A 144,179-nucleotide genomic window follows, 5' to 3' on the forward strand; every position below is an offset into this window, starting at 1 on the left:
GCCTTTAACCACTTTACTTTGTGGGAAAACTATTCTGTACAAATGGGGTTACCCTTACGTTGCTGTGCTACCTTAAATGGAAAACAACTAATTTTCAATGTATGCTGACGTCCATGGCTTCTATGTAAAATAAGGCATTGAACACCACAACTTTCTTTAACAGGACTATGACCCTGGATCTTCCACAGCTGAAAAAAATCCTTTCCCTCAAGATCTCTGAATGAAGAACTATGTCCTCAGAACTCAAAGGAAATCAGTCTGGTCACATAACTACTAATCTGACATGAGTAGGGTAACCATATCGCCGCTTTAAAAAGGGACACATATGAAAAATACATATGTCAGGGCTATTTTCAGGGCTGTTAAAAGAAATGTTTTGTATAAGAACCCTGACATATGTATTTTTCATATGTGTCCCTTTTTAAAGCGGCAATATGGTCAGCCTAACCATGAGGAGAGCCTATGAGGGTCTTCCTAAAAGTAAAAAGGGGAAAGACGACATGGACTCCTTGCACACATGCCCTAGAGAGATGCAACTGCACCTCACTAACAAGGCCCAAGGGAGTCTGAAACGTACGTCTGGGGTTTGTTGTTTTCTTTTGTTCAGATAAGAATTGCCTGGTATTTCGGAGCTGGACTGTCATTGGGCAGGATCAGACTGAAATGCTACAGGATATTTTTTCTCTGTGAAAGGCATAGGCCTAGATTTGGAGTTCGGCGGTAGCCGTCAAAACCAGCGTTAGAGGCTCCTAATGCTGGTTTTGGCCGCCCGCTGGTATTTGGAGTCAGTGATTAAAGGGTCTAACGCTCACTTTTCAGCCGCGACTTTTCCATACCGCAGATCCCCCTACGCCATTTGCGTATCCTATCTTTTCAATGGGATCTTTCTAACGCCGGTATTTAGAGTCGTTTCTGAAGTGAGCGTTAGAGCTCTAACGACGAAATTCCAGCCGCCTGAAAATAGCAGGAGTTAAGAGCTTTCTGGCTAACGCCGGTTCATAAAGCTCTTAACTACTGTAACCTAAAGTACACTAACACCCATAAACTACCTATGTACCCCTAAACCGAGCTCCCCCCACATCGTCGCCACTCGATTAAAATTTTTAACCCCTAATCTGCCGACCGCCACCTACGTTATACTTATGTACCCCTAATCTGCTGCCCCTAACCCCGCCGACCCCTGTATTACATTTATTAACCCCTAACCTGCCCCCCACAACGTCGCCGCCAGCTACTTAAAATAATTAACCCCTAATCTTCCGACCGCAAAGCGCCGCCACCTACGTTATCCCTATGTACCCCTAATCTGCTACCCCTAACACCGCCGACCCCTATATTATATTTATTAACCCCTAATCTGCCCCCCTCAACGTCGCCGACACCTGCCTACACTTATTAACCCCTAATCTGCCGAGCGGACCTGAGCGCTACTATAATAAAGTTATTAACCCCTAACCCGCCTCACTAACCCTATCATAAATAGTATTAACCCCTAATCTGCCCTCCCTAACATCGCCGACACCTACCTTCAATTATTAACCCCTAATCTGACGACTGGAGCTCACCGCTATTCTAATAAATTGATTAACCCCTAAAGCTAAGTCTAACCCTAACACTAACACCCCCCTAACTTAAATATAATTTACATCTAACGAAATTAATTAACTCTTATTAAATAAATTATTCCTATTTAAAGATAAATACTTACCTGTAAAATAAATCCTAATATAGCTACAATATAAATTATAATTATATTATAGCTATTTTAGGATTAATATTTATTTTACAGGCAACTTGGTATTTATTTTAACTAGGTACAATAGCTATTAAATAGTTAAGAACTATTTAATAGCTACCTAGTTAAAATAATAACAAATTTACCTGTAAAATAAATCCTAACCTAAGATATAATTAAACCTAACACTACCCTATCAATAAAATAATTAAATAAACTACCTACAATTACCTACAATTAACCTAACACTACACTATCAATAAATTAATTAAACACAATTGCTAAAAAAAAATACAATTAAATAAACTAGCTAAAGTACAAAAAATAAAAAAGAACTAAGTTACAAAAAATAAAAAAATATTTACAAACATAAGAAAAATATTACAACAATTTTAAACTAATTACACCTACTCTAAGCCCCCTAATAAAATAACAAAGCCCCCCAAAATAAAAAATTCCCTACCCTATTCTAAATTAAAAAAGTTACAAGCTCTTTTACCTTACCAGCCCTGAACAGGGCCCTTTGCGGGGCATGCCCCAAGAATTTCAGCTCTTTTGCCTGTAAAAGAATAAATACAATACCCCCCCCCCAACATTACAACCCACCACCCACATACCCCTAATCTAACCCAAACCCCCCTTAAATAAACCTAACACTAAGCCCCTGAAGATCTTCCTACCTTGTCTTCACCATACCAGGTTCACCGATCCGTCCTGGCTCCAACATCTTCATCCAACCCAAGCGGGGGTTGGCGATCCATCATCCGGTGCTGAAGAGGTCCAGAAGAGGCTCCAAAGTCTTCCTCCTATCCGGCAAGAAGAGGACATCCGGACCGGCAAACATCTTCTCCAAGCGGCATCTTCGATCTTCTTCCATCCGGTGCGGAGCGGGTCCATCTTGAAGCAGGCGACGCGGATCCATCCTCTTCTTCCGTTGTCTCCCGACGAATGACGGTTCCTTTAAGGGACGTCATCCAAGATGGCGTCCCTCGAATTCCGATTGGCTGATAGGATTCTATCAGCCAATCGGAATTAAGGTAGGAATTTTCTGATTGGCTGATGGAATCAGCCAATCAGAATCAAGTTCAATCCGATTGGTTGATCCAATCAGCCAATCAGATTGAGCTCGCATTCTATTGGCTGATCGGAACAGCCAATAGAATGCGAGCTCAATCTGATTGGCTGATTGGATCAGCCAATCGGATTGAACTTGATTCTGATTGGCTGATTCCATCAGCCAATCAGAAAATTCCTACCTTAATTCCGATTGGCTGATAGAATCCTATCAGCCAATCGGAATTCGAGGGACGCCATCTTGGATGACGTCCCTTAAAGGAACCGTCATTCGTCGGGAGACAACGGAAGAAGAGGATGGATCCGCGTCGCCTGCTTCAAGATGGACCCGCTCCGCACCGGATGGAAGAAGATCGAAGATGCCGCTTGGAGAAGATGTTTGCCGGTCCGGATGTCCTCTTCTTGCCGGATAGGAGGAAGACTTTGGAGCCTCTTCTGGACCTCTTCAGCACCGGATGATGGATCGCCAACCCCCGCTTGGGTTGGATGAAGATGTTGGAGCCAGGACGGATCGGTGAACCTGGTATGGTGAAGACAAGGTAGGAAGATCTTCAGGGGCTTAGTGTTAGGTTTATTTAAGGGGGGTTTGGGTTAGATTAGGGGTATGTGGGTGGTGGGTTGTAATGTTGGGGGGGGGTATTGTATTTATTCTTTTACAGGCAAAAGAGCTGAAATTCTTGGGGCATGCCCCGCAAAGGGCCCTGTTCAGGGCTGGTAAGGTAAAAGAGCTTGTAACTTTTTTAATTTAGAATAGGGTAGGGAATTTTTTATTTTGGGGGGCTTTGTTATTTTATTAGGGGGCTTAGAGTAGGTGTAATTAGTTTAAAATTGTTGTAATATTTTTCTTATGTTTGTAAATATTTTTTTATTTTTTGTAACTTAGTTCTTTTTTATTTTTTGTACTTTAGCTAGTTTATTTAATTGTATTTATTTGTAGCAATTGTGTTTAATTAATTTATTGATAGTGTAGTGTTAGGTTAATTGTAGGTAATTGTAGGTAGTTTATTTAATTATTTTATTGATAGGGTAGTGTTAGGTTTAATTATATCTTAGGTTAGGATTTATTTTACAGGTAAATTTGTTATTATTTTAACTAGGTAGCTATTAAATAGTTCTTAACTATTTAATAGCTATTGTACCTAGTTAAAATAATTACAAAGTTGCCTGTAAAATAAATATTAATCCTAAAATAGCTACAATGTAATTATAATTTATATTGTAGCTATATTAGGATTTATTTTACAGGTAAGTATTTAGCTTTAAATAGGAATCATTTATTTAATAAGAGTTAATTAATTTCGTTAGATGTAAATTATATTTAAGTTATGGGGGTGTTAGTGTTAGGGTTAGACTTAGCGTTAGGGGTTAATACATTTATTAGAATAGCGGTGAGCTCCGCTCGGAAGATTAGGGGTTAATAATTTAAGGTAGGTGTCGGCGATGTTAGGGAGGGCAGATTAGGGGTTAATACTATTTATGATAGGGTTAGTGAGGCGGATTAGGGGTTAATAACTTTATTATAGTAGCGCTCAGGTCCGCTCGGCAGATTAGGGGTTAATAAGTGTAGGCAGGTGGAGGCGACGTTGTGGGGGGCAGATTAGGGGTTAATAAATATAATCTAGGGGTCGGCGATGTTAGGGCAGCAGATTAGGGGTACATAGGGATAACGTAGGTTGCGGCGGTTTACGGAGCGGCAGATTAGGGGTTAAAAAAAATATGCAGGTGTCAGCGATAGCGGGGGCGGCAGATTAGGGGTTAATAAGTGTAAGGCTAGGGGTGTTTAGACTCGGGGTACATGTTAGAGTGTTAGGTGCAGACGTAGGAAGTGTTTCCCCATAGGAAACAATGGGGCTGCGTTAGGAGCTGAACGCTGCTTTTTTGCAGGTGTTAGGTTTTTTTTCAGCTCAAACAGTCCCATTGTTTCCTATGGGGGAATCGTGCACGAGCACGTTTTTGAGGCTGGCCGCGTCCGTAAGCACCGCTGGTATCGAGAGTTGCATTTGCGGTAAAAATGCTCTACGCTCCTTTTTTGGAGCCTAACGCAGCATTTGTTTGAACTCTCGATACCAGAGTTAATTTTATGGTGCGGCCAGAAAAAAGCCCGCGGAGCGTTAACAGCCCTTTTACCGCCAAACTCCAAATCTAGGCCATAGTGTGCTAAAATAGACTGCACCCTGTGTAGCACTGGCCTTGTGGACAAGCACGGAAGTTTTTCTAGCTTTTGTTCTGTCTCAGTTGAGTGTGTCTCTATATTCTCTTGTTTGAGAACCTACACTGTCAGAAAAAATGTGCATAAATTGTACCTTTAGGGGTACAACAGCTTGTCACTGGGGCAGTACCCTCAAAGGTACACCCACTGTACCCTTAAAAATGGGTACAAATTAGTACCCTTGCAGATTGTACCTTTCAAAGGCAAATATGTACCTTTGGTGACTAGATTGGACCTCAGTGTTATGGTACCATATTGTACCCTTAAAAAAATGTGCAAATCTGGCCTTTTAAGGGTACTGCCCCAGTGACAAGCTCTTTGTACCTTAAGATGGCAAATTTGTACTTAACACAGCATATTACAAAATGCTGTTCCATTAGATTTTTACATATCATTCAAATATGCATTCATTTAATGGGGCCTAGTTATCAAGCCGTCAACCTCAAATACGCTGGAATTCCGCAGCGTATTTGTGGCGAGGCTGATACGCCTTAGTTATCAAAGGCTCGAGACCGGCAAAAGTAGAATTTTGTGACATAAGCTTCGATCCGCCGGACTCAGTCCGACACAGATCGATTCTTACGTCACTCCAGATGTTCCGCACACAAGTGCGGCACAATCTGACTACTTTTGCTATTTATCAAAAAACTAGCAGGTACGCTTGGCACTTTTACGGCCCAGCGTACCTGGTTTTCAAACCGCCACCCCTGGAGGCGGCGGATCCCATAGGAATCAATGGGAGTCTGACCATAGCGAAAGTACAAGTTCGCTGCTGACAGACATCCCATTGATTCCTATGGGAGCTGTCTACACCTAACACCCTAACATGTACCTCGAGTCTAAACACCACTAATCTGTCCCCCCTACACCGCCGCAACTAAATAAAGTTATTACCCCCTAAACCGCCGCTCCCGGAGCCCACCGCAAGCTACTCTATACATATTAACCCCTAAACCGCCGCTCCCGGAGCCCACCGCAACTATAATAAATGTATTAACCCCTAAACCGCCGCTCCCTGAACCTGCCGCAACCTATATTAAATGTATTAACCCCTATCCTGACCCCCCCTACACCGTCGCCACCTATAATAAATTTAATAACCCCTAATCTGCCCCCCCTATACCGTCGCCACCTATAATAAATTTATTAACCCCTATCCTGCCCCCCACTACGCCGCCGCCACTGTAATAAAATTATTAACCCCTAAACCTAAGTCTAACCCTAACCCTAACCCTAACGCCCCCCTAACTTAAATATTAATTAAATAAATCTAAATAAATTAACTCTTATTAACTAAATGAATCCTATTTAAAACTAAATACTTACCTTAAAAATAAACCCTAATATAGCTACAATATAAATAATAATTATATTCTAGCTATCTTAGGATTTATTTTTATTTTACAGGTACCTTTCAATTTATTTTAACTAGGTACAATAGCTATTAAATAGTTATTAACTATTTAATAGCTTACCTAGCTAAAAGAAACTGAAATTTACCTGTAAAATAAATCCTAAACTAAGTTACAATTACACCTAACACTACACTATACTTTAATAAATTATTCCTATTTAAAAATAAATACTTACCTGTAAAATAAACCCTAAGATAGCTACAATATAATTAATAATTATATTGTAGCTATCTTAGGATTTATATTTATTTTACAGGTAACTTTGTATTTATTTTAGCTAGTTAGAATAGTTATTAAATAGTTATTAACTATTTAATAACTACCTAGCTAAAAGAAATACAAAATTACCTGTAAAATAAATCCTAACCTAAGTTACAATTAAACCTAATACTACACTATCATTAAATTAATTAAATAAACTACCTACAAATAACTACAATTAAATACAATTACATAAACTAACTAAAGTACAAAAAATAAAAAAAGCTAAGTTACAAAAAATAAAAAAATAAGTTACAAACATGTTAAAAATATTACAACAATTTTAAGCTACTTACACCTAATCTAAGCCCCCTAATAAAATAACAAACCCCCCCCAAAATAAAAAAATGCCCTACCCTATTCTAAATTAAATAAAGTTCAAAGCTCTTTTACCTTACCAGCCCTTAAAAGGGCCATTTGTGGGGGCATGCCCCAAAGAAAACAGCTCTTTTGCCTGTAAAAGAAAAATACAACCCCCCCCCAACATTAAAACCCACCACCCACATACCCCTAATCTAACCCAAACACCCCTTACAAAAACCTAACACTAATCCCCTGAAGATCATCCTACCTTGTCTTCACTCAGCCGAGCAGCGATGGAACCGAAGTGGACATCCGGAGTGGAAGAAGTTAATCCTCCAAGCGGCGCTGAAGAAATCTTCCATCCGATGAAGTCATCATCCAGGCGGCGCTGAAGAAAAGTCTTCGATCCGGCCGATGTCATCTTCAAAGAGGCGCTGAAGAGGTCTTCTATCCTGGCGATGTCATCTTCCAAGCCGGGTCTTGAATCTTCCTCCCGCCGACGCGGAACCTCCTTCTTCACCGACGGACTACGATGAATGAAGGCTCCTTTAAGGGACGTCATCCAAGATGGCGTCCCCTCAATTCCGATTGGCTGATAGGATTCTATCAGCCAATCGGAATTAAGGTAGGAAAAATCTGATTGGCTTATGGAATCAGCCAATCAGATTGAGCTCGCATTCTATTGGCTGTTCCGATCAGCCAATAGAATGCGAGCTCAATCTGATTGGCTGATCGGATCAGCCAATCGGATTGAACTTGATTCTGATTGGCTGACTCCATCAGCCAATCAGAATATTCCTACCTTAATTCCGATTGGCTGATAGAATCCTATCAGCCAATTGGAATTGAGGGGACGCCATCTTGGATGACGTCCCTTAAAGGAGCCTTCATTCGTCGTAGTCCGTCGGTGAAGAAGGAGGTTCCGCGTCGGCGGGAGGAAGATTCAAGACCCGGCTTGGAAGATGACATCACCCAGATAGAAGACCTCTTCAGCGCCTCTTTGAAGATGACATCGGCCGGATCGAAGACTTTTCTTCAGCGCCGCCTGGATGATGACTTCATCGGATGGAAGATTTTAAGGGCTGGTAAGGTAAAAGAGCTTTGAACTTTATTTAATTTAGAATAGGGTAGGGCATTTTTTTATTTTGGGGGGGTTTGTTATTTTATTAGGGGGCTTAGATTAGGTGTAAGTAGCTTAAAATTGTTGTAATATTTTTAACATGTTTGTAACTTATTTTTTTATTTTTTGTAACTTAGCTTTTTTTATTTTTTGTACTTTAGTTAGTTTATGTAATTGTATTTAATTGTAGTTATTTGTAGGTAGTTTATTTAATTAATTTAATGATAGTGTAGTATTAGGTTTAATTGTAACTTAGGTTAGGATTTATTTTACAGGTAATTTTGTATTTCTTTTAGCTAGGTAGTTATTAAATAGTTAATAACTATTTAATGATTATTCTAACTAGCTAAAATAAATACAAAGTTACCTGTAAAATAAATATAAATCCTAAGATAGCTACAATATAATTATTAATTATATTGTAGCTATCTTAGGGTTTATTTTACAGGTAAGTATTTATTTTTAAATAGGAATAATTTATTAAAGTATAGTGTAGTGTTAGGTGTAATTGTAACTTAGGTTAGGATTTATTTTACAGGTAAATTTCAGTTTCTTTTAGCTAGGTAAGCTATTAAATAGTTAATAACTATTTAATAGCTATTGTACCTAGTTAAAATAAATTGAAAGGTACCTGTAAAATAAAAATAAATCCTAAGATAGCTAGAATATAATTATTATTTATATTGTAGCTATATTAGGGTTTATTTTAAAGGTAAGTATTTAGTTTTAAATAGGATTCATTTAGTTAATAAGAGTTAATTTATTTAGATTTATTTAATTAATATTTAAGTTAGGGGGGCGTTAGGGTTAGGGTTAGACTTAGGTTTAGGGGTTAATAATTTTATTACAGTGGCGGCGGCGTAGTGGGGGGGCAGGATAGGGGTTAATACATTTATTATAGGGGGCGACGGTGTAGGGGAGGCAGATTAGGGGTTAATAAATTTATTATAGGTGACGACAGTGTAGGGGGGGCAGGATAGGGGTTAATAGGTTTAATATAGGTTGCGGCGGGTTCAGGGAGCGGCGGTTTAGGGGTTAAACTATTTATTTAGTTGCGGAGAGGTGCGGGATCAGCAGGATAGGGGTTAATAACTTTATAATAGAGGGCGACGGTGTAGGGGGGGCAGGATAGGGGTTACTAGGTATACTGTAGGTGGCAGCGGTGTCCGGGAGAGGCGGTTTAGGGGTTAATACATTTATAAGAGTTGCGGCAGGGTCTAGGAGCGGCGGTTTAGGGGTTAGTAACTTTATTGAGTTGCGGGAGGCTCCGGGGGCGCCGGTATAGGGATAGAACAGTGTAGTTTAGTGTGAGTGCTTAGTGACAGGCTAGCAATAAAACTGTGAAAAAGCCGAAGAGCAGCAAGATCGGATGAGTGATAACTGTCACAGTCCGCTGCTCATCGCCCCGCGGCTTTTTGACAGTTTTATTTGATAACTTAGGCGTATTTTTTCAGGTCCGCGGCGGCGAAGGTAGGCGAGCTTAGGCAGGCGTATTGGGCCGGCGAAGCCAGAAAAGTAGACGGCTTGATAACTACCCCCCAATGTGTACTTTTTCAAACAGTATAACAATAGCCATACTGGACTTTAAAAGTTTTTATACTGACTAGCTACAAAACCACCTGTAAGATCCAAGCTAAACAACCAGTTCCAAAGAATAACTCAACATATTGATTATCACTCTGTACTAGACTCTGCCACATAAAACCTAAATATACACTGTCAGAATAAAGGGTACGGTTGGGGTCCGTTTGTGAACACTTAGGGTACAACTGCTGTGGTTGTACCCTCAATGGATCATAATTATAGCTTAAGGAACTAATATGTACCATTTAGCGGTAAATAAGGTACAAATATGTTTCCAACTGTCAAAGAGTCCATGTCTGTACCATTTAATCGTGATATAGGGAGATATGGGAAGTTCTTTTCTAATATGCAAACCAGGTGCAAACAAAAGTGCAAACAAATAGATGCTGTTGTGTCCGGGACTTACCCCAAGGGAGCCTGACTGCCCCCGGAGTTTGTGTTTGCCGTGCAGTGCCTCAGACAGGAGTTCTATGCAGCCGGGGGACCTCCATGGTCAAACCGAAAACAAATCGGTGGGCTAACAGCTCCAAAGCAGCCGGCAATGAAGAAAATCTCCAACAGCGCTTCGGGCTGTTCATAGGTGCACTGGGGCATCCGTTGTGACGTAGCGGGATCTCCGGTCAGGGGGCGGGGCTCTTTCTTCACCCGGGTTTCACAACAGGTCGTTCTAATGTACAAGGGCTTAGAGCTGATCCAAAACTGGTGCAGATATAGGCAATCACAAAAGAGAGGTAGGATCCAGCTTGATACAAATAAAATCCATGTTTATTGGCAGAATTTAAACGCCAAAGTTGGCTACATAAACAGCAAACAGTGATAGCAAGCAAATCGGGTGTGTGAGCGTGACACCGCGGCTTACATGTTTCGGCACTCAGCCGTAATCATAGCCATGGCTATGATTACGGCTGAGTGCCGAAACATGTAAGCCGGGGTGTCACGCTCACACACCCGATTTGCTTGCTATCACTGTTTGCTGTTTATGTAGCCAACTTTGGCGTTTTAATTCTGCCAATAAACATGGATTTTATTTGTATCAAGCTGGATCCTACCTCTCTTTTGTGATTGCCTGTACCATTTAATCCCCCCAAAAAGGTACAATCACTTGTGTGACTAAAATGTTGAGGGAGATGGGTGGTTCAAGGCTGCCAAACCCTGCAAGTCCATATCATTTGTACAGCTCAATTATTCAAATTCACATAACTGACAGTCACCCAAAATGAATGCCACACATGTACAGCAAAATAATTATGGTCAATCGTTGTTGGTAATATGCCAGAAGTGGGCAAAGCAAAATAAATACTTAAAGGGACAGTCTACACCAGAATTGTTATTGTTTAAAAATATGGATAATCCCTTTTTTACCCATTCCCCAGTTTTGCATAACCATCACAGTTATATTAATATACTTTATACCTCTGTGATTACCTTGTATCTAAGCCTCTGCAGACTGCCCCTTATCTCAGTGCTTTTGACAGGCATGCAGTTTAGCCAATCAGTGCAGACTCCTAAATAACTACATGGTAGTGAGCATATTGTTTATCTATATGACACACATGAACTAGTACTGTATAACTGTGAAAAACTTTCAAAATGCTCTGAGCTAAGAGGCGGTTTTCAACAATTTAGAAATCAGTTTGAGCCTACCTAGGATTAGCTTTTCAAAAATACCCCCAAGGGAACAAAGCAAATTTAGTGATAAAATTCAATTTTTAAAGTTGTTTACATTTTCATGCCCTATCTGAATCATGAAAATTTAATTTTGACTAGACTGTCCCTTTAATAACCCATATATTCAATGATACTGTGTTGCTGGTTCTAAATGGCAAATACTTAACATTTTAATGTTTATATTTAGAGCATCAAGATGTTAACTCTTAAACATAAAGCAAATGTATTAACTAAAATTACAAAGAAAAAAAATTGTTTTAAACTCTATAAAATAAACAAGAGCTGTTTAAGAACCAGTTTTTAAAAAAATAAAATAAAATTGTAACCGTTCCCCAGTCACATACATGGACATTGTGTGACATGCCATAGCGCCATCTGTTGGTTGAAAGTTCCTTTACGGAAAAAAATCTGACAGCGCTCAACCTGCTTCCTCACAGCTCCTGGATAAAAGGGTATCTAGCTTACCCTGATAGGATTACAAAGAATTAACAAAACAATCCGAGAGCGCCAACTAGAGGCAAAGGAAGATTCTAACAAGAAAGTGAATAACAGTCAAAAACAATTATTTGAACATATATTAAAACCATGGATCCATGTAACATATACGAAAATGAGATGCAGTGAACATGTAGTTAAAAATACATAATCGGGTCAGTGGAAAATACAATAGAAAATACAGTAAAAAATACGATAAAAATACAATAAAAATACAATAAAAATACAATAAAAATACAATATTCCACAAATTAATATCACCAATTACGGGGATATGCAAAATAAGAGTCACATTAAATGATCTCTTAAGAAGAACAAAAAAATTTTTAAAAAAGTTTTTTAGAAAATTGTCCAAAGGAATTGTGGTGCAATTCTTAGTTGTAGCTAATGAGTCTAGAAATCCAGTGGAAAAAACAGTGATGAAAAATCAAGTATTGATGAAAAATCAAGTGAAAAATAATATAAAAAATCAAATTGAAATAATCCAAGTGTATATATAAAAAAGGTGTAATATGAACGGGGGATCCCCCTAACATTAGTGGTAAGTGTAAAAATTGTGTAAAATTGTGTGAAAGTGTAAAAATAATAAAAATATAAGTGATAAAAATGAGAATGAAATCCAAGTGATATTTAGTAAGAAAAAATATATTAGTGAATGATCCTCCTTATGAATTTCTCCATATGAGTGATGGTAATGGACTTTTATGTGCTAGATGACTTTACTTGATCTTTGCAATGTGAACTTCGATCATCCCTGTAATTTAAAAAAACAACAACATAGTGCAATAACGTTTTAACATATGAAAAGATATAAAATAATGCTCACCAATTTTGTCAACGCGTTTCGGCCTCTATAAAAGGCCTTTCTCAAGACTAACTAAAGGTGAGTATTGGTGGCTCTATTTATATATATCAACAGCCAATGGATTATCTTCGTTTTGGCGCCAAAAAACGGGTTTGGCGCCAAAAAACCGGAAGTTCTATTACTCTTATACTTCTGTTTTTGGGTAATGTATTTGCATGCCTAATTGATCAGTATATCTTTTTCTGATCAATATTGTTCCATTCTGTCATTCTAGATCTTTGGAAATGTATATTGCCGATCGCTCAGTTTATAAACTCGTGAGCGTCGGACCGGAAGTGACGTCATGTTTGTTTACTTCCGGTTATTCGTACTTCCGGTTACATTATTTCTGTGGCAGTTTGGCAAATAAATTCATGAGCATCAGACCGGACGTCATGTTTGTTTACTTCCGGTTATTTGTACTTCCGGTTACATTATTTCTATGGCAGTTTGGCAAATAACGTTATTCGTAATGGGGGCATTAATGCTATATATGGAGCTCCCACATAAACAAATTAGGCAAATGTTAGCTCCATGTGAGGTGGTCATATTTTGGGTATATAAATAATAAATAATATGAGCAATATTCGAAATACAGTGGGTAACATTCTTAAATACTTAAACATAACACATAATAAAATGACAATCCCAAAATAAATAACAATCCCACAGTTAGTAACAATTTTAAAAAATTTCAGGATTAAAAGAAGTCATAAAATTATAGATTATGATTATAATGTAAATTGGTAAAAATGATAGACTATGGTCATAGGATGTATAAAATGCATAAATAAGGCCCGGGGACATCTATTAAAAAGGAGATATAATAGGAGGATACAATGGGTGTACATTCAATAAAGATACATATAGTAATGGTATCCATAATACAAAAAGGTTATCTGGAGATTCATAAATATCTAAAATCGTCTTCTCTCAGAACAGACTAAAATAAGGCTAAAAATGGGACTTAAAAATGGGATGTAGGTACTCAGTTAAAATAAAATAAAAGCGTCTAATGTTGAAAGAGCCTATTGTTATGGTTTATATGATAGTAACGCTTTGCTAAAAAAGCTAGTATGAAGATACATGCTAACTAGCTAAGAGTCCTAAAATATTACTTTGTACTTAATAGGTGTGAGAGGTCCTCTCTATTATTTAAGCCTCTAGGATAAAGACAGTCAATGTTAAAAATCCATTTGGATTCTACAGTCAGTAGGCGTCTCTCATAGTCACCGCCCCTCCAATTTGGTGTCACTAGTTGTATGCCTATGTAGTTAAAATCTTTATGGCTCGCTCGATGGTAAGTGGTAAAATGTCTATAGAGGGCTGTTTCAGTGTTTCCATGTTCTATCTTTAATAGATGTTCTCTAATGCGATCTTTAAGACTTCTGGACGTTTGCCCTATGTATTGAAGTACGCAGCTACACCATATCATGTAGACAACTCCTCTGTCACTGCATCTTATCAGATCATTGATCTTGTATTTCACTTTTGTGTTGAAAGAGGTGAATTCTTTCCTTGACATGTGTAACACAGCTCCATCTATTGGTAGCTGGTTCATCACCAAAGTGTGTACTAGGGAAATATACTAATTTGCATATATTTTGCATAGAGTGACAATTCAATGTATGGTTGTGAGTTTTATCGTTTATCCCTCCCCCAAATCCCCCTTCATTTTGTTAGAGTTATATTTTATTATTATTATGTAGTTTTCTATATGTTTTCTATATATTTATGTTTTATGTGCCATGTCACCCTAAATTAAATGGGGTGTTTCTAGAGTCTAGTACAGAGTGATATAAAACCAATTTAGAAGTTCATTTTTGAACTGGTTGTTTGCTTTTTCAGGTGGTTCTGTAGCAGTCTTTGGAATTGCTACAGTTAAAGGGACATTATACACTCATTTTTTCTTTGCATAAATGTTTTGTAGATGATCTATTTATATAGCCCATAAAGTTTTTTTAAAAAAATTGTATAGTTTTGCTTATTTTTAAATAACATTGCTCTGATTTTCAGACTCCTAACCAAGCCCCAAAGTTTTATGTGAATACTGTCAGCTACCTTCTCCAGCTTGCTCCTGTTTGTGTAAAGGGTCTTTTCATATGCAAAAGGAGGGGGAGGGTCTTATTTGCCACTTGCAGTGGGCTTTCCAACTACCTTTTCAACAGAGTTAAACTGGAAGCTTCTAAGTAAGTTTTTTAAACAGTTTTATACTGGATTTTTATATCAGTATCTGTGCATCTTATTCTTTATAGTAGTGTCTATTACATGCAGTTATATGAAAATGAGTCCCTTTAAGTTAACAAACTTTTTTTTTTTTTAAGCTGCAGTGCCAGTGTGGTGGCAATTGTAATACTGCCTGAAAAAGTACACATTGAATGCATATTTGAATGTTATATGATAAATTTAATGGAACAGCATTTGCAATATGCTGTGTTGAGTACAAATTTGCCATCATGAGGACTGGGGAACGGTTACAATTGTATTTTATTTTTTTGTTCTTAAACAGCTCTTGTTTATTTTATAGAGTTTAAAAAAAAAAATCTTTGTAATTTTAGTTAATACATGTGCTTTATGTTTAAGAGTTAACATCTTGATGCTCTAAATATAAACATTAAAATGTAAAGTGCTTGTTTACCATTTAGAACCAGCAACACAGTATCATTGACTATATGGGTTATTAAGTATTTTTTATTTGTTTTGCTTTTCCCCCTTCTTGCATATTACCAACAACAATTGAACATAATTATTTTGCTGTACAACATGTATGTTGCATTCATTTTGGGTGACTGACAGTTATGTGAATATGAATAATTGAGCTGTACAAATGATATGGACTTGCAGGGTTTAGCAGCCTTGAAGCACCCATCCCCCTCAACCTTTTAGTCACACAAGTGATTGCACCTTTATGGGGGGATTAAATGGTACAGACATGGACCCTTTGACAGTTGGAAACATATTTGTACCTTATTTACCGCTAAATGGTACATATTAGTTCCTTAAGGTGTCATTATGATCCATTGAGGGTACAACCACAGCAGTTGTACCCTAAGTGATCACAAACGGACCCCAACCGTACCCTTTTTTCTGACAGTGTATGGAAGACAATTGAGATATCCACCACTTTATTTTTGATTATAGTACATTGATTTATTTGTGTTTCTTTGCCACTACTAGTCAATACTGCTACATATTGTAGCTGTTTAAAGACACATGGAAATGTAACCTCTGCACTTGGACTCTATAGCTGTTTGTTTTATACATTTTGTTCTTCTACCTTTGTTATAACACTTTTTGTATTTGAACTTTTTTGAGAATAAAACTAAAAAACAGTAGATGACAAGCATTTTTCCCCAAAACCAATCATTTCACTGCAGAATGGATCTGAGGTGGACAGGAACCCATTACTCAAACCTGAACACTAACAGTCCCACATGGATAATAGCAGACATGTTCAAAAATATGTCACCATTAAAGTAGTAGAAAAAATATTGCAGATACTGCTTTATAATATAGAGATTGACAGGATGGCACCAACACAGTAGTATCTGCTGCAGTATTGCTGGCTGCAGTGTTGTCACTTGTACAGTGACACAAAAAAAGTAAATAGAGAGATGCACTCAACTGAGAAAGAACAATAGCTGGAAAAACATCTGTGCTTGTCCACAAGGCCACTGCCACTTATGGTGCAGTCTATATTAGCTCATTATACCTTTAGCAGAAGAGAAATATCCTGCAGAATATCAATCTGTTCCTGCAAAAAAGATCGTCCAGCCCTGAAATACCAGACAATTCTCTTCTGAACGAGGTAAAGCAACAAATCCCAGGTGTAGGGTTTGGCCTCCCTACTCTAAGACACACTGTAAGATAAGTCAGTCACACCCTTTAACAAACTTAATGGGTGTGTATATTTAAAGGGACAGTCCACTTGTTCTTTTTTATTGTTTAAAAAGATAGATGATGGGGCCGATTTATTAGAGTGTGAGCGGACATGATACGATGTATCGTATCATGTCCGCTGCAAATCGATAAATGAAGACAGCATACGCCGTCGGCATTTATCATTGCACAAGCAGTTCTGGTGAACCGCTTGTGCAATGCAGCCCCTTGCAGATTCGGGGCCAATCAGCTGCTAGAAGGGGGTGTCAATCAGCCCGATCATATAGAATTGAGCGGATTGATGTCCGCAGTCTCAGAGCAGGCGGACAAGTTATGGAGCAGGGGTCAGGGACCCTGACCAATGGATTAGTAGGGGGCAACAAAATTTCTAGTGGCGGCTCTGATTAAACATAGATATGAATACGCTGCTACACAAATCAATTAATTACTGTGTAAACTATTTTCAAATTTAAATGATAGGAAAAGCAGGAAAGGTAAATAATGAACGTGCACTGCATTGTTTTTTCATGGATAATAAAACATTTTAGGAATTGTGTTTTTATAATTTAATCCATTTAAATGCAGGTGATAAATACACTGAATTAAAATATTATTTTCCTGAATGAATTAATGGGTTTTATTTCATCTAGCCCATTGTCTCCACGAGAATATTACAGTTTTCTTCATTCTCTAGAAGCACTAGTTGGATTTATACTTTTTATTGCACTATATTTTATTTCCACTGTTTATATGTGTATATATATATATATATATATATATATATTATTTTTTATTTTTAAATAAGATACAAACTAAAATATCTTCTTGAAGCTTTCAAAATAATTGAGTAAACTAAACTTTTATTTCAGGCCCTATGAACCACAGTCAGTTGACCAGGGAAATGACCGAGCACAAGTTGGCACTGTTCCACCTTTTTCTTCTCACCAAATGAATCGCACCAATGTTCCATTGTGATAAACTGCAGCCAAGTCTAGAACTCTCTCCTCTCTTCATGTAAGGGAGGATGAGGCAACAGAAGTGTGCTTATAAAAGAGAAGTTGGGCCAGCATCTGATCAGAGTTCTGTAAGATCTCATCTGAAGTATGTGCATCTGGAGGGCATCTGCACTATAGATCCATGCATAAGCACCCACCTGAGTTACTCTTTTAAAACCAAAGCACTACTGTTTTTCTAATAAAGTTTAGCTCATATGAACAACAAGTAATTCTCTCCAGCTGTTTATTTTCCAAATGATATTTTGTTTAGGGAATTTATTTATTTATTTTGGCCCTTCTGGACAAATTTCTGAAGACGTCCATGATCTGAAGTCTCATATATCAAAATATATCTGGCATAAAAGATTTCTTGAGTATGCACCTGGGTCATTGATATGTTTATACAGATTTCCATTTCAGATCACCTTTTATACAACTAAACCAGTTTAACTGCATCCAACAATGTATAAGTATACTCTGTACAGATGCAATGGTCCCTATGCATCTAAAAAACCACAAGCAGCCTAGGGATGCTACCCAGCCGGTACTTTACCAACATGGCAGGTATTTTTAAAGGATTACTTTCTGTTATAATTTTTAAGCTAAACAACTAACATATTAAAGTTAATAAACATTAATTAAAACCTACTGACCTATATTTTCTCCAAAACGAAGTTTCATAACGTTCTAAAAGTTATATCTTTTATTCGCTGATGATGTCACGTTATCCTGCCCACTATTTTCAGCACTGCATGTTCAAAATACTTAAACCAATAACTTTGTGTTTAAAGCGCCATTTTGAAACCTAGGTATTGTAAACGGATTGGTACAGAGCAAAGGATACCCACGGAATGGGTTTGGAAAATAATTAAATTTGCAGACAAGATTTCTGATATACGGTAGAGATATGTTAATGAAATGCTATTGATAAAAAGCATATTTGGGGTAGTTAGTTAGTAACAGGCATAGAAAATATTTACTTACAGTGGCCCTTTAAGCTTCAGGTCAAAGTTGGAAATAAAGGTTATATATAGAAAATATATTTAATGTTGAAACTTCTAAGTGTGTTTTAATCTAATTATAAACCAATCATTTAAAATCAGTCACGGCATCCTTATTTATAGAAATGTATACTAATAAACACAGCCGGTGTCCTGTCAGAATAAGATACCTATCAGAAAAAGCTATCCTACCACTGCGCATGCACTATTTTACATTACCATATTCCAAACCTGTATCATAAATATGTCTGGAATGCTGTGATCTCAGACAGCACATGAAGAGTTGTAGGTTAGCAGCTTTTACTGATAGTGTAGAAATACTTCAAGCTATCCATCTGTGACTGTTTGTTTACCCGCATGGGAAGTTTTAGAGGTAGCTTTTCCTGACGGATATGTTAATTAATAATAGCTCAACTGCACATGTGCAACCAACGGGGTTTAACTGGGAGTTAATCAAATAATACCCAATGTGGATTATAAGTTTTTCACATGGCAATATTTATATATCAATGTATGTACAGATATATCTGTATATTTATTGATATATAAATATTGGCATGTGAAAAATTATAATCCATATTGGATATTATTTGATTACACCTAGTTTTGCTCCCTTTGCATGTGCACTCATCATTTAACAAAGAAAAATATCCATCAAAAAAAGCCATCTTTGTGACTGTGCATGCGTTTTTGCAGTCACAAAGTCATAGTTTAAGGAATTTCTACACCATCAGAAAAAGCTACAATATAACTTTACATGCGCTGTCTGAGGTCACAGCATTCCAAACAGTGGCGGTTCTACATAGGGGCCTACAGGGGCCAGTACCCCTATAAAAATGTCCCTGCCCCCCCTGAGCTGCCCGGTAATATCTATTAAAAAAAATGGACATAGCTTTTAACAGGATTCATAGTGTGTTTCAACTTTTTTATGTCTGGACCAGGCCGCATCCGGCTGTACCCAACCTACCCAGCCCGTGTTCCACTTCCACCCACAACCGGCACCCCTTCTAGCCTGCTACTCAGCTGGAGCAGGACTGAATCCGAACTACTAGTCTAGCAGACAGCAGGCACAGCTTGCTTCCTGATCTAAGCGTGCTGTGAGACTGTCGGACGTCACGTGATCACGAGCGTGACGTCACGTGATCACGAGCGTGACGTCACGTCAGCGAGAAGACCATCACTGTGAGGTATCAGTAAAACAGGGGTGACCTGGGTGAGTTAGCGTTTATGGATGGTATATCTGTGTGTATTTGTGTGTCCTATAGGGAATATATTACCTCATAAACAAAATAAGCTGCATCATAAAATATTATGAATATATGAGCATTATACAGTCACCCTTTGAATAACATTCTGTGTTTAATTGTCTGCAGCAATGTTATAAGCCAGACTGATCCTCGCTTCTACCTACTGCAGATAAAACTAAACAGCAATGAAATTAAGTTCACTAATTTTAAACATATAAGATGCATTTTTTATGTTTTTTATCTTTCATTTGTATTCTCTCCAAGAAGTTTTAGTTTGGACCATTCCAATTAATGCTTTCAGTTTTGTTGGTTTTTGTTGTGGGCTAGATATTGAACTAGGGGGTGATTGTCCCCATGCTGGTTATATATTACTAGAAAATATTAATAATGTTTTAGGTTTATGTAATCTGCTCTCAATTTATTTCTATATATCACATACTATGTAAATAGTGGGATTTTATAATATGATTTCAAACAGGTTATTCCTTTATACCCTTATACCACTATTGTGAAGCCTGAAGGGGATTAGTATAACGTAATTACCTCCAGGTCTCTCTTGTATGCCCATAAAAAATATTCTGAAGGCTGCATGGGTGGGTATGCCCACAGACAAATTTTTTTATGCCCATAAAACATTCTAAAGACTGAAGAGCTGATTGAGGTGCTTGCCTACATGCTGTTCCTATGTTCGGAAGGCTCGATATGATGCTAGGGTTGCCAGCTGTCCAGTAAAATCTTTACAGAAATAATGGACAGTTAAATGTCCAGTATTTTAAACTGCATTTCGATAAATAATACATGTATTGAGTAAAGTAATCAACAGTATCTGCCCGTGCTAAGTAGTGAGGGATGGTTACTTGTGAAATGAAACTTATGCCTCTACGTTGTTTTTTTCTTCTAGTAGTTTGTTTCCATTTTTTAATGTGCCCCTCTGATTACACAATGACCCCACCTTGCCCTCCCCAGTAAAATGTGTCTGGAACTGGCACTGATTCCAAATATATTTGTGTTGCAGATTTGGAATGTGGTGATGTGAAATAGCGCAAGTGCTGTGGTAGGGTAGCTTTTTCTGACAGGTAGCTTATTCTGACAGAACACCAGTATTTTTTTTTTCAAAAAATGCAGCAACCTTATAGCAGTCTCTGGTCTGTAGTCTGCTTTTTGGGCACATAATCCGCATAAAGGGGTAGCTTGGGAATGCACTAGTCTGGAGTCTGACATATGTATAAACAAATCTTATTTAAACCAGACTTCTTGCAACTACATCAGTCACTGTGTATCTGAATATCCACAGGAAATCCCTCAATTAAAAAGGAAAATATCAAAAATATTTATATTTTCTTTCAGGTGGGTCTTTCTTTTCTATATTTACATCCTCCTCCTCCCCTCTGTTTACAACAATTGTACCTCCCCCTTACTACAAACTAACTAGCAGACAGCTAAACACATCAGGTGTAGTAGTAGTAGATTTTTTTTCTGACCATTTTAAAAGCTATGTCTATTTCCACTCTCCCTGTACCATGTGCCAGCCAACATCCAATCACAAATGCATACACGTACCATGTAACAGCCACCAGCCAATCAAAAATGCATATACATTTATTTTGTGACTTCTTGCACATGTTCAGTAGGAGCTGGTGACTCAAAAAGTTTAAATATAAAAAGACTGTGCATATTTTGTTAATGGAAGTAAATTGGAAAGTTGTTTAAAATTGCATGCTCTATGTGAATAATGAAAGTGTCCCTTTAAAGTTGCACTTGGGAGCTGCAAGTCTTGCTAGGGTCAGTAATGCAAAAATAACATGCACTAACATATAAGAGTATGGCAAGTTTTTGCATTAGAATACATGTATAGTGTTGTTGCACACATCTTAGTGCTTCCTATATATAAATAAATACAATTCCCGTTATACATTACACCCTAAGGGACCTTGATGTTTATTATGAATATTATTGAAAGGGTTACAAATAATCAATAACAAAATTCTCTAACGAACTAGAGCTTTCTATTAATCAAACAAAAAAATGTATCCACACAGATGGTGCCTATAACTTGCACAGCAGCCCTGTTCAGCTCTGATCCAGGAGTGCATTGCTGGGATAACATATAGCTCTGTTCCACCATTAGTACAATAATGTGCATTAGAACATTGTATTATTGTTCTTTGTGTCCCTTTAAAACATGGCTACCCAAACTACAGCCTTCAGGTCACAAACAGTCCACACTTTTCATTAGCTATATCTCTAGTTTGTAATTTTAAATAGTGTATTAAATTTAATTAAATACATTAATAGTAACTAATTTCCCATTTAATGATGAACTAAAAATGTGATTATAATTTCATCTTATTTTGCAAGGTAAGTGTTACATAATGTTGTCCCTAGCAGGTCCCACTGTTAGAGACTAGCCCTCTATTTAATCAAGTTTGAGCTCCCTTGATTTAAAAAAAGACATGTAGTCTCTATTTATTGAGTTGGTACAAGATCCTTAGCAGGCTTATTAAAGGTACACTAAACCCAATTATTTTTTTTCATTATTCAGATGGAGCATGAGATCTTTCTAATGTACTCCTATTATCAATTTCTCTTTGTTCTCATGCTATCTTGATTTGAAAAAGCAGTACTGTAAGCTTTAGAGCCGGACCATTTTTTGTTCAGCACATGGGTACGCACTTGCTGATTTGTGGCCAAATGTAGCAAACCAATCAGCAAGTGCTACCCAGGTGCTGAACTAAAAATGGGCCGGCTCCTAACCTTTCATTACTGCTTTTTCAAATCAAGATAACATGAGAACAAAGAAAAATTGATAATAGGAGTAAATTAGAAAGTTGCTTAAATTGCATGCTCTATCTGAATCATGAAAGAAAAAATTTGGGGTTAGTATCTTTTTAAGCCTTATATGTTATATTTGTTATATTTTCTTTTATGATTTGGATAGAACATACCATTTTAATCAACTTTCCAATTTACTTCTAGTATCAAATTTTCTTCATTATCTTGTTATCCTTTGCTGAAGTGTCCATCTAGCTGCCAGTAGTGCATTGATGTTCCATCAAGTTAGCCAATCACAAGAGACAAATGTGTGCAGGTAGGCACCAATAAGCAGCAGCTCCCGCTAGTGTATGATATGTGCTTATTCTTTGTCAACAAGGGATACCAAGAGAATGAAGCACATTTGAAAATAGAAGTGAATTTAAAAGTGTCTTAAAATAACATATTCTATCTGAATCATTTAAGTTTAAAGGGACAGTCTAGGCCAAAAAAAACTTTCATGTTTCAGATAGAGCGTGTAATTTTAAACAATTTTCCAATTTACTTTTATCAACAATTTTGCTTTGTTCTCTTGGTATTCTTAGTTGAAAGCTTAACCTAGGAGGTTCATATGCTAATTTCTTAGACCTTGAAGGCCACCTCTTTTCAGAATGCAGTTTAACAGTTTTTCACCACTAGAGGGTGTTAGTTCATGTATTTCATATAGAAAACACTGTGCTCGTGCATGTGAAGTTATCTGGGAGCAGGCACTGATTGTCTAAACTGCAAGTCTGTCAAAATAACTGAAATAAAGGGGCAGTTTGCACAGGCTTAGATACAAGATAATCACAGAGGTTAAAAGTATATTAATATAACTGTGTTGGTTATTTAAAACTGGGGAATGGGTAATAAAGGGATTATCTATCTTTTAAAACAACAAAAATTCTGGTGTAGACTGTCCCTTTAATTTTGACTTTCTTATCCATTTAAGTTTCCAAAAACGTCAGTGTATTTCATATGTAAAAATACATATATTTTACTTTTTCTGAAGTTCTTTGTTCGAGATATGTGTGTATATGTCATGTGTGTGTGTGTAGTGTAATATGGGTATATTTATATTCATTCACACCATATATATACATATAGACTCAGTGTGCAACATTTGCTATTGATGATAACTTGTTTTACAGTATCATTTACTTGATTTTAATAACTTATGTAATAATTAGAATCACATATTTTGAGTTATCTGGACAACCAGTACACTACAATTTATATTTTATTTTTATGTAACTGAGCTGTGTGTCTAATAAAAAAAACCTCATTACTATTGAATGCTGTTACACCATATTTTCAGAATATGACACAATTTGTAATTGTACCACAAAAAGTATCTTTTCTTTAGCTTTAGGTATAAAATGAGAAAAAACTTAAACGTTGGGTCAGGGAGGAGACAACTACAGGAGGAGCCTAAGAAATAAGGGGCTGTCCCTATAATCCCTCCTCTGTACACTGTAGATTTTTTTTTAGCCATAGAGAGAGAGAGGACAGTGCCTCTGAGAGCGAGAAGAATAGACCAAAGCAGTTATGGCTTTTAGCATATTTACTATTTTAAGACTCATCCTGGGCCTCTTTTTCGCCGTTACCGGGGCAGTAAAACTGACTGATCAGATATCTGCTGATGTTTACAAACAGATGGTAAGGTTGACCGAGCGAGGAGGGGGTAGTATTAACCCCTTGCGTACATAAGTGGGCGCGGAGGCTGGGATGAGTGCAGCCCATTCTGGGAGTAAAGGGGTTTATTGTTTATGACTCTTGCTGAAAGGGAGATGCATAAATAAATGTGTACCTTGTATGTGCGTCTAATTTTTAACTATGTTACAGCATATGGCAAGATATCTTATTATGCTGCATATCTAAATGCCCTTTGCATATGCATTGATATCTGACATACTAGAGAGAACAATGTAAATAAATGTACATCTTTGCATGTAGTTCTTCATTCTTTTAGAGTTAGTCCTGTAGTAAATGAATTCTTTAGCTTTTTTCTTCTTGTTAAAAACCGCCCACCCAAAGTGCAGTTTACAGAAAAAAAAATCTGCAACCTGGGGCTGTATTTTGAAACCATGGAATGTAACTAAACAACAAACTACATAGCATTTTTTTGTTATCAGTTACAAAGTTTAGGCGCTTAAAACTGTCCCCACCCACTACCACTAGAAGAAGCTGAGGGAGCCAGGAACAGACGAGCTGTAACCCTTTCAGATACAAATGTACTTATGTTTTGTGGCAGTGTCCTTTTTGTGACTATAGAAGATGCCACTTTGTAGCCCCTACACATAAAGTATCAAAACAGGGCTTAGAGCTTTTCCTAACAATATATGAAGCTGCTTTACTGCTAAAACCGAGTGAGTAGTTTTTTTTTCTTCCCCAGGGCTTTGACCTCTTGCAAAAGTGCTTGTTCATATCTGGGTTACAACAGGTGACAAACTGCATATCAAGGGTGCTGGGGACTGTTCCAGCATTGTTTTACCCCCTTCTCCCTCCTTTACCTGTGTACTTGAATAGACTAGAGCCCAGAACCTGTAACAAGTTTTAACCTTGCAATTTTGGAGGTGTTACAGTAATCTATAAGGTACATAGCATCCCCTAGAACTGTCACTGCTCTTGTCCTTATTGCTGGAGGCTTCAAACCCAGGTATACCTACAAGTGACAGTACACTAAATGTTTAATAGTCATTGTAATCCTGTAACACACACACACATATATATATATATATATATATATATATAAATATCTGTCAACTGCCTTCTCTTTTTGTAGCAACCCAGTCTCTAATATATAGTACAATTGTGATATCACAAAATTAAGGTGGTTCCCTGCTAAGGAATAATAATAATAGACCTTCATGATCCTCATACCAGTGGAAAGAACAGGCCCAGCCCAAAGATGTGGACACAGAACATTTCACTTTTCATGTTTTGTGTTTTACAATAATATTTGTGTGCACACCTACAAAACAGTAACTATTAAAGGGACAGTGAACCCATTTTTTTTCTTTTGTGATTCAGACAGAGCATGACATTTTAAGCAACTTTCTAATTTACTCCTATTATCAATTTTTTTTATTCTCTTGGTATCTTTATTTGAAATGCAAGAATGTAAGTTTAGATGCCGGCCCATTTTTGGTGAACAACCTGGGTTGTCCTTGCTGATTGGTGGATAAATTCATCCACCAATTAAAAGGTGCTGTCCAGAGTACTGAACAAAAAAAAAACCTTAGATGCCTTCTTTTTCAAATAAAGATAGCAAGAGAACGAAGAAAAAATTATAATAGGAGTAAATTAGAAAGTTGCTTAAAATTGCATGCTCTATCTGAATCATTGCAAGATTGCTTTTTGTGTCACAGTAATTAAATACTGTGTTTTTTTCTGTACTAAAGACATGAATCTGGTTTGGAAGTAAAAGCTGGAGCTTAAAGTGGCAGAAATCTCTTACAAAACTAAATTGCAACTATTATGCATATGAAAAGGCACTTTTCAAAATATGTTAAAGAATCTAAATATTTTTGAAAAACAAAGTGAAACTGGTCCTTAAAGAGACACTAAGCTTTATACATTTTTTTTTGTCCAATGATCCTAACAGCTAGTTTTACACCATGTTGAATTCCCCGTTCTGTTCTGAACCTCAGGTCTGTGTCAAATTGTTTCCCCCCAAATTAAGATTTTAATAGGGCAAGTGTTAAATCCAAACAGATACCTTACAACCCACACCATAGGTTTAACAGAGTGTGCATCTGCTGCACTGCATATATTCTTGGTCAATAAAGTATTGCTGTCAAATATTAGGCTTAGTGTCCCTTTTAAGGCCTGATTGCTCGCTGGCTGATGAGATCTCTATTGGGTTTACATGAATTAGTTACTTGCAGAGAGAACCCTGTATGCTACAAGCATGTATAGGTAACGGACATTAAATAAATAACTGTTATGGCTTCCAAACTTTGATAGACTTTGGTTAATAGAATGTGAAAAATAGATGTATCCTTCAGTATATAATTTTATACATAACACCTATAGAGAAATTCCTGGACATTGATTGAACCTTGATATCTACCTAATTGTTAAAATGTCTCTGTGGATATAATTCCTTAACTCCTATTTCCCTGTTTTGTTAAAGGGACAGTCAAGTCCAAAAAAAACTTTCATGATTTAAATAGGGCATGCAATTTTAAACAACTTCCCAATTTACTTTTATCACCAATTTTGCTTTGTTCTCTTGGTATTCTTAGTTGAAAGCTAAAACTAGGAGGTTCATATGCTAATTTCTTAGACCTTGAAGAATGCCTCTAATCTGAATGCATTTTGACCACTAGAGGGCATTAGTTCACATGTTTCATATAGATAACATTGAGCTCATGCACGTAAAGTGACCTAGGACTGAGCACTGATTGGCTAAACTGCATGTCCGAAGTTGTAGATGAATCCTGTGGGTTCTGCGGAGGAATGGCGGTATGATTGAAGTCAGGTATAGGTGATCCGGTGACAGACTGAGAGAGCAGCTAACACCTTACACTGAGGAGATAAGTAAGACAACAGTTAAAGGTTATGAAAGAGTTCTTGTTATAGAGGTATTGCGTCCTGGAAATCCTTAGGAGGAATGAGAACTAGAAGTTAAATTTATTCAGACTTGATCACTTGAGACTGAGTTTTCAAAGATAGGAGGAAAAATACAAAATAATCAAGCAAAGTTCTATACAGGAAGTGGCTATTTATAGGGGGGTAAGAGGTGGAAGTGGAATGTCTTAAAGGGACATTACAGATCCCCCCCCTCAAGGTATCCGCTCCGAGGATGCAGGTTTGGTAGGGTATCTCACATGAAAGGCATCCAGCAGACGATCGGCATGGATATGCGACTTGGGCACCCAAGAATCCTCCTCAGGACCATAGCCCTTCCAACGAACTTGGTACTCAAGGTGACCACGGAAAGTCCGAGAGTCCAATATAGAATCCAACTCATATTCAACGTGGTCCTCCAATTGAATGGGTGGAGGCGGTTTTCTTGGGCGGTCCCTGAAAGTGTCTTGGACATAAGGTTTTAACAGTGCCACTTGGAATGTGGGATGTATCCTGTATTTCCTCGGGAGATCCAGGGTAACAGAAGTCGGATTGAGTATCTTTTTTATCGGAAAAGGTCCAATGAACTGATTAGCCAATTTCCGGGAAGGAACTGATAATCTCAGGTATTTAGTGGATAACCAGACTAAGTCACCCAGTTTATAATTCGGACTGTCCCTATGTCTTAGGTCATAGTAATGTTTTTGCGAAAGCTTAGCAGATGTCAAATGTTCCTTTAGGAGAACAAGGGACTCCTTAAGATTAGTGAGGTATGAAGTAGCTGCTGGAGAATCGGAATGTACACGAGAGATCTGGACAGTTTGAGGATGGTAACCGTAGGTGGCAAAGAAAGGACTTAACTTGGTTGAAGCCGAGACAGAATTATTGTATGAGAATTCGGCTAACGGGAGCAAAGAGAACCAATCGTCCTGTAAATGAGTGGTGTAACAACGTAGGTACTGCTCCAATATCCCATTAACTCTTTCAGTGAGTCCATTAGCTTGGGGATGATATGCTGTGGTTAGTCTAGATTTTATACGTAAAGCCAAACATAAAGCCCTCCAGAAATGAGAGGTGAATTGGGATCCACGATCCGTAATGACGGATTGAGGTATACCATGAAGACGCACAATGTTTTTTATGAAAGCATCAGCAGTCTCAGTTGCAGATGGCAAAGAAGTTAAAGGTACGAAATGTGCCAATCGCGTGAGATGGTCGACTACTACCATGATGGTGTTATGGTTTTGAGAATAAGGTAGGTTGACAATAAAGTCCATAGATATAACAGTCCAAGGAGTATCCGGGAGTGGCAAAGGAGTGAGGAGGCCAATAGGTTTCAATCTTTCCGTTTTGTTTCTAGCACACACTGTACAGGATACAATGTATTGCTGGATGGAGTCAGCTATCTTGGGCCACCAGAAGTATCTATTGATTGCTTCTTTGGTTTTAACTATACCTTGGTGACCAGAAAGTGGGGTATCATGGTACTGTTGTAATATGTAAGTTCTAAGTTGTTGGGGGATGTATAACTTGTCATAGTAGTAGTAGAGACCAGTGTGATCCTTTCTCAAGGATGGTATACTAGGTATAATGTCAGTTTGGAGTGCCTGGATGATGTCATCTTCGAGTGGTGTAAGCTTTCCTACGACTTTGTGAGGTGGTATAAGAGTCATGGTGTTTTCGGACTTCTGATTTTGCTCATGTAAACGTGAGAGAGCATCAGCCTTTGTGTTTAAATGTCCTGGCCTGTAGGTTATCAAGAAGTTAAACCTATCTAAAAATAGTGACCACCGTACCTGTCTCGAGGAGAGAGTTTTACTTTGACGTAAATATTGAAGATTCTTATGATCTGTGTATATTATAAAAGGTTTGCCTGTTCCTTCTAAAATATGTCTCCAAACCTCTAATGCGGTCTTAATGGCCAATACTCTTTATCCCCTATTGTATAGTTTAACTCAGCTGGTTGTAACATCCTAGAGTAATAGGCAACTGGATGTTGTATCCCATCTATAGCATTCCTTTGGGAGAGAATTGCCCCGAGACCAGTGTCTGAAGCATCTGTCTCTAATATGAACTCACAAGTGTGATCTGGAATAGATAAAATGGGTGCTGTTAAGAATTTTTCTTTTAATAACCTGAAAGAGGTCTCAGGTTCGTTGGTCCAGTTGTACCTAGTTTTTGTTGTAGTTAATTTGGTCAAAGGTTTTACTATGGTAGAGAAGTTACGAATAAATCTGCGGTAAAAATTTGTGAACCCAAGAAACCTTTGTAAAGATCTCACTGTTTTAGGTTGGGGCCAGTCTTTTATCGCAGATACTTTTTCAGGGTCCATTTCAATCCTATCAGGAGTGACTATATATCCAAGAAATTTAATTCTGTTTACATGGAATAGGCATTTCTCTAGTTTCGCGAACAGTTTATGTTCACGCAACCTCATCAGGACCCATCTGACATGTTTTATATGTTCTGCAGTGGTTCTAGAATAAATTAGAATGTCGTCTAAGTATATTATGACGCAGATGTCAACAAGGTCTTTGAATATTTCATTTATGAAACTCTGAAAGGTTGCCGGGGCATTGCAGAGGCCAAAGGGCATGACCCTATATTCAAAAAGCCTGTATCGGGTTCTGAAAGCAGTCTTCCACTCATCCCCTTCTTTAATCCTAATCAAATTATACGCCCCCTTTAGATCGAGTTTGGTGAAAATAGTGGCACCATTGAGGCGTTCCAAAAGTTCAGGGATGAGTGGAAGTGGGTAGCGATTCTTGATGGTAACTGCATTCAGAGCCCTATAATCAATAATGGGCCTCAGTGTGTGATCTTTATTTTTCACGAAGAAAATGCAGCAGGTGATACAGAAGGTACTATAAAACCCTTTCTGAGACTGTCGTCTAAATAATCCCTAAGATACTGTAATTCTTGTTGCGACAATGGATATATTTTACCAAAAGGAGGTACTGAACCTGGAATTAAATCTATGGGACAGTCGAAAGTCCTATGGGGTGGTAATGTGTCAGCTTCTTTAATATCAAAGACATCGGATAAGTCATGGTATTCAGGTGGTATGACTGTCTGTAGTGTGCCAATGTTTTGTTGTGGAAAACAAGTGTTTTTGCAAAATAATGAAGTGAAGGTAATCTTAAAATTCTCCCAATTAATACTAGGGTTATGTTTTACTAACCAAGGTAACCCTAGTATGACAGTATGGATTGCTGTTGGTATTATGTCGAAACTTTGATACTCTACATGTCCATCTGTTGTGTGAATCAGTAAAGGTACAGTATGATGGGTTAATGGTCTGTTTTGGATAAAAGAACCATCTATTACCTTAAGAAAGAGAGGATTTTTCTTTGTGATAGTAGGTATTTTATTTTGTGAAACAAAAGAGGCATCTATAAAGCAGCCATAAGCACCAGAGTCAATTAAGGCTTCAGTCTTGACCTGATGAGATTCCCACTGCAAAGATAAAACCATAGTGAGTGCATGATTGTCTTTCTGTAGGGAAACAGTGTAAAGGTGTGATGGCTTACCCTTCTTTGTACGTTGCAATATGGGACAGGTTGTTACAGAGTGTTCCTTACTAGCGCAGTAAAGACATAGGTTCGGGATGCGCCTTCTAGCTTTCTCTTCAGGTGTGAGTGGAGCCTTGATAACGCCAATCTCCATGGGCACAGATACAGGGGTATGTCTGTCAATGTAAGTTGCTATGGGTCTCCTTTGAATCACTTCCGTGCATAATCTCTCAGTGCGGCGCTCTCTCAGTCTGCGGTCTAAAGTGGTAGCCAGCTTGATGAGTCCGTTTAAGGTGTCAGGCATCTCTACCCTGGATATCTCATCCTTCAAATTGTCATTAAGGCCGAGTCTGAATTGATTGCGCAACGTGATGTCATTCCACAAGGTGTCTGTGGCCCACATCTGATATTCCGTGACATAATCCTCTACAGGACGTTTCCCTTGTCTCAAAGCTCTGAGTTTGGTTTCTGCGTTTATCTGTGTATTGGCATCCTCATATAGTGAGGCCATGGAGGAAAAAAATGAATCAAGTGAGTCTAGGATTTCATCTTCAGTTTAAAAAAATCGGTTTGCCCAGGCCCTGGGTTCACCGGTTAAGTAGGATATGACTGTACACACTTTAATCTTCTCTGTGTGATAAGTGCGAGGTTTCATAGAAAAAAGGAGGAGGCAAGCATTTTTAAATCCTCTAAAATCCGACCTTTTCCCTGAGAATACTGGAGGTGGGTTAATGTGTGGTTCAGGGGGATCTGAATTTCTAGGGGTTATGATCTCTTTGTATATGTTCTTTAGTGCAGTGTTCTCTGCCTGTAAGTCGGTGAGTGCCCTTGCAAGATAATCAACTTTTTGATTCAGAGTTTCAAACTCTGTTTTAATGGCCTGAGCATCCATTCCTTTTTGGCTTGATTATTATGTTATGTTTACGTTGACTATGATTGTATATATATGATTTTGTAGCTAGCTCTTAATACCTAATAATATCTTTCTTATTAAAGGTTTTATAAGAGCTAGCGATTTTATCAAAAGCGACTCACAAAATAAATCAGTGAAAACTTAGTCAAGCAGTTTTCGGTTATACAATTGAGTGACACTGCACAACTGAAAGCCAGTAATAAAATGTGAGAGATACTGTAAATAATCGTCTTAATAACTAGATTCAGTGAGAGAGTTCTTAGTTATACATTAGAGGAATTGCAGAGTAAGTAGCAACATAAAGATATCGTTTTGACTTGTAAGAACAATTATGCAACAATTTGTTAGCAAGTAGCAATACCTTTGGCTGCTCTTGGAGCGGTGCAGCGTGAGACGCTGTGATGGCGGATGAATCTGAAACCTTCTTCCTGTTTTGTGAGCAGGCTTGCTCACGGTTCTAGAGTGAGGAAGGAAAGAGTTCAGCGAGTACTTTATTGAAGTAAGTACCTGTGAAGTACAGCATGAGTTATGTGACTTTATCACAGCGTGATAGTTTTCCGAAGTTGTAGATGAATCCTGTGGGTTCTGCGGAGGAATGGCGGTATGATTGAAGTCCGGTATAGGTGATCCGGTGACAGACTGAGAGAGCAGCTAACACCTTACACTGAGGAGATAAGTAAGACAACAGTTAAAGGTTATGAAAGAGTTCTTGTTATAGAGGTATTGCGTCCTGGAAATCCTTAGGAGGAATGAGAACTAGAAGTTAAATTTATTCAGACTTGAGACTGAGTTTTCAAAGATAGGAGGAAAAATACAAAATAATCAAGCAAAGTTCTATACAGGAAGTGGCTATTTATAGGGGGGTAAGAGGTGGAAGTGGAATGTCTTAAAGGGACATTACAGCACCTTATTATCTGTTGGAACTGCATCCTGGGGCCTACTGTTCTTGGAACTTGCATCCTGTTTTCCAGTCTGAAGCCAGGAAAAGGGTTAGCTGATACACCCTGAGTTATCAGCCTGCAACTACCAGCACATAAGGGTGCTATTGCTACATGTGAGTACCCATTTGGCATCTATGGATGATTTTTTGCTGGTGGCATTTTTGATCTACACATGAGGCGCCCCTCTGTTTTGTGTTTATTTCTAGTGCCTGATCTGGATTGATCTGAGAGGAGGAGAGCAGCCGTCCATCCTATGCCTTCTGTTTGGATACCACACACATTTGTGGACAGTGCACAGCACTACACCACCTTTTTGGGACTTTTTATTACTCTACTATTATTATTATTAATTTTGTATCTAATTGCATTATATATGATATTGTGATGCTGTATACCTAACTACTGTATCTTTATTACAGCTTGTTTGTTGTACAGGCTTCAGTCCACTGTTCTGTTTTTTGTTAGAGAGCGCCCCCTCTGGTTGTATTTGGACAAGTTTTGGAGCAGCAGTCTTTAGACCGCTGCTTCATAACTTCTGTTTCCGGCGAGCCTAAAGGCTTGCGCGGAAACAGGGGATAAATCGACCCCATACTGTAAGCATACATTACTACTTTTCAACAAGATACTAAGAGAACAAAGAAAATTTGATATCAAAAGCATGATAGAAAATGTATAATATGTATTTACTTTTAACGAAACAATCTAGAGTAAAAATAAATTGTTCCTATTGTTAGGGCATTAAATTTTTAAGCAAATTTCCATTATTTCTTATGGGACCACCAGCGTTTTTGAGGATATTCCAGTTCCAGTCCACTACCAAATTGATAACCACAATAGTGTGGCTTTACTCTGTATTAAATTATTTGCATTGAGAGACTTTGGCGGTATCTAATCCATCAGATTTCTGCAGGACTATAGGACTACTTCAACAGCCTTGTATTTTTTAAGATATGATTTTCAATGTTAACATTTATACTTATGCTCAGTTTACATGTTCATTTACTGGTTAAAGGGATACTAAACCCACATTTTTTTCTTTCATGATTAAGATAGAGCATGCAATTTTAACCAACTTCCTTATTTACTCCTATTATAATTTTTTTCTTTGTTCTCTTGGCATCTTTATTTGAAAAATCAGAAATAAAAGATTTGGAGCCGGCCCATTTTAGGTTCAGAGCCTGGGTTGCGCTTGCTGATTGGATGGCTAAATGTAGCTAACAATCAGCAAATCCTATCCAGGGTACTGAACCAAAAATAGGCCAGCTCCAAAGCTTTCATTCCTGCTTTTTCAAATAAAGATACCAAGAGAACGAAGAAAAATTAATAATAGGAGTAAATTAGAAAGTTGCTTAAAATGTAATGCTCTATCTGAATCATGAAAAAAATATTTGGGTTTACTAACCCTTTAATACAAAAATACATAGCTCAATGCATAGCTCAAATCATTGTTTTAAATAATGTAACTTGTGCATAACTTGAAGTAAATTATTGTCAACATTAAGCTTTAATGATTCAGATAGAGAAAGCAATTTTAAAAGAATAAAAATCAATTTACTTCTGTTTTCAAATGTACTTTATATTCTGGTATTCTTTGTATGTTTAGATATATTTAGGATTGTATATTTGTCTTGAGAATTATAGGGAAGCAGTGTTTGCAACAGTGTAAAACATTTTGACTAGATTACGAGTGGAGCGCTATTTAGTTCTTTCGCTTGCGCATTAACTGCACTAAAAATAAGATTTTTGTGAGCGCCTGGTTGCGCTACAGCGCTAACCCGATGCACACAAAAAGCGAACTTAAATATCACGTACACAATAACATAATCCCCAAATAAGTCAATGGAGCAAAAAAAGTGGAAAACACCTTACTTGCATGCAACCCCGATCACATATTCTAAAGTGCACTAACCTGACATGAAAATATGAATATTTCACATTCCGAAATTCTTCACATAGCAGAGAATGTTCTATTTATTCATAAATATATTTTGATTCTCCCCCGTTTTCAGATCATGTGAGACCCTGAAAACGTTTATCATTAAAAAGTTTGTAAACGGAGAGTGCAGTTCTTTGGGACTTGCTGTGAATACTTATTTTTGAATTGCACCCCAGCAGCTGCGTAATCTATGAAAGTGAGTGCTGGATCCCACAATGGGTGTTATATATATATATATAACAAGTTCAAAAGGGGGAGGGTATGCAAGATGCACAACAAAATAAATCATCTATAGATGTAGTCACAGCCAAAAATAAGTGACCAACTGCCCTAAGAAAGAGCTGCCCCATAAGCAGAAAGTGCACCAGTTGTAAATAGAGGGTATAAAGATAATGCAAAATGAATTACCAACAGTTCCAGAGATATACAAACAAGTATTGGAAAGCAGAGTCCTCACCAGAGACGAAAGCCAATAGCTCTAATGGGAGGCTACTATTATCAAGCTGAACTTCTCCAAACAACCTCACCCTCACCAGCGGGATCTGGGATTCAAAAGCAGCCTGTGCCTTACAGCATGTAGCTGTGCCCCACTCACCGCTCTAGGTGCACTTGGCTGAATTCCATGTTCCTTGCGGATGATTTTCTGTACTCTTTAGACGGCCGTGAATAGTGGTATCTTCCTCCTCTGTGTGGGTGTTGCCCAACCAAGTGATTTGCTCTTCTAATGAGCTACTCCAATCCACTGTGCTTGTGAATGTGGGACGACTATGGCGGCAAAATTTGCCCCATCTTACGCCAACCTGTTTATGGGTTGGTGGGAGCTGTCCCACATCTATGGAGACAGAAACATATTTAAGGAGAATATAATTTTTTATAAGAGTTCTATAGATTACCTTTTGTTTGTATGGCAGGGGTCTGATGCTCAGCTAGAAGATTTTGTGAATAGTTTGAATGATAACCAGGTGGGCCTTAAATTCACTTTTTAAAAACAGGAAAGACAGATTAGTTAATTGGATCTCACTCTTTTAGCAGGAGATAATGGTATGATCAAGTGTGATATTTACAGGAAACCAATAACCAGAAACACACTTCTCCATGCCAAGAGCTGCCACCTGAAACACGTGCCATTTGCAGTGGCTGGTTAGGGTAAAAAGAAACTGTACTGAGGATAAGACTTATAGGGAACAAAGCAACAATATGAAACTAAGACTTAAACAGAGAGGCTATCCACAACACATATTCGATAGGGCCCAAAGACAGGTTAACCTGCTAGACAGAGAGACTCTATTGACTTACTCAAATGGTAATTGAAAAAGATCACAAGAAACACAGTAACACAAAAAGTAGGGAAGAGTACAATATGGTCTGCAAAATAGTCAAAAAACACTTTAACATGTTAGCAGCAGATGACAAATTGATTGATTGTGTCAACAAAGGCCTTGGTTGCTCATACAGAAGGAGTAAAACATTGGGCAACTATTTGGCCCCATCAGATTTGCCTTCTATGACACCACAGATTCATAGTTCTTGGCTTTTGCATAGGGGCATGTACAGATGTGGTAGGCCTAGGTGCAGACCTTGTGAATTTAGCATTTTTTCTTAGAAATTCTGCTCTGAGGTCACTATAGAGAGGAATTTAAAATTGTGTCTTGTCTCAACTGTACATCTTCCTATGTCATTTTCTTGATTACTTGCACTGAATGTCGCCTACAATATGTAGGACTTACTACAAATTATGTCAATACTAGGATAAGTAATCGCCTATCTACTATTAAAATTAGTGAAGCCACAACCCCATTGGTTAGATACTTTACACACAAAACATCACAAAAGAAACTTAACCTTCAGATGGCAAGTCATAGAATTGGTTAACTATCCTCCTAGAGGGGGGGACCGAGACAGGCTATTGGGAAAGAGAGAAATGTACTGGGTGTTTAGACTTAAAATTCGGGTGCCTCTAGGTCTCAACTCTGAATATGGCCTTATTAATTATTGGAAATAATTTACTAATCATTGGTAATTATTTATGTGTAAAATTATATGCACCTTACATATGCACCCTCAATGTTTAAATTAGAAATGTTGCTTACTATTGCCTAATATATCCAGATATGCTCGATTTTGATCTACTTTGGTACTTATGTATATATATATATATATATATATATATATATATATATATTTATATATAATATGGACAATTATTGTATGGTATTCCCATTGGGATTGGACTGTCTTATCCCTAAGCTTAGCTTTACAAAAGGTTTATAGGTTTAGGTGTTCCGGTTTGGGTCAAACTTGATATATGGTACACATAATATTTTACTTCCAGGACTGTGATGAGTGGTATAATAGATGTTTCCATTATCTGTTACATATATATTCCCTGTGTATCCTTTCTTTACAAGTGTTTTAGCAGTTGATACAATTATATACATAGTTCCTAAATACCAGACGTTAGATTTTGTATATATGATTGGATATGTGCTACTCTGGAGATTAATTTCAGTTCCCTGTTTTGAAATTTGAAATATGATAAATGAGATAATGACAATTTCTAGATATTAATATAGAGTATGTGCACCTGTGACACACAGGAGGTTTGTGCACACGTGAATAGAAAGTAATGTTAAGTCGCTTAGAAGCTCAGGAGAGATAGGGGTTTTGGCAATAGTACTACCCAGTCTCATAACACTAAAGCCCTTTAAGACTTTAGATTTTAGGTTTAGACTTAACTTATTTATAAATGTAATCTGTTGTGAGCTATAGTGTGAAACAATCAAACAGGCTCCCAATCTCACAGACTAGGTGACAGGAATAATGATAATAAGTACTGTGTTATACCACTCATCACAGGACTGTGATGAGTGGTATAATAGATGTTTCCATTATCTGTTACATATACAGGTGGCCCTCGTTTTACAACGGTTCAATTTACACCGTTTCAGAATAACAACCTTTTTTTCCAGTCATGTGACTGCTATTGAAAAGCATTGAGAAGTAGTGCATTTATTAAAATAGCCAGTAGGTGGAGCTGTCCGCTTGTCTTGCAGCAAAGCCAAGCAAGCTGAAATTAATCAGTTTAACCAGACCTGAGCTATCGAGCGGATTTCAAAGGAACAAGATCTTACTGTCTATAAATCAGTCCAGATTGTAATGCATAGAAAGAACTGTTTGCAGAAAAATGCAAGTGAAGTCTGTTTTGTGTGATTATTTTATTATGTTTATAATGCTGTTTAGCAAATGTTTTTGTTCATTTAACTTAGTTTAATTATATATTCTGTGTTGTGTGATTATTTTATTAGGTTTATAATGCTGTTTATTAAGTGTTACTTATGACAATTTTGAGAGGGGCCTGGAACCTATCTCCCTCACTTCCCATTGACTTACATTATAAACTGGGTTTCAATTTACAACGGTTTCGATTTACAACCATTCCTTCTGGAACCTAACCCCGGCGTAAACTGAGGGCTACCTGTATACTGTATTCCCTGTGTATCCTTTCTTTACAAGTGTTTTAGCAGTTGATACAATTATATACATAGTTCCTAAATACCAGACGTTAGATTTTGTATATATGATTGGATATGTCCTACTCTGGAGATTAATTTCAGTTCCCTGTTTGGAAATTTGAAATATGATAAATGAGATAATGACAATTTATAGATATTAATATAGAGTATGTGCACCTGTGACACACAGGAGGTTTGTGCACACGTGAATAGAAAGTAATGTTAAGTCGCTTAGAAGCTCAGGAGAGATAGGGGTTTTGGCAATAGTACTACCCAGTCTCATAACACTAAAGCCCTTTAAGACTTTAGATTTTAGGTTTAGACTTAACTTATATATACATCTAATCTGTTGTGAGCTATAGTGTGAAACAATCAATCAGGCTCCCCATCTCACACACTAGGTGATAGGAATAATGATAATAAGTACTGTGTTTCTTTAAGACACACACTGCAGTCAGGTGTTGTTTTTATTCACCAATGAAAATGGTAGGGGCTTTTCAAAAGACAGCCACAGGTTATAGTTTTAGCTATGATTACCACACACAACCAAGACATGTCAGCTTTTAACTTTCTGTGACTGTGTGTGCACTGTTTATCTTTGGACCTCCGCTTATTTTATCCAGTATGGAATACCAATAAAGTTTGGAATTTGTATTTACTTTGCCTCTAGAATGAACTATTTTCTTTAAAATAGCACCACAGTATGCAAACCTCTTCATAACTGATTTAGAACAGAGATTGCTAGCTACTCAACCTCCCAAACCCTTCAAATACTTTCGCTACCTATATATTTTCATCATATGGACAGAAGGAGAAAAAATCCTAGAACATTTTCATAAATCATTTAATCTATTTCACGCATCAATCAATCTTAAAATGGATTTACTAGAGACTGTGTCAGCTTCCTGGATACAACAATATCCATCACAAATGGCAAATTACACTCATCTGTATACAGGAAACCAACAGATAGATGCAGCTACCTCTACAGCTCCAGCTCCCACCCCAATCACATAAAAAAATCCATAATCTACAGTTAGGCCACCAGATATCACAGAATCTGCTCAGACACCAAGGACCATGACAAACACCTCATCACATTATCCCAATCATTCAGAGAAAAAGGTTAAAAAAAAGGTTATAAACAAACTAATTAACTCTACCCTTAATATCCCACATGAACACTTGCTACAATACAGGGAGAAGAAAAACACATTGCGTATCCCAATAGTAGTCAAATATAACCCTACTGTAGAAGGAATATGAAAAATCATAAAAGACTTACAGCCACTACTCTTAGAGGATCCCACACTCAAAAAAATATTTCCAAAACCCCCTATCCTGGCACTCAGACAACCACCCAACCTAAAACAGAAACTGGTCCACAGAAAGCTACCCCTTGATAAAAAGAACACCCAAATTGGAACCAAGCGCTGCAACAAAGCTCTCTACAAACTATGTCAACACATTTGTGAAAGCAGCACAGCTAATCACAAGAGTAAATCCTATAACATTAAAGGGGCATATTCATATATATCTGCAAATGTGGTATACATGATACATTGCACTGCATGTGAAGTGGGATGTTATATTGGAGAAACAAGCCAGAAACTGCACCTTCGGATGAACTTACACAGACACTGAATCAAAAACCACTGTGAAACAAAATACTGTAGGCCTGTTGGTCACTATTTCACCCAACCTGACCACTCCATCCAAAACCTTTAAAATCAAGGTTCTCAGAGGCAACTTCAAAAACACCATGGAAAGAAAAACCTTTGAAATGAAAATGATAATGCACTTCAACTTGCTAAATTCTTGACTAAATGTGGACTCTGGTTTTTTAACCCATTATCAAAATTTTTTGTAATGTACTTTCATATACTGTAGTCAATTACATTGTATATTCCACACTCTCTATGCATAGGTAAGCCTATGCCCACACCTTTGTCATTATTATTATTCCCCTTTTCCTTTCTCCTTTTTTGACTATCTTATATTACCCTGTATACCTTATTTCCCATCTTTATTCATATTGATTCTATGTTGATATATAACTTTATGTCAGTATATGCTTTGTGTGTAGCCATATATTTCCCTTGCCTGTTATCTTTTACGGACACTGTTTCCCTGTCTCCTACACCCCCATTATGATTTTTACGACACCCCCTCCTCCCCCTGCATTCAGACCTCTGTAACACTTTCTGCCTTTTTAGCCTGTGTTTCAAGATATAATCTGTACATTCCATCAAATTGGTCAGTAATGCTTCAGACTTGAAAAAGGAAGACATTCTTCCAAAAGCTTGTCATCTTATAAGGTAAGTGTACTTTGTAATGTATTTTTATGTGCTTTGTGCAACTTTTTAGTTTTGTGAAACAGTTAACCAGAGCCCAATGTGCATTAACTCTATTGTGCTCAAGCAATCGCATTTACTTTCAACTTGTAATACGTGCACTACTCCTGACGCGCGCAAACAGGTGTAATAAATCCAATATCGCTTGTGTGCAACCATTAGAGCGCCACTCGTAATCTGGCCCTTTATTTATTACACTTCAGTGTTATCATGCCTCATATACTTGTAGTTACAGGAGTTACAGAAGCTTTTGTCTCTAAAAGAGCTAACACACAACTAAATGTAAAATGACATGTGAGTGACTGAGTTATGCACTCTCAAAAAACAACAAGGGACCATTGACTTGTAATAAAATGAATTAATACAAAAATTGGACAGTATAAGAGTGGTAAGGAATCATGCAAATTAGGCCTCTGGTACTAACAGAAAAAGTGTACCTGTCCCAGCTGAGTTCCAGTCTGTTGTACTGGTGCCTAGACAGAAATCATGCAAAATCTTTGGGGGCTTTTTTTTAAGCATTATTTTGCTATGTATGTGTATTTCCTTCACATATAAAAGAACCTTGTATAGCTAGCAAGGTAAATTTTTCATTTATAAAATTATTTGAGAGACCTAGCAGCACTGACGAGACTTCTTAGATCATCTCACTAGAGCAGAGAACTTTAGATCATCCAGCCCCTAGCGATAATAAAGTTTATCTGTTTGTGCAGCAAATCAACTTTCCAGCAGGCCTAAAATATGTAAAGACTTGTAGAAACTGTTTACCTTGGTCCCTTTTAGTTACATGAACTCACCAACACCACCTCTTCTACTGAGCTCCAACACCCAGATATTGCTCTTTTGAGCATGACATTATAGCTAATGTTCATTAAAGTCATAATAGGAGCAGCTGGACAGCAGCACAAATCTGCATACCAACACCCAGACCAGTAGAGGAGCAGCTGTACAAGGTGCAATAAAACATAGAAGTCACAACAAAGTGTAGGTCACACACTGTAGGTTCAGCATCAGAGTGTTATCTAAAGTTGTCACAGGGGGGGCGGAGCTTGAAGGAAGGCGAGGATGGCCGCATAATCAGGCAGCTCTGTGCAGGGCATTAAACTAAGAGGTATTAAAACTTGTAAAACACCACTCCAGCAACTAGAACTACTTCTAGGTGACTAACCGACATAAAGATGAAGCTATTGCTTGATTCCCAGAGATCAGGAACGTAAAATAAAGGAAGCCTTGAGGCGAGACTGACTGGGCTGAACGGAGGCGCCATCTTAACAACTAAAGAAGCGATCTGCAGTTACGGCACTAAAGTTGAATACACATGCCGCGCTCATTCCTAAGACTTACTACTAAGCCATCCACACCACCGCAAACAAGTATAACCGAAGGTGCAGCCTGAGATCTCCTAAAAAGGTAAGGGAACACTCCCGCGGCAGCCCACATGTAATGAGCTGAGAATATATGGCCACGCAGCTTGAGAGGCCGCACATAAGATGAACCACGCTGCCCTGTTTTAGTATGGAAGGTGCCCGGGAGGTCTCAGCATAATCTTTAAAAGAGCCCCATGTTAAGGGGATAAAATAACAAAGCACCAACATAGCGGTAAGGGAATCAGGACTAGAAGTAACCCAGGATGGGCTAAAGCAACTAAAGCAACAGATAAAGAAGCTGAATGGGTTAACATATACACAAGCGGGGCATTACAGATATATAGCATGATCTTTGAGTGGATTTCTGGCTGTATCATATATAAAGAGTAGATCTGTTTTATTATACTGAACGTTTTTCCTGCAACTTATCATATGCAACTTTTTGAAGGCGCAATTGGGACATATAACACTGCTATCTGACGAGGTAACCCCCCCAAGTAAAAGAGAAGCATGGCTTCTAGAAAATTAAATAAACCACAGGCGGCGGGTAAAGCGGCAGCAGCCAGTTTGTTTTTCAAATCTTCTAAGGGAGACAAAGCTACAGAACCCCAAGATGCAGAGCAGGAGGAGGAGATGGATGCAGAATTAAGTATGCAGGCCAGCCCTGAGGAGCTGATCCCAGTCACGAGAGCTGATATTAAAACGCTAGTTTCAAAAAAAGATATTGAGACAAATTTTGAAAAGATGTGGAATAAAATGGACTCTTTCCAAAACTCAGTCACCAATAGCCTAGCGAAGCTTAAACATGAAATTCTTGATCTAGGTATGAGAGTCTCGACTCTGGAGGAGAACGAAAATAATGTCGAAGAGACAGTAACTAACTTATCCCAACGGACCCTAGACCAGCAAATAGAACTAGATGCTCTCCAAGACAAAATGGAGGAGATGGAAAACCGCTCTCGCCGCAGTAACTTGCGACTTAAAGGAATTCCAGAAACTATAATGCAATCAGATCTACACAACTACCTAAAGCAACTTTTCCGGACAATCACAGGCTGCATAGAGGAAGACAACTTCCAACTAGAAAGGGCACATAGAGCTCTTAAACCAAAGCCGAAAGGAGATTATCCCCCTAGGGATGTCATAGTTAAGTTGCTCCGATACCCTGAAAAAGAATTGATTCTCCAAGCAGCAAGGAAAAATCCAATTTTCAAATATCAAGGCGTAGTAGTCCAGTTTTATCAGGATTTATGCATTCGGACTCTACAGAGGCGGGGCCTGCTCAGACCCCTTACCCAGCTGCTTCGTAAAAACCAAATAAACTATAGATGGGGTTTCCCCTTTGCATTACAGATATTGCACGAAGGTAAAACTCTGACGATAAAGGACAAAAGGGACATTCCGGAAATCTGCACATACCTGGGCCTGGACGCACCTGAGCTACCTTCCAGCCACAGCGACTCAGAAACTGAAAGACCCTCTCAAAGAGAAGAAATGAACAAAAGACCCAAATGGTCCAAAGTGACCAAGAAAAAAACAAAATAGCCAGTTATGGAAGAACACTATAGGATCCTACAGAAGAGCAAGAGTCAGATGAGTATACTTTATAATGTTTTACTGAACTATGCTCACTATGGTTTCTCCCCTTGAAAAACTATGATAGTAAAGTTTGTAGAAGGGGGATAGAGTTATGCCTCCCCTAAGTTGGAGTAAGATGTGTTGCAAGTTATCTCTTTGTCCACAAGTTAAGGACAGTTATCATTAATAAGTCCAGACAGTCTCCCAGGATATAGGGAGGATGATACAAGATGCTTGATTTGAAACAAAAGAGACTGTCCCATGAGGAACAAAGCTACACCTGAACAGTGAAGGTGGTTTATGGGACATATGCCCTGATTTATTTACTTAAGGTGTAATTACCTCTAAGACTTTAGCTCTAAGTATAATAAGTTATAACCCTGCACAAAATGTTTTTTTTTCTTTTTTCTCTTTTATTTACAGCAAAATTGATATGGACAGTTCAAGTTATATTCAGGACTTATACCTGAATGATTTATGTTTTTATTTGTTTATTAAGTTTAAATTGTTATTATGTTGTTTTCATGTGTGGTCAATTGGGACGCCAAAGTTCAAAAGAGCCTCTGTCAATCCTACTCTAGGTAATATAATGTGCTATCTTACGATTTACAGGTTTACAGTGTAAGCAATAATGTCATCTACTCTTACAGTTCTCTCACATAATGTGAGAGGTTTAAACACGAATGTTAAGAGAAAGATAGCCCTCACTCAATATTTGAAGCTAAAAGCTAAATTAGTTTTCCTACAGGAAACACACTTTACACAAACACTAATACCTAAATACTGGCATAAACACTTTCCCCTACACTATCATGCCACAGCTGACCAAAAGAAGAGAGGGGTCTCTATCCTTATCCATTCTTCCTTAAACTTCAAGGTAGAGGAGGTAGTAGCTGATAAAGAAGGCAGATTTCTCATAGTGAGGGGTATGGTCCAAGATACAAAGATTACACTTTGTAATATCTATGCACCGAATGAACAACAACACATATTTTTTAGTCAAGTCTCTTATCTCCTCACTCAGTGGTCCCAAACAAGAACAATTCTAGCAGGTGACTTTAACATTCCATTGTCGCTCCACTTGCATAATATGGGCAAAAAAATAACAAAGAAACAACAAAGACAGCTAGCGATAATTAAGTCAGTAAGGGACTCCCTAGCCTCACATAATCTGGTCGACACCTGGGAGACCTTATACGGGCATACAAACGACCATACTTTTTTCTCACATGCTCATAAAACATACACCAAATTAGACCATGTAACAGTAAGTCAGACTTTAATACCAAATATCAGAAAGGCAAATATACATCCCTGTGTGTGGTCTGACCACTCTATTGTACAGACAGACCTGACAGGCATAATTGACATACATAGACAAAGATCGTGGACATATGACCCAAGCATTCTTAGTAACAAACATACATATAAACGGATACTTGAAACTATGGAGGAATACTGGAGGTTTAACGAGGATACTACAGACAATCCGCTATCCTCCTGGGCGGCACATAAACCTTTTATAAGAGGGATTCTCATTAAAGAAAAATCAAAGTCCAATAAACTTGCCAATAAGACTATAGAACAGCTACAGGCAGATATATATAAACTTGAAACTCAACATAAGCTATCCCAATCAGACTCCATTCTCCAACAGCTCCAGACCAAGCGACACATTCTAGCAAAGGTATTAAATGAGGCAGCGCTCAGGGCAATTCAACGACTGAAAAGCACCTACTTTATACACTCAAACAAACCTGACAGATATTTAGCGAATAAATTGAGAGAGAGAACAAAAATGTACACGATCTCATCTATACAGAATCAAGAGGGGAGGGGGACGAGTAATCCGAAGGAGATTGCAGATATCTTTGCGTCATATTATGAAACTCTCTATGACGGTAAGAAAGTTCAACACTCAATAGAGAAGAGGGCCATTACTACTAACTTCTTAGAACAAGCTAAACTCAAGGTTATCAGTGAAACAGATATAGAAGCATTGAATGCTGAGGTCTCTACCCAAGAGATAGTTAATGTGCTTAAGGAGTTGAAGATAGGTAAAGCAGCAGGACCTGACGGTTTAACCAGTGAATACTATAAGTTATTAAAGTTAGCACTGGTCCCACACATTAGTAAATTTTGTAATGATATTATGAAAGGAGAAAAGATCCCAACAGACATTCTTAGGGCCAAGATAGTAGTTATCCCCAAACCTGGGAAAGACCCCACACTGTGCAAAAATTACAGACCAATCTCCCTGAACAACCAAGATGTAAAAATTCTGACAAAGATTTTAGCCAATAGACTTAAGACGATCCTTCCATACATTATACATCCTGATCAGGTAGGTTTCATCCAGGGAAGGGAAGCCCCAGACAACATAGGGAGAAAAAAGCAAAAAAACAAGGGAAAGTCACTTAGATAGAGAGTAACCGCGGTGATGTGTGTCAATCCACTTGAGAGCAGTGTGTTGGTCAGCTAGCTCCCAGAATCACAATGCATGTAATGTTTAAAAATTGACAGGATTATATAACCAGGTCCAGTGAGTATTCCATACCTCAGACTTAGACCGGTGAGGTTCGTATACCACCGCTAGATGCACATATGTAAGAATAAAATGCAAACACACTAGATGTCTAGTAAATATATGCCAAGAGTCCACACCTCATACCTGTGTGCTGCTGGATCCTGAACGACAGTCCGTTGCGGTAATATATCCGTCCTCCTTACTGTGTATGGGACGTCTGATTCAATTGGTATCCAGCTCCTGCGGTAAGCCTGAGTGAGCTCTGATGGCTGCGGTGGGTAGCTCCTCCTTCCGTTTGTGTCCCAGGTGATGGGCGTAATAATGCGGTCAGGTGAATTGGTGCAATACCTGGCTGCTGTGCTGCACTAGGGGCCGGTCAAATGAGAACAAGGAGTGAAAAAAGGAGCACAAGCAGCGGTTCAATGCACATAACATTTATTTACAAGTGCCAAACATAGCGCCATGGCGCTCAGAGTGAAGAAAAAAGAAAAACAACACGTTTGTCAAGCAAAACAAAACCGTGAGAGGGTAAATACTGACAAAAATCAATGGGACTAGCTTAAAGAAACAGGTATACGCGTTTCAGCTTACAGCCTTACTCATTACCTGACTAAAACACAATGAGGTGAACTTAAAAACAGTGGCTAGTCATCCTATTGGTAGTTGGGAACACTCCCATTAATTGATCCTCCAATGGAGATTTGTTTACGTAGCTATGAACACCTGAGACAGCACGGAGATGTGCACTGTTTACAGCTCACAGTATATATTTATTTATGTTTATTTTTCTATTCTATTCCATATGTTTTACTGTGAGCTGTAAACAGTGCACATCTCCGTGCTGTCTCAGGTGTTCATAGCTACGTAAACAAATCTCCATTGGAGGATCAATTAATGGGAGTGTTCCCAACTACCAATAGGATGACTAGCCACTGTTTTTAAGTTCACCTCATTGTGTTTTAGTCAGGTAATGAGTAAGGCTGTAAGCTGAAACGCGTATACCTGTTTCTTTAAGCTAGTCCCATTGATTTTTGTCAGTATTTACCCCGGGGTGTGTTATCCCCTCTCACGGTTTTGTTTTGCTTGACAAACGTGTTGTTTTTCTTTTTTCTTCACTCTGAGCGCCATGGCGCTATGTTTGGCACTTGTAAATAAATGTTATGTGCATTGAACCGCTGCTTGTGCTCCTTTTTTCACTCCTTGTTAACATAGGGAGAACTATAGATCTTGTAGAACACCTGAGGGAGACGCGAACGCCTTCTCTGCTCCTATCTCTGGACGCGGAGAAGGCGTTCGACAGAATTGATTGGACATATATGTTTGAAACCCTAGGGGCATTTGGGTTTAAAGGAGAATTTATACAAGCAGTTAAGGGAATTTATTCCACACCAACAGCCACGATAAGCGCAGCAGGCTATCAGTCTAGACCCATACAGATTTTAAATGGTACACGCCAAGGTTGCCCATTGTCCCCGCTCCTCTTTGCGTTATGTATTGAGCCGCTTGAATATAAATTGTCGTTATTCGCTGACGATATCCTACTGACATTGACCAAACCGCTTAATTCTTTGACACACCTGTATAAGATTTTAGGGGAGTTCTCAGAGATCTCAGGCTACAAAGTGAACTTAGACAAGTGTGAGGCATTGCCGCTTTCGATCCCTTCCCATACACAAAAACTTATAGAGATTAATTTTGAAATGACATGGACCAAACACTCTCTATCTTATCTAGGCACTAAGATCTCGGACTCAGGGGACAAGCTGTACAAATTAAACTACATCCCATTATACAAACAGATTAGACAGGACTTACAGAAGTGGAAGAAAGGAAATTTCTCATGGTATGGCCGCCTATCAACTATTAAAATGAACATATTTCCTAGAATCCTATATTTATTTCGCGCATTGCCAATTACAGTGCCCCCCCAAGATTTGAAAAAGCTACAGTCAGACCTTCAGTCCTTCTTAAGGGGAGATAGGGGAGCGAGAATAGCCTCTCAGGTACTAGCTCGACACAGACAGCTTGGGGGAGTGGGGCTACCTAATCTAGCGGACTACTATCAAGCTTCAAGGATGGCATAAGCCACCCTCTTAAGCAAGCAGTCGCAAAGCGTGCTCTGGACAAAAATAGAAACAGGACTAATAGGGAGTGACAACCCAGACAGTATTTTATGGGACACTGGGATGGGAGGAAATAGTATTATGAACAAAATATTTACCATTAAGGACACGTGGTCCCTATGGAGAACAGTCACAAAAACCCAAGAACTTATGCCCACAAATACATGGTCTATACCCATTAGGTACATTATCCCAAAAGAGATACAGAAGCAAGTAGGGAAGTGGTCAAACAAAGGATTATACAGAGTGACAGACTACATGACAAACAATAGCATTATTACGTTTAATCAGCTACAGGATACAATACATCCAGACAAACTACACTGGTATATATATCTACAGATTTCCTCAGCCTTACACAATTACAACATACATCACAAACACCAACCAGGGACAAATCTTGAAAGGATGTGTAGGTCAATAGACAGAGAAAGACAGATGATCTCCAGATTATATATAGACATTCAAAGAAGCAAAAATAAAATCAAACCCAATATACTATTAAAATGGGAAGATGATGTAGGGGTTGTACTACCAAAAGAAGATTGGTACCAAATTTCGTATAAGTCTTGCAAGGGGCTTCTGAGCGCTGATCTAAGGGAAAACACCATTAAGACGATATTTCGATGGTACCTGACCCCGATAAACACATCCCACTACTCCAAAAGAAACACCAAATTCTGCTATCGGGGATGTGGGGAAATAGGCACTTATAAGCATATGTGGTGGGACTGCGTGGTAATAAAGGATATATGGCAAAAGTTGAATGAACTACTAAATTATACATTAGAGGAAAATTTTACATTAACTATGTTTCAGGCATTACTGAATCAAGGCTTTCCAAAGTTTATACCAGCTATCAACAGATATATTAGAATACTATGCACAGCCACCAGAATTTGCATTGCCAGGCATTGTAAAGAAGGCACTCCTTCTTGGTCAGAGGTAAAGGGTAAGATCAATGACATATATATTATGTCTGAGGGAGCTTCTAGAATTCAGGGCACAGAAGAACAGTTTCAGGCAACCTGGTACTACTGGATCTTACATAGTAAAGAACTAAATAGCTAAGAAGAGAAGGGAAATAGATATAAAATAGAGGAAGTGACATATATAGAGAGACCCTGGGCCAGCTGGGGTTCTAGCAGTTGATGTCCCAATAAAAACGGTTTAATTAATACAGTTAGAAATATTTTGACCACACTGAGTTTTGATTGTTTTAAGTTCTGTAGTTTATTTGTTTATTAGATATTTAATGAAAATAATCCCAAGGTTTATGTATGAATAAGCACTGTGATTTAAAGCTTAAAAGGATAACCCTAATTTGAAAATATTTCAGGAATGTAATAAACAATGTTTATATATGGGTAATTAAGATGTTATGTACCATTGTAACGCTTTTTGAAAATTGTACACTGCACTCTCCTTGTGGAAGGAAATAAAAATTATTTTAACATAAAGTTGTCACAGTTTGGAGCAGCAAATGGGCAAGTGGGTGCCTAAGGCAGAAGTATATTACACAGTGTATATAGATTCAGATTGCTGTATAAAATTGTTTCATATTGGAGCATCAGCAGCAGTACAAATAGACAGGCAACAACCAGTGTAACAGGACATGGTCTAAAATATTATATTGGTCAAGAAAGTTACAGCAAGGCGTGGGCATCACACAGTGGGTACAGCGTTTTCTAAACCGTCACAATTTGGAGCAGCAGTGCGCATGGGTTTGCAGGCATCCAGGGCAGCAGAGGAGCAGAAAGGCAGGGTGGTATACGTCAACAAAATCACAGCAAGGTAGGAGCCTAATAACATGAATATAGTGTCAGACTGTGATCTTAAATCCTCAAAAGTTGGAGCAGCATCATGAGTATGAGTAGGCAGTAAACCAGAGCAGAGGAGATGCAGCAGGACATGGTGGTATATGCCAATAAAGTTGCAGCAATGTGTGGGCCTCTAACAATAAACAGTGTTGGTAGCATTTGCCCACTACCCTCCCTATTTATGCTTCCTCAAAATGTAAAATTAGAATTCTGAGCTTTGGACGATTACATTTTAAATTGGAAATCTAAACCACTAGATGTGGGGGAAGAAGCAACTTCTGTGTATTTAGGATTTTGCTGGTCACTGAGAAAACTGTCAAGCTTTAGGAAGAATGAAGAGAAGGGAAAGACCCTAAATGCTCTTCTGATCCCAGTAAATGAAGAGATTGCAACTTGGCACCAGTATATGCTCTGAAATGTAAGCTTTTACTATTTCTACTAAAAAACACTGTCACTCCAGTATGTTTGACATTGTGCCAATGTTTGCATCTAGCTGAAGTTAGTGGAGAAAGTGTAGCAGAACCACTGCTGTAGGCAGTTTGCCCTAATGGTTAACAGTACTCACTTTCTCCTTGCCTCAGCATGTCCTCTTGGTCTGCATCTTGTGCACCTCATGGATTAAGTTGATCCATCAGATGTTGTAGGGTGTGGCACCTGTCTAACAGCTTGCCCTTTACCTGTGTGTCATATTTTGTTGCCAGCATCAGCTGCAATCATTTATCTAAACTTGAAAGCCCTCACCATGTTTGCCCCTCCCCCCTGTTTCTAATCACCATCCCATTTCCACCATAGCACAGAACGCTGCATAGCTGTTATTTGAGGTGTGGGTCTAATGCATCATTTATCTATGTAACATAAATTAATTATAACCTAGTAATTGAAGGTTGCTTCCTGGAGATTCTGGGTTGCCACTAGTGAGATGTCAGAGACATAAAAATATATTGTGATCTAGGGGCACTCCAGATGTCAGGGGTGATGTGCTGTCTAGAAGCCTTTTCTAACTCTCACTTCACCACCTTCACAAATGAACAGTACATGGATGGTACAATGTTTCTGTTGATGATGGTTTAGGAGGACATGGGGTACTGGGGGCTAAAGCATATAGCAGCTTTTTAAGGGTTCACATTATATCACCAAAAAAGAAGCATCTCCAAAAGCAGTCAGCTGTCCAATCAGGTTTGTTATATTTTGTCATATGCTTGGATAGGCCCCTTGCATAGAATCTACCAAATTCCTCAAAGGTTGTGTGATGGCTAACTCCCTGCCCAGATGCTCTGGTTGGTACTGCTGTTTTTGTGCTGTGACAGTTGTACTGAAGCTTGAATCTGGCCATGCATCCGTTCTCCACACACAAAATGTTCCCACACCTTGCCACAGTGCAGCTGCGGCAGCCATAACTGACAATAACTGTGGTATCAGTCCAGGAAGGCCAGTGGCTTTGACGTTGGCACTTGTGACATTTGTAAGGGATGGAACTATCTCAAAGCTTAAAGGGACAGTCTACTTAAAAATGTGTATTGTTTAAAAAGATAGATAATTATTGTATCTCCCATTCCCCAGTTTTGCATAACCTGTTATATAAATACACTTTTTTACCTCTGTGATTACCTTGTATCAAAGCCTCTGTTGACTGCCCCCTTATTTCAGCTCCTTTGACAGACTTGCATTTTAGTCAATCAGTGCTTATTAAATAAATAATTCCATGGGAGTGAGCACAATGTTATCTATATATCTATATATGGTACACATAAACTAGCACTGTCTAGCTGTGAAAAACTGTCAAAATGCACTGAGATAAGAAGTTGCCTTCAGGGCAAAAAAATTAGCATGTATGCCAACTTAGGTTTAACTTTCAACAAAGAATACCAAGAGAACAAAGCACATTTGATGATAAAAGCAAATTTGAAAGTTGTTTAAAATTGCATGCCCTATCTGAATCATGAAAGTTACATTTCGACTATACTGTCTCTTTCAGTAGCAAACATACTACTGATGATGTGTTGTGGTGAAGGTTTTTATATTTATATCTATCTATCTATTGGGTTCTTGTAAAGCGCGGCTATTCACCTGTAAGGGTCTCAAGGCGCTGAGGGTTGCAGTTCAGTCGAAGAGCCAGGTCTTGAGGTCCTTTCTGAACTTAGTTAGGGCGGTAGCTTGTCTTAGGTGCAGCGGGAGGGTGTTCCAAGTCTTGGCTGCCAGGTGAGAGAAGGATCTGCCTCCCGCTGTGGTTTTCCTGATGCGGGGGATGACTGCGAGGGCTTGGTCAGCCGATCGAAGTTGTCTGGCAGGGGTGTAGAAGGTAACGCGGTGGTTCAAGTATTCGGGACCGATGTTGTGGAGGGCCTTGAATGCGTGGGTGAGAAGCTTGAAGGTTGTTCTTTTGTTGATGGGGAGCCGGCGTGGCCGAGGCGTTCTGGATGCACTGTAGTCTCTTTTGGAGCTTGATGGTGTTGCCGACGTAGAATGCATTACCATAGTCCAGTTGGCTGCTGATGAGGGCTATGACAGTCTTCCTGGTCTTGGTTGGGATCCATTTGAAGATCTTTTGCAGCAGGTGAAGTGTGTGGAAGCATGCAGAAAAGACGGCGTTGATTTGCCGGTCCATGGAGAGCGATGAGTCCAGGATGACGCCTAGATTTCGTGCATGGCTGGTGGGGGTTGGAGGGTGTCCGAGGGCTGTGGGCCACCAGGAGTTATTCCAAGCGGATGTGGTGGGACCGAGGAGGAGGACTTCGGTCTTGTCTGCGTTCAGCTTTAGGCAGTTGTAGCTCATCCAGGTGGCGACTGCTGTCAGCCCTTCGTGGACGTTTCTCTTGGCGGTGGTGGGGTCACTGGTGAGTGAGATGATTAGCTGGGTGTCGTTGACGTAGAAGACAATGTTGAGGTTGTGTCGTCGGGCGATGGCGGCGAGAGGGGGCATGTAGATGTTGAATAGGGTGGGGTTCAGCGAAGAGCCTTGGGGTACACCGCAGCTAATTTCTGTGGGCATGGAGGTGAAGGGTGGAGTCTAACTTTCTGGGTTCTGCCGGTGAGGAAGGAGGTGGATCCATTCCAGGGCTTTGTCACGTATGCCGGCATTGTGTAGTCGGTTGCGGAGGGTGAGCTGGGAGACAGTGTCGAATGCTGCTGAGATGTCTAGGAGAATGAGGGCGGCGGTCTCTCCTCGGTCGAGTAGTGCGGAGGATGTCATCTGTGGGCGGCGAGTAGGGTGGTCTCGGACACTGTCTCCCACCTCACCCTCCGCAACAGACTACATGATGCCAGCATATGCGACCGGGTCCGAGGGTTGCTCCGGAGTGGATCAATCTCATGATTCTGATTATTATTATTATTATCGGATATTTGTAGAGCGCCAACAGATTCCGCATTCTGATGGTGTCCTCTATGGTGAGGGGGCTCCAGATGGTCTGTGGGGGGTAGGCGGGTGGTGTATTTGGGTGAGGTATCGGTGGGAGTTGGTGGGTAGGCGGTGTTGGTTGAGTTCTGGGGGCGCGAAGCTATCATAGATGTCGACGATCTTGCGGTGGAAGTACATTGCGAGGTTATCGCAGAGGTCCTGGGAGGGCGGGATGTCGTTGGTGTCGCTGTTGGGATTGGAGAATTCCTTGATGACTTTGAAAAGCAAGAATATAAGTTCTATAATTATGGGGTTGTTTGCATGCAAATTTTTACTTAAAATGTTTTTATCTATCTATCTGTCAAGACATTATAAATTATTTAATGATTTCAAGACATTTAAAAATCTATCGGCTAGATTACGAGTTGTGGGTTAGGGTAAAAAAGCAGAGTTAAGAGGTCCTAACACTGCTTTTTACGCCCGCTGGTATTACGAGTCTTGAAAGGGTTAGGGTCACCGCACACTTCTTTGGCCTTACCGCAAAACGACTTACGTAAACTTTGTAAAGTCTTTTTTCTATGGGACCTTCCATAGTGTATTACGAGTCTGTCCTGGAGGCCAAAAAGTGAGCGGTATACCCTACCCTGTCAAGAGTCCTAACGCATTTAAAAGTCAGTAGTTAAGAGTTTTATGGTACAACGCCGTAACATAAAACTCATAACTAAAGTGCTAAAAAGTACACTAACACCCATAAACTACCTATTAACCCCCTAAACTGAGGCTGTCCCCGCATCACAAACACTATAATAAAATTAATAACCCCTAATCTGCCGCTCCTGACACCGCCGCCACCTAGATTATATTTATGAACCACTAATCTGCTGCCCCCAACATCGCCGACACCTACATTATATTTATTAACCCCTAATCTGCCGCCCCCAATGTCGCTGCCACCTACCTGCACTTATTAACCCCTAATCTGCCGCCCCAACGTCGCTGCCACTATAATAAACATATTAACCCCTAAAACCGCTGCACTCCCGCCTCGCAAACATTAGTTACATATTATTAACCCCTAATCTGCCGCCCCTAACATCGCCGCCATCTACCTACACTTATTAACCCCTAATCTGCCGCCCCCAACATCGCCTGCCAGCCACTATACTAAATTTATTAACCCCTAAACCTAAGTCTAACCCTAACACCCCCTAACTTAAATATAATTACAATAAATATAAATAAAATTACTATCATTAACTAAATTATATCCTATTTAAAACTAAATACTACCTATAAAATAAAACCCTAAGCTAGCTACAATATAACTAATAGTTACATTCTAGCTAGCTTAGGGTTTATTTTTATTTTACAGGCAAGTTTGTATTTATTTTAACTAGGGTAGAATAGTTATTAAATAGTTATTAACTATTTAATAACTACCTAGCTAAAATAAATACAAATTTACCTGTAAAATAAAACCTAACCTAAGTTACAATTACACCTAACACTACACTATAATTAAATTAATTTCCTAAATTAAATCCAATTAAATAAAATTAGCTAAAGTACCAAAAAAAACAAAACACTAAATTAACAGAAAATAATAAACAAATCACAAGATTTTTTAAACTAATTACACCTAATCTAACCCGCCTAACAAAATAAAAAACAAAAAAACAAAATAAAAAAGCCCTACCCTACACTAAATTACAATAAGCCCTTAAAAGGGCCTTTTGCGGGGCATTGCCCCAAAGTAATCAGCTCTTTTACCTGTAAAAAAAATTATAAAATATATACTTACCTATAAAATACTTAAAACAAGAAAAGAGAAAGGGAGGCGCAAACAGCTTCTAAGTGCAGACTGTATGTACAAGGTATAATTTATTAGAGTATTTACAATGTAACACTCACACTCAGAACCCTCAAACATATGAGGTATGTAAAATCACAGCAAATCACAGCAAATACAAGGCACGCAAACGTCCTATAACGATGTGTATATTCCAGCGAAAAACAGTCCTCCTTCAGTGATCAAACGATCAATAAGCCACCAAGGATAGTGTTAAGTTCACTGTACATATATAAGTCCAATAAACAAATATAAAAATAATCGCCAAAGGCTCTTACCACACCAAACTGTCAGGATGAAAAATGCCGGCTCTCCTACAGCTGGTGTGTACGACGTGGTGTGAAGACGGTGGGCGGGGCCTAACGCGTTTCGTAGGACGCCGTCATACTTCGTCAGAATACTTACCTATAAAATAAACCCTAAGCTAGCTACAATATAACTAATAGTTACATTGTAGCTAGCATAGGGTTTATTTTTATTTTACAGGCAAGTTTGTATTTAATTTAACTAGGTAGAATAGTTATTAAATAGTTATTAACTATTTAATAACTACCTAGCTAAAATAAATACAAAAGTACCTGTAAAATAAAACCTAACCTAAGTTACAATAACACCTAAAACTACACTATAATTAAATAAATTAACTAAATTAAATACAATTAAATAAATTAAATTAGCTAAAGTACAACCCCCCCCACTAAATACAGAAAATAATAAACAAATTACAGATATTTAAAACTAATTACACCTAATCTAATAGCCCTATCAAAATTAAAAAGCCCCCCAAAATAAAAAAAACCCTAGCCTAAACTAACTACAAATAGCCCTTAAAAGGGCCTTTTGCAGGGTATTGCCCCAAAGTAATCAGCTATTTTACCTGTAAAAAAACATACAAACAACCTCCCCAACAGTAAAACCCACCACCCACACAAACAACCCCCCAAATAAAATACTATCTAAAAAAACCTAAGCTCCCCATTGCCCTGAAAAGGGCATTTGTATTGGGCATTGCCCTTAAAAGGGCAGTTAGCTCAAACCCTAACCTAAAAATAAAACCCACCCAATACACCCTTAAAAAAAACCTAACACTAACCCCCTGAAGATCGACTTACAGTTCTGGAGACTGGACATCCATCCTCAAGGAAGCGGCAGAAGTCTTCATCAACCGGGCCAAAGTCCTCAACGAAGCCGGGAGAAGTCTTCATCCCAAGCCGGGCGAAGTGGTCCTCCAGACGGCAGAAGTCTTCATCCAGACGGCATCTTCTATCTTGATCCATCCAACGCGGAGCGGCTCCATCTTCAAGACATCCGATACGCGGAGCATCCTCTTCTTCCGACGGACTAACGACGAATGAAGGTTCCTTTAAATGACGTCATCCAAGATGGTTGTCCCTTAGATTCCGATTGGCTGATAGAATTCTATCAGCCAATCGGAATTAAGGTTGAGAAAATCCTATTGGCTGATGCAATAAGCCAATAGGATTGAACTTCAATTCCTATTGGCTGATCCAATCAGCCAAGTAGGGATTGAACTTACATTCTATTGACTGATTGGAACAGCCAATAGAATGCAAGCTCAATCCTATTGGCTGATTGTATCAGCCAATAGGATTGAAGTTCATCTTGGATGACGTCACTTAAAGGAACTTTCATTCATCGGGAATCGTCGAAGAAGAGGATGCTCCATGCCGGATGTCTTGAAGATGAACCCGCTGCGCACCGGATGGATGAAGATAGAAAATGCCGTCTGGATGAAGACTTTTGCCCATGGCATCAGCCAATAGGATTTTTTCTACCTTAATTCCGATTGGCTGATAGAATTCTATCAGCCAATCGAATCTAAGGGATGCCATCTTGGATGATGTCAATTAGAGGGAACCTTCATTCGTCGGGTAGTCATCGGATGAAGAGGATGCTCTGAGTTGGATGTCTTGAAGATGGACCCGCTTCGCGTTGGATGGATGAAGATAGAAGATGCCGTCTGGATGAAGACTTCTGCCCATCTGGAGGACCACTTCAACCCCCTCCTTGGATGAAAACTTCTCCGGCTTCGTTGAGGACTTCGGCCCGGGTTGGATGAAGACTTCTGCCGCTTCCTTGAGGATGGATGTACGGTCTTCAGAACTGTAAGTCCATCTTCAGGGGGTTAGTGTTAGGTTTTTTTAAGGGTGTATTGAGTGGGTTTTTATTTTTAGGTTAGGGTTTGGGCCTGCAAAAGAGCTAATTACCTTTCTGCATTCGTATGTCTTGAAGATGGACCCGCTCCGCACCGGATGGATGAAGATAGAAGATGCTGTCTGGGTAAAGACTTCTGCGGGCTTGGATGAAGACTTCGGCCGGCTTCTTGGAGGACTTCTTGCCGTTTGGATGAAGACTTCTCCAGGCTTCTTGGAGGATGGATGTCGGATTTTCAAAACTGTAAGTCGATCTTCAGGGGTTAGTGTTAGGATTTTTTAAGGGTGTATTGGGTGGGTTTTATGTTTAGATTGGGGTTTTGGGCTGCAAAAGAGCTAACTGCCCTTTTAAGGGCAATGCCCATCCAAAATGGCCCTTTTCAAGGGCAATGGGGAGCTTAGGTTTTCTTAGTTCGGTTTTATTTGGGGGGTTGTTTGTGTGGGTGGGTGGGTTTTACTGTTGGGGGGGTTGTTTGTATTTTTTTTTTACAGTTAAAAGAGCTGAATACTTTGGGGCAATGCCCCGCAAAAGGCCCTTTTAAGGGCTATTGGTAGTTTAGTTTAGGCTAGGTTTTTTTTTAATTTTGATAGGGCTAGTAGATTAGGTGTAATTAGTTTAAATATCTGTAATTTGTTTATTATTTTCTGTAATTTAGTGGGGTTTTTTTGTACTTTAGCTAATTTAATTTAATTTAATTTAGGTAATTGTATTTCATTTAGTTAATTAATTTAATTATAGTGTAGTGTTAGGTGTTATTGTAACTTAGGTTAGGTTTTTATTTTACAGGTACTTTTGCATTATTTTAGCTAGGTAGTTATTAAATAGTTATAACTATTTAATAACTATTCTACCTAGTTAAAATAAATACAAACTTGCCTGTATAATAAAAAACACCTAAGTTAGATACAATGTAACTATTAGTTATATTGTAGCTATTTTAGGTTTATTTTTATAGGTAAGTATTTAGTTTTAAATAGGAATAATTTAGTTAATTATAGTTTATTTTATTTAGATTTATTTTAATTATATTTTAGTTAGGGGGTGTTAGGGTTAGACTTAGGTTTTAGGGGGTTAATTTAGTATAGTGGCAGCGATGTTGGGGGCAGCAGATTAGGGTTAATAAATGTAGGTAGGTTGCGGCGACATTGGGGGCGGCAGATTAGGGGTTAATAAATATAATGTAGGTGTCGGCGATGTTGGGGGCAGCAGATAGGGGTTGATAAGTATAATATAGGTGGCGGCGGTGTCCGGGAGCGGCACATTAGGGTTTAATAAATATAATGCAGGTTTCGGCGATGTCGGTGGCAGCAGATTAGGGGTTTCATAAGTATAATGTAGGTGGCGGCGGTGTCCGGAGTGGCAGATTAGGGGTTAATAAATATAATGCAGGTGGGCGGCGATGTCGGGGGGCGTCAGATTAGGAGTTAATAAGTGTAAGATTAGGGGTGTTTAGACTCGGGGTTCATGTTAGGGTGTTAGGTGTAAACATAAATTTTATTTCCCCATAGAATCAATGGGGCTGCGTTAGTGTGTTTTACGCTGCTTTTTTGCATGTGTTAGAATTTTTTTCAGACGGGGTTGGATCAGCCAATAGGATTTAAGCTCAATCCTATTGGCTGATTGCATCAGCCAATAAGATTTTTTCAACCTTACTTCCGATTGGCTGATAGAATTCTATAAGCCAATTGGAATCTAAGGGACGCCATCTTGGATGACGTCACTTAAAAGGAACCTTCATTCGTCGGGAGTCGGTCGGAAGGAGAGGATGCTCTGCGCCGGATGTCTTGAAGATGGACCCGCTCCGCGCCGGATGGATGAAGATAGAAGATGCCGTCTGGATAAAGACTTTTGCCCGTCTGGAGGACCACTTCTCCCTGCTTTGATGAAGACTTCTCCCAGCTTTGTTGAGGAATTCTGCCACTATCGTTGAGGACTTATCCCGGCTTTGTTGATGATGGATGTTGGCTTCTTCAAAACTGTAAGTGGATCTTCAGGGGTTAGTGTTAGGTTTTTTAAGGGGTTTATTGGTGGTTTTAGTTTTAGATTAAGGTTTGGGCAGCAATAGAACTAAATGCCCTTTTAAGGGCAATGCCCATACAAATGCCCTTTTCAGGGCAATGGGGAGCTTAGGTTTTTTTAGTTAGTGTTTTATTTGGGGGTTGGTTGTGTGGGTGGTGGGGTTTTACTGTTGAGGGGGGTTGTTTGTATTTTTTTTTTTTACAGGTTTTTTACAAGAGCTGATTTATTTGGGGCAATGCCCTGCAAAAGGCCCTTTTAAGGGCTATTGGTAGTTACGTTTAGGCTAGGGTTTTTTTATTTTGGGGGGCTTTTTTATTTTGATAGGTCTATTAGATTAGGTGTAATTAGTTTAAATATCTTGTAATTTGTTTTTTATTTTGTGTAATTTAGTGGGGGGGGGGGTTGTAATTTAGATAATTGTATTTAATTTTAGGTAAATATATTTAATTTAGGTAATTTATTTAATTGTAGTGTAAAGTTAGGTGTTAGTGTAAGACAGGTTAGGTTTTATTTTACAGGTAAATTTGTATTTATTTTAGCTCGGTAGTTAGTAAATAGTTAATAACTATTTAGTAACTATTCTACCAAGTTAAAATAAATACAAACTTGCCTGTAAAATAAAATAAAACCTAAGCTAGCTACAATGTAACTATTAGTTATATTGTAGCTATCTTAGGGTTTATTTTACAGGTAAGTATTTAGTTTTAAATAGGAATTATTTAGGTAATAATAGTAGGGTTTCTAATCTTTAGATTTATTTTACTTATATTTAAGTTAGGGGGTGTTAGGGTTAGACTTAGGTTTAGGGGTTAATAACTTTAGTATACTGGCGGCGACATTGGGGCGGCAGATTAGAGGTTAATAAATGTCTAGGTGGCGACAATATTAGGGGCCGCAGATTATGGGTTAATAATATTTAACTAATGTTTGAGATGCGGGAGTGTGGCGGTTTAGGGGTTAATATGTTTATTATAGTGGTGGCAATGTCCGGAGCGGCAGATTAGGGGTTAATAATATAATGTAGGTGTCAGCGATGTCGGGGGCGGCAGATTAGTGGTTAATAAGTGTAAGATTAGGGGTGTTTAGACTTGGGGTTCATGTTAGGGTGTTAGGTGTAAACATAAATTTTGTTTCCCCATAGGAATCAATGGGGCTGCGTTAGTAAGCTTTACGCTGCTTTTTTGCAGGTGTTAGGCTTTTTTTAAGACGGCTCTCCCCATTGATGTTTATGGGGAAATCGTGCATGTGCACGTACAACCAGCTCACCGCTGACTTAAGCAGCGCTGGTATTGAAGTGCGGTATGGAGCACAATTTTGCTCTACGCTCACTTCTTGCCTAATAATGTCGGGTTTAGGAAAACCTGTAATACCAGCGCTGTAGGAAAGTGAGCGGTGACAATAACGTGCAAGTTAGTACCGCACCCTTCATAAAGCAAAACTCGTAATCTAGCCAATAGATATTATTGAACAGGATAGATGATTGAAAAGTTTAAAACAGTGCCCTTTAAAAACCTGTTGGATCCATGGCCATTGAATGGACATAGAACCCAAAATGTTTCATGATTTAATTTTCAACTATACAATTTAAAATATTTCAGATTTACTTCTATTATCAATTTGACTTCATTCTCTTGGTATCCTTTAATGAAAAGCAGGAAGGTAGATTTAGACGTGTGCACATGTCTGGAACACCATATGGCAGCAGTTTTGCATTCACTGCTGCCATCTAGTGTTTAAAAGCATTCTTGCAAAACTGCTGCCATATCATTGTCCAGATGTGCTGCCTAGCAAGTATTTTCTTCAGCAAAAATAGAATGAGAACAAAGTGATAAAAGTAGTACATTGGAAGCTTTATTGAAAATTGCATGCTCTGTCTGAGTCATGAAAGAAAAATTTGGGGTTTCATCTCTTTTTAAGGATTGTGGTGCACAGCGGCTGGATGATCCTTGCAGAAGTGAATGTGTAATGGTTGATGGTTTCAAACCATGTCTATATTTATCAAAACATAAATATTTAAATATATTAAAATAATATGACAAGTAGAAAACAGTAAAATGTGTCTGTTATGAGGATAAATGATAGGATGTTAGAATTTGAAGACTAATTGTGGTTGAAGCCAATAGAAGACAAGAATGGCTGCTTGTTAATGAACTCCAGAGACCACATCAAAAAATGACCTAATTTGGAACTAATAAAGGCTGCCTTAGCCTCCCCTTTTTTGCAGCTTTCAACACCTATGACTAGGCAGGTGACACATAGGGGCCTATCTATAGGCTGACCATATTGCCGCTTGAAAAGAAGGAACACATATGAAAAATACATATGTGAGGGTTCTTATACAAAACCATTTTTGTAAACAGCCCTGAAAACAGCCCTGACATATGTATTTTTCATGTGTCCCTTTTTAAAGCGGCAATATGGTCAGCCTACCTATCTATCAAGCTCCATATTAAGCTTGAAGCCCTGTGTTTCTGGCGAGCCTTCAGGCTCGCCACAAGTAATAAAATATTAATTTTCTATTGTTCTCTCTAAGTATTGAGCTTTACAAACAGATATAAGATAAGGAACCAAGTGTGTGTACACATAGTGATAACATAATGAGATATGATATTACTTAAAAACCAGCTAATTAATATACACAAATAAACCTGAAAATGCATTTTCTCATACATTTTATACTCTGCCGCTGGTATAACAAGTCATTGAAAATACATTAATATATAAACAATTTTACAGTGTGTTGTCCCTTTAAGAAGACTTGGATACTACCTGTCTGCCTCTACAAGTCTATAATAATGAATCCTAATACCTATGTAGTAACAATCATAAAACCTTTATAACAGATACATTTAAAATTTATTTGGATACATTTCTGTCTAGAAACAAAATTCATGGATAGTGATTTGCTTGTGTTAAATGGGTCACCTTTTAGTGGGATTATTTAAGGTTAAAGTGACACTGAACCCAAATTTTTTCTTTCGTGATTCAGATAGAGCATGCAATTTTAAGCAACTTTCTAATTTACTCATATTATCAATTTTTCTTCGTTCTCTTGCTATCTTTATTTAAAAAATAAGGTGTCTAAGCTATGGAGCCAGACAATTTTTGGTTCAGATAAATAAAAAGAGAGAAGCGCTCAACCTGGGAATGAACAATAGCATATTAGCTTGTTCTATGGCTAGTTACCACCCTAGAAGCAGCCTCTTTTTGCTCAATATGTGCCTTTCACAGAGAAGAACTTTCCTGCAGCATATCAGTCTGATCCTGACTTTACAGTACAGTCCAGCCCCGAAATACCAGGCAATCCCTCTCTGAACAAGAGAAACAGCAAAACCCCAGACGTACGTTTCGGCCTATTGTGGGCCTCGTCAGTGAGGTGCAGCCATATCCCTCTAGGCACACTGAGCAACGTGTCCACGTCTGGATTCCAGCATAACACTTAGGGAGACTTCACTAAGTGTCATAATTTGCATAAATAAAAAGAGAGAAGCGCTCAACCTGGGAACGAACAATAGCATAATAGCTTGTTCTATGGCTAGTTACCACCCTAGAAGCAGCCTCTTTTTGCTCAACATGTGCCTTTCACAGAGAAGAACTTTCCTGAAGCATATCAGTCTGATCCTGACTTCACAGTACAGTCCAGCCCCGAAATACCAGGCAATTTTTGGTTCAGACCTTGGACAGCACTTGTTTAACGGTGGGTGAATTTACCAAAAATGGGCAGGCATCTAAACTTACATTCTTGCTTTACAAATAAAGATACCAAGAGAATGGAAGAAGCATTTGATAATAGAGTAAATTAGAAAGTTGCTTAAAATTGCATGCTCTATCTGAATCACAAAATAAAAAAATTTAGGTTCAGTGTCCCTTTAAACTGGAACTTTTTGGTAAGTATTTTATATTTGTATAGGTTGAACTCGATGGACTTCTGTCTTTTTTCAACCTCATCTACTATGTTACTATGTAACAGGGAGTACCACCAGCTTTATTAATTTGCTGCCTTACAACAAGATCCCTCTCAAGATAATGTGTTGATAAGACACAACAGTAAAGCAGCACATAACATAACCCATGTACATATATGCTTAGGGTTCCAAAGTTGCAACCTGAGTCTTACCCAGACTAGTCGCTACTTACTTCCATAAATAACATATATGTCTGTAAAAACTGCCTGTATGGTGAATATCTATCAACAACTGATGCAATCTTACTTATCTTAATAGTAATCTATTAGGTGACAAATAAATGGCTTATATTGCCTAGAAGCTGGTGGAAACCTACATACAAGTAAAGATAATGATTCCCACAAAACAGATAGAGCTAGGTTACAAGTGGTGCAATAACGTTTGTGCACGAGCAATAATGGAATATAACGGGTTCATTAATTTAACTAATTTAATTTGAAGGGTTATGGATAAAGTAAAAGTTATATATACTGTATATGTTTGTGTTTAAATAATAATATTTTATTGTGTATTTACTGTAAACATTTAACATTCTAATGTTATTCACATACAGGAAAATTTTACTTTTATTTTAAATAAATATTTCTATATATATATATATGTATATATACCTATACCTATATAAATATATAGGTATAGATATATATTTTACATGAACATAATCAAAAAAATTCTATGTGAAGAACATTGAAATGTAAAATATGCGTAACATCCTTCAGCTTCAGCTCTTTAGGTCTAACGTGTTGTCAAGTTAGAACACATTAGTTATATAAGTATTAAATATTAAAAATATGAATAATAATTAATAATATATATTCTATGATTAACGCACCTTAATTATAACTCATGACGGGTAAGCCGCACATGAAGAATTAGTGTACTCCTGCCGCTTTATGTGTGTAATTGTATTTATTAAATAAAAAATATTGAAAAATATTAATAATTAATGTACATTTTTTTTTATAGCTGTGCATACAAAAAATTATAATGATATGTATATAATAATATTACAGTATCTATAATAATTAATATTTTTTATTAAAATTGTTAATATTTACATAACGTGCCTTAGGATAACTAATTCTTCATGTGCTCTAACACGACACCTCGTTAGACCGAAAGTGCGCAACCTGAAGTGTGTTACCCATATTTTACAATCCAATGTTCTTCACATATATCATTATTATATATAATCTATACCTATTTATCTATAGGAATATAGATATATACAGATATATATAGAAATATCTATTTAAAATAAAAAAAATAAAAATTCTGTATGTGAAGAACATTGGAATGTTAAATATTAATAACTCATGTCAGGTTAGCGTAGGGGGGCAATAATTACTAGTTTTTTTTTCTTCTGCTGTTTTTAATTCCAGTATAAGGGGAGAATAGCACGCTCACAATATCCGAAGTCCTTTAGTTATCATGCACCAGGTTTTGCTTGTGTTGTGCACAAATTGTGGTATAGTAATAGAAAAAAAAAATATTAATGCAAATTAAATAAATATGAACTCAGCAATAGCAAAATAAGTGTAGCAATAAACTTATGTCATAATAATGCAAGTGTGATTATACCATTGGGCAAAACCTATCACCAAATAAAAGAATAATGCAAATGAAAACTGCAAATTTTATATACTTAAAGGGACACTGTACCCAAAATTTTTCTTTTGTGATTCAGATTGAGCATGAAATTTTAAGCAACTTTCTAATTTACTCCTATTATCAAATTTTCTTTCATTCTCTTGGTATCTTTATTTGAAATGTAAGAATGTAAGTTTAGATGCCGGCTCATTTTTGGTGAACAACCTGGGTTGTCCTTGCTGATTGGTGGATAAATTCATTCACCAATAAAAAAGTGCTGTCCAGAGTACTGAAACCAAAAAAAAGCTTAGATGCCTTTTTTTCAAATAATGATAGCAAGAGAACGAAGAAAAATTGATAAGTAGGAGTAAATTAGAAAGTTGCTTAAAATTGCATGCTCTTTCTGAATTCAAAATAAAAAAATTGGGTTCAGTGTCCCTTTAAGGTTATGCAATGCAAAATAATATAGTATTTACAATGATTCTATAAAAATACCAAACAAAAGAATAAAAGCACAAATGTCTGTTTGAAGCAGTTTGGAGTAATAATGTGTAAATGAGAACAAATCCCTTGGTTTAGTGGAAGGGTTTCTTTTACACTATGGGCTAAATTTAATCATTGAATCCGGCTGCAAGCTTGCATGAGCAAACTTGCAGCCAAGACTAAGTCATCAGACCGCTGCTTCTTAACCCACTTCGTCACTTGTTCTGTTGCGTATCTCAATCTCCCTGTATGTTTTCCGACTGGGGAGAGTGAAAGCCCACGCTCACGCACGATTGGCAGTGTGCAAGCAGGGGGGCGGCATTGCACACTAGCCGTAGTGTGCAATTATAAATACGGGGGAAGCGATGCCGTGCAGGACATTTGGTGGAAGATGTACACCTCTGTCCGCCAGACATTGATAAACCTGGCCCTATGTGTTTTGCATTTACAAATATACTAGGAACAATTACTGCATTATAAAGAAATTGTTATAATTAGCAAAATATAACATATGGATAATCGTTATACAATTTAGCTATGCCAAGTAAAATGGTATTACTCTAAGAAAATGCTATTGTATAACCTGATGTCCTTGTTTAGTGATAGGTGTTGGTCACTCCTGCTATTTTCCCAGGAAAAAAAAAAACCTCTTGCAGCTGTAGTTTTTATCTAGTGTAATAAATTATAAATCATAATTCCTAATCTTGGAAAACCAGTACCATGGACTCCCTATCACTTTCATGAGAAAAGGGTTAATTGGAGGTAAATTATTTTGTAATGATAACATTTTTGCTACTAGTTAAAGGGACACTGAACCCAAAATTTTTTCTTTTGTGATTCAGATAGAGCATGAAATTTTAAGCCACTTTCTAATTTACTCCTTTATCAATTTTCTTCATTCTCTTGGTATCTTTATTTGAAATGCAAGAATGTAAGTTTAGATGCCGGCCCATTTTTGGTGAACAACCTGGGTTGTCCTTGCTGATTGGTGGATAAATTCATCCACCAATAAAAAGTGCTGTCCAGAGTTCTGAACCTACAAAAGCTTAGATGCCTTCTTTTTCAGATAAAGATACCAAGAGAACGAAGAAAAATTGATAATAGGAGTAAATTAGAAAGTTGCTTAAAATTTCATGCTCTATTCTGAATCACGAAAGCAAAAATTTGGGTTCAGTGTCCCTTTAAATAAGAAAAATAAAATACATTTAACTCCTAATGCTACAGTACATGTATGAGTTTAATAACGTTGAATATATATATATATTATATATATATATATATCAATTTGTTTGCATTTTTGTACTCCCAGAATATCCGGTACACTATCTTTTATCTATAACTATTCAGACTGTATATTTCTGAATTAAAAAGGCAGGCACTTGCCCTTTCTCCTCAGTTGTGTATAACCAAAGTATATCAATCTCAGGATCTGCTCAGAAGCAGGATTGTTAAAACCACAACAACATACCTGTGCTTTTCTATCTTGTCTACCATAGCCATGACCTCAAGAAAGCTATCCAAACAGAAAAAAAACAACCATATCCCTTACATCTTCTGTACCATCTTTCAATGGTTTATTTAAGATTGTGGAAACAGTATTACCTCCGTCTATCTCTGCCAACTCATCTCTTAGAAGGAATTACTGAACCAAATTTCTTTTTCTTTTATAATTCAGATAGAGCATGCAATTTTAAGCAACTTTCTAATTTAATCCTATTATCAGTTTTTCTTCATTCTCTTGGTATTTTTATTTGAAAAAGCAGGAATTTAAGCTTACAAGTCCATCTTTTGGTTCAGCACCTGGTTAGCGCTTGCTGATTGGTGGCTAAATGCAGCAAACGTTATCCAGGGTGCTGAACCAAAAATGAACTGGCTTGTAAGCTTTACATTCCTGCTTTGTCCATAATAAAGATACCAAGAGAACGAAAAAAATTGATAATAGAAGTAAATTTAAAAGAAAAAAATTGGGTTCAGTATCCCTTTAATAGGTCAGGATCACTTGAATCAGAAGAGAGATGGGAACACACATTATAGAAATGATATCAGTGTCTAAGTCCCTGCTAGACCTCCCATTAAAACATTTCAACCCCCCACATAACAAGTTTGTCACTGTATAAAAGAAAAAGATCTTTAACATATCTAACAAAGTTCATTCCTATGAGGAAGGAACAGAGGTGCAAATTTAACAAGCTGATATTTCTTTGGCTTAGCAAAAAGTAAAATTTCAAGATGAAACCATATTGCAATCAAAGGACAAATGTGAAGACCTCAAAAACACAGTCACAAAGATCAGAGAATTCATTCTGGAAGCAAATCTAATTTCCTACCTGCTAAACATTCTTCTACCATCTAAAGGCTTTCATTGATGATCCTCATCTAGGTCTAGTAGAGAGCACACAGAGCACTGAAACCTTGACCAGTAGGTAAGGGGCTTCACCAAGAGTTGTCATAGTACAATTGTTTAGCAAGGCAACAAAACCTGTTTTGCATTCAACAACTGCTTATTTTTTTTGCAGATTAGGCCTCCTGTACCTTCTGATGCTGAAAATAATTCCAGCCTTTAACCACTTTACTTTGTGGGAAACATATTCTGTATAAAATGGGGTTACCCTTACTTTGCTCTGCTACTTAACTGCCAAAGACAACTAATTTTCAAAATGTAGGCTGAGACGTCCATGGCTTCTATGTAAAATAAGGCACTTGAACACACAAAACTTTCTTTAACAGAGACCTCTGACGGCCTGATCTTCCACAGCTGAAAAAAATCCTTTCCCTCAAGATCTCTGAAGTGGAGAACTATGTCCTCAGAACTTAAATGAAATCAGTCTGGTCACATAACTACTATCCACCATGAGGAGAGCTCTATGAGGGTCTTCCTAAGAGTAAAAAGGGGATAAAAAGACGTGGACTCCTTGCAACACATGCCCTAGAGAGATGCAACTGCACCTCACTGACAAGGCCCAAGGGAGGCTGAAACGTACGTCTGGGGGTTTGTTGTTTTCTCTTGTTCAGATAAGAATTGCCTGGTACTCAGAGCTGGACTGTCATTGGGCAGGAATCAGACTAAAATGCTACAGGGATATAGACTGCAACCCTGAGTGGTACTGGCCTTGTGGACAAGCACAGAAGTTTTTCTAGCTTTTGTTCTGTCCTCAGCTGAGTGTGTCTCTATATTCTCTTGTTCGAGAGCCTATGGAAGACAATTGAGATATCCACCACTTTTTTTTTATTATAGTACATTGAGTGATTGTAGTTATTTGTGTTTCTTGCCACATATTGTTAGCTGTTTAAAGACAAGACATGGAAATGTAACCTCAGAAGCCACTTTAACCCGAAGAGAGGCTGCACTTGGACTCCATAGCTGTTTGTTTTATACATTTTGGTTATTCTACCTTTGTTATAACACTTTTTTGGTATTTGAACTTTTTTGAGAATAAAACAAAACAACAGTAGATGACAAGCATGTTTTCCCAAAACCAATAATTTCACTGCAGAATGAATCTGAGATGGACAGGAACCCATTACTCAAACCTGAACAACTAACCGTTCCACATAATAGCAGACATGTGCATGTGCAAAATATGTCACCATTAAAAAAGTAGAAAAAATATTGCAGATACCGCTTTATAATATAGAAATATCCAAATTAGGGCCAACACTTCCTGCAATAAATGGCACGGATCAGTGTGGTTGCGCTACATTGTGTGAAGGTTTGGCGTGTGTGGTGGGGCAGCTTTGGCTCCTCTAAATAGATTTGTAGAGATGACCTTAATTCCATGATAAGGGGTTTACAGTTTACACAGTCACCTACAGCGAGGAGACAGTAACTTTTTTAGACACCAGAGTCTTTAAAGAATGGAAAACATCTTACGTTTTGATCTCTATACAAAAAGGACACTTACAAAAATTACGTTGTTACAGTATAACAGTTTCACCTGAGAAAATTTAATAAATTCCCATACCCAAAAGTCAGCTCCTGAAGGGTAAAGAGAATTGTAAGCAGAGAAAAGGATAGTGAGCATAGGATGAAGGAAATGGCTAATACATTTCTGATATAGGGGTATCCCCCCAATCTCATTAAACAAAAAAATTGAAGGAAATAAGAAAAATCCCAGACCCAAGATGTAAAAAAGCTAACCAGGACCACAGAATAATGTTTTGTGTCACAGTACAGTCCCCTTAGTGGAGAGGTGTCAAAAATAATACGCAAAAATTGGCATGTTTAAGGGAATGTAATCAACATATTTCACATTTCAATGAACCTCCACTAATGGCCTATAGGAGGGTAAGGAAATATAAGAGATCAATTAGTAAGAACAGATATAGGACCAGAAAAGGTGTTGAGACAAACCCAAATAGGTACTAAACAAAAGGGGAGTTTTCCTTGTTTAAATTGCTTGAGTTGTAGTTCAATAATAAAAGGCCCTCATTTTTTTCACCCACATAGTGGGAAAAAATTGAGATTGATGGTTATTATACCTGTGAAACAACTCATGATTATATACCTAATTAAATGGTCCGTGTTCCCTTGTATACTTAGGAGAGACGACACAGGAAAGTAAGAGACCGTATGACACAGCATCGTTCCAATATAAGGCGAAAAAACATGGAAGCCCCTCTGTCCAGGCACTTCCTGGGAAAAAGAACATGGAATAAGCCAGTTGAGATGGCAAGTGAATTGAGCGATTAAAACACCCAGGAATGGCATGGACATAGAGACTTTGCTTAAAAGGAAAGAAATTGGTGGATCCATTAAAATTGGAAAACCGTGGCCCCTAAAGGTTTAAATAGAGATTTTGGATTTATCTTGCTATTTTTGATATATCTTATTTTAAGCTACAACTTAGATGGTAAAACCCATAAGTAGCATTACTGTTGTGTAAATTAATTGATATTACTTGCTTCACAGATTAATCAGTCATTACACAAGGAGAACACACAGATGTGGTGCCAGAGTACAACCTCAGGAGTGACTGGCGCAAAAAATGAATGTTTAAAATAGAAGCATGATAATTGACACAGTCACGAAACGTTGCTGTTTTATATGTCTGAATAAAGTATTATTGAGTATATACAGTGCTGTGGACATTTTACGTTAGCTGGCTTTATAATATAGAGATTGACAGGGATTGCACCAACACATGTAGTATCTGCTGCATGTATTGTTGGCTGCAGTGTTGTCACTCTTGTACAGTGACACAAAAAAGTAAGTAGAGGGATGCACTCAAACTGGAAAAACTTCTGTGCTTGTCCACAAGGTCACTGCCACTTATGGGTGTGCAGTCTATATTAGCTCATTATACCTTTCCACAGAAGAGAAATATCCTGCAGAATATCAATCTGTTCCTGCCAAAAAGACAGTCCAGCCCCTGAAATTACCAGGACAATTCTCCTCTGAACATGTGGAAAGCGAACAATTCCCTGGTGTATGTTTTGGCCCTCTCTACTCTAAGACACACTGTAAGATAAGTCAGTCACACCCTTTAACAAACTTAATGGGTGTGTATATTTAAAGGGGACAGTCCAACTTGTTCTTTTTTATATTGTTTAAAAAGAGTAGATGATGGGGCCGATTTATTACTGTGTGAGCGGACATGATACGATGTATCGTATCATGTCCGCTGCAAATCGATAAATGAAGACAGCATACGCCGTCAGCATTTATCATTGCACAAAGCAGTTCTGGTGAACCGCTTGTGCAATGCCGCCCCCTGCAGATTCGGGGCCCAATCAGCTGCTAGCAGGGGGTGTCCTTCAGCCCGATCGTATAGGGATCGAGCGGATTGATGTCCGCAGCCTCAGAGCAGGCGCGGACAAGTTATGGAGCAGCGGTCTTTAGACCCGCTGCTTCATAACTGTTGTTTACGGCGAGCCTGAAGGTTCGCAACGGGAAACTAGGGGACATCAAGCTCCATTCAGAGCTTGATAATTCGGCCCGATGTCATTACTACATGTCCAAAAAAAGCAGAGGGACCCTGACCCTGGATTAGTAGGGCGGGCAACAAATTTCTAGTGGCGGCCCTGATTAAAGATAGATATGAATAAGCTGCTACACAAATCAAATAATTACTGTGTTAAACTATTTTCAAATTTAAATGATAGGAAAGGCAGTAAAGGTAAATAATGACGTGCCACTGCATTGTTTTTTCATGGATAATTAAACATTTAGGAATTTGTGTTTTTATAATATAATCCATTTAAATGCAGGTGATAAATACACTGAATTAAAATATTATTGCCCTGAATGAATAAATGGGTTTTATTTCATCTAGCCCATTGTCTCCACGAGAATATTACAGTTTTCTTCATTCTCTAGAAGCACTAGTTGGATTTATACTTTTTATTGCACTATATTTTATTTCCACTGTTTATATGTATAATATATATATATATATATATTTATTTATATATATATATTTTTTATTTTTTTTAAATAAGATACAAACTAAAATATCTTCTTGAAGCTTTCAAAATAATTGAGTAAACTAAACTTTTATTTCAGGCCCTATGAACCACAGTCAGTTGACCAAGGGAGATAACCGAGCACAAGTTGGCACTGTTCCACCTTTTTCTTTTTCACCAATGAATCGCACCAATGTTCCATCGTGATGAACTGCAGCCAAGTCTAGGATGAGGCAACAGAAGTGTGCTTATAAAAGAGAAGTCGGGCCACCATCTGATCAGAGTTTTGTAAGATCTCATCTGAAGTATGTGCATCTGGAGGGCATCTGCACTTTAGATCCATGCACCCACCTGAGTTACCAAAGAAAACCAAAGCACTACTGTTTTTCAAATAAAGTTTAGCTCATATGAACAACAAGTAATTCTCTCCAGCTGTTTATTTTCCAACTGATATTTTGTTCAGGGAATTTATTTATTTATTTTGGCCCTTCTGGACAAATTTCTGAAGACGTCCATGATCTGAAGTCTCATATATCAAAATATATCTGACATAAAAGATTGCTTGATTATGCACCTGGGTCATTGATATGTTTATACAGATTTCCATTTCAGATCACCTTTTATACAACTAAACCAGTTTAGCTGCATCCAACAATGTATAAGTATACTCTGTACAGATGCAATGGTCCCTCTGCATCTGAAAAACCACAAGCAGCCTAAGGTTGCTACCCAACCGGTACTTTACCAACATGGCAGGTATTTTTAAGCTTCAGGTCAAAGTTGGAAATAAAGGTTATATATAGAAAAAATATTTCATGTTGAAACTTCTAAGTATGTTGTAATCTAATTATAAACCAATAATCATTTAAAATCAGTCACGGCATCCTTATTTATAGAAATGTATGCTAATAAACACAGCCGGTGTCCTGTCAGAATAAGCTACCCATCAGAAAAAGCTATCCTACCACTGAGCGATGCACTATTTTACATTACCCATAATTCCAAACCTGGTATCATAAATATTTCTGGAATGCTGTGATCTCAGACAGCACATGAAGAGTTGTAGGGTAGCAGCTTTTTCTGATGGTGTAGAAATTCTTCAAGCTATCCATCTGTGACTGTTGTTTACCCCGCATGGGAAGTTTTAGAGGTAGCTTTTCCTGACGGATATGTTAATTATAATAGCTCAACTGCACATGTAGCAACCAACGGGGTTTAACTGGGAGTTAATCAAATAATACCCAATGTGGATTATAAGTTTTTCACATGGCAATATTTATATATCAATGTTGTACAGATATATCTGTATATTTATTGATATATAAATATTGGCATGTGAAAAATTATAATCCATATTGGATATTATTTGATTACACCTAGTTTTGCTCCCTTTGCATGTGCACTCATCAATTTAACAAAGAAAAATATCCATAAAAAAAAGCCATCTTTGTGACTGTGCATGCGTTTTTGCAGTCACAAAGTCATAGTTTAAGGAATTTCTACACCATCAGAAAAAGCTACAATATTAACTTTACATGCGCTGTCTGAGGTCTCAGCATTCCAAACAGTGGGCGGTTCTACATAGGGGCCTACAGGGGCCAGTACCCCTATAAAAATGGTCCCTGCCCCCCCTGAGCTGCCCGGTATATCTATTAAAAAAAATGGACATAGCTTTTAACAGGATTCATAGTGTGTTTCAACTTTTTTATGTCGGGACCAGGCCGCATCCGGCTGTACCCAACCTAACCCAGCCCGGTGTTCCACTTCCACCCACAACCTCGGGCACCCCCTTCTAGCCCTGCTACTCAGCCTGGAGCAGGACTGAATCCGAACTACTAGTCTAGCAGGACAGCAGGCACTGCTTGCTTCCTGGATCTAAAGCGTGCTGTGAGACTGTCGTGTACGTCACGTGATCACGGAGCGTGACGTCACGTGATCACGAGCGTGGAGCTCACGTCAGCGAGAAGACCATCACTGTGAGGTATCAGTAAAACAGGGGTGACCTGGGTGAGTTAGCGTTTATGGATGGTATATCTGTGTGTATTTGTGTGTCCTATAGGGAATATATTACCTCATAAACAAATAAGCCTGCATCATTAAAATATTATGAATATATGAGCATTATACAGTCACCCTTTGAATAACATTCTGTGTTTAATTGTCTGCAGCAATGTTATAAGCCAGACTGATCCTCGCTTCTACCTACTGCAGATAAAACTAAACCAGCAATGAAATTAAGTTCACTAATTTTAAACATATAAGATGCATTTTTTATGTTTTTTATCTTTCATTTGTATTCTCATCCAAGAAGTTTTAGTTTGGACCCATTCCAATTAATGCTTTTCAGTTTTGTTGGTTTTTGTTGTGGGCTAGATATTGAACTAGGGGTGATTGTCCCCATGCTGGTTATATATTACTAGAAAATATTAATAATGTTTTAGGTTTATGTAATCTGCTCTCAATTTATTTCTATATATCACATACTATGTAAATAGTGGGATTTTATAATATGATTTCAAACAGGTTATTCCTTTATACCCTTATACCACTATTGTGAAGCCTGAAGGGGATTAGTATAACGTAATTACCTCCAGGTCTCTCTTGTATGCCCATAAAAAATATTCTGAAGGCTGCATGGGTGGGTATGCCCACAGACAAATTTTTTTATGCCCATAAAACATTCTAAAGACTGAAGAGCTGATTGAGGTGCTTGCCTACATGCTGTTCCTATGTTCGGAAGGCTCGATATGATGCTAGGGTTGCCAGCTGTCCAGTAAAATCTTTACAGAAATAATGGACAGTTAAATGTCCAGTATTTTAAACTGCATTTCGATAAATAATACATGTATTGAGTAAAGTAATCAACAGTATCTGCCCGTGCTAAGTAGTGAGGGATGGTTACTTGTGAAATGAAACTTATGCCTCTACGTTGTTTTTTTCTTCTAGTAGTTTGTTTCCATTTTTTAATGTGCCCCTCTGATTACACAATGACCCCACCTTGCCCTCCCCAGTAAAATGTGTCTGGACTGGCACTGATTCCAAATATATTGTGTTGCAGATTTGGAATGTGGTGATGTGAAATAGCGCAAGTGCTGTGGTAGGTAGCTTTTTCTGACAGGTAGCTTATTCTGACAGAAACACCAGTATTTTTTTTTTCAAAAAAATGCAGCAACCTTATAGCAGTCTCTGGTCCTTGTGTCTGCTTTTTGGGCACATAATCCGCATAAAGGGGTAGCTTGGGAATGCACTAGTCTGAGTCTGACATATGTATAAACAAATCTTATTTTAAACCAGACTTCTTGCAACTACATCAGTCACTGTGTATCTGAATATCCACAGGATATCCCTCAAATAAAAAGGAAAATATCAAAAATATTTATATTTTCCTTTCAGGTGGGTCTTTCTTTCTATATTTACATCCTCCTCCTCCCCCTCTGTTTACAACAATTGTACCTCCCCCTTACTACAAACTAACTAGCAGACAGCTAAACACATCAGGTGTAGTAGTAGTAGATTTTTTTTTCTGACCATTTTAAAAGCTATGTCTATTTCCACTCTCCCTGTACCATGTGCCAGCCAACATCCAATCACAAATGCATACACGTACCATGTAACAGCCACCAGCCAATCAAAAATGCATATACATTTATTTTGTGACTTCTTGCACATGTTCAGTAGGAGGCTGGTGACTCAAAAAGTTTAAATATAAAAAGACTGTGCATATTTTGTTAATGGAAGGTAAATTGGAAAGTTGTTTAAAATTGCATGCTCTATGTGAATAATGAAAGTGTCCCTTTAAAGTTGCACTGGGAGCTGCAAGTCTTGCTAGGGTCAGTAATGCAAAAAATAACATGCACTAACATATAAGAGTATGGCAAGTTTTTGCATTAGAATACATGAATAGTGTTGTTGCAACACATCTTAGTGCTTTCCTATATATAAATAAATACAATTCCCGTTATACATTACACCCTAAGGGACCTTGATGGTTTATTATGAATATTATTGAAAGGGTTACAAATAATCAATAACAAAATTCTCTAACGAACTAGAGCTTTCTATTAATCAAAACAAAAAAATGTATCCACACAGATGGTGCCTATAACTTGCACAGCAGCCCTGTTCAGCTCTGATCCAGGAGTGCATTGCTGGGATAACATATAGCTCTGTTCCACCATTAGTACAATAATGTGCATTAGAACATTGTATTATTGTTCTTTGTGTCCCTTTAAAACATGGCTACCCAAACTACAGCCTTCAGGTCACAAACAGTCCACACTTTTCATTAGCTATATCTCTAGTTTGTAATTTTAAATAGTGTATTAAATTTAATTAAATACATTAATAGTAACTAATTTCCCATTTAATGATGAACTAAAAATGTGATTATAATTTCATCTTATTTTGCAAGGTAAGTGTTACATAATGTTGTCCCTAGCAGGTCCCACTGTTAGAGACTAGCCCTCTATTTAATCAAGTTTGAGCTCCCTTGATTTAAAAAAAGACATGTAGTCTCTATTTATTGAGTTGGTACAAGATCCTTAGCAGGCTTATTAAAGGTACACTAAACCCAATTATTTTTTTTCATTATTCAGATGGAGCATGAGATCTTTCTAATGTACTCCTATTATCAATTTCTCTTTGTTCTCAAGCTATCTTGATTTGAAAAAGCAGTACTGTAAGCTTTAGAGCCGGACCATTTTTTGTTCAGCACATGGGTACGCACTTGCTGATTTGTGGCCAAATGTAGCAAACCAATCAGCAAGTGCTACCCAGGTGCTGAACTAAAAATGGGCCGGCTCCTAACCTTTCATTACTGCTTTTTCAAATCAAGATAACATGAGAACAAAGAAAAATTGATAATAGGAGTAAATTAGAAAGTTGCTTAAATTGCATGCTCTATCTGAATCATGAAAGAAAAAATTTGGGGTTAGTATCTTTTTAAGCCTTATATGTTATATTGTTATATTTTCTTTTTATGATTTGGATAGAACATACCATTTTAATCAACTTTCCAATTTACTTCCTAGTATCAAATTTCTTCATTATCTTGTTATCCTTTGCTGAAGTGTCCATCTAGCTGCCAGTAGTGCATTGATGTTCCATCAAGTTAGCCAATCACAAGAGACAAATGTGTGGCAGGTAGGCACCAATAAGCAGGCAGCTCCCGCTAGTGTATGATATGTGCTTATTCTTTGTCAACAAGGGATACCAAGAGAGAATGAAGCCACATTTGAAAATAGAAGTGAATTTAAAAGTGTCTTAAAATAACATATTCTATCTGATCATTTAAGTTTAAAGGGACAGTCTAGGCCAAAAAAAACTTTCATGTTTCAGATAGAGCGTGTAATTTTAAACAATTTTCAATTTACTTTTATCAACAATTTTGCTTTGTTCTCTTGGTATTCTTAGTTGAAAGCTTAACCTAGGAGGTTCATATGCTAATTTCTTAGACCCTTGAAGGCCACCTCTTTTCAGAATGCAGTTTAACAGTTTTTCACCACTAGAGGGTGTTAGTTCATGTATTTCATATAGAAAACACTGTGCTCGTGCATGTGAAGTTATCTGGGAGCAGGCACTGATTGTCTAAACTGCAAGTCTGTCAAAATAACTGAAATAAAGGGGCAGTTTGCACAGGCTTAGATACAAGATAATCACAGAGGTTAAAAGTATATTAATATAACTGTGTTGGTTATTTAAAACTGGGGAATGGGTAATAAAGGGATTATCTATCTTTTAAAACAACAAAAATTCTGGTGTAGACTGTCCCTTTAATTTTGACTTTCTTATCCATTTAAGTTTCCAAAAACGTCAGTGTATTTCATATGTAAAAATACATATATTTTACTTTTTCTGAAGTTCTTTGTTCGAGATATGTGTGTATATGTCATGTGTGTGTGTGTGTGTAGTGTAATATGGATATATTTATATTCATTCACACCATATATATACATATAGACTCAGTGTGCAACATTTGCTAGTGATGATAACTTGTTTTACAGTATCATTTACTTGATTTTAATAACTTATGTAATAATTAGAATCACATATTTTGAGTTATCTGGACAACCAGTACACTACAATTTATATTTTATTTTTATGTAACCGAGCTGTGTGTCTAATAAAAAAAACCTCATTACTATTGAATGCTGTTACACCATATTTTCAGAATATGACACAATTTGTAATTGTACCCACAAAAAGTATCTTTTCTTTAGCTTTAGGTATAAAATGAGAAAAAACTTAAACGTTGGGTCAGGGAGGAGACAACTACAGGAGGAGCCTAAGAAATAAGGGGCTGTCCCTATAATCCCTCCTCTGTACACTGTAGATTTTTTTTTAGCCATAGAGAGAGAGAGGACAGTGCCTCTGAGAGCGAGAAGAATAGACCAAAGCAGTTATGGCTTTTAGCATATTTACTATTTTAAGACTCATCCTGGGCCTCTTTTTCGCCGTTACCGGGGCAGTAAAACTGACTGATCAGATATCTGCTGATGTTTACAAACAGATGGTAAGGTTGACCGAGCGAGGAGGGGGTAGTATTAACCCCTTGTGTACATAAGTGGGGCGCGGAGGCTGGGATGAGTGCAGCCCATTCTGGAGTAAAGGGTTTTATTGTTTATGACTCTTGCTGAAAGGGAGATGCATAAATAAATGTGTACCTTGTATGTGCGTCTAATTTTTAACTATGTTACAGCATATGGCAAGATATCTTATTATGCTGCATATCTAAATGCCCTTTGCATATGCATTGATATCTGACATACTAGAGAGAACAATGTAAATAAATGTACATCTTTGCATGTAGTTCTTCATTCTTTTAGAGTTAGTCCTGTAGTAAATGAATTCTTTAGCTTTTTTCTTCTTGTTAAAAACCGCCCACCCAAAGTGCAGTTTACAGAAAAAAAAATCTGCAACCTGGGGCTGTATTTTGAAACCATGGAATGTAACTAAACAACAAACTAGCATAGCATTTTTTTTGTATCAGTACAAAGTTTAGGCGCTTAAAACTGTCCCCACCCACTAGAAGAAGCTGAGGGAGCCAGGAACAGACGAGCTGTAACCCTTTCAGATACAAATGTACTTTGTGGCAGTGTCCTTTTGTGACTATAGAAGATGCCACTTTGTAGCCCCTACACATAAAGTATCAAAACAGGGCTTAGAGCTTTTTCCTAACAATATATGAAGCTGCTTTACTGCTAAAAACCGAGTGAGTATTTTTTTTTTTCTTCCCCAGGGCTTTGACCTCTTACAAAAGTGCTTGTTCATATCTGGGTTACAACAGGTGACAAACTGCATATCAAGGGTGCTGGGGACTGTTCCAGCATTGTTTTACCCCCTTCTCCCTCCTTTACCTGTGTACTTGAATAGACTAGAGCCCAGAACCTGTAACAAGTTTTAACCTTGCAATTTTGGAGGTGTTACAGTAATCTATAAGGTACATAGCATCCCCTAGAACTGTCACTGCTCTTGTCCTTATTGCTGGAGGCTTCAAACCCAGGTATACCTACAAGTGACAGTACACTAAATGTTTAATAGTCATTGTAATCCTGTAACACACACACATATATATATATATATATATATATATATATATATATATATATATATATATATATATATATATATATATATATATATATATATAAATAAAAATCTGTCAACTGCCTTCTCTTTTTGTAGCAACCCAGTCTCTAATATATAGTACAATCCCTGCTAAGGAATAATAATAATAGACCTTCATGATCCTCATACCAGTGGAAAGAACAGGCCCAGCCCAAAGATGTGGACACAGAACATTTCACTTTTCATGTTTTGTGTTTTACAATAATATTTGTGTGCACACCTACAAAACAGTAACTATTAAAGGGACAGTGAACCCATTTTTTTTCTTTTGTGATTCAGACAGAGCATGACATTTTAAGCAACTTTCTAATTTACTCCTATTATCAATTTTTTTTTATTCTCTTGGTATCTTTATTTGAAATGCAAGAATGTAAGTTTAGATGCCGGCCCATTTTTGGTGAACAACCTGGGTTGTCCTTGCTGATTGGTGGATAAATTCATCCACCAATTAAAAGGTGCTGTCCAGAGTACTGAACAAAAAAAACCCTTAGATGCCTTCTTTTTCAAATAAAGATAGCAAGAGAACGAAGAAAAAATTATAATAGGAGTAAATTAGAAAGTTGCTTAAAATTGCATGCTCTATCTGAATCATTGCAAGATTGCTTTTTGTGTCACAGTAATTAAATACTGTGTTTTTTTCTGTACTAAAGACATGAATCTGGTTTGGAAGTAAAAGCTGGAGCTTAAAGTGGCAGAAATCTCTTACAAAACTAAATTGCAACTATTATGCATATGAAAAGGCACTTTTCAAAATATGTTAAAGAATCTAAATATTTTTGAAAAACAAAGTGAAACTGGTCCTTAAAGAGACACTAAGCTTTATACATTTTTTTTTTGTCCAATGATCCTAACAGCTAGTTTTACACCATGTTGAATTCCCCGTTCTGTTCTGAACCTCAGGTCTGTGTCAAATTGTTTCCCCCCAAATTAAGATTTTAATAGGGCAAGTGTTAAATCCAAACAGATACCTTACAACCCACACCATAGGTTTAACAGAGTGTGCATCTGCTGCACTGCATATATTCTTGGTCAATAAAGTATTGCTGTCAAATATTAGGCTTAGTGTCCCTTTTAAGGCCTGATTGCTCGCTGGCTGATGAGATCTCTATTGGGTTTACATGAATTAGTTACTTGCAGAGAGAACCCTGTATGCTACAAGCATGTATAGGTAACGGACATTAAATAAATAACTGTTATGGCTTCCAAACTTTGATAGACTTTGGTTAATAGAATGTGAAAAATAGATGTATCCTTCAGTATATAATTTTATACATAACACCTATAGAGAAATTCCTGGACATTGATTGAACCTTGATATCTACCTAATTGTTAAAATGTCTCTGTGGATATAATTCCTTAACTCCTATTTCCCTGTTTTGTTAAAGGGACAGTCAAGTCCAAAAAAAACTTTCATGATTTAAATAGGGCATGCAATTTTAAACAACTTCCCAATTTACTTTTATCACCAATTTTGCTTTGTTCTCTTGGTATTCTTAGTTGAAAGCTAAAACTAGGAGGTTCATATGCTAATTTCTTAGACCTTGAAGAATGCCTCTAATCTGAATGCATTTTGACCACTAGAGGGCATTAGTTCACATGTTTCATATAGATAACATTGAGTTCATGCACGTAAAGTGACCTAGGACTGAGCACTGATTGGCTAAACTGCATGTCTATCAAAAGAACTGAAATAAGGGTGCAGTCGGCAGAAGCTTAGATACAAGATAATTACAGAGGTAAAAAGTATATTAATATAACTGTTGGTTGTGCAAAACTGGGGAACGGGTAATAAAGGGATTATCTTTCTTTTTAAACAACAAAAATTCTGGTGTTGACTGTCCCTTTAAAGAGCAAACATTAAAATAAAAGTACAAATTATTTTTACTATGTGTAATTAAATGGTCAGTGTAGAAAATCAGTCTGAAGTTTATGCCCTTTTCTCCCATGGCATACAATATGGAATTGTTGTTAATGTCTATCTAGAGATAGCTATACATATTGCTTTGTGGAGTAATTAAGGTTTTATAGAAGGGACAGAAACATCTTTTGCCGTTTCCCTAAATATTACCTCTAAACCCTAACTCTTAAAGGGACATCGTAGATTTTTTTCAGCATCTGCGACACAGCCCCCTTGTGTTTCTCCTCTTACCTTTCTAACCAGATCTTTAGTGTAACCTCTGGCACATCCTCTGACCCTTCACCACTTTCTGTTGGGGTACCACGAGGCTCTGTCCTTGGTCCCCTTCTCTTCTCAATTTATACATCATCCTTAGGTTCCTTAATACAGTCCCACGGGTTTCAATACCATTTGTACGCTGATGATATCCAAATCTATATATTTGCACCAGATCTATCCCCCCTAATTACTAACTTGTGTCACTAACTGTCTTTCTAATATTTCATCCTGGATGTCCTCCAACTACCTTAGGCCAAATCTCTCATTCTGAACTCCTTATATTCCCCTCTTCTTCCAAAACAATTTTCCAAACCTGTATTTCCAATGTGTTGGGTCACAATTGACTCCGTTCTTTCTTTCACATCCTACATCCAGTCTTTGGCCAATTCCTGCCGCTTCTAGATTAAAAACATCTCTAAACTTTGCCACCTCCTCACACAAAACACACCTAAGACTTTAATCCACTCTCATCATTTCCCACCTTGACTACTGCAACTCTATCCTCTCCGGCCTCCCTAGCTGCCGTCTATCTCCCTTACAATCCATAAAAAAAATGCCTCTGCAAGCATAATCCTTACACTTCGTGCCTCATCTGCTGCACCTCTCTGCCAGATCCTTTCACTGGCTTCCTCCCTCTAACCTCCAGAATAGAACACAAAATCCTGACTCTAACTTTTAAAGCTCTCAATAACACTGCTCCACCCTATATCTCTGACCTAGGCTCCAGATACTCGCCCTCCCCTGTTCCCTTTGCTCTGCTCATGACCTCCTCTCTTCCTCTCTCTTGTTACCTCCTCACTGGACCCTATTTTATGGAACTCTCTGCATCGCTCCATAAGATTCCCATAGTTTTTCAACTTTAGAGTGCTCCTTAAAGCATGTAAGCCTACGAGCCTAGCTGCTTTGTAGATTACCCTTATGAGACCTGATTTACAGCAGTGAAACTCTTTGCAGGGCCCTCTCTCCCTTTGTCTCCCATAATTGTTACTTTGCATATTGGATCCATGTTTTTAGTACCGCAGAATCTGTTGGCGCTCTACAAATAACATGATGATAATAATAATAAAGTGTGCAATTGTCTCATCTTTGATGTGTTCCCAGTGCTTAATTTTACCTGTTGGAATGTATTAGGTTGTTTATACATATTTTACATTTATTTTGCCATTTGAAATAGATGCTTTTAGTTGTTGAAACTGCCACCTATACTGAAAATGTAAATACCTCAGTATTTACTATAGAAAAGCTGTAAGATATAAACAAGAGGCAGCAGCCTAAATCAACCTCTGTGTGAATAGATGTAATTTCATGCATAAACTGCTTGGCATGTTGATATAAAGGAATCCTGGAGAGAAGCCGATGGATGTGTTCCATAGCACTATCTAATGGTTAAAATGTGAGCTAGATTACACATACTATTTTTATTTATTTTTTCATATCCAGTACCCTGCCTTTTACTCAGGTCAGATCATGCTACTCGCTTCTCTCCTTTAGAAGGATATGAAACAGTACTCTTAGTAAAAAGAAATATGTTAAATCAAAGCAAACATAATAGAAACGAAACAATAAAACAGCAAACATAGATTTGGATCTAGAGATATAGAGCGCAGAAAAACACCATCTAAGTCAGTGTAGTATTATAGTAAAACAAAATTATCTTTATTACAAAAAAAATGCACTCACATTAATTACCCTCAAACATGAGGTATGATTACAGCGATTCATAGGCGTCCCTCTCGGCAAAACTGCTACTACCTTTTTTTAGTGCTGGTCCAATCTCCGTATCAAACGTTCATCCAGCTAGGACCCGGTCCAATGTAGTGTCAAAAGTTCAGCTGGTACACTTGTGAGTAAAAGTTAAGGCTGTGACACACTGCAAGTGATGCGGCGCGAGGCGAAGCAGCTGCTTCGCTCCGCATCGCTTCTGAAGTTCAAATATTTCATCTCTGAGCGCTCAGCTACGCGTCCTGACGCAGCAGAGTGCTCAGAGATGAAAAGGCAGGACACACTGAGCGCACACAGCTGCATGTACACGCTGCGCGTCGCTCCGCTTGCAGTGTGTCACAGCCTTTATACACTACCGCTGCCTAGCGTGTCCACCAAAGCCGGCTTGTAGACACTCTGGTCTCACATGATAGTGTAAGAATCAAAGCGTCACAATAGTAGGCGTAGCCTGACAGGTTTCGCAGGGCTCCTTTCCGCTTCTTTAGAGCCTCTATTGTGACGCTTTGATTCCTACGCTATCGTGTGAGACCAGCGTGTCTGCAAGCTGGCTTTGGTGGACACGCTAGGCAGCGGTAGTGTATTACTTTTACTCACGAGTGTACCCGCTGGAGTTTTGGCACTACATTGGACCGGGTCTTAGCCGAACGTTTTATACAGAGAGTGGACCAGCACTAAAAAGTGACTAGCAGTTTTGCCGAGAGGGGCACCTGTGAATCGCTGTAATCGTACCTCATATGTTTGAGGGTAATTAATGTGAGTGCAATTTTATTGTAATAAAGTTACTTTTGTTTTACAATAATACTACACTTAGACTTCCTGTGAGTGCTATTGAGCACCCAGGGCTGAGCATGTTGCAGGGTCATAGGATTTGTGTCCAGTCTGAGAGTTCAGTCCCCTTCTATTTTTTGTATATGTCTAGGGTGATTACATAAGCCTGTGTACCCTTCCCTTGTTCCCAGTTTGTTTGAGAGCTTGCATTGTTTGGCTGGTTTAGGGACCAGGTTTTGGGAGAGACCTTGACGTGGTGCATGGGCTTGTCCATTCGGCCAGATGCGGTAACTAACTCTTCTAGTTTTGCTTTTAATCTTACTTAGAGGGTAAACAGGGCAGAGAGAGAGATTGGAGAGGAAAAGTAAAAGTGCAGAAGAGGGTAGAGTTAAGAGACAATGGAGGAAAAAAAGAGTGAAGAGATATGAGATAGGGGAAAGAAAGATTGTAAAGAGAAGATATGGCCTGAGAGAGAAGTGAGAGGGGGTATAAAGAGAGATTGAACAGCGGAGGGAGTCGAGAAAGATAGTTTAGAGCAAAAAGGGATATATATTTCTATCTCTATCATCTCTATTATCTCTATCATCTCTATTATCTCTATCATCTCTATCTCTATCTCTATCTCTATCTCTATCATCTCTATCTCTATCATCTCTATCTCTATCATCTCTATCTCTATCATCTCTATCTCTATCATCTCTATCTCTATCATCTCTATCTCTATCATCTCTATCTCTATCTCTATCATCTCTATCTCTATCATCTCTATCATCTCTATCATCTCTATCTCTATCATCTCTATCTCTATCATCTCTATCTCTATCATCTCTATCTCTATCATCTCTATCTCTATCATCTCTATCATCTCTATCTCTATCATCTCTATCTCTATCATCTCTATCTCTACCCTCCCTTCCAGACTGGCAGCATTCTCAGTGTTCAACAGCTTCCTTTCTTTTCAATGGCATGGCGAGTCCACGAATCCATTCAATTACTAGTCGGAATTTAACTCCTGGCCACCAGGTAGAGGCAAAGAACACCCCAGCAAAGCTGTTAAGTATCACTCCCACTTCCCATAAACCCCCAGTCATTTTTTGCCTGTGTACATCGTAGGTGGACGTGCAAAATGATGGTGTCTGAAGAAAATCAAGACTTAATCCTTTAATGGATACTTTTCCCTGCAAGCAAGGATTGGGGCAATGCTGTGTCCATGTAATCATCTTTAGTAAGAGTAATGGTGGCTATTAGCTGTTGGATGTCAGTGAGGTAGTCCTTACTTTAAATACAACAATTATGCTAACCCCTATATAGAAAGCCAGGGTTGGTTACTCTGCTTTTTCTTTTATCTTCAGGTCCCTGTCAGCGGTCGGATGAAGCTAAGAGACCTGGAGCTGCTGTGACTGCTCCACAGCAGAAGACTTTGGAGGGCAAGTCCTTTCATATGCTTTTTCATAGGATCATATTGTGGAGGAAGGACAGGGATATGCAGGGACCTAGTGGGACTCTCTCTTTCTCCTCTATTATCTCTATCATCAGATTTGGGATATACCTGTATGTGGCGGAGCAGCTTCCTGGGTTTACCAACCAGGACAAAGATTTTCGCTCCTGTAGCCTTATGATGGGTCAGAAGAAAGACCCAGGCTTTATGATGACCCTGCACGTTGAACCCTCACATAACAAGCGGGCACAATGCATTATTAAGGACAGTATTCCCTTATTTAACTTTTGAAGTGTTTTTGGCCTTTTGCCTTTTGGTGGGATTGTTCGCACACTAAGAGTTTATGGCGCAGTTAGGGCCTTTACCAGAGTGGGCCCTTTTTCATCTTAGTTTACTCCTCCCCCTAGGTAGCGATCGCGACAGTAAGACTGTCTCGTGTTTTCTACTGCGTGTATAGGTCGGACCCGTATTGCCGTCTTGCATGTTATTTGGCAGAGTTCCGAATTTGTCCGGCTCCTACATTTGGGAGGTGAGTACTTGAGTGTCTGCCTATGAGTGGTGTCTCTTTGTCTCGCTCGGCCGCACTCTCTTTATTATAGGTTTTACGGTCCACACATGCATGCTTAGTACTGGTATTTTAAGAGCATACCTGTTACAGTCTAACATTGCACTTTAAGGACTAGTGCATCAGACTGCATGGAGGTATAGATTTTGTTACGGGCATTTTCACTTCTGGAATGTTTGCCTATTGTCAGGGAGTCAACAGACAACTTTCTTAGGGGGTTTTGTTTCAACTATCAGGGAGGAATGCAGAGTTCCTTAGCAATGAGGTTATCGTTTCTCCCAGGGGGTGGTATTTCTATGATAGCCTTCAGGTGTGGGGCTCCGGAGGCTTTGGTAATTCTAATTGCTTCAGGTTGGCTTCTCAAACTTTGGTTTGCAGAACTGAACAATGTTGTCCTCCATTTTGAGAAAGGACCTTCTACTTCTAGGTCTTTTTCTATGCCCAATTTTGGATCTCTAAGCTGAATGAATAGAGTTTGAACGCCTAGTTTTGTCTAACTAATGGTTCTTTGGCATAGGGTGTGATTATCTTGTATTTTGTCGTTTTCTCCAGGAAGGTCTGGAGAAGAGTTTTGCCAGCCAGTTCTCTGAAGGGTCAGATTTCTGTTCTTTCTCTTCTGTTATATATTCGTGTGACAGACGTTCGGTTCTTGTTTAGTTCCTGGTCAGAATCAGGCCTGTGTTAAATCTTGTTCTTAAAATTTGCAGTAGGCTCCGTTTGAGTCTGTGTTCAGTTGTTTTGTTGGCTTTCTTCTGCCCTTCTTGTGGAGAAGTCTAGCTACTACTATTGGGTTCTAATAAGAATGAGTTAGGCTGTCTAGTAGTAATTTCTATTTTTGCTGCATTCACCCCGTTTGGGGGGCTGCTGTGTGTCAAACAGTTTTTGAAGCAAGGAGTTTGAGATGTTGCATATCTATTTTTCATATCTTACCCAGGTGGACGTATGGAGCCACGTCCTCTTCTCTTTAATTTTGGTTCTGGAGTGTCTGTTGGTCGGCCTAGGTGTTAGCTGGTCAATAACCTCCTGAAAGGATTTTGGCTCATCAGTCTGGACTGTTTCCTCTTCCTGACCCTTTATAGACAAGGCTTCTGTGGAACAAATTGGCGAGGCGGCCACTTATTTTTTTTTTAATAATTTCTCTTTGCTGTTTGTTTTTTTTTTTTGGCCTCAGCTGAGGCTTCATTTGGAGGAAAGGTTCTTCAAGCGGTGGTGCCTTCTGTTTAGGTCCACCTGTCTTGTTCTCCATCCCTTCCATTCTGTGTCCTCTAGCTTGGCTATTGGTTCCCACTAGTAATTGAATAGATTTGTGGACTCTCCATGCCATTGGAAAGAAAACAACAGTTATGCTTACCTGATTATTTTCTTTCCTGGCATGAAGAGTCCACGCCCCGCCCTTATTTTAGTTAAGACGGCTTTGTCATTTCTGAAACCTTAGGCACCTCTATACCCTTTGTGTTCTCTTCTCTTTCCATTTTCCTTTGGCTGAATGACTGGGGGTTTATGGGAAGTGGAAGTGATACTCAACAGCTTTGCTGGGGTGTTCTTTGCCTTCATCTGGTGGCCAGGAGTTGAATTCCCACTAGTAATTGAATGGATTTGTGGACTCTCCATGCCAGGAAATATAAGAATTTATCCGGTATGCATACATTTTGATATTTCAAACTGCTATGAACTTAGTTTTGTTAATTTTATTACTGTATGTAGCATTATTTTAATTTATGATATACAATAAAAACAATATTACAAAATGTTTCACAATGGCTAAACATATGCAAAGAGGAGGTGAAGTAGTGGGTGTGGTGTGGGCAAGATCAGAAGTGGCGTAACATTTTATCCTGGCCAGTAGTTTAGCACTTGAAATGTTGAGCCGTATGTGTATATATTACTATTAATGTTGTGTTTTTTTTGTTTTTTTTTATAGAAACTAAGCATGTCTAAGCCCTTAATGGAGGTTTTGCCCATTTGAATGGGCACATCCTCAAAAATAATGGGTGATGGTATCAGTAAGCTGTACCAGCTATTGCAAAATAAAAACCTTAAAAGGACAGTCTAGTCAAAATTAATTTAGATAGGGCATAAAATTCTAAACCACTTTCCATTTTTCTTTTTAATCAAATTTCCTTTGTTCTCTTGGTATTCTTTGATGAAAGCTAAACCTAGGTAGGCTCCTATACTAAACTTTAAAGAAAGCCTCTTGGTGCATTTTGACCGGTTTTCACAGCTAGACAGTAACAGTGTTGGTTATGCAAAACTGGGAAATAAGTTATGAAGGGATTATCTTTTTAAACAGTTACAATTCTGCAGTAGACTGTCCCTTTTTAAAGAGCATTTTCCTATACATTTAAAACTTGTTAGCAGGTAAAATAGGTAATTTGGGAGCACATTAAGGGGAAACAAACTTTAGAGTAAAATGTCCCTTTTAACCTTTGTGCAGCTGGTTAGTCAGCCAATCATTTGCCATTCTGCCTGTCCCATAGGCTCTAAACAGATGAATTACTGCAATGATTTAATATATTACAGAAATATTTAACTGTTATATGTAGATATTTTGGATACATTTTACAAACTGCTAATAACTTTACACTTCTTCTGTCCCACAGAAACATGAGTTTGTGCTGTTTGCTGATGTCTTCCCCCTCAAAGATTTTGGGGTTAAGCCAGAGCCGGAGGAGTACATGCTTATATGTGGCTGTATAGAGTTGGTGGCAGGGATCCTTCTTGCCTTTGGACCCCAAATCCTGCAAGAGATCAGTAACTTTGTGCTGTGCATTGTAATGATTGGTAAGAATGACAATACTTATTTCTTTTTTAAAACATCCTTTGTTTTAAAATGCAACTGATTCAATACCAAAACAATAGAATTGCATAATAAAAACGTAATTTAATAACACTTATTTTTTTTTTTCTGGTGAATTTGACATTTCTTCCATTTCCCTGCCCCCTGTATCATGTGACAGCCTTCAGAGAATCACTGACTCCATTTATACTCTAAACTCTTGAACATGCGCAGTAGACGCTGGTGCCTCAAAGTGTGCATCTAAAATTACTGCGCACACTTTGGTATTAGAAATAAATTGGGGGGGCGGTGCTAGCCACTGAGAGGACTAGTCGCATGGGTGCTGAGCTCCTGACTTAAACTAACGAATACAGCCAAATTTGGTGCTAATTAATAGTTTTAAAAAGTCTATTTAGCTGGTATTACTGAAAGTGTTTGCGGTACCCCAGTGGGGAGACCTGCCATCCCTGCAACATCTACCCCAAAGACTCCTGAGAGAAGGCTAACTGTGGTGCTGGGAGCGGGGCCGCCTGCAGCGGCAGAAAGACCAGCCTGACCCCAAACTTTCCAAGCAGTGATAGTGATCTGCCCTGGGCCACCTACTACACACCAAAGCAACCACAGACCTCTCTATAGAACCTGCCTGATCCTGCCGCTACCCCTGAGGAGGTGAACTACTTTTTCCCGTGGCTGCTGTTGCTCTGCTACTCCGGAGGGCCGGGGCTCCGCTCCGGAGTACCTAAATACCGCAGACCGACAACCCTCACCTGCTAACAGAAACCGCCAACCATCCACGCTCCGGAGGGCCGGGGATCCGCTCCGGAGCGCAACGCAGCTGATGCCCGCTGTCCCTGAGAGACAGCCTATCCCGGCATATCCAGAGGCCTCCGGGATTCTGGCAGGGTGATCGCAGTAGGACACTTACCTTCTTCCACCACTCCCTGTACAGTGCCCGGTCCCAGGATCTCAGTCGAGTCGGTTGTCTCTGATAGATCAAGGGACCTGTTTTTGCCGATACCTGCCGCTGCACACTACAAGAGAAAAGGCGCGAACATCCGCCATTTTGGGCCTTGGGACCCTCTGTCTCCCCGCAAGTTTCGGAGCGACGACTACCCAGAGAGGAGGGGATTCCCTCTGACCCTGCATCGGACACCGGCTCTCTCCCACAGACCGGGTAAGACTTTCTCAGTCTCTCTGGCCCCACTAACCCTTACTCCTGGCAACGGTCCTTATCACAAGACCCTGACTGGCCACTTAGCAAGGTTGATAAGTTCCTCCCTATGATGCAGTGTTGGGGGCATTTGAAAATCTGTTATTAGAATTAGACTGTGTCCCTCTCCGAATTTTCACACCTAACTCCCTGCTTCATTGCTCTAAGTTCTGCAGAGGACAAATATTTTATGGGGCACACTTAAAGAATATCCTACAGGCCTTTTGCCCAATACAATCACTTGTTGGTGAACCTCCAAGCCACTGAGATTTCCAGATTATCCATAACTGTCTCTACTGGGGACTACCTGAAAAGCTACATAACATAAGTATTGATCTAGGGCCTCTTCACAGTGCTACTTTATACTAAAGGCTCCAGGTCTAAATCTCTACTCTGCTATTGGTGTAAGCTTTCACACTCAACCAAGAGAGGCCTGTGCTGTCTACCCTGTCATTAGGTAGCTGCAGAGGTCTTAAACCCACAACAAAAGGAGAGACTAACAGAGACTATCCTGTTTGCTAGAGATGTATGCATAGCTCAATCTCATAACAGTCACTTGTCTTTACTGCAGCTGCTGCGTCAGCGTTACTGTCTTCGAGCATTAGGCACGAAGTGTAGTGTTATGTTTATTTGCTACTTGTTCCCTGTCTAACTACAATTACTTCCTCTCAACAGCATTGAATATCCTAGCCAGATATTCTACAGGTATTGTTCTATATTAACACTGTTGTCAACCTAACATATCCAGCGTGTTCTTAAGGGGCCCACTGTAACTGCATAACTGTTATCAGTCTAACCGCCTTTATTTCCTGACAGGCTCCCACCACTGTTGCCTTACTTATTACAGCTGCCTTATTACTGTCTCTGAGACCGTGACCCCTCAAGACTCACCCTTTCCGGCCTAGCTTGTCTAGGCTGGTCACTTCCCCTTTTCCCTTCCTTAGAGTCGTATCCCTTATCCCTGAGTCGAGAGGGGGCCCTGGTGGCCAGGAGATAGCTCACCCTGCCATCCTAATTCTAACCATTTCTCCTTACTGAGATGTACTCCAAAGATATGTAGGTTACTTTTCCATGCCAAGGCCCCAGTCAGTCGGAGAACTGCTGACCATTATAGTGTTGTCACGTGCCCGCAATATTTACTGAAAACCCATGCAGGTCAACAAAATGCCTCAATCATTGAAAAGGAAACAGAAACCCTTGAATACTCCCAAACGTACAGTGGTGGATCATTTCAGCAACCCCCACTCCAGATCTCAGCCTGCCTCAGATGAAGAACTTTCAGATGCTAGTAGCTCAGCTGAGACCACCGGTGAGTCTACTTTGGCCCAGACCGTGCGACGGTCACTGCGTACTGAAAAGGAGGTTAATAACAACCTTATGGACTCTATCACAGCACTCCTGGCCTCACATCATGACTCTCTATCTAAGAAATTTGAAAAGAGCCACGCGGACCTAAAGCGCGACATAGCCTCCATAGGTGAGCGCACAGACATAATAGAGCGCAAACAGGAGGATCTGATGATAGACCACTCCAACCTCCTAGGGTACTCTCAATGCTTAGCCGAGCAAATTACGGATCTTGAAGTCAAATTAGCAGATCTAGAAGATCGCACCCGACGCAACAACATCCGGGTGAAGGGTATCCCCGAGACTGTCTCCCCACAGGACCTAGAAAAATACCTCCGAGAGAGGTTTACTGCGATATTAGGTCCAGAAGAAGGTCAAGAGATGTTGATTGATCGGGCGCACAGAGTGCTGAGACCCAGATTCGGTGAAGGTGATAAGCCTCGGGATGTCATAGTCCGCTTACACTATTACACCTTCAGAGACAAACTCCTCCGAGCCCTAGCAGGGGGCAGAACCCTCCCGAACCCATACTCTGAGGTACAGGTCTACCAAGATCTCTCACCACACACCCTCCAGTTGCGACGCCATTACCAACCCTATACCAGACTGCTGAGGGATAAAGCCATCAAATACCGTTGGGGGTTCCCCGTCAAGTTACATATCACCAAAGAAGGCCATCAATACACAGTCTCCTCTACACAACAGGGTAGAGAACTCTTACAAAAATGGGATCTTTTACCGCCGGATCCGCCTGACTCTCAGATACCTAAGGATCCAAACAGGGGATTGAGGGCCTCGGCCCCAGAGTGGCGGCCTCTCCCTCAAAGAGTGGGAAACCCCCAGAAGAAACCACCACAGTACGTTGAAAAGCTCGCGCCCCCTGGCAGTGCCACTACAGCTCCAGGCACAACATGACTTCTCATCTCCCAACACCCCACACTAAACATGGGGTAATGAGGCCCCCTGCTCTCCCTTTGGGCACCAGGTGTGCCTTTTGGGATTTGCTTCATTTCTGTTTCCTAAAGGACCTTGCATGAATGTTTTCAGTCCCTTCTGTTCTGAGGTTCCATCTAATCTTCTTCCCCTCCCCTTTTAATATTTGTTCTCTTATCATCACAGGGGGATACACAAGTGTTAATACGTTCTAACATTGTTCTTATGATTATAGCATGTATGTTTATATTACATAGAGTCGAGAGACTTGTTTGTAGAATAGATTAGTCACCACAGTTAGCCTTAAGGGCGGCTACTCCGCCAGTTTCCTGGATTTAGGGATTCACCTTGACTGTACAAATGCTTCCTCAGGTAACTATGGTACACCATTTTCAGATAATGTTCCGTTGTAATGTCCCCGAGTCTGTACCGTGAGAATAGTTACCATATTACTAATGCTGGTTGTCAGTGAATGCCCTCTTTGGTAGAGAACTGTGCTATAAGAATAGTCTATTTAATACTTTCGCTAATACTATTGTCTGTTCTAGTTGATACCTAATAAGTTTATGTCAATGCTCAATTTCTTATGCTATGTTTACCCTAGCTGAGACGTGTTAATGCTTTGTTCATGTTAAGCTGTGTATTTGCCATGTACGACCTACCGCACACCATATGCGAAATGATACACAGGGCCCTACCCAGAGAACCCTCCTCTTAAGGGCCACCTGACACATGCCACAGAATGACTGACTGGGGCCAGGCTCTGCATGCTGGCCTCCCCCCCACCTTGATAGTTGTGATCTCTTACACTTTTTTGTAAGAGCACTCATAGCTATAGTGTAGTATACACATCGAATTATTTCCTGACAGTTTTTAACAACCTTAACTTCTTACTTGAGAGTAGACAGCCTTACCTCTCCCTCCTTTGTTTCCCCCCCTCCTTGCCCCCACAGACAAACTTCCCGCTAGGCTCACTCAACTAGTGACTTAGAGTCTCTTAACCCAATGGCACCCACAACTATAGCCACTCTCAATGCCCAGGGCTTAAACTCCCCCACTAAACGTAGCCTTTTATCTAACTATCTCAACGCCCACAAATTGCATATAGTATTCCTCCAGGAGACCCATTGGGACTCCAAATCCAAGCCATTCCGTAGCCCGATACACTACCCCATATGCGAAACCGCTTCCTTCTCTGAGAAAAAGAGAGGGGTAGCAATATTGATACACAGAGATATCTGTTGCAGTGTGGAATACGTAGATCGTGACCCGGAGGGTAGATATTTAATCTTAATCTGCACACTGAACGGAATCCTCTATACCCTAGTCTCTCTTTACGCCCCAAACGCCAAACAGATCCCTTTTTTGAGACAGTTTCTAGGGAGACTGGGAGAAGTCAAGAGGGGACACCTACTGATAGGGGGCGACCTCAATTTGGTCTGGGATCCTGCCCTAGATAAAAAAACTCCAAAAGCTTGCCCCCCTGACCGAAACCTTAACACCCAGTCAAATGCGCTGCGCAAACTAATGTACCAACATGGCCTGTATGACATCTGGCGCTGCCTTGCACCGACAGAAAGAGACTACACCCATTTCTCCAAGCCCCATAACTCCTACTCCAGGATAGACTACCTCTTGTGTGATTCCTGGACCTTGGATCAATTCTGTGCCCCACGTATTAGACCATGCCCCTGGTCAGACCATGACCTTGTCAGTGCTGGGTGCTCCATCTTGCGCCCCCCGGACTCCAGGCCCTCTTGGAAGCTACCTGACCATCTCTTGTCAGAGGGGGAAATCCCTCAGCTAGTGGAGACAATCTCGGATTTCCTGAGACATAATGACACGGGTGACACGACCCAGGGAATCCTGTGGGCCGCATTCAAAGCCTACCTTAGGGGCCATTTTATAAAAAAAAGCGCATCATTAAAGGCTAAAAACAAGGTTTCCCTTGCTAAGCTCTATGCGGAACTGAGACAGGCAGAATTGACTAACAAGTATTCTCCCACTATGGGCGACCGAGTTGGCGCTATCAGGGAGGAAATTGCCAAGAGAGAGCAACTACGAGTCCAGGCAACCTTACTTCGACTCAGACAGGTGTATTTTTACAAGGGGAACAAGGCAGACAGATTGTTGGCCCGTAAACTCAGGGATCGTGCGGTCCAGGCCAGAATCCCCATGATTTCTTCGGCGACTGGCGTAGTCCACTCGCCTAGAAGCATAGGGAAGGCTTTTGCTGACTACTATGCTTCCTTATATGACCTTGATAGCAATTCCTCGGGATCCAGAGACTGCAGAATAGCTGCTCAGCAGTTCTTGGCAAAGTTGAACCTCCCCTCCCTAACAGAAGACTCAGCCGAGGATCTAACTGCCCCATTCACTTTAGAGGAAATCAAAACAGCCATATTGACCTTGAAGCCCCACAAGGCTCCAGGTCCAGATGGGTTCACGGGCCTCTTTTATCGTTCCCTTACCCACGTACTGTCTCCTATCCTACTCCATCTTTTCGGTGAGGTTAGAGAAGAGGGAGCTTTCCTTCCTGAGTTCTTGGAGGCTAATATCTTGACTATACCCAAGGAGGGGAAGGACCCAACGCTCTGCGAGAGCTATCGGCCCATCTCCCTCATTAATGTAGATGTGAAAATCTATGCCAAGGTCCTTGCGACTAGGCTTGGAAAACACTTGCCCTCTTTGGTCCATCTGGACCAGGTGGGATTCATTCAAGGAAGGCAAGGCACAGATAACACCCGTAGACTACTGAACATATTTGTGGAAACAGCTGATATGGGACTACCCCTCCTCACCCTGTCCATGGACGCAGAGAAAGCGTTTGACAGGGTGAGGTGGGATTACATGTTTTACACTTTAGAACGTTTTGGGATCCCTGCGACGTTTCGCACAGCTGTTGCCGCTCTCTACGCTTCCCCGACGGCTGTTATTAAGGGAATGGGCTTCTGCTCCCCTAAAATTGCGATCAGGAACGGAACCAGACAGGGGTGCCCCCTGTCTCCGCTCCTCTTCGCGCTGGTGATGGAACCTCTGGCGGAGGCAATCAGAGAAAGTCCTGAGGTCCAGGGCCTACAGATACACGACACACTTCAGAAATTGGCACTCTTTGCCGATGATCTCACTCTCTTCCTCACCAACCCAGTAGAATCACTCCCCTATCTCTTTGAGATTATTGACGCCTTTAGTAACATTTCGAATTATAAGGTCAATGTGTCTAAAACAGAGGCCTACATGATTCACATCGAGCATTCGGAGCAGAGACGCCTTAGGCGACTCTACTCGTTTAGGTGGTCAACAAATGGGATCAGACACTTAGGTGTCTTTTTGTCACATGACAAAAATACGGTATTGCAGGAGAACTACAGTGTTCTTCTAAGGGAGACTGAGACGAGACTGAAATCTAGAAAATATGAGGAAATCTCCTGGATGGGCAGAATTTCTGCTCTGAAGATGATGATCCTCCCTAAATTAACCTACCTTATGCGGTGTATCCCCATCTCGGTCCCGGAAAAGACATTACGTGGCTTCCAGACTGCATTCAATGCATATGTTTGGAACAATAAGCGCCCAAGGGTGGCTGCGGCCACGCTTCAGGTTCCTATAGACAGAGGTGGGCTGGGAATACCCAACGTCCAACTATACCACCATGCGGCGATGATCTCGCACGTCTCAGCGTGGGGACCTGCCCTGCCTCCTACCAGATGGCGGGAGCTGGAGCAGGCTTCTCTCCCTGCCTATGTCGACCTCTCTGATCTCCTGTGGGTTCCACCACACTTGACTGCACAGATACCGATCTCCAACCTTCTCATCAAAGAATGTCAATCGGTTTGGTTCCGCCTCAGACACCACCAATTGATAGCCCCACACCCTTCGCCCATTCACCCTCTCATGTCGCTCCTTCAGGGGCTACCAAATATTCGACTTGCCCCCTGGAAAGCCCTAGAGGTCACCTCCTTGAGCGACTTCTACCTGAATGAGAAACTTCTCATGCCGCAAGACATGCTGTCTAAATTCGCTATTCCCAGATCCCTCGAGTTTGACTTTATGAGACTGAGATCCCTGATGAAAGCCTGGGGTTTCTTAGTTGACAAACTCAGAGCTCCTACCATCTGGGAGATGAGATGGAGGGCAAACCTCCAGCTGAGCAAACCTCTCACAGCCCATTATCGATCCCTAATGGGTCCTCCCACACTGGTGAAAACCAGGCATATGACCTCCTGGGAGGCTGAGTTGAGACTCACTTTTTCGACACTTGACTGGACTAAGGAGATACAGTTGACTAAATCAGCACTTCATTGTGCTACAATGTATGAACTTTATTTCAAGATCATCTCCAGGTGGCACTTAGTGCCGACCAAACTCCGGGCCCTGTACCCTGAGTACTCACCCTTATGTTGGAGAGGGTGTGGAGAGACGGGTACCCCGCTCCATGTGTGGTGGTCATGTAGCAAACTCCGACCTCTTTGGTCGAAAACCTGTGAGGTCTGCAAGGCTCTAGAACTCCCGACCCCGGACACTCCAGGCCTGGCCCTGTTACATCTGGGAGTTAAAAAACTACCGAGACACAAGAGATACCTGTTAGTCTACATACTGACATCAGTCAAGATGTTAATCGCCAGGAATTGGAAGAAACAACAGCCCCCAAGATGGCAGGCAGTTGTCGACTACCTGCAGTACGTTAAATCAATGGAAGACTATGTCTTCCGGACTAGGAAACAGTCGGATATCTTTCCCCTAATCTGGGAACCTTGGGAGACTTACCTAAAGCCAACTACACGATGTCCCCTGTCTCCTCAGACCTAGCGACCTCCCTGTGACTACTTGGACTGCCCCTCCCTAGAGGAAGCGCCCCACCGTGTAGGGTTTGAGGTGCCCCTCATTGCTCTGCCCCTCCCCCCTTCCACTTTCTGAAGCCGCTACCTCCCTCCGATACCTCCCCCCCCTCCCTGTAAAGAGAGGTAGATGCCTACCCCTCCCAGTATTACTTTCAAGTGTACATATTTTATATGTTCTATACCTTATCTCCCCTCACTGTCAGGCTCAATATGTATGGCATAAATGGCCATACTATACCTAAAATTCCTAAGAAAAAAAGGCAAAATTCTCTCTATGACAGACCAATACATAACTCCTGAAACGTACGAATACACAGCTCATGAATGATCTCATTATAGTCCTCTCCACTGAGTTAGGTAACACGATTCTCTTTTTTATGTTAATGAACCCTTGACTGTTAAAATGTAATCTGTTATCAATTTTGCCGAGCATAATTGTCTTGTTATGTGGTTCTGTATTCTTTTCACTAATAAAAACTTACTTATTAAAGAAATAAATTGGAAATATTTTTAAAAATGTGTATTCTACCTGAAATATGAAATAATTTTTTTTAGATTTTAGTATTCTTTTAATTGTTGAATACCCCCCCCCCCCCCCACACACACACACACACTGCTGACAAAGAATGGATAATATAAATAACTGTACATTAACCTAAATGTAAAAATACTGCAGTGTGTTTTAAAGAAAATCTTGATGATATTTTTCAGGATCCATTACTGCTCATTATCTGAGATGTTGTATAACATCTCAGGGCAGCAATTCCCATACTAGTCACCCAACACTGATAACAGACTGTATTTTAATGAAAATACCACCTGTTTCTAAAGCAAGGAAGCAATAGGTTTGAGGAAGTGGTTATAATTATAAATAAATACAAAAATGATAAACCGGACCATTAGTCTATGTCTCTTGGGTGGGGGATTGCTATATAAGATACAAGCAAGTTTTACATCACGTAAGGCCTTTCTGTTTACATAAGTTTTGTTTCTATGATTGCCGAAATTTCAAAAGAACAATAGATTCTAGCCCAACCTGTCTTGGCAATATGTGTCCAGATTAATAAAGTTTCAGCAAATCATATCCCTAGCCTTGCAGCCCCTCTCTAACATAAGTCCACATCAGACTGCAAGGCCCTGCATGCCCTCTGTCAGCCAATTATCTATATCTGAGCTCAGGTCTGTTCTCTGAAGAGCAATGTGTGCGCCTTCTCTTTACAATGGAAATGAGGAGAGTGCAAGGCCTGACTGCCAATCAGGCCAAGATTTGTACGATTTATATGGTGTGTAGAGGAAGGGCATCAAGAGTGAGGTCACCATAATCTACTTGTCCCTAGGGCTAAAAGAAGAAAGCATGTCCTTCCTCCACCACTGCATGTTCTGGGCTACGTGCTGTGCACTATTATAAAGTAATATCATGCATAAAGCTTTGTTATTTATCTTAGGTCAGGGTGCAAATGTAACTCCTCAAATTCACTTGATTCAGGTATTTTACTATTATTTTTTTTGCATACCAGTTTCTCATCCTGTATTATCTGCTGCTTATAGGTGCCATCTACAGTCTTCTGGTGCTGAAGGAACCGCTTGCCCATTGTGCTCCAGCTACGGTGTGCTTAGGACTTCTTTTTCTCATCAGCATCCGGGGACGCGGCAGAAAAATCAAATCTAAGGGGGAATGAAGAGACACAGTTGTTAACTGACCAATCATTATATGGACTCCTTTAAAACTGATTGAGGGGCTTTTGTTTATAGCTTTTGGGGAACAAATCAGGGTTAAAGGAGCAATGCTCCAATGCTACCAACACTTGTTTTCAGCTCAGTGCATTTCCACTCCATTACTGTCTTTAAAGGGACATTAAACTCTAAATTTTTCTTGCATGATTATAATAGAGAATACAATTTGAAAAAAGTTTCCAATTTACTTCTATTTTAAATTTGCTTTATTCTCATTTGTTAGAGATATCTAGAGAACATGTCTAGGGCACTACATGACAGGAAATAGTACTGCCATCTAGTGCCCTTGCTAATGTATGACTGGTGCAATATAGTGCTGACGTATAGACACATGCATACACCTGAACTTGCCTTCCTGCATTTTTAACAAAGGATAACGAAAAACAAAGAAAATTTGATAATGGAAGTCAATTGGAAAGTTGTTTTAAATTCTATGATCTATCTGATTGATGAAAGAAAATGTTGGGTTTTATGTCCTGTTAATTATGTTTAACACCTTTAGGGTTGGTTAAACAGTTGCATGCAAGCAATAGTGCTTTAATAAAATTCTCACTCTCATTGGATTATTTTGTTGCACTTTTTAGATCTTTTTTTAATTCTTCAAAAATTTCATAACAGATATTAAGGCTAGGGATATCGCCCTTTTTCTGATATCTATAAATTGACCCTTTGTACTGGATTACATTTTCAGCTTCGTTCTACCAACCTCATCCTTTTTGTCATATTCAACTTAAGAATATCTGTCTTTCCTTTTTGTACAGAGTATAATGTGTTTTTTGTGGCTTTACTGTACATGCTGCCTGTTTAAGTAAATAAGACCTCTGATATTCCAGTAATAAAACTGGATATTCACTTTACATTTCAGAATTGATGATTATGATGACCGACAACCAATAGGGTAATTTACTTTGCCCATTAATCTCTATAAGCTGCATGATTACTTGGTTTATATTGGTTTCCTGGAAATTATATAATATGAATTTTAAGGGACATGTAAGTAATGCATTACATTTTATGCATCACTTCCATTGTAGAATGAAAAAGTTTTAGCACGTTACTGGTTTAAAACAGGTCATTACAAATATACTAAAATGTTTGCTTTTTTGAGATGGTGCCATGTATCTGTGTAGCCAATAAGAGGCTGTATTGAATGTGCACAGTACTGCACAACTTGGTCATAAAAGGAGAGCATGAAAAGACCATCATTTATGCAATTCTAAGAGCTATGCATCACTGTTTGTTTAAGTAATGGATCTAATACATTAAACATATCTGTTCCATGTTTATTTAGGTCCTATGTCTGTCTATATTATCTTATAAGAAATTTGTATTCACAATATTTTCTTATTTTACAGTATTAAATTTTCTGGTAAATATTAATTTGTCTCTGCCCTTTTTTATTTAGTCTGGTAACATTTACTGTGTTTGTAATCAGGGCCACCCTTAGCATTGGAGGGGCCCATAGCACCCTTATTCCCCATCCTCTCTATGAACCCCTGTATAACCCACCCCTGTCCCAAAATTCAGTGTTAAATACATATATACTGTATGTATGTATGTATGTATGTATGTATGTATGTATGTATGTATGTATGTATGTATGTATGTATGTATGTATGTATGTATGTATGTATGTATGTGTATATATATATATATATATATATATATATATATATATATATATATATATATATATATATATATATATATATATATATATATATATATATATATATATATATATAATTGAAGATTGGAGTAGCCGTGTTAGTCCAGTAGATAGATGCTCAAAAAACAAAGTATGCAGTGATACCCTTCCTCTGGTCTGAAGCAGATTTCCGAATCTTTCGCTGGGAGCCCAATGTAATGTGATGTGCTGCTTGCACTTAAGAAGATTATGAATTGTCCTGAAGAAGGCCTCTAGATGGGCCGGAACGTCGACATTCTTTGATGTGAAACTGATGTTGTAAATAAAGATTGCATATATATATATATATATATAATCTATCTATATCCCTCAGTTTACGCCGGGGTTAGGTTCCAGAAGGAATGGTTGTAAATCGAAACCGTTGTAAATTGAAACCCAGTTTATAATGTAAGTCAATGGGAAGTGAGGGAGATAGGTTCCAGGCCCCTCTCGAAATTGTCATAAGTAACACCTAATACATTATTTTTAAAGCTTTGAAATTTAGACTTTAAATGCTGAACAGCATTATAAACCTAATAAAATAATCACACAACACAGACTTCATTTGCATTTTTCTGCAAACAGTTCTTTCTATGCATTCCAATCTGGACTGATTTATAGACGGGAAGATCTTGTTCCTTTGAAATCTGCTCGTTAGCTCAGGTCTGGTTAAACTGATTGATTTCAGCTTGCTTGGCTTCCGATCAGTCAATAGATCAGTCAATAGAATGCGAGCTCAATCTGATTGGCTGATCGGATAAGCCAATCGGATTGATCTTGAATCTGATTGGCTGATTCCATCAGCCAATCAAAATTTTCCTACCTTAATTCCGATTGGCTGATAGAATCCTATCAGCCAATCGGAATTTGAGGGACGCCATCTTGGATGACGTCCCTTAAAGGAACCTTCATTCGTCGTCTAGTCGTCGGAAGAAGAGGATGGATCCGCGCTGGAGGTCTTCAAGATGGAGCCGGTCGTCATCGGATGGAAGAACATAGAAGATGCGGCTTGGATGAAGATGTTTGCCGGTCCGGATCGACTCTTCTGCCCGGATAGGATGAAGACTTCTGCCCGAAGATGGAATTCTTTAGCCGCCGCTTGGATCCAGACTTCAGCCGGAGGATGGACGTCACTCTTCAGCCCCCGCTTGGGCTTGGATGAAGACTTCGGAGGCTCTTCTGGACCGATCGGGACCCGGTGTGTGAAGACAAGGTAGGGAGATCTTCAGGGGCTTAGTGTTAGGTTTATTTAAGGGGGGTTTAGGTTAGATTAGGGGTATGTGGGTGGTGGGTTGTAATGTTGGGGGGGGTATTGTATGTTTTTTTTTTACAGGCAAAAGAGCTGAATTCTTTGGGGCATGCCCCGCAAAGGGCCCTTTTAAGGGCTGGTAAGGTAAAAGAGCTTTTCTATTTTAATTTTAGAATAGGGTAGGGCATTTTTTTTTATTTTGGGGGTCTTTGTTATTTTATTAGGGGGCTTAGAGAAGGTGTAATTAGTTTAAAATTGTTGTAATATTTTTCTAATGTTTGTAAATATTTTTTTATTTTTTGTAACTTAGTTCTTTTTTTATTTTTTGTACTTTAGTTAGTTTATTTTATTGTATTTATTTGTAGGTATTGTATTTAATTAATGTATTGATAGTGTAGTGTTAGGTTTAATTGTAGGTATTTTATTTAATTAATTAATTGATAGTGTAGTGTTAGGTTTAATTGTAACTTAGGTTAGGATTTATTTTACAGGTAATTTTGTAATTATTTTAACTAGATAGCCATTAAATAGTTATTAACTATTTAATAGCTATTGTACCTGGTTAAAATAATTACAAAGTTGCCTGTAAAATAAATATTAATCCTAAAATAGCTACAATATAATTATAATTTATTTTGTAGCTATATTAGGGTTTATTTTACAGGTAAGTATTTAGCTTTAAAATAGGAATAATTTATTTAATAAGAGTTAATTTATTTCGTTAGATTTAAATTATATTTATCTTAGGGGGGTGTTAGTGTTAGGGTTAGAATTAGCTTTAGAGGTTAAAAAATTTATTAGAGTATAGGTGAGGTCTGGTCGGCAGATTAGGGGTTAATACTTGAAGTTAGGTGTTGGCGATGTTAGGGAGGGCAGATTAGGGGTTAATACTATTTATTATAGGGTTATTGAGGCGGGAGTGAGGCGGATTAGGGGTTAATACATTTATTATAGTGGCGGTGAGGTCCGGTCGGCAGATTAGGGGTTAATAATTGTAGGTAGGTGGAGGCGACGTTGGGGGCGGCAGATTAGGGGTTAATAAATATAATATAGGGGTCGGCGGTGTTAGGGGCAGCAGATTAGGGGTACATAGGGATAATGTAGGTTGCGGCGGTGTGCGTTCGGCAGATTAGGGGTTTAAAAAGTTTGGCGGCGATGTGGGGGGACCTCGGTTTAGGGGTACATAGGTAGTTTATGGGTGTTAGTGTACTTTAGAGCACAGAAGTTAAGAGCTTTATGAACCGGCATTAGCCCAGAAAGCTCTTAACTCCTGGCTTTTTGCTGCGGCTGGAGTTTTGTCGTTAGATTTCTAACGCTCACTTCAGCCACGACTCTAAATACCGGCGTTAGAAAGATCCCATTGAAAAGATAGGATATGCAAATGGCGTAGGGGGATCTGCGGTATGGAAAAGTCGCGGCTGGAAAGTGAGCGTTAGACCCTTACCTACACGACTCTAAATACCAGTGGTAGCCCAAAACCAGCGTTAGGAGCCTCTAACGCTGGTTTTGACGGCTAACGCCAAACTCTAAATCTAGGCCATAGTTTGAAATTTACATGAGTAGTAGTTTTTTTTTTATTTCTGACAAACCCCAAGTTAGTTATGTTCCTTCCCACTGCATCATGTGACAGCCATAAAGCAATCGCAAAATGTATATTCTGTGAATTTTACACATGCTCATTAGGAGCTGGTGCCTCAAAGTGTGCATACAAAAAGATTGTGCACATTTTATATAATGAATGTGAGCCTAGCATAACAAATATCTCTGAATACCTTTAATCTTTTAACGCCGTTATCGCGTACTATTCTGTCCTAACCGTTTAGCTGTCCTGAAGCCAACGGCAATTCCAGGATGCGATTGCGGTCTGGAGGGCGTGTCTAGCATCATAGGAACGCCCCCCTGACCCGATCCCATCATTGAAATCTCGCGAGCAGGATTTCAATTTGTTTACATCGGAATGTTGCTCCGATGTAGACAAATTAATTCTGTCATCAAAGGCTGTTGTATGATAATATTTATTAAGGACAATATTGTTTTGTATATGTGTTGTCAAAAGATCTCTGAAACAGCCAGTGTGTTCAAAAGATGTGCTGACTGTTTAGTTGTTAGTGTATCTGCAGGGAACCAACCAGTACCCTTTAATACTGTGTGTTTATTTGCCACTCCTCCTAAACCTAGGAAGCTTCTGATGACTTTATTAATTGTATCATTTGTGACATTACTGAATGCAGGTATGTATGAGACCCTTATGCTACAACAATAATTATGCTAAGAAAACACATTATATACACCAATTTGTTTTAGGCACCACAAATCGAGTTAAAATAAATAAGTTAATGCATTACATGTGTGTAGACAAATATACACACATTTTAGTTTAATTTTGTGTGCATATATTTACTGTGCATTTTGTAAAAATTGAACACATAATTTACAATAGGGAAAATATGCTTTGAATTTCGTTTTATAATGGCGAATTTCATAGTGATTTTTGCATGTGCAGTGTAGTTTTATTACCATTTCTGAAGGGTCAGTAAAGTCAAAATTAAACTTTCATGATTCAGACAGAGCATTCAATTTTAAACCATTTTCCAATTCACTTCTCTTTTCTAATTTGCTTCATTGAAAATGAGATGAAAATTGGAGCTCTCTGTTGTAATGCCACTTTATTCAAAACCTAGAGTAGAAAATCTAAACCTAATACTGACAACATCTTAGCTGGCCTCTGAATAGCTGCATTTATCTTAATTTAGGTTACTGTCGGTATGCCATCAAATTACTTTTGTTGAAAGACCTTAGCACAGCCACTTCATGCAGGATGGTATAATAAAGCTTTGTGAACAGTGCATGGGCTTAAAGCATTCCATATACTCAAGAGTGAGTTACAGTGATGGTGACTTGACATACACTTTTTAAGTCATAAACTTTTTTTTAATTGAGGTTTTAGCAGGTGTCATAACATAATACATGACCTTTCATAATAAAGGCAGGTATACATGTCTGATACAATCCACATTAGCAGAGTACATAAATACAGATTGTACATTGAATATACCAATGAATGAACTTCAATTCTCAAACAAATATACCATAAAAGATATAAGAATTATTAATACATGACTAATATAGTATGTCAGAAGTATAGTTGGTCATATTTAGGTTGAACCTTTTTTTTTTTTTGCTAGAAAATGTACCTCTCATTTTCCATAGGGTAACTCTTGTACCTAACTAAGCTTATGACTCAATTGAGAGGTAATCTGGTATTTGGAGCGGTCACTCTTGGACTTTAGAACAAGTGTTTTAAACAGAGTTTGTATCTGATATTATAAATTATGCGCTGATATAAAATAAACATGAACTATAATTAACTAGATAGGAACGTTTCGTACATTGTAACGGCCAAATACGGAGATGCACGGTTATTGTTTTACTCAGTGAGTAATGTCACCTACTTGTAAGTTTGACACTAGAGCATCATATTTATGTTCTCTATAATTTAACAGCTAAATGATATTTCACACTTAGAGGACTTAAATGCACTAAAAATGTGCGTTTACAAGGTATCATAAAAAGTATCTTAAATGGCGGCATATGAGAGACGTTTGTCTACATATATGGATCATAAATCAAAGATTCTACTAATATACCACGTATACATTTCACCTTAAGCTATTACTGAATTGTATATGATATTAAGTAAGAAGGTCTAACTATAGATATAGCCACTGATATCTACTACACTACTACAGACTGTGATTTGTGATCCCCCCCTACTCCCTTGCTGGCTGAGGGAGAAGAAAGGATTATGCCTCCTATGTATGATCAGTAGATCTTCCCCACTATGTAAAGAAGCATGCAACAACCTTGTAAGATAATGTTGCCTTAAGCTATATGTAACAATAAAAAAAATTACAGTATAACAACAATTGTCAGGATGTCATTACACAATATAAATAGCCTAAGTATCGATAATGGATATATACAGCTACAGTGAGTAGACTAATATGCATGGTAAATAAGTTTGCCTTGTACCTTTAAAACTTTAGCATAATAATGAAAAATAAAAAAGTGGAGATCTCACTCAGTTGGTAACAGGCTATATGGACAAGTGATTACAGTATCAGTAAGCTTATAAGTGTTAGATCTGTCCTCTAGCAGTTTGATTAAAATACAAACTGATTAGGTAACTGACTCCGTACATAGTGTGTCTTCATTATTTTCTGTAAGTCCTTATTGAAAGCACTGTCCATCAAAAAATAATAGTCAGATCTCTTCAACCATCGATTAGATGTTGTGACAAAGTACTCAGACACAAGCCAGGGTGTTTTTCTAGTTGCATAAGAATTGTCAGGCCAAAATTGTGAACTTTCAAAGGCTGGCACGTCTATAATTTGCCAGGAGCCCTCAGATATCTGGCCTCGCAAATGTTTTCTCGTCTCAATGAAACCATTGATGATGTTATCGCCAATAGAATATTTCTCAGCACTTGGCTGAATCAGATCCTCAGGAGTTATTAAACTGCCATTGCGGTCTTTTATACTTTCTTCTGGCACGCTCTGAAATGAATTACAGGCATATCTAAGCTCTTGAATAAGAGTGTATTGATGGCTGTCAATGATGTTCATTAAGTTGCGCAGTGTGCCAGCAATCTGTGACTCCATACTGAGTAAAAAATATGACTACTTATAGATCACGCATCCGTGAGCTAAAGGGAGCGGTGTAAGTTACCAGCTCATTACCCCGGCGAACCAGCGGGGGTAATTTACACTAGGAGCTGTAACGCCTGAAGCACTAGATGATGTAACGTAGGGAAATTGATTCACTGTATGCCGCAATGGAAAATAATTTCAATCCAATATGGCGGCTCGCATTGCTTCAGGGTTGTCTTCTCCGTTTGAAGCTGTGGTATGTTGAGCTTTAGTTATATGTTGTCTCAATGCCCCAAATAGATTGTCCAAAGTTCTAGGACCCAATATTGCTGAGAGTAGTTTAGAGCAGGCTTTTTCTTTACTAACAATATTGGGGGGTTTTTAACTTCCAGGCTGTGAGCTCTAGATAAGCAGGTCATGTTGCTTCGGCTGCTGGCTCCTCCCCCCAGGTTATCTGTTTTTTAACGTAAGTGAAAGTATTGACTTGTATTGGGCAGTATTAAACAATCAGACATTTCATTTTAAATGGACATACTTGAAAATAAGATGTTATAAAGCATCTCTTAAGTTTACTGTTGACAGAAAATATGCCAAAAAGTGCACAAACTGCAAGATCGATAGCCAAAGACCTATGTGTTATCTTTGACCTGTATTTCCTTTGCTTTGTATATTTTTCTTTCTGTAATAACAAAAAAGATTTTTCTCAGAATTACCTGGTGGTAAAGTCTACCACTGTAATAAAATCTAATCAATTGTCTTGTTTATGAATATATACAACTGCTGCTTCTAAGCTTTAGCAAGTTACAACTCTGTTTAATGAATGGTTTGCACTCATTCTTCAACAAGGAGCTCATCAGCAACAGAAAATATAAAACACTGCTATAAATGCATTATTCTCCTATTTCTTGAGTATATGTTTGCGAAGCACAAAATATTTGTACTGTATCTGTATATTAGTGTTCCTCTTGTAGATCTAGCAACAAGTTTAACTTTAGACACACAAGGCTACTAAATAGGGGTACTTTAATCAGTAGCACCTGTGTCGCTGGTCACTTGGTGGTGTTTGGATCAGTTGCACTTCTGAATGCTAATACAGAAAATGTCTGTCTCTAAGGAAATCCTATTATCTAAAATTTAGCATCTTCAAAACTGAGCTCCTCTACCCTATTTCATCTGATGTTCCTACCCATCACACCAGATGTTGACAACACGTCATCACCTTAAGCCCTTATGCTTGCTGCCATTACTCAGTGTTATGTTTCATCAATGCACTTTTTGATCTTGCTAAAGCACTGATAAGAGGTTGGTCCCAGATGTAATAATTGTAACATACAAAGCCCCATTGTAATTTGTTTCCTTCAACCTTTAACGTCACTTTGATGCATGAAGAAGGTTGCGATCTGGATAAAACCCTGATCGACTGTTATGCTGCATTTCTACCTATATTACACCAATTCGTAGATTATTTTAGGTCTGTAAATATAATGGACATTAAAGCCAAGCATTGTTTCTTCTTTGTTACATCTAAAAGAGTATTTTGTTTGTTTTGTTTCCTGGGCTTACTATGCAGACATTTTCTTTCTATGGGTGTAGAAGGATATTCACTTCTGTGAAAGTTACACCCATAGAGGCCAGTCTCCAAATGATACTTGAGTCTATGCTGTGAATAAACCTACATTTCCTATCAGTCACAATATTATTCTTACTGGAGCCTATTTATCTTTGTCCTCCTTGGAGCATGGCTAGTGGGGAGCATATTTTACCCTCATTTATCATTGAATGAGCGACACCAACCCCTTTTCTTGTTCAACTAATCATGCAAGAGCAGAGTATTTTAATAACCCAGTTGGATCAGTCTGGGGTGGTGGAGAGGTTAAGAAACAGTGGTCTAAAAAGCGTTATGAAGCCCCAAAAGTGTATTTTGAGATTCCGATAGAGCATACAATTTTTAAAATTTACAATTTACTTCAGAGTTACCAGAGTTCTGTTGTTCCCCTCCCATTTACTTCCTGTGCAGCTGCTGCTGCTGGTGAAACAGGAAATGAATATTTGAGGAAACCCTTGGATATTTATCGATTCTTTATCACTATTACCTTGCACATACTATTTTTGGAATACATCACCACCATTATTAACCCCTTAGTGACCGAGGACGTGCAGGGTACGTCTGAAAAAAAAAGGCAGTTAACGCCTGACGACGTACCCTGCACGTCCTCGGCTAAAGTGAGTGCTGGAAGCGATCAAGATCGCTTCCAGGCACTATTACAGTACTGCAGGGATGCCTCGATGTCTGGGCATCCCTGCAGTGCTGTTACGGAGTGCCGGGACCGGAGCGATCACTCCCCCTTGAGTGATCACTTCCGGTTTTGCTCCACGTGGAGCCCGGCAGTGCAGCAGAGCATCGGAAGCGATCGGACACGCTTCCGATGCTCTGCTAGTGTGCTAAGTGCCTCGGTGGGTCGAGGCACTTAGTTAGTGTATAAATAAACTTAAAAATGGGAATAAATAAATAAAATTTAAAATAAAAAAGCCCCACATATAGCGCCCCCCCCCTCCCCCATGAGGCTTCCAAAATGGCGATGCCCGGTGCATCATGGGGCATCTGGGGGTGTCCCTAGCCTGTCTCACCATAGGGGCAAGCTAGGGTCACCCAATCTGAGCCTTCTTAGAAAAAAAAAATAATAATAATAATAAAATACCCCATTTGTCTGATCATGTCAATATTTGTAAATATTGACTCTGATCAGTGTGGATCTCCCTCCCTCTCCTCACTTGCCATTTTGTTGGAGAAAGAGAGAGACCTGTATTTTAGCAGAGAGAGATTTATTTCTTTTATTTGTTAAAAAATTTAAAATCCAAAGGCTCTTTTCAGAGCCATTAACCCCTAGCTTGCCAGTGATCACTATAAATCACTGGCAGTAGCACAGCTGCACTTTTTTTTGCTGTCTGTGCATTTTTTTAGGGGTTAATTTTTGTTGTTGTATTTTTTTTAAAAAACTCAAAGGCTCCTTTCAGAGCCATTTAGCTAATTTAATTTAATTTAAAGACTATTTAACCCCTAGCTTGCCAGTGATCGCTATACATCACTGGCATTAGCATAGCTGTAATTTTTTGCTGTCTGCATTTTTTAGGGGTTAATTTTTGTTGTTGTAATTTTTTAAAAACCTAAACGCTCCTTTCAGAGCCATTTAGCTAATTTAATTTAAATAGTATTTAACCCCTAGCTTGCCAGTGATCGCTATACATCACTGGCATTAGCATAGCTGTAATTTTTTGCTGTCTGTGCATTTTTTAGGGGTTAATTTTTGTTGTTGTAATTTTTTAAAAACCTAAACGCTCCTTTCAGAGCCATTTAGCTAATTTAATTTAAATAGTATTTAACCCCTAGCTTGCCAGTGATCGCTATACATCACTGGCATTAGCATAGCTGTACTTTTTTGCTGTCTGTGAATTTTTTTAGGGGTTAATTTGTGTTGTTGTAATTTTTAAAAAAACCAAAGGCTCCTTTCAGAGCCATTTAGCTAATTTAATTTAATTTAAAGAGTATTTAACCCCTAGCTTGCCAGTGATCGCTATAAATCACTGGCATTAGCATAGCTCTACATTTTTGCTGTCTGTGCATTTTTTTAGGGGTTAATTTTTGTTGTTGTAATTTTTTAAAAACCTAAACGCTCCTTTCAGAGCCATTTAGCTAATTTAATTTGATTTAAAGAGTATTTAACCCCTAGCTTGCCAGTGATCGCTATAAATCACTGGCATTAGCATAGCTGTACTTTTTAAAAAAAAAAACCAAAGGCCATTTAGTTAATTTAATTTAAAGAGTATTTAACCCCTAGCTTGCCAGTGATCGCTATAAATCACTGGCATTAGCATAGCTGTACTTTTTTAAAAAAAAACCCAAAGGCCATTTAGTTAATTTAATTTAAAGAGTATTTAACCCCTAGCTTGCCAGTGATCGCTATAAATCACTGGCATTAGCATAGCTGTACTTTTTTTTAAAAAAACCCAAAGGCCATTTAGTTAATTTAATTTAAAGAGTATTTAACCCCTAGCTTGCCAGTGATCGCTATAAATCACTGGCATTAGCATAGCTGTACTTTTTTTTAAAAAAAACCCAAAGGCCATTTAGTTAATTAATTAATTTTGGTTTTCTGTGACAGATACAAAAATGTCACAGAAAAGATATAGTGTTGAGGAGGCGTATGCCATCCTTGCGTCAGAGTCAGATGCCTCTATGTCTGACTCAGACCCCAATTTTGACCCTGCCATATGCTCAGATACATCATTAGATGCAGTCTCAACTGATAGTGATGTATCTGTGGCTGCTAGCCCCCCTGCCAGCCCCCCTGCTAGGAGGCGTGTTGCTGCCATTGCCGCTGAAGAGTGGGTAACGCCTCATCTCCAGAGGCCAGATATCCCACCCTTCACAGCAAATGCTGGCATAAATATAGATGTGGCAGGTTTTAGCCCCCAACAGTTTCTGGAGGTGTTTCTGGGTGATGATGTATTGGGGAACATTGTCGCCCAAACTAATTTATATGCCCATCAGTACCGTGCTGCAAAGCCTGAAACATATTTGGCAAAGCAGCAATGGGCCCCCATCAATGTGCCAGAATTTAAAAAATTCTGGGCATTGACTATGCTGATGGGCATCATAAAGAAACCCTCCGTTCGCTCCTACTGGAGCAGTAGCCCCATCTGCTCTACCCCCATTTTCTCCCAGAGTATGTCGAGGCAGAGATATGAAATGATTCTTCATTTCATGCACTTCAGCGACAACAGCCTGTGCCCCCCTAGGGAGCATCCCCAATTTGACAGGCTGTATAAAATCCGCCCCCTGATTACCCACTTTTCTGCCAGGTTTGCAGAGGCTTATACACCTGGAAGGAATATATGCGTTGATGAATCCCTGATGAAGTATAAGGGAAGGCTGGGATTCAAGCAGTATATTCCTTCCAAGCGCTCCAGGTATGGGGTAAAGGTGTATAAGCTCTGTGAGAGCGAGACTGGGTATACTCAGGCCTTCCGGGTGTATGAGGGAAAGGATAGCCACCTTGACCCTCCAGGTTGCCCAGAACATATGGGAACCACTGGCAAGATTGTCTGGGACCTGATATTACCCCTAATGAACAAAGGGTATCACTTGTACTTAGACAATTTTTATACAAGTGTCCTTTTGTTCAAGCTACTGTATTGCTTTGATACAGTAGCTTGCGGTACTATTAAAAAGAACCGCAAAGGTTTCCCAGGACAACTTGTACGCACCCGGCTACGAAGGGGGGAGACCTCTGCTCTGCGCCAAGAGGAGCTGTTGGCACTGAAGTACAGAGACAAGAAGGATGTATACCTTCTTACCACCATCCACACAGAGAGGACGGTGGCGGTCTCTGTACGTGGCAGAGCTGAGATCATAAGGAAGCCAGTGTGCATCAAATCTTATAACCGGCATATGGGTGGGGTTGATCTGGCAGATCAGCTGCTGCAGCCCTACCTAATTATGCGGAAGACAAGGGCCTGGTACAAAAAGGTTGCAATTTACCTAATGCAGATTGCAACCCACAACGCTTTTTTGTTGTTCAAAAAAGCAAACCCCGGAATGAAACTGACTTTTTTACAATTTCAGCTCCAGATCATTTCGGGGATTTTGTACCATGATGCACCTGCTCCCCGGGCGGTGATGGGAGAGAGCAGAGTTGGGGCTACTCATTTTATTTTTAAAATCCCCCCTACTGCCGCAAAGCAGAGACCACAAAAAAAATGCAGAGTCTGTACCAAGAGGGGGCAGAGAAGGGACACTGTATATCACTGTCCTGATTGCCCTGGACAGCCTGGACTCTGCATTGGGGACTGCTTCAAGCGGTACCATACAATGGTCAATTTTTAAAAAATAAATAAATTTGCTGTTATTTTTTTTTTGTTATGTTTACTGTTAAATTTTTTGTTATTTTTTTACTTTTAATGTGCCAGATTTTTACATTTCACTAATATATTTTTTTTTCTAAAATGGGGCTGTTCTTTTTTTTTTTTTTACAAAAACCCCTGTCAAACCTATGCATGGGGACATAGGTGTACTCAGGGTGCCTAGCAGAAAACAACCTGTAGTATTTTTTTTGCACTAACTTACAACAGTCTCTCCTAAATCATAGTCAAAAAGCAATGTGTGTGTAAAAATGAAAATTGAAAAAATGCCACCATACACTTTCTCCAATTTTTTTAGCTAAAACAGTTACTTCAAATGCATCAAAGCACACCATATACAATACCTTGGGGTGTCAACATTTCAAAAATATGCACATTCATGGCAATAAATAAAAGTGGGGTTTACAATAGGCCCCAAACTAAAGATAGGCCTATCAGAAGAAATACTCTCACTTAATAACTAAAATCACAAGTCATAAAATTGTAACATAACCTTCCCAAAATCCTGGCAAACCTATGCATGGGGGGCATAGGTGTACTCAGGGTGCCTAGCAGAAAACAACCTGAAGTATTTTTTTGCACTAACTTACAACAGTCTCTCCTAAATCATAGTCAAAAAGCAATGTGTGTGTAAAAATGAAAATTGAAAAAATGCCACCATACACTTTCTCCAATTTTTTTTAGCTAAAACAGTTACTTCAAATGCATCAAAGCACACCATATACAATACCTTGGGGGTGTCAACATTTCAAAAATATGCACATTCATGGAAACAAATAAATTGGGGTATGTTAAAATACCCCCAAAAAGACAATAGGCAAAGAAAATATGTTAAATGTGAAAAAAAAATCACAAACGCATGTTGGACATTTGGCATTACACCCCCCGAACAAGCCAAGAAACTTATGCATAGGTGGTATCACTGTACTCAGGAGATGTTGGTGAACACATATTGGGGTCTTCTTTGGCAGTAACACATAACAGGAGCTGAGAATTCATGTCTAAAGTACAATGTGTGTGAAAAATAACACACAAAAAATGACTGCCTAATAGTTTGACAAAGAATTAGTGCATGGAAAGTGTTAAAATACCAGCATTTGAAATACCCTAGGGTGTCTACTTTTCAAAAATATATGGTTTGATGGGGGTAAATTACATTGGCCGGCTTCAGAAATGTCCTACATAGGACATGGGTGCATGGGATGTGAAAATTCCAAGTTGAAAAACTGGAATGCGCCCCCTAAAAATAAGGCCTTTTAGCCCCCAGAGAACCCAACACACCTATACATGGGTGGTATCACTGTACTCAGGAGATGTTGTTGAATACATATTGAGGTTTTTTTTGGCAGTAACACATAACAGGGACTGAGAATATATGCCTAAAGTACAATGTGTGTGAAAAATAATGCAAAAAAATGACTACCTAAAAGTTTGACAAAGACTAGTGGTTGAATTAGTGCATGGAAAGTGTTAAAATACCAGCATTTGAAATACCCTAGGGTGTCTACTTTTCAAAAATATATGGTTTGATGGGGGTAATTTACATTGGCCAGCTTCAGAAATGTCCCAAATAGGACATGGGTGCATGATGACAGATGTGAAAATTCCAAGTTGAAAAACTGGAATGCGCCCCCTAAAATTAAGGCCTTTTAGCCCCCAGAGAACCCAACACACCTATACATGGGGGGTATCACTGTACTCAGGAGATGTTGTTGAATACATATTGAGGTTTTTTTTGGCAGTATCACATAACAGGGACTGAGAATATATGCCTAAAGTACAATGTGTGTGAAAAATAATGCAAAAAAATGACTACCTAAAAGTTTGACAAAGACTAGTGGTTGAATTAGTGCATGGAAAGTGTTAAAATACCAGCATTTGAAATACCCTAGGGTGTCTACTTTTCAAAAATATATGGTTTGATGGGGGTAATTTACATTGGCCGGCTTCAGAAATGTCCCAAATAGGACATGGGTGCATGATGACAGATGTGAAAATTCCAAGTTGAAAAACTGGAATGCGCCCCCTAAAATTAAGGCCTTTTAGCCCCCAGAGAACCCGACACACCTATACATGGGGGGTATCACTGTACTCAGGAGATGTTGTTGAATACATATTGAGGTTTTTTTTGGCAGTAACACATAACAGGGACTGAGAATATATGCCTAAAGTACAATGTGTGTGAAAAATAATGCAAAAAAATGACTACCTAAAAGTTTGACAAAGACTAGTGGTTGAATTAGTGCATGGAAAGTGTTAAAATACCAGCATTTGAAATACCCTAGGGTGTCTACTTTTCAAAAATATATGGTTTGATGGGGGTAATTTACATTGGCCGGCTTCAGAAATGTCCCAAATAGGACATGGGTGCATGATGACAGATGTGAAAATTCCAAGTTGAAAAACTGGAATGCGCCCCCTAAAATTAAGGCCTTTTAGCCCCCAGAGAACCCGACACACCTATACATGGGGGGTATCACTGTACTCAGGAGATGTTGTTGAATACATATTGAGGTTTTTTTTGGCAGTAACACATAACAGGGACTGAGAATATATGCCTAAAGTACAATGTGTGTGAAAAATAATGCAAAAAAATGACTACCTAAAAGTTTGACAAAGACTAGTGGTTGAATTAGTGCATGGAAAGTGTTAAAATACCAGCATTTGAAATACCCTAGGGTGTCTACTTTTCAAAAATATATGGTTTGATGGGGGTAATTTACATTGGCCGGCTTCAGAAATGTCCCAAATAGGACATGGGTGCATGATGACAGATGTGAAAATTCCAAGTTGAAAAACTGGAATGCCCCCCCTAAAATTAAGGCCTTTTAGCCCCCAGAGAACCCGACACACCTAAACATGCGGGGTATCACTGTACTCAGGAGATGTTGTTGAATACATATTGAGGTTTTTTTTGGCAGTAACACATAACAGGGACTGAGAATATATGCCTAAAGTACAATGTGTGTGAAAAATAATGCAAAATAATGACTACCTAAAAGTTTGACAAAGACTAGTGGTTGAATTAGTGCATGGAAAGTGTTAAAATACCAGCATTTGAAATACCCTAGGGTGTCTACTTTTCAAAAATATATGGTTTGATGGGGGTAATTTACATTGGCCGGCTTCAGAAATGTCCCAAATAGGACATGGGTGCATGATGACAGATATGAAAATTCCAAGTTGAAAAACTGGAATGCGCCCCCTAAAATTAAGGCCTTTTAGCCCCCAGAGAACCCGACACACCTATACATGGGGGGTATCACTGTACTCAGAAGTTGTTGTTGAACACATATTGAGGTGTTTTTGGTCAGTAACATATAACAGGAACTGAGAATCCATGCCTAAAGTACAATGCGTGTGAAAAATAACACACCAAAATGACTACCCAAAAGTTTGACAAAGACTGGTGGTTGAATTAGTGCATGCAAAGTGTTAAAATACCAGCATTTGAAATACCCTAGGGTGTCTACTTTTTAAAAATATATGGTTTGATGGGGGTAATTTGCATTGTCCGGCTTCAGAAATGTCCCAAATAGGACATGGGTGCATGACGACAGATGTGAAAATTCCAAATTAAAAAACTGGAATGCGCCCCCTAAAAATAAGGCCTTTTAGCCCCCAGAGAACCCAACAGACCTATACATGGGTGGTATCACTGTACTCAGGAGATGCTGCTGAAGACATATTGGGGTGTTATTTGGCAGTAACCCTTAACGTTCTCAGTAAATGTATTCTTGAATTGCTATTTTGTCAAAAAATCACCATTTTTTTTTTTTTTTTTTAAAACTTTGGCATAGATTGGTGGTAAAATAGTTGCATGGAAAGAGTCAAAATACTCCATGTTTAATACCTTAGGTTGTGTTCTTTTAAAAAATATATATATGTGAAGGGTTAATCAGGGATTCCTGACAGATATCAGTGTTCCAATGTAACTATCGCTAATTTTTTTAAATTTTTTTTGGAAATAGCAAAGTGCTACTTGTACTTATTGCCCTATAACTTGCAAAAAAAGCAAAGAACATGTAAACATTGAGTATTTCTAAACTCAGGACAAAATTTAGAAACTATTTAGCATGGGAGTTTTTTGGTAGTTGTTGAAGTGTAGGAGATTTTGAGGGTCAAAGTTAAAAAAGTGTGTTTTTTTCAATTTTTTCCTCATATTTTATAAATTTTTTTATAGTAAATTATAAGATATGATGAAAATAATGGTATCTTTAGAAAGTCCATTTAATGGCGAGAAAAACGGTATATAATATGTGTGGGTACAGTAAATGAGTAAGAGGAAAATTACAGCTAAACACAAACACCGCAGAAATGTAAAAATAGCCTTGGTCCCAAACGGACAGAAAATGGAAAAGTGCTGCGGTCATTAAGGGGTTAAGGAACTATTCATTAATTATTTATTTCTACACGACTTGGATAATATTAGACTTTTGGATTATATTGGTGTTTTTCATTACTTGAATAATTTTTGGACCACCACTTTATTCATTTTTTCACACTTTTGTATTTTGTATTTTTACAACTTCATATATTTTTACATTTTTACTTTTTATATTTTTGTATTTTTACACATTTTGCATATTGTTTATATCCATGGACTAACTATCCATTGTATTCATACAAACTTCCCTTCTTTTTAATATTCATATTTGTTCATCTGTTTTTACACTAATACTGCTACCAGTGTCTGAACCACATCACCTTGGTTTTATCATTAGTGTATTATTATCATATGTTTTATTTCTTATTATCATGGATCCATGAATTTTAGCATTGTATGTTTTAATAACATCGCTAAGATTAACTTTTATCATTGTAATAACATTGTTTATTAAATACACTATCTCTGCCTACTTTGGCGCTCCTTAGTTTTTATTTCTTTTACAATTTACTTCTATTATGAAATTTGCTTTGTTCCCATGGTATTCTTTGTTGAAGAGATATCTAGGTAGGTGTTTGGAGCAGTACATGGCAGGAAATAGTGCTGCCATCTAGTGCTTCTGCAAATGGATAACATTTTTGTAAAACTGCTGCTATATAGTACTCAAGACACATCCTCAAACAACTAATAGTCAATTTAGAACACCATGGGGCCGATCATGGTCAGAATTTGGTCAGATACATTTGTTTCTGCATGAGCCTTCAGGCTCGCCGGAAACAGGAGTTAAGAAGCAGCGGTCTTAAGACCGGTGCTCCTTAACTTGTACGCCACCTCTGAGGCGGCGTATAGCAATCAGCTCAATCACATACAATCGGCTTGATTGACAGCCCCTTCTAGTGGGTGATTGGCCACGAATCTGCAGGGGGCGGCATTGCACAAGCAGTTCACCAGAACTGCTTGTGCTATGTTAAATGCCAACAGCGTATGCTATCGGCATGCAGCAATGTTGGGCGGACATGATCGCTACAGCAGATCATGTCTGTCCGACTCTTAATAAATTGGCTCCCATATCTTTGATTAATTTAATTAAAAGTTAAGTTTTATAAAGCTCACATCAGGAATCATAAATTGTTTGTATCTGGCAACTAACGGAAAAATCTGAAGAATTTCCCTTGAAGCAAAACAAAAATTGAAAAGGGGTCACACATCCACTGTAACTCTAGAACAAAATGAACCATCCAGGCAACAATTTCTGAAGTCCCTTCAAAGCAGAACTTGTAGAAGTTATTGGTAAATTTAGCCCCAAAAACAGAAACATGCAGTGAGTGAGTGTGAGGATATCATCTGGTCTGTCCAACACCACCTGTGGGAAACTGGACCAGAAGGAGCTCTCTAACCAAGAAAATAAGTCTGTTATTTGAGGATAAAATCTGTAAGAGAAAAAAACATGTATTGCGTTCCATTCTAGGACGCCATATTTAAGAGCCACTACTCTGCATCTCCTGATGAACCTTGGGAGGATTAGATAGTAGGTGGTTTGTATGTTTTTATCTGTTACATTGGCCTCTTAAAAATGGACCTGGAAAATATCCTTAAAGGGACACTGAACCCAAATTTTTTCTTTTGTAATTCAGATAGAGCATGACATTTTTTTTTTTTTTTTCAATTTCTTTTTATTAAGAATCCAGAGGGAAAAAAACAAGGTACAAAAACAACTACATAGCAATACAGTTATTCATGGTAATAACAAATCAGTTATAACATTGCCGGTAATGTATTAGCAATTTTACACTGTGGATTCTTTTCTTAATAATTTTAATCTTTAAACAGTAGTAATTGCAGCATCTTAATTCTCTTTGTCTCTGTTACTTTCATAGAGTTATATATACGTAAAGTTTGTTAAAGATCCCAGTCTGGAACATTCTATGTGGGTTCTTAGGTGTGGTATGTTTAAAGGGCACATTTAGCTTTCTCTTGCTCAATATACTTAGTCTAGGCTTAGCTAATTGATATTAAGTAGGTGTTTTTTCCTTCAAGTATTGATCCCATGATGCCTGTGATTCAATAAACGGGTCTCTATTTTCTAGTTTGTATGTGCTATATTCTTCTAATTCAAGTAAGTTGGTAACTTTTGATCTCCACATCTTCAGGGAGGGGACCTCTTTAGACTTCCATTTTTTTGCAATTAAGAATCTTGCACTGTTAATCATAATTTTAAAGAGAGGTTTGTACATTTTATTGGGGAGTTTAATAGATTTGTTTAACAGCCAAACCCTAGGGTCGAGGGGAAGGATTGTTTGAAGAATATCTTCAATTTCCTTTATTATATCTCTCCAGTACTGATTGATTTGATTACACCACCACCACATGTGGCCCATACCACTGCCCACATGTCCGCACCTCCAACAGCTGTTGCTAGTTTTAGGGAACAATCTATGCATACGTTTTGGCGTTAAGTACCAACAGCGTAAAAGTTTATAATTTATTTCTAATATGGATAAAGATGTGGAGGAAGATTTTGTATTTTGAAAAATGGCAGCAGCAGTCTGGGGAGTGATGATTGTATCCAATTCCTTTTCCCAGGTCTCAATGTAGTGCGGCATGTGTCCCGGAGGAAGTTGTGTATAAAGTTTGTGAATGTGAGACAAGGTGTGTTTGAGAGGAGGGGTCGCTGTGAGTAATCTTTCGAGGTTGGTTAGTGGGCGGGTTAGATTAAGAGTGTGTTTGTGGGTAGTAACGTAGTGGTGAACCCTCCTGTACGAAAACCAATTAGATGCCCAAGGGATGTTTAAATCTTTCAATTGTTCCTGTGAGGAAATCTGCTCATTATTTATTATTTGGTATATATCCATGTCTATGGAAGGGTTCATTAGTTCCGCAAGTGAGAATTCATCATTATAGGTTAAGGAGGTTAAGGGTCAAGGTCTGGATGACAAAAGCTGGTTTGATCTATTAGCCGCTTCCCAGGCTTGTATGGTTTCAGCCGTGATAGGGTTGATAATTGATCCTAGCAAAGGTTTGATATTCGGGTGCCAACATACAGAACTAAGGTTTATGTCAGGATTCAGGTTCCCCTCTAAAACCACCCACCGCTTTTGTTGTATATGTAATCTCCAGTCTAGGATGCGTTGGAGAAAATTAGACTGTCGGTAAGACTCAACATTTGGTACTCCAAGCCCACCCGAGAGTGTAGGAAGTGACAATTTTATGCTTATTTATTCTGGGAGGTTTTCTATTCCAGATGAAAGAGCTAAAAATATGTTGTATTTGTGGTATTTAATTGTGAGGCAGAGGGATGGGAAGGGTTTGCAGGATGTATAGGAGTCTAGGGAAAGCATTCATCTTAATAGTTTGTATTCTGCCCAACCATGTCAGGTTCCTGGAGGTCCACGAAGAGAGGTCTCGTACTAATGCATTTTTAATTGGGATATAGTTTAATTTAAATATCGACTCCTGGTTATCACCCAATAGTGTGCCTAGGTATTTCAGGGAGCCCCTCCACCAGCTAAACGGACAGAGGGCTTTAATTTGTCCCTCCATTTATGGGGAGAGAGAGTTTCACAAAATCTCTGACTTATTTGGGTTTATTAGGAAATTGGAAACGTTTTGGAATAATTTTAGCTCTTGTAGCAAGTGGGGGATTGCTTTTTCAGGGGTTGTTAGGGAAAAAAGGACATTGTCGGCAAACAGACAATTTATATTCTTCGTCTTTGAGTGTTATACCTGGTATGGCAAGATTGTTTCTAATTTTGGTGGCGAAGGTTTCTATAAGACAAATGAATAAAATTGGGGAAAGGGGGGGGGGGGGCGGAGCCTAGCCACGCAGGGTGATGGCTGCTTAATTTTTGGCTCTAATGCCCTACACCTGATCAGCATCTAGATAAAGGGACTTTTCATCCTACAATAATGGAAATAACATTGGGAACATACTGCCTAACGGATTGTGGCTTTGTTTGAGACCTGCATAAAGATTTAGGAGTGGGCGGCAATTTGTCTTTCTCATTAGCCAGTCTGAGGCCTGCATCGGAGTTTCCTGACAACGCGCCAACTAACAGGGACTAACTGCGCAGCAAAGAGAATCTTACCACCGCCACACTAAAGCACTGTGACCAGCGCAACTATATCTGCAAAGAGAGGGTGTTCGGCACTCACCGGAAAGGCAGCCTCAACCAGCACCGCAAGTAGCGGTTAGAGCCGGGATAGAAAGTGCCGGGTTACTGCACCGGAAGCGTACCGGAGACAGATTGGATTACCGGGTGAAGGACACCCTGCTGGTAATGAGTAGAAACTAATATCACAGCTGTCCTGAGACATCTGATCACCCGGTGAGTTGCCACACTTTCCACGCATCCCCGGTGTTTATGTTAAAAGCACACAAGACACGGGACATACCCCTCTGTGTCTCATAAATAACGGCTACTTAACATCAGAGTCTGGCACTTCTCTCCCGTTTAGCCTGGGCACACTTGACAGAAGAGAAAATATACAGCTAAAATCACAATCAGTATATAACATATGTGACGCAGCTCTGAATGCCTGCATATCTTTTGCCCAGAACACACGCCATATTTTAATTGCCATAACCTTTATACAACAAAAGGCTTTTGCAGACTGATATCAACCCTCAGCCACTTTTCACAATATGTCCCACAGGAAGAACAACAAACTAGAGAGGGGCCTTAAGTCTTCAAGCCTAACCAACTTTCTTAAGGCTGCTACACTTACTACAGACATGTCAGAGAGCAGACCCCCTTCTCCCTCTCAAGAAAGCATGGAATCAACTAGCTCAGCATTACAACAGCCCCAGGAATACTTAACAAGAAGTGATCTTAACACAATGTCTTCAAAGGAGGACATTAATAAAGTACTGGCTGAAATGAGGTCCTTTTTTGGCGAATTGAAGAGGGACATAACCCAAGTCACACAGCAAGTGCACACACTTGAAAACAAACAGGCTGCTCTTGGTGCTAAAGTTAAAGCTAACTCTCATCATGTCAAAGAGCACGAGGAGCATATACAGTTTCTTCTCTCCAGAATGGAGGACCTGGACAACAGGGGGCGGCGAAATAATGTCAGGATCAGGGGAGTCCCAGAATACTGCACTCGAAGGGTACTTACAAGACTTATTCCGCACTTTGAAAGGTACACCGAGCTCCACTGATATACCCATAGAGAGGGCCCACAGAGCCCTTAGGCCCAGACCCTCACCTAAAGCCCCACCTAGGGACAAAATAATCAAGTTTCTTAGTTATAAAGATAAGGAAACTATTATGCAGAAGGCAAGGGCCCTTCAGAATGTAACCCATGCAGGGATCCCCCTCCAAATCTTCTCCGACCTGAGTCTAACTACTTTACAAAAGAGAAGAGATCTCAAATTTATAACATCTGAACTGCAAGCTCAGAAAATACAATATAAATGGGGCTTCCCGGTGAGCCTGATAGCCTCCAAGAATGGCGCCCAGGCAATCTACAGATCTTCAGCTGACCTTCCGGAGTTTTGCAGGATACTTGAGATCAATATAACACCACCGGACCAGATGGAAAATACTCAACAGGATTCTTCTCACCAGGCAGAAGAGGCCTTCGCCCGGACCCATGATACTTGAAGTGAAAAAAATATCTACCCTTAGACAGCACCCTGAATTGAATGCATGAGGAACTTGAGTATTTTACTTTTATATTATGTCTCATGTGCTAGTACCAGCCTATTCCTTATAGACTGGAAATTTGGGACTTCTTGGGATGTTTTTTACAGTTTTTGAAGTGTTTTCTGTACTTTCTGGTTGTTCTTTGTTTTTGTTTTTTCTTGTGTTCTCAGGTCAAATGTTCACTGATGTTGTTTGAACCTAATGTAGACTGTTGCATCTAAATGGGCCCCTCAACACCTAGAGTATACACGTACAACTTAATAAATGGACATGCTAACAACCAGCAGTATACTTTACACTGCCTTGGGGATGAGCACTAGAGGGTCTCTAATAACTTAATTCCTTTTAATCAAGTCTGCATGCAAGTTGCATTTAGGTGGGGAGTTGCTACTGCACTTTGATGTGGAGCGAGATTAATGCTACATATTGGCCCATAACATATAAGCTTCTTGCTTGTCAAAGACAATTAAATATCTCAAAAGGGCCTGTAGACGGTTATGACGCAAGTATTAATCAAAAGCCATATCAGACATGTGAGAGCCCTATTGTAGGTTCCTTTTTTGCAGTTTCAGTTAGGCACAAATCACTATCCAACAAATATAATACAAACCAAATGTTTATGCATGTTACTTTGAAATTAGTTTTTCTGTAGGCAGATAGATTAGGGACTCCTAGTTTTATAATATTGCTTAATCTCTTTATGCAAATGATAAATAGATACCTTATTGTATGTTTACCATGTGTTTAAGTTTAACCTAACAGGGTAGTAATCTGCACCTTATTTTATATATAAATGAATGACATATTTTGTACTGTACTAGTCTGTGATGGATTGTCCCTAAATTTTTAATCCAGACAACTTACTTTTTATTTTTATTTTTCTTGCTGGTCGGGTGTGGGGATACTGACCCCACACTTATTTTCTAACTCTTTCCTTTTTGCCTTTTACGGGTGGGAAGGACTGTATAGATACTCTTCTAACTCTTTCACTACTCCCAGCGCGCTGCTGGAACTCTTAACACTACTCTACTGATCTTTGCTATCTTTCTCCAACTTTTTCTTTTTTCTCCTTCTGCACCACTACCTCTCCCTCCCTCCCCCCTTCCCCCCCCCCCCCTTTTTTTTTTTTTTTCCCTCGTCCTGATACTCCCTCTATCACCAAGTGCTTAACATGGAGGATTCCCGGAGTAGACACAGTTTGACAGTTCTGACACTGAATGTGAAGGGACTTAATACACCAGAAAAGAGATCCCACTTGATAAAAGACATGACCAGACTAAACTGTGACATTGCCTATTTACAAGAAACCCATTTTAAGAGGGGGAGGGAACCAAAATGGTCAAGTTCCAAATTCTCAACCATGTTTTTTGCCTCTGGCCCTTCTAAGAAAAACGGGGTGGGAATCATTATAAAACATTCAATACCCTTCAACCTGACTCAGGAGGTTAAAGACCCTGAGGGCCGCTATCTGATAGTAATAGGCACCCTGTATAATAGACCTGTCACGTTGATCAATGCATACTTTCCAAACACAAATCAACACAAATTTATGACAGTTCTCACTAATAAAATACTTGAAACGCAAAAGGGAGCTTTGCTCCTTGCAGGAGACTTTAATTTACCTCTAGAACCACTGCTTGATACCTCCACAGGGTCGGCCTCAATCCCAAAAAGGATCATTAAGCAATGTAACACCAGGTTGGAGGAGCTATCAATACACGACGTTTGGAGAACACAATACCCCACAAGACAGGACTACACCTTCTTTTCCCACCCTCATAATCTCTACACAAGAATCGACTATATTTTTACTGACCAGACCACATTGTCCTCTGTGGAGAAAATACAAATCCTTCCAATGACCTGGTCGGATCACGCCCCAGTGATGTGTAAACTGGGATGGCCGTCCATGCCAAGTCTCCCTTTTATATGGCGATTTGACGATTTCCTACTTAATAACCAGCTAATTAGGGGGAAAATAGAAAATACACTCCTTGACTATTTTTCTATTAATGATACGACAGAGACCTCTGAACACATACTTTGGGAAGCACATAAATGTGTGCTCCGCGGCGAACTTATGAAACAGAAAGCCATTTTGGCCAAACAAGCCAGAATACGGTTCACTACACTCCTAACCAGCATATGCGACTTAGAAATAAAACATAAAAAACAGCCGTCGGACACATTAGAAATCCAGGATATGCATACACTTGAATACCAGAAAATGGCGCTGCGTAATCAACAGAAATTTTATGAATTTGGAGACAAGCCTGGTAGACTTCTTGCCAGGGCCCTCAAAAGAAAACAATTAAAAACACACATTCACACATTGATAGACAAAAATGGTTCAATGCATGCAGACAGCCCAGCAATTGCGGAAACGCTAAAAGCATATTACCATGATCTGTATAATCTACAACCTTCCTCTCACGCCTCCCCGGGTAGGAGAGAGAGATCATCTTCTCCAACTTTGAGCTCTTATTTGGACTCAACCAGACTTCCTTCCCTGTCTCAGACAGATGTGGAGACTCTGAACGCACCTATATCCCCAGAGGAGGTATCGCGTACCATTGAAGACTTACCAAATGGCAAAAGCCCGGGCCCCGACGGATTTAGTGCCAAATATTATAAATTATATAAACAAATTCTTTCTCCTCAATTGGCCCGATTGTTTAATACTCTCGACACTCCCCAGGGATTCCCCCCCTTCTATGTTAACAGCCCACATCACAACTATCCCCAAACCAGGCAAACCAGTGAACAGGCCGGAAAACTTTCGTCCAATATCACTTCTTAATGTTGACATAAAGATATTTGCCAAGATTCTCTCCGGCAGACTGAATAAGTTTTTACCCAATCTGATCTCCCCAGACCAAGTAGGTTTTGTGCCCGGGCGTGAAGCTAGGGACAATACCATAAAAGCCACCCTACTAAGTAATTACGCGCAAATAAACAAAATCCCTATGATTCTTGTTTCTACCGATGCCGAAAAGGCCTTCAACAGGATCAGCTGGAAATTCTTGAAGGCAGTCCTGTCGAAGATGGGGTTTGACCAGACCCTTATATATAAGATATTCTCCCTATACAACGCCCCCTCGGCTCAAGTCAGGACAAACAACATTCTATCTGAACCTTTTAATATTTCAAATGGCACTAGGCAAGGGTGCCCTTTGTCCCCGTTGTTGTTCGCCTTGGTCATAGAGGTCTTAGCGCAGAAAATCAGAGATAATGAGAAGATTAGGGGTATACAGATAGGAGATCAGGAACACAAGTTATCAATGTACGCGGACGACGTCCTACTTTCATTAACAGACCCACTGACCTCCCTCCCTGAGGCCCTAAAAGAATTTGAGCTATATGGCAGGTTCTCAAACTTTCACTTGAACAAAACAAAGTCGGAAATACTAAACATTACTCTCCCTCAAGCAGACATTTGCAAACTCTCTTCTCTGTGCCCATTGCGCATACAAACCCGCACTCTTAGATACCTAGGGATCAACCTTACCCCCTCCCCAGACACTTTATACGAAGCTAACTACTCAAGTCTACTTACCGAAATCACAGGGGATCTCTCTTCTTGGAGAAATAAACCGGTCTCCTGGTTGGGGAGAATTGGTATTATAAAGATGAATATCTTACCCAGGATTTTGTATTACCTCCAGACTCTCCCGATCCCGTTACCCACACACTATTTACACAGATTACAGGGTGTGATGGAGGAGTTTATTTGGAAAGGAGTTAAACCTAGAATTGCAAGGAAAACTCTTTACTTACCAAAGAAGGGGGGGAAGGGCTGGGAGTCCCTAATCTATCTGCCTACAGAAAAGCTATTAACTTTCAACACCAAATTGAATGGTGCCATAACTCTAAAGATAAAACCTGGGTGCAAATATGCAGGTCAATTATGGGTACACAGAATATGGGGACCTTGGGATGGACATCCGCCAAATCTAGACCCAAAAAACTGGAATGTTACCCCCTTATCAGGGAATTTTTTGCATGTTGGGATAGATCTCTAGTGGAACACCCACATATCCCCTCTAACCCTTCACCACTCACGCCATTCATTGACAACCCAGACATACCTTTTACGGGCACACAAAGACTGCAGATAGATAAAACCTCTCTCGGGCAGGTGTCTTTCCACCGCCTCTTAATGAATAAAAGAATTAAGAACAGAGTAGAACTCGAACGCTCAGGACTTGACATCTCCTGGTTTTACCATACACAACTCCAACATTTCCTATTAACATATAAAAGATCAAATGACGTGACTAGACAACTGACTACTATGGAATCCTTGTGCCTACCCCCGAACACACCAAAACATCTGATTTCCATAGTCTACCGCTTGATCCTCTCACCAAAAGATGCCCCTTTTCCAGACTATGTCAGACAATGGAATAGGGAACTCAATCCACCTCCGACTGACAAAGACTGGCATAAGATGTTAAACGCTCATGTGAAAGCCTCGGTCTCAACGAAAACGATTGAAACTAATTACAAACTCTTATCTAGGTGGTATCTTACACCTGATAGGATTCAGAAAATATATAAACTAACTGATGGTAAGTGCTGGCGTGGATGTGGGGAACGTGGTACCCTCCTCCACATCTGGTGGGACTGTGATATTCTCCAACCTTATTGGAGGTCAATTCTTGCTATCATGGAAACCACATTTAATATTACTTTGACTGGAGTGCCTAGCCTTTTGCTGCTCCATAACCTCCCTAAACTTAAAGACAAACCTTCAAAACAGCTCTTCCTTATAATGCTTAATAGTGCCAAATCCCTTATTCCCAAGAAATGGAAACAGACAGATATCCCTAAGGTGACAGATTGGACATACCAGGTAGACAGACTCCTACAGCTGGAAAGATTCAGATATATGAGGGATGACAAAGCAGAAACACATGAATACATGCTAGAAATGTGGGCATCAGTGGTCTCTGATTTGCGCACACAAACTAACGACAGATGAAGAGAGCTAGTTGGCTCTAGCTGGACTTGGTAAACCGCTCTGGAACTTCTTTAATGGGACACCATTTGGTGATACACTCCCTCTCCTTCCCGCCCCTCCCCCACCTCTCCCCACTCATCCCCCCCCCCCCACCATAACCCCCCCTTTTTTTTTTCCCCCCCTCTCCTCCACCCTTTCTTTCTTATCTCTCTTCTTTTCTTTCTTAACTCTCTTATCTGATTACTCTCGGAGTGAAACTGTGTCAAAAACCACTCCGAGACTATGTTATCTTCTTATATACATATGCATAATGTAATATACCTGTTTATTGTTATAAGTTTGTACACATGCTTCTGGGTCTACCTAACCACTTGTGGCCTTTATGCCTTGAAACTTCTTCAAACCACCAGGCATTATGTGACTTACTACTTAGTTACAAATTCCGGACTTGGAAACCACGGACTCTTCAACAAGTGTTGGGAAATGCAAACATTTTTGATGTAATGATGTTTTTTTTGAAGCATGTACTGTTATCATTTTATATTAATAAAGCTTTGAAAATGAAAAAAAAAAAAAAAAAATTGGGGAAAGGGGGCATCCCTGTCTGGTCCCGTTTGCAACTGAGAATGAATCCGAAAGAATACCATTAACAGAGATTTGGGCACTAGGATTTAGGTAGAGTGCAAAAATTCTATGTAACATGGTTTCTCCTATGCCAAATGTGTGCAGTGTTGCTCTAAGGAAAGACCAATTGACCCGGTCAAAGGCCTTTTCCGCATCGGTGGAAAGCCAAATGGAGGGGATACCCCTCTCTTTAGCATAACTAAGCAAGAGTAAATTATGGACCGTGTTGTCCTTTGCCTCCCTATTAGGGACAAAGCCAACCTGGTCTCGGTGTATTAGGGATGGTAGTATTCGATTCATCCTGTTAGCTATAATTTTTGCGTAGAGTTTGATATCCGTATTTAACAGTGAGATTGGGCGATAGTTTGTTATTTGGTTAGAGGGTTTATTGGGCTTAGGAATTATTGCTATGTGTGCCTGTAAGGCCTGAGCAGGAAAGGAGGTGTTTTTGTCAATTTCATGAAAATAGTCTAGTAATTGGGGTGCTAGGAGGTCTTTAAATTTGGTGTAATATATGTTTCCCAGTCCGTCTGGTCCAGGGGATTTCCCAGTAGGGAGTGATTTGATGGCCATTTTTAGTTCCTCTAGGGAGAAGGGTGTTTCTAAGTCGCTTTGTTGTTCAGTGGTAAGAGTAGGTAGGTGTAGGTGTGCTAAATATTTCCGTATTTCATTTTTGTCAGGTCCTTGCTGATATCAATCTAGATTGTACAGTTTGGTGTAGTAGTTTTTGAAGGCGTTCGCTATGTCCTGAAAGGAGAACCATTGTTTTCCTGAGTCGTCCGTTATATATGTTAGTATGTAACGTTTGTTTGTTCTTTTTTTAAGTTGTCTTGCCAAAAATTTCCCTTGTTTGTTAGCCCCCTCGTAATATCTCTTCTGAAGGTATAATGCCCTACGTTTAGCGTCTATGCCCAAATGTAGGTTTAGTTGCTGTCTTTTATGTTCTAGGCTATCCTGTAGGGATCTATTATGTGGGAATTGTTTGTGAATTTCTTTAATTTTGTTGAGTTCCTCTAGTAAAGATTTCAGGTATGTTTGTTGTTGTTTAACTTTAGCTGCTTTCATAGCAATTAGCTCCCCCCTAATAACACACTTATGTGCATTCCAGATGTTTTGAATACTAACATCTGGAGTATTATTGAGTCTAAAATATTCTTCTATAGATTTTGTGAGTTGCGCATAAATCAAAGGATCCTTCAATAATGTTTTGTCGAGTTTCCAAACTCTATCAAATCTTTGAGAGGTAGGCCATCCAAGAGAGCAACTAATTATGGCATGGTCCGACCATGTGATTGGGTGAATTTTTGTGTGTTGTACCAAGGTTAGAATGGTAACATCTGTTAATATATAATCAATTCTAGTGTATAGTTTATGAGGAAAAGAGTAGTCTTTTGTGGTTGGGTGAAAAATGCGCCATGGATCGTGTACAGTTAGATTTGACCTGATTGAGTTTAAGGTTGTATTTGTGACCGACGATGTTCCAGAAGAACAGTCTAGAGTGGGATTTAGGGCAACTTTGAAATCCCCCCCTAGTATTAAGCACCCTTTAACTGTTTCCAAAAGGTGGTTGCTCAGTTGCTTAAAAAATAAATAAATGTTAGCTATTGTGATTTGTCTGTTAAACAGTTGTCCTGTGACCACAATGTATCTCCCCTCTCTATCTTTGCTAATCGAGGTTGCTGTAACAGATAGAGCATGAAATTTTAAGCAACTTTCTAATTTACTCCTATTATCAAATTTTCTTTATTCTCTTGGTATCTTTATTTGAAATGCAAGAATGTAAGTTTAGATGCCGGCCCATTTTTTATTAACAACATGGGTTGTCCTTGCTGATTGGTGGATAAATTCATCCACCAATAAAAAAATACTTTCCATAGTTCTGAACCCAAAAAAAAGCTTAGATGCCTTGTTTTTCAAATAAAGATAGCAAGAGAATGAAGAAAATTTGATAATAGGAGTAAATTAGAAAATTGCATGCTCTATCTGAATCACAAAAGAAAAAAATTTGGTTCAGTGTCCCTTTAACTAAACTAATAGAGCTAATAGAAACACAAGCCAATAAATAAAAATGGAAGGATGTGAAAGGATTTAACACAAAGATAAAAAAAGCATTGTTGAAGTTACCAATGTATCAGTATAGATTTCCGCATAAAGCTTTATTAACTCCTAGGCTATTAGGTATGCAGGGAAAACTACACCTAATGTTTTTGGATAATGCTCTTTGTTCAGCCTATGTTTGTGAACCACCTGTTATGGAGCTGACCTAAACATATTTTGGAAAAACTGAATTGTTTGTCAAAGATATGTAACACTAAATATATATTTATGTTGAACAAGTACTTCTCTTGTATACTGTAAAATAATTGCAAAGATAGATACTTTTTGTTAATTATAGGTTTTATTATAAAGAAAACAAATATTGACTCCATGGATTAGCAAAATCCCAGAGCCTGATATTCAAAACCTTGCCATTCAGGCGAGATATTCTAAGAAGTCTATTCGGTATGGCCCGACCCTTACAAAATTTAGAAATACAAATTTTATGTTGAGAAACGTTTGTTGCTATATAGTGTTCCTTGCATGAAACAGACTCCTATATTACAATACAATGAGGCCTGTTTATTAAAGGTCTGTCGGACCTGATCCGACAGTGCGGATCAGGTCCGACAGACCTCGCTGAATGCGGAGAGCAATACGCTCTCCATATTCAGCATTTCACCAGCAGCTCTTGTGAGCTGCTGGTGCTACGCCGCCCCCTGCAGATTCGCCGCCAGCAGGGGGGTGTCTATCAACCCGATCGTACTCAATCAGGTTGAATTGTGGCGATCTCTGTCCGCCTGCTCAGGGCAGGCGGACAGGGTTATGGAGCAGCGGTCTTTAGACCACTGCTTAATAACTGCTGTTTCTGGCGAGCCTGCAGGCTCGCCAGAAATACGGCCCTCAAGCTCCATTCAGAGTTTGATAAATGGGCCTCAAGGTCTAAAAAAAACCACAACATTTTATATTATTTCTGTCCATGCCGGCGAGGTTTTGAATATCAGGCCCTTACGGTGGATAAGCTTTTAAAAATGACACCCTCTCAACTCAGAATTGAGCAAGTGGGTGTTAAAGGTAAAACAAATAAATAAAAGCTTCTTATAAAATCACTTGCAGTGAACAACCAGAAAACCATTGTACATCCATTTAGAAACTCACATTACTTGTTCTAGAATCTCAATTGAGGGGAGAGTGGTGTTTCACCAGCAGAAACATAAAGTATATTTACATCAGAAATCTTGAGATGATTAGATACCAGTGACAAAGAGAGATGTGGGAGGAGAAATGTAGGTAACATTTTTCTATTTTTCCTGATGGGATTCTGGAGAAAGGAAAATAAGATATCATAAATAGTTTTTTTTACTTTTAGATTAATTTATGTGCTACATGATTTTGTTTTCTGCAACATGACATGGCCTTTTTGAGATTAGTAGGTGAAAATACGGGTTTGGTTGTGCAGTTTGAATCTGGTGTAAAATATTAAACTTCAAATGTTTAGAGAATAAAAGAAAAAAAAAGTTGGGTATATATAAAGGGTTCTTAATAAACTGAGTAGGAGAACTACTGCTGTTTAATATTTTAAGTTATGTGGGGGAAAGTATTAAAGGAACACAACACACCTTATAATTACAAGACATATCTGTTGTCTTGCTAAATAATACCATATCAGCGTAGTGTAAACATTTTCAGAACAAAATGTCACCATGTTTGCTGCAATTGTTTTTTTATTTTTAACATTCTTTTATTGAGGTTTAATCAGTGACGTAGAAAATAGGTAAAGCCACAGAAAGATCACAGCTCTTGGGTACTACAAAATCACAGACTAGACAGAACAATGTCAAAAAAGAAAGGTAATCAGGTGATATAAGCATTTGTGTTACATAAAATTGAAAAGAAACCCCCCCCACATCTCCTGTGTAATGCTAAATATTTAACCTGTAAAACAATGTCTAGAATGTAAATAGACAATATAGTCACGTAACTATTTATGACCTCTAGAATGGAAACCTCATTTTTAAATAATCTTGTACCTTCTTTACCAAGCTAAAGCCACTCTTAGACTTTCAATTCAGTTGTAAATAACAGTTGTCGGATGGCACTTAAGAATATAGGGCCACTCAGGCAAGATTTAAAGAAACAAAAAATACATAATCAGTAAAATAAATTCACTGACATTAGGAGGTATATAAAACTGTAGGGCAAGCTGCAGATGAGCTAATAAAATATATCTCTTAGTAAAGACAAGTAGCAGAAATAGATCACTAGAGACCCCTCTGGATTACATTTAGTAATACTACTCATGGCTGGGGTCTAGGAGCTAAGAAAAGATAATAATATGCTTAAAGGGCCATGATACCCACATTTTTCTTTCATGATTTAGAAGGATAATGCATTTTTAGACATCTTTCTAATTTACTTCTATTATCTAATTTGTTTTATTCTCTTGATATTCTTTGCTGAAAAGCATATCTAGATATGCTCAGTAGCTGCTGATTGGTTGCTGCACATAGAAGCCTCATGTGATTGGCTCATCCATGTGCATTGCTTTTTCTTCAAACAAGGATATCTAAAAAATGAAGCAAAATAAATAATAGAAGTAAATTGTAATGTTGTTTAAATGTGTATGTTCTATCTGAATCATGAAAGAAAGATTTTGGGTTTAGTGGCCCTTTAACTTGTATGAAAAGTAAAAGTCCTATCAGGCATCAGTTACAAATCAATGCAGAGACCACATCAAATAAGGAGAATCTATGCCCTTATGCGACTATGATGCAGGGGGGTTAGAGCACAGGATCCAGTTACAATATATGTTGTATTAACTATAGAATTATCTAACCTAAATGGAATAGATCAAGGTACCAAACTGGGGATTTGTTAATTTTATATGCACAGAAGTCCAGTGAAAACAAGTTGGGTACTGACTGATCTATGCAGGAGTCATCTATATGATTTTTGTGATATATGCGCCCAAAAAGATTATGTTCTGGGATCATTAATGCTGAGTGTGTTTCATAGTGGGGCAATTATTCCATGCAGAAGTTTGAGCTGTAGATGGTAAAATATACCTACATATATAGGGTGACCATATTGCCACTTTAAAAAGGTACACATATGGACAATACATATGTCAGGGCTTTTTGTCAGAGCTGTTTAAAGAAATGTCTTGTATAACAACCCTGACATATGTATTTTTCATATGTGTCCCTTTTTAAAGCAGCAATATGGTCACCCTATACATATAGTATCAAGTTATAGACTACCCTTTAATGTGGACTTTGTGCAAACTGTGGGATTATCTAAACAGTACAGTCTAAACACTTTACTAGAAGCATGGAAGAAAACATAGTTAGCAGAAGATAAATAGATATAGTGTTCATTGAAATAAAGCATCTTCATGAAAATCAGTCTTCATAAAATACTCGGTTCCTGTAAGAGAGTCACAGTTGTGATACAATAAACTTGATAACCTCCAGCTAAGAAAGCAAAGAGACATACATTCTGGAGAGGGTCTCATGATGAAGTTCCATACCAAAAATTATTATGTAGGCTGTCTCTGCCAATTGAATAATGGGCTCTGTATATTTTAGCTCACCCCTGCTCTCCAATATACACAGATCGCTATCCTCTCTAGCATGCAAAAGATCTGATATTAGGAGGATCAAACCTTTTCCATATGGAGCCGGTGAGTTTGAGTCCCTCTCCAGGGCCGGTCGCATTCCCCTCATCTGGGGAAGAAATTGTCAAGCAATGTGCCTCACTTTTACAGGGACCCTGCTCCGAGCAATCAGACTCTGGCTCAGCTGTGCAAGATCTCACATTCAGCTGGGTGCTCTTGTAGTGCGCACCGGAATCCATCCCATCAGCCATTTCAGGTCCTGAGTTAACGTCCTCTTTATATTGATCTCTGGTTAATAGCATTAAGTTATTGAAGCTGTGGTCCATCTTCTGTTCGAATTTAACAAGTAGTGCCTTCATCTGTATGTAGAAGTCCTCCATGTTTAGTTATGTAATAGAGAATTCCGTATGTAGAAAGTTATACTGTTTCACAGCAGGTTAAAACTGCTCTTCCCGGCTAACTAACTAACTGAGAGAGTGATACAAGGCCACCGCCTTCAGTCTCAAACGGTCCAGTTTGGGTCTTCAGCTTATAAGATCATAATAAGAATAGTATCGTCCAACTCCGGAACTTCTCCTTAATAAATATTCTTAGTTACTATGGAGGATAACAAGTTGGGGAAGAAATAATCAGCGCATTATTCAAGCTGTATATGCAGCTTCCCAATTTTGCGGCTCACCATGGCCGCGGCCCAGAACCCCCCCCCGCTGCAATTTTTTTTAAATAGTCAAACACCACCCATCTATTGGAAAGACTAATCATAGTCATTATGTCAGCAAAAACTACATTCTTTTGCAGTTCATTACATAGTTACCCCTACTATGTCAAGGTTATGCTAGTGAAGTCTGCAGTGTGCACTTCCAACCATCAGACTTGTAAAACCTCAGTTTTCAGATTTATATAACATTAAACGAGGGCAAATAATTAATTTAGGTATACTATAAAGTTGTTTTACTACTCATAGCTAAACATTTTATGTTATAATTTCAATGTGCTTAATTTTTTCTATCTCCGGAGACCCGTTTTAAAAGAGGAAGAAGATCATGCTATAGAAATCAGTATTGTATCACTCAATTTAAACAGAAAGAGAACCTTGTTATTTTTATTGACCTATAAAAACTTTGGGATTCTCAGTGAAATTATTTGCATATTGTGCAGTCATGACAAAAATTATTGTAAAAGCTTCTCTAGGATCCCTTTTGCATCTGCCTTCATATGGAACCGGAGCACCGGTCATGCTTCGTTACCATGTTAAGACAGATGCTTGCAGCTCCGGAACAGCAGCTCTGATGGAACTTCCTGAAGCTGCAACGTAGATCTACGCTTTGTTGTACAATGGGCTTCGTACCCCATGATGTAGATCTACACCATATTGGGTTAAGAGGTGGATATATTGATTAAATAGAAGGCAAAGTGGAAAGAGGAAGAAAAGAAAAAAGCTGTTTTCAGTTTTAATATCTGATGAGTTGACAAACCGATGACAATACGCTATATGCTAAGGTGATAGTTAATTACTACATCTTATAAGAGTATTGCTTGGGGCTCAATCAAAATCCTTTAGGAAAACTTGATTTTAACTGAAAAACACCATTAAAGGGATAGGAAAGTCAATTAAAGTTGCATGATTCAGATAGAGCACGTTATTTTAAGACACTTTTAAATTCACTTCTGTTTTCAATTGTACTTAGTTATTTTCGTATACATTGTTGAAAAAGAATATGTGCATATCTTAAACTAGTGGGATCTTGCTGGTGATTGGTGCTTGCACACATTTGTCTCTTGTGATTGGCTGACTAGATATGTTCAGCTAGCTGCCAGTAGTGCATTGCTGCACCTTCAGGAAAGGATATCAAGGGAATAAAGCAGATTTGATGCTAGAAGTAAATCTAAATCCTGAAAGAAAAAAAATGGATTTCATGCCCCTTTAAAGCAGGGTAGATAAAAATCAATAATTAAAAATAAAAATATTTTTTTTAAATTTAAATCTTCTTTTATGATTTAGACAGAACAAACAACTTTCAGATTTACTAATCAAGTTTGCTTTATTCTCTTGGTATCCTTTTTTGAAGGAGCAACAATGCACTACTAGGAGTTAGCTGAATACATTGGGTGAGCCAATAGCAGGAGGCATATATGTACAGCCACCAAGCTAGCTCCCAGTAGTGCATTGCTGCTCCTAAGTCTACCTAGGTATATTTTTGTAACAAAGGATACCAAGAGAACAAATGCACATTACATGAAAGAACTTTGGAAAGTAATTTAAAATTGTATGTTCTATCTGAATCATGAACATTTTATTTTCACTTTACTGTCCTTTTAATACCATTGTTCTCCTGCAATTCTATGTACACAGAATAAACCCTTTACTAAGTTTCACGAAGCCAATTAATGCTCCACCATAGAAGTCAATGGAGAAAAAAGTGGAAAAAAACGCGATTGCATATTCTCATTTGCGCTAACCTGACATAAAAAACATAAATTATGCTTACCAGATAATTTCCTTTACTTCTGTATGAGGAGAGTCCACGGCTTCATTCCTTACTTTGGGAAATACTGAACCTGGCCACCAGGAGGAGGCAAAGACACCCCAGCCTAAGGCTTAAATACCTCCCCCACTTCCCTCATCCCCCAGTCATTCTGCCGTGGGAACAAGGAACTGTAGGAGAAATATCAGGGTATAAATGGTGCCAGAAGAACAAAACAAAAATTTAGGTCCGCCCAACGGAGAATACGGGCGGGAGCCGTGGACTCTCCTCATACAGAAGGAAAGGAAATGATCTGGTAAGCATAATTTATGTTTTCCTTCTTAATATGAGGAGAGTCCACGGCTTCATTCCTTACTTGTGGGAAACATATACCGAAGCTCTAGAGGACACTGAATGAAACGGGAGGGTAAAAAGAAAGACAGACCCTATTCTGAGGGCATTACAGCCTGTAAAACCTTTCTCCCAAAAGCTGCTTCAGCCGAAAGCAAAAACGTCAAACTTGTCAAAATTTTGAAAAGGTATGTAAGGAAGACAAGGTAGCCACCCTACAAATCTGATCCATAGAGGCCTCATTCTTGAAGGATCAAGAGGAAACCACAGCTCTAGTTGAATGAGCCTTAATCCCCTGAGGAGGCTTATGTCCCACTGTCTCATAAGCTAAGCGAATAATGCTCCTCAACCAAAAGGATAAGTAAGTGGCAAGGCTTTCTGCCCCCTACGCTTCCCAGAATAGACAAAAAACAAGGAAGAAGTTTGTCTAAAATTAGGACACAGGGAAGGAACCACAATCTCCTGATTGATGTTGCGATCTGAAACAACTTTAGGAAGAAAACTTAACCCAGTATAAAAAAAACAGCCTTATCAGCATGGAATACTAGGTAAGGGGGCTCACATTGCAAGGCACCCATCTCAGATACTCTGTGCACCGAGGCAATAGCCAGTAGAAAAAGAACCTTCCAAGACAGTAATTTAATGTCAACTCCATGCATAGGCTCAAACGGAGCCTTCTGCAAAACTTTAAGAACAAGATTTAAACTCCAAGGAGGAGCACTAGATCTAAACACAGGCCTGATTCTAGTCAGAGCCCAAACAAAAGACTGGACATCTGGAAGCTCAGTGAGCCTCTTGTGCAGTAAAACACATAGGGCCGAAATCTGTCCCTTAAGGGAGCTAGCAGAAAGGCCCTTCTCCAGACCATCCTGGAGAAAGGAAAGAATCCTGGAAACCCTGACCTTATGCCAGGGGAATCTCCGTTCTTCACACGAGAATAAGTAGGTCCTCAATACCTTATGATAGATGCAACGAGTAACAGGCTTACGAGCTTGAATAAGAGTATCAATAACTCTTTCAGAAAAACCTCTCTTGGCTAGGACTAAGCGTTCAATCTCCACACAGTCAGCCTCAGAGAATCTAGATTTTGATCAACAAAAGGACCTTGTTCCAGCAGATCCCTGCGACAAGGTAACCTCCATGGAGGAGATGAGGACATCCCCACCAGGTCCGTGAACCACATCCTCTGCGGCCAGGATGGAGCTATTAGAACAGCTCCCCACCCTGAAAGACTTGTGTCTGTAGTCATAATCTCCCAGGATGGTCTGAAGAAGGATGTCCCTTGGGACAGGTGATCTGAACAGAGCCACCAGGAGAGAGATTCTCTTGACCGGTTGTCCAGAGAAATCTGTTGAGTCAGATGTGAATGATCGCCGTTCCACTGTCTCAGTATGCACAGCTGAAGAGGTCTGAGATGGAACCTGGCAAAAGGGATTATGTCCATGCAGGACACCATAAGACCAATTACCTCCATACACCGAGCCACAGAGGGCCTTAAGGAGATCTGGAGGGCAAGACAATTGGAAGTTAGCTTGTAAAGTCTCTGGTCTGTAAGAAATATCCTCATGGATATGGAGTCTATTATCATACCTAGGAATTTCACCCTGGTACTGGGGATAAGATAACTCTTTTCTAAGTTTATCTTCCATCCATGGGATCAAAGAAGAGAAAGAAGGGCTTTTGAGTGGCCCTCTGCCAGACGACAGGATGGTGCTTGAACCCGAATATCATCTAAGTAAGGTGCCACTGCTATCCCTCTGGATCTGGCCACTGCAAGCAAAGCCCCCAGAACCTTCATAAAGACTCTTGGGGCAGTAGCCAGACCAAACGAAAGTGCAATATATTAGAAGTGCTGGTCCAGGAACGCAAACCATGTGTTTCTTGTATATAGGGACGTGAAAGTATGCATCCTTCAGGTCTATCGTGGTCATGAACTGTCCTTCCTGAACTAAGGGAAGAATGGACCTTATTGTCTCCATCTTGAATGAGGGGACAGATAAAAATTTGTTTAAACACTTTAGGTCCAGAATCGGGTGAAAAGTACCCTCCTTCTTTGGGACCACAAAGAGGTTTGAGTAGTAACCCAGACCTCTCTCTGCTGGCGTTACCGGCACAATGAGCCCCATGGAGGAGAGATCCCTCACGCACCCTAGAAAGGCCTCTCTCTTTTCTGGCCTTGAAGACAGGTTTGATAAGAGGAATCTGCCCCTATGAGGATGAGACTTTAAACCTATCCTGTATCCCTGAGCGATGACTTCCGTCCCCAAAACAAGCTTCTGAAAAGAGTGACAGTCTGCCCCCTACCAGATCCAAAGCTGGATCGGAGGCTGCCCCTTTATGCCAACTTTGACTTGGTGGGCTTCTTATTCTGCTTGGACTTATTCCAGGACTAACAAGGTCTCCAAGTTTCCTTGGACTGCTCTGGCTTTGTAGAGGGCTGCTGACGTTGGGATTTGTCCGAATGAAAGGAATGAAAATTAGGACCTTGTCCCTTAGGTTTGTTCTTCTTATCCTGTAGTAAAAAGGCACATTTGCCTCCAGTAACCGTGGATATGATTGAGTCCAGAAGGCCTATTTAACAAATGTCTGTCCGACATGATCCGATTAGCAGATCATGTTCAACAGACATCACTGAATGCGGAGAGCAATACGCTCTCCGCATTCAGCATTGCACCAGCAGCTCTTGTGAACTGCTGGTGCAATGCCTCCCCCTGCAGATTTGCAGGAGGTGTCGATTTCCCACGATGTCTGTCCGTCTCCTCAAAGCAGTCAGACAGGTTATGGAGCAGCGGTCTTGAGACCGCTACTTCATAACTGGTGTTTCTGGACCAAAAATAATCTTTCCCTTAAATAGGAGGGAAAGAAGTCTAGACTTCAAAGTCATGTCCGCAGACCAAGACTTCAGCCAGAGTGCCCTACGTGCTAGCACAGAAAAACCTGAAACCTTGGCGTTCAGGCGAATAATCTGCATTGAAAGATAAGAACCTGCAAGGAGGATCTTGTGGGGGCACACCTAGACAGAGATGAATAGAGTCCAATGTTAATACACTAATAGCGTTTATCAGTTTTAAAAGAATAATTCAAGAGAAAAATTCAATAGGTAGACATGATGGTCTGTGAGATTGAATTAGTGAGTTTGAGGCAGCTCCGCCAAACGGGTAGTTTCATCAGGCAATTTAAAAAAACGGATACAGTCGGTATCCGTTTTTATTGCCTGATGAAACTACCCATTTGGCGGTCGAGAAATGTGTTGCTGGAATCAATAAAACCATGCTTTTTAACTTTTATATTTGGAAGTTGTCTTGTTTGCCGACTGGGAGCAGCCCTGTTATCTTTTACCATCATTTCGATTTGGAAATCTATTTTGGTTTGTTAGTGGAAACAGGAGCACACCAAACTCCCCTCTGAAGTACAAATTGGAATCCCCAAACAGTGTACTAGCCGCTGTAGAGTGCTAGTCTGCCTGCAGGCACTGGTCACAGGACGGTGCATCTTCATCTGGTAAATCTAACACTGAATAATCTGCATATTTGCATCACAAATAAAAGAATTGGCTACCCTTAAGGCCTTAATTCTTTCCTGGATCGTGTTGAGGGGACCCTGCACCTCGATCAATTCAGATGAGTCGCCCCAGTAGGTAGCCGCTCCCGCAACCACAGCAACAGCCGCTGACGGTTGAAACAAATATCCTGTATGCTGAAACATCTTTCTTAGTGGAGTTTCCAGCTTCTTATCCATGGGCTCCTTAAATGATGAACTATCCTCAAGTGGGATAGTAGTGCGCTTAGCAAGCGTGGAGATAGCACCGTCTACTTTAGGGACGGAACCCCATAACTCCAACTGAGAGTCCGGAAACCGGGAACAATTTCTTAAAGGAAGAAGAAGGGGAAATAGGAGAACCAAGTCTTTCCCATTCATTCTTAATAATGTTCGCCATCTTTACGGGAACCGGGAAAGTCTGTGGTATAACCCTGTCCTCGTAGACCTTATCTAATTTTGGAATACAAGGTTCCTCAGGCAATTTAGGTTCTGGAACCTCTAAAGTAGCCAAAACTTCCTTTAGCAGAAAGCGTAGGTGTTCAATCCTAAATCTAAAGTCTGGTTCCTCCGTAGTTGGAGGCTTAGAGGCAGCCGATTCTGACCCAGAAAGAGCATCCTCTGAAGTATCAGAGGCGTCTTCATCATCGGATAATCTTGTATCAGATAAATCCAATAAGTTGGTAGATGAACCATGGGAAGGATAGCAATATTTAACCTTTCGCTTGCGCTTAGCAGGGCAAGGTAAAGCACTAAAGGCCACAGACAGAAGGGCCAAACGAAGCCACTGAAAGGATCGGAGGTAAGATCCTCTGAATAACAGGTCTGCAGAGTTTGTGATGAGAGAACCGGGAGGAGATCCGATAAGACTTGCTATAAAAGGCATAACTGATACTTATTTTTGGTATACCAGGTCCATTTCGGTTAGCTAACGAAGAAGCGCATACTTATGGGATAACTATTCCTTGTGGAACTGTTTTTAAACTTAGACGAATTGTTGATGTTTGGACTGTCACCAAAGGAGCGTTATCAATGAATTATAACTTATTTTATATTATCTATGCATAGATTTTAGAAGTTCTAAGATTCTTAAAGCGAATGTTACTTTAAGATTCCTTTTAAAATTTCTTTTTAAGATTTGATTTCTTTTTAAGGTTGATTATAGACATTTGTTCTCACTAAATGTACCATTTATTTATTACTGTTATGTTATTGTGATATCTATGAGAACTACTTGTGTGAACATACTGAGTGTGAACATACTGATTGTGTGTACATACTGATTGTGTGAATCTATTCTGAAATATACGCTTTTTTACACTAGGCCCGGTATTTACACTGTTTTTATACTGACAATTCCCTGGTGTTCTCCTTAAGCTGTTTTAGCGCCCTCTTAATCTCACTAAAACTATTTATACTATTTCTTATCTAGGAAGGAGATAAGTACCAAGAGTGGCAATAGAGGATATTAGTTAGCGCTTTACACCCTTTTATTAAATCTAAAGTCTGGTTCCTCCGCAGCTGGAGGCTTAGAGGCAGCCAATTCCGACCCAGAAAGAGCATCCTCTAAAGTATCAGAGGCATCTTCATCACAGGATAATCTTGTATTAGATACATCCAATAAGCTAGTAGATGAGCCCTGGGAAAGATAGCAATATTTAACCTTTCACTTGCGCTTAGCAGGGCGAGGTAAAGCACTAAAGGCCGCAGACACTGCCATCTGTAACTGTTTAGTAAAGTCTGGTGGTAAAAGGGTCCCTCCAGATGGAGGAATAGGAGTGCTACGGGAAGCTGCATGTGTATTAGGAGTTGACTGTAGGGTGCGCACCTCATGGGACGGAGAATCCTCAGAGGTAGAAGGCTCAGTAGTACTAAATATATTAGCTTTATTTGATAAAATTACTTTATAAAGGCATGTGGAACATAATTGAGCAGGCGGTATACCGTGGCCTCCTCACAATATAGACAGGCCTTAGATTTAGGTAAATAGGGAGTACCCTCTAATGTATCAGAGTCCTCTATAGCTTGAGCTTATAAATAGGACTATAGACAAAGATAAATGGCACCTTTATACCCCCAATGGCTGGGGCACTCACCACCTCCTATGACCCAGGCCCAAGAGAGAAACCACTTCATCTCCATAAAACCGCATGGTCAGGAAGAAGAGAATCAATGTGACCACACCCGGTCACATGGTGCGCTGTGCAGGAACGCCCCTGCACCACTAAAAGCGCGCCAAGCCTGCGCAGCTCTCCAAAATGAAAGTAAAACCTGTACGTTCCAACATCGACCTGAGCCTCATCTCACACATGTCACAGCATAAACACAATATTTAAAATATGTGATTAATCCCCCATGTTCAATAATCCCCTTCCGGAGACATTAACCCTTGATTCCATTCAGATAAAAGGAGTCACACTGTGACCCTGTCTTCTTGCGTTATCAAATGTGTATAAAAAATGAAACAATCTTACCAGAATCTATGCCGTGGAACAGAAACACAGCCTCTTAATTTTGACAGTCTTGTAGCATCGCTCCTGACATCGACTTGAGTGATGGAAGCAGGCAGTGAAACTCGTCAACACTGATTGCTTAGGACTCAGGAGCTGTTAATACGAGTCTGGATGGGCTAGCAGAAAGACTCTCCCTGCATCTCCAGACTCTAACATTTGTCAATGCTGTCACTGAGAGGCTGACAACACTACTTAAAACTCCAGTCCCATTTCGAAGGCTAAATACCCTCCATAAGGAACTACTTTGTATCTTCTGACACTTCTCTGCCAACCTCCTGTGACGAAAGGCAAAAAATGACTGGAGGATGAGGGAAGTGGGGGAGGTATTTAAGCCTTTGGCTGGGGTGTCTTTGCCTCCTCCTGGTGGCCAGGTTCAGTATTTCCCACAAGTAAGGAATAAAGCCGTGGACTCTCCTCATATTAGGAAGGAAATACCTATTATGTTAGTTGCATGGGAGTAGCAAGGAAAGAGGATTATGTGTTCACAATGCTGTAAACAAAAATAAATATCATAAAGTTAAAGGGACAGTCTAATCAAAATTAAACTTTCTTGATTCAGATAGGGCACACAATTTTAAACATCTTTAAAATTTACTTATATAATCAAATTTGCTTTGTTCTCTTGGTATTTTTTGTTGAAAGCAAAACATAGGTAGGGTCATATGCTAATTTCTAAGCCCTTGAAGGCTGCCTCTTATCTCAGTGATTTTGACAGTTTTTCACAGCTAGACAAAGCTAGTTCATTTGGGCCATACAGACAACATTGTGCTCACTCCCATTGAGTTATTTATGAATCAGCACTGATTGGCTAAAATGCAAATATGTCAAAAGAACTACAATAAGGGGGCAGTCTGCAGAGGCTTAGATACAAGGTAATCACAGAGGTACTATAGCAGTGTTGGTTATGCAAAACTGAAGAATGGGTAATAAAGGGATTATCTAGCTTTTTAAACAATAAAAATTCTGGAATAGACTGTCTCTTTAATATAGGATTGAATTGGAAAAAGAAAATCACATCATTTTTATTGGCCTGAATTGGAAGAAGTGTTTTTGGGCAGTATTGCACAATCTTACCCATCCTTGGCTCAAAAATAAAGGTATTACCTAAGGAAATTGGAAATCATTATTTATAAATATATTTTAACTGCCTGGTAAAGAACAAGCACTGCTTTAGAACACACTGGCTTGCAAATTAGGAATCTACCCATTATTAGGAATATTAAATTCTTTCCAAGATTGGAAAGTTCAGTTTTTAAAATATGGAAAACCTATAAATTAATAAAATACTGTAAGTGATTTAGTTGATGTAAAAAACAAAATGACCCTAAATGTATTAAGGATGCAATTAGCGATTACAAATGGCTAGCACTTAGCGCTCATTGAATTGACCAGAGGTCAGACCTCTGGTTAATTTAAAGAATGTCTCCAAACGTGCCCCCAAAATAAAGTGGATAGTTCCTGTATAAAATAAAAAAAATAACAGCATCTTTATTTTTGTAAATAATAACTGAACAAAGCAGTTATAAAGGGTTAAAGTGAGCAGGTGTAGGGTGAAAAGTGCCTTTACATTGCGGTTTATGGGTGACTGTGATTTCACTTGAAATATACAGTATATGTATTGGCTTATATACATACAGAATATATTTTAAATTTGCTGCCCATCACTTTGTGACTTACCCCCTTTGCTGCGCTAGGTTCTGTGCCTTGTATGACGGCATCCGAACAAGGCTCCCTTTGGAGCCTATGGAAGTGCTTCTATGCAATGCGAATGTGAGCTTGTGTTTGTATTGCTCTTTACTTGTA

The 144,179-nt window shown here is 39.0% G+C and overlaps 1 protein-coding gene and 1 long non-coding RNA gene across 2 annotated transcripts; both read left to right on the forward strand.

The window, feature by feature from the left end:
* Positions 1 to 24,111: 24,111 nt before the first annotated feature.
* Positions 24,112 to 72,013, forward strand: LOC128653653 (uncharacterized). The gene is made up of 2 exons (XR_008401378.1): positions 24,112 to 24,279; positions 71,696 to 72,013. It is a non-coding gene; the product is annotated as an uncharacterized LOC128653653 (long non-coding RNA).
* Positions 72,014 to 77,936: 5,923 nt separating this feature from the next.
* TMEM35B (transmembrane protein 35B) lies at positions 77,937 to 100,111 on the forward strand. The gene is made up of 3 exons (XM_053707070.1): positions 77,937 to 78,106; positions 88,491 to 88,671; positions 98,546 to 100,111. The coding sequence occupies exons 1-3, from the start codon at positions 77,996 to 77,998 to the stop codon at positions 98,674 to 98,676; spliced, it is 423 nt and encodes a 140-aa protein (XP_053563045.1). The 5' UTR covers positions 77,937 to 77,995; the 3' UTR covers positions 98,677 to 100,111.
* Positions 100,112 to 144,179: the final 44,068 nt, after the last annotated feature.

The sequence above is a fragment of the Bombina bombina genome, chromosome 3 (assembly GCF_027579735.1).
Source record: "Bombina bombina isolate aBomBom1 chromosome 3, aBomBom1.pri, whole genome shotgun sequence".
Taxonomy (NCBI): Eukaryota; Metazoa; Chordata; class Amphibia; order Anura; family Bombinatoridae; genus Bombina; species Bombina bombina.

Excerpts from the sequence above, each read along its gene's own strand:
- TMEM35B (XM_053707070.1), top strand. The coding sequence starts at position 77,996 with ATGGCTTTTAGCATATTTACTATTTTAAGACTCATCCTGGGCCTCTTT. Across the intron at positions 78,107-88,490 it reads CTGATGTTTACAAACAGATG|AAACATGAGTTTGTGCTGTT; the intron begins GTAAGGTTGACC and ends TCTGTCCCACAG. Across the intron at positions 88,672-98,545 it reads GCTGTGCATTGTAATGATTG|GTGCCATCTACAGTCTTCTG; the intron begins GTAAGAATGACA and ends TGCTGCTTATAG.